We start from the raw sequence: 144,179 nt of genomic DNA on the forward strand, positions 1-144,179 counted from the left end.
TATTCAAAAAAATATTATTTAATTATATGAACTCTATTTTGAAAAGTTATATTTGTTCGCCATTTGGCTTACGTCTTAATATTCGGTAATTAGACAATAATAATAATAAAATGATTATGAAGATGCTGTATTAGAAATGCTATGTTTCACAAAGATTAATGCCACTCAAAATTATGACATAGAATAATGCACGATAATTGAAGAAAGTAATTAAAGTAATACTAGGAAAGATACATTAAATTAATTCGAGGATCTAGATTGACGTAGAACAGTTACTCATTAATTTGACTCTATAATTAATTAAACAAATGCCCTTTTATTTAAATATATCGCCATTCGAAACATCGGGATTCAGAAACTAAGCAGTTCAATGGGGAGTTCCACTTTTTACTAGGTACAAATAATCCAGAGCAACTCCGCGAATCTAACAGTCAATTCAGTGTTTAGTACGTATTCAAATTAAAACAAATTCTAATTAACTACTGACTAAAATTACCGAATTCTCTACTCAAAAGACCGGATTTCGGAAACCAAGCTGCTTAAATAAGCTTTACAGCTTACAGCCATCTTGTGAAACCGACGATCGAATCAGTAGTCCAAAAGAAATAACAATTTTATTACAGTGGCTGAAGAAGCATGCGTTTCAGAGCTGCCTGATCCAGAAGCTATGCACGACTGTTTCCAAAACAACAGGGTTCAGAAACCAGGCTGCCTAGATAAGCTTTACAGCTTAGAGCCACCCCAGGCTAAAAGTCTTTTTGACCTCCTTATGCAACAACCGTTTTATATTGGATTCTAGGAAATCCTGCTAGTTTTAAGTTGAAAATTGTTCTGCCTTGAGGAATCTAGATCTTTGCATCTCGTGTCTTTTTCTTATTAAAGCTATGCGAGCTTTCCCTATGCTGAACATGTGTAATTTTACATATGATTTCAAATTTGTTAATTATATGTAATTACTAAAATTTATATATCAATACGATGGCTAATAATGTATTCTGATTTATTATTAACTAATATTTTTAAATTTTAATCCTTAAATAGCAATGTACTATTTTTAATATTTTCAAACTGGGCATCATCAACACGTGTGATAATTGAACCGCCAAACTATTATTTATTGTGTGGTTATTAGTTTTTACGGATGCAATCGGTAATTAAGCGAAAGAAGTAGAGAGAAATGAAATTTCATTAATTACATCGAAGTTTTTCAGTGTTGAGATTTCAGGGACATTACATGCGTATTATTTTCATGAAAGATCAGAACCGGAAGAACTAATTTGTAACAAAGCAGAATTATTCTTTAAATAATGGATAAGTCTCAATTTAATTGTTTGTAAATGTTTTTTTAAATTTTAAATATACAACGATTAATATATTTGTATGTGCGTTGCAGCATCAGCAATATTAGTGTGGGATTGAAATGAATCAACAGGCTTAAGAAATAATTTTAATTTAATATAATTCTATAGTTAGAGTTCGTTTACAATGATCTCACTAATTTATTACACTTTCTCTCGCTAACTTTCCTCTTCTCTCGCTGACTCGCAATTCTCACCAAACACTGTCTTATCCTCATGTATCCTTTGTAAATATAGCAATCACTTACTCACATTCTCACATACACAGATTTTAAGGTTATCGCACTCAATATTCCTTTCTCTTATTATCATTCGCACTCTCTTTCACTCGGTATCTCGGTCATTCATCTGTCGCTTGTTTATATGTATATATTTGGCGATCGACAGATGATCGGCGGCCCAACGATAGCTAATGTTTGCATTTCTCACTTTAAAGTTCTTTACATGCTCCTAACTGTCACATTGTTCGAAACCTAACGGTTTACCTTCCTACATTAGTGATGATTAAATAACGCGAAGAGTAAGTGGCTAAGTGGACTATATCTAAGGAAAATGTATTTAACTCCAAATAACTAGATTTATTTTTGATGTTCACTTGTTTCGAGAGTGTGTCTTCGAAGATATTTTAGATTTTACAAAACCTCGGAGTGGGCGTAGAATTTTTTGGATATTGGTGGGGGAAAGGTGTTTACTATTTTCTATTGGCTAACTAAATTCAAGTGGAAGGAAGTAAGGAGTACCTTCGCATGCATGGAAACTGAAAACAAGAAACTCTACGACTAAGACTAATGGTTCTAACGCCAGATGTGACCGTTAATAAATCCAGGAAAAATCTTGCTAGACTGTAATGACTTCTTGGGTCCTATTTCTGCTACGATTAAAGAACTATGAATTGTAAATAGCAAATGTTTTTAAAGGAACGAAAAATCCGTTAAACTATTGTATTGCCAGAACTTAAGTGAGGTCTAATCCTTTCGTTGCAATATGTATGTAAGACCTAACAGTATTTATTAACTATTAAATTTCGAGTCTTCTTTTTAAATAGAAAAATTATTTTTCAAAATATGCAAATTTGTTTTTTTATATCATTGTAATAATTGAAATAAATAATGTTAGATATTTTATTCCTTTCTATTTAAACATACACAAGTATTAGATAAGTCTAATTCCCTCGACTTAATTGGTTTATTCCTTATTCATGAAGAATAATTGAATTGGGTAATTGTAATGCAACTTCCTATCATGCAATCAATAATGCGTATTTTTAATAAATAATTTAAGAATAAAGCCCCAAACAACACTTTTATAAAGGAAAAAGTTATACAAAATCACTTCAGCCAATCACTCTTTTTTGGATGATAAAAACTGGCTACGGAACATTCTGTATATTTTTTATTAGCACAAAGCGCACAATGACCAGAACGCATGTCTAGTCCAGAATTGTGGGACTCCTTGTTGAAGAAAGGAATAAAGAGCTCACTAAAACATTATGATCGGTAAAACTAAATAGTGGCTTCGGTAAAACTAGGAATTTCTAATAAAGTTAAAAATTCTTAGCATAATAATTGCTCGCATCAGTCAAAGCTTGCATAACACTGACAAAGCTGACTGACTCCCAGCAAAACAAAGGATTTGGCGGGAGAGAGCCAGTCGCCTCTTTGTCGGCTCCTCTCTTTTGGACCTCCACCAGAGCATACATGTGATTGTCGACATACACCCGTACGGTTCGAATGTATGTACAAGAATGTAATGAAATATTCGATCTTTCACCGACGTATTTGGTCTATGTTGACATTCACCGGTGAAAGTCGACATTCTCCAATTTCGGTCTTTCACGGTGACATCTACACGTTTCACTACCAACATCAACGTTGCCTAAGTTTTTATAATTGTATACGATATGAAACTGAATTTTTATAAAAAAAAAATAATAGGAACTAAAAAGTGAAATAACTGACTGAATACAGTATTGATTCGTAATAAGCAACTCGCTCGAGTCTTTTTTTTTTATCAGGTATATTTTCGGCTTGCCTTTGTTCCCGAGCGCGACGACGGTAGCGGTAAACTATAAAGTAATCAGTCGAGCAGCGATGTTATTCTTTAGACAAGGACAGAGCATAGCATGCTTTCTCTTCTTAACACTTTGCCGGCCGCTGTCACGTATACGTGACTTTCTTCTGCCAACCGTTTTCGGCCGCTATCACGTACGCGTGACTTTTTTTTCTCCAGCGGTAATGCTTAATTTCCATGTTTGTGTAGGGAGATACATTGTTGCAGAACAATGTTTGGCGAATAGGGAACTGTGGTTTCAACTGTTTTACACTCCCAATTTACCATATTGTGTTTTACTGAAATATTTAAATACTCTGCCAGCCGCATCGAAGCGGGAGCTTGTTCAGTTAGTTTGACACTGTCCGTCACTGCCTCCGAATATCGGAAGCTTACATTAAATTTATTAAAAATTATAAAATCTCTTTCGAAATGTCATACAACGAGGAAATATATGCTGTTCCGTTATCAGACATGGAGAAAAGTTCTAATAGAGATATCGATAGTGATTTAGACAGTGGAAGTGATATCATTGTGAGACAATTCGAAATTTATCACACAAAAAAGAATATAGATCCTAAAGGTTAAATTTTTTAAGTAAAATGTTTAAATAATAATTAAAAAATGTAAGATTATGCAATAAAAATGGCGTAACAGTTACTTCAATGCCTTTTTTAATAATAATTATATTGCAACAACTTGCGTGAATCTCGCCGGCGGCAGCGCGTCGACAATTCGAGAACTGTGCGGCCGGCAAAGTGTTAATAATAGTAAGATTTCGCGAATGGAATAATATACCAGATTCGTAACAAGCAACTGCCCAAACCGGAGCGAGTGGCTTATTACGAATCGATGTAGAATCAGATGAATGAACGACAGAATCGCTATGCATCAGAGTGAGAAAAAAATATATATGTTCTGTCCTCTTTCCACTTAATTGTTCGGTCGTCCGTGAAAATTTATGATTTCTTCGGTTTCACGGACATCTCACTCTTTCTCGGATCTCTCACTCAGCGGCCGACTTCAAACAAAGAAGAGGGGATGGAAATTTGCTTGTTACGAATCACAAAACTGTTGCTTGTTACGAATCAATACTGTATAAGGTAAAGAGAAGAAGAAGTAAGAAAAATGGAGGGACTAAAAAAGAGACAGAAAGCTGGATGTGAAGCAAATTAAATTTCGTGGGTGATTCCACTCTGAATTCGTATATCTCGAGGCTTCCTCGTGGCGATAAGAGGACTAAACGTGATATAAATTTGTGAGGGTTTAAACTACGATCGGTCTAACGAGCATGCACAGCACCGAACTCAGGGTCAGGAGTTTACTAAACGGTTAAACCGCACAGTAATTTTCTCGAGTAATCGTCCCCTGTTGTTCACGTGACTGTCACACTTCATCCTTGTTCACCTTACAGCTTTACAGCATTTGTTATTTTTCTATCATATTCTACAGTGGATATTCTATACATATAAGCAAATCTTTCGGGTCTGAGGTTTTGTGTATATCGTACAGGTCCTACATTGATTGATGTCTTGCCGAACGTAGAAAAGGACAGAAGAGAAAAATATCACGGTCGCCGTTTGCGTATATCGTAAAGGTGCTACTGTGACGTCGTCCGACGTTGGAGTTAGTCATATGACGTCATCCAACGTTGGAGTTAGTTATTAAGTTATACTCATATACTTTCGCTACTTCGAGCTTCTCACGCTTTGCGTTACGCATATAATCTACCGCCAAATCAGCAATGTAATCATAAGTAACATTAGAACCACCCGGATAACATCCTATAAACCCCTTAAGTCCTTTCGCCGAATCAATATCTCTGACATAAACATCCTTTCTAACCGACTTCGAAAAAGGAGGAGGTTACTCAATTCGATCAGTATATATTTTTTTTTTTTTTTTTTATTATTATTATTATTATTTTCTATGTGTGCCCGCCGATTACGCCTAGCTGGATGCACCGATCGGAACGAAACCTTTTGCATCTGGTAGGTTCTGACTCCCCATTGGTACCATTATCAAAAAATTTTTCATTTTTTAATTGCAAAGTGTTGTTATTGCAAAAAAACCGGCAACTTTTGAAATAAACTTTTCTCAATTTTAGTGCGCTTTTAATATCTTATCACGGACATGATTCTGAACAATTTTGTTCATATAAAAATTTCGCGGAAAGCTTTAGTTTTCGAGATATTAGCGAAAAATTGTTGAAAAGTTTTGAAATCAACTTTGGACGATTTTCATGTCCTTTTAATATGTTATCAGGGACATGATTGTGAACAACTTTTTCCTTATCCACAATTAAGGGGAAGCTTTAGTTTTCGCGTTATTAGCGAAAAACTATTGTTACTAATATATTGAATACTACGTATGCCTCCGTGTCTCTGGTGGTGTATGAGTCAACATGCAGTCGCCGATTTTTTACTGTTTCTACAAACACGTCTAGCCGGCCGATAAAAAGCGTGAAATAAAATAATTTTTAGAAAAAAATACACCGACTTCGAAATGCACTAAAAAGTATAAAATAATTTCTATTTCCTAATGAAGTAATTTCTATTTCATTCAATCATACAACTACGTAACAGGTATGAATGAAACCTATTTACTCGTTAGGTATTATATTAAATACATTTCAGCCTTTTCGGAGGCGGCGCAAAATTAAATAACATATTCAAAATAATCTTTTAATTTTGCGCTGCCTCCGAAAAGGTTGAAATGTATTTAATATAATACCTAACGAGTAAATAGGTTTCATTTATACCTGTTACGTAGTTGTATGATTGAATGAAATAGAAATTACTTCATTAGGAAATAGAAATTATTTTATACTTTTTAGTGCATTTCGAAGTCGGTGTATTTTTTTTCTAAAAATTATTTTTTACACATCAATTCGTTTACGAAAGTTCCTCGCCATGTACACATTACACATTATGCGCGATGAGTAATTCAAAGAAAAGAATCAGTTATTGCAAGATGTATTATTGCGATCGCACAACACATATTACCGATAATATTTAATTTACTTTAATATATATATATATATAGAAACTTTGTTAGAAACTTTGTCAAACAGAGATGCGTTCCCAATTAAGGTGCTGGGGTAAGTGCCGAGAGGTCAAACTCAGTCCTCTTACCAAAGGCATCCCTGCCTCCCCACTACGTGGCCAGATCCTCCAGGAACAACGTCCCTATTCGACTTAGCATTGCAATAACAAACTATCTGTCCTTTTCTACAATCTCAGAAGCTAACAAAGCAAGCAATCCTACGACATCTGATGACCATACGACTCCAAGTCAATAGCCATCATCTATCGCCACACTTGGACTCTCATAAACGACCTTTCGCTTAGACCGCACGCAGGCTATCCCTATCATAAATCGTTCGAAGGCAAAATAGCACAGGCTAATTGCCCTCAACGACCCTCCAAAATACGTTGGCGCTAACATATATATATATATATATATATATATATATATATATATATATATATATATATATACCATATAAATAAGAAGAACGCAGTGACTTGGCAGGAAAGTCGAAATCGAAAATATTTTAATTTTCCTTCGATCTTCTGGGTCGTTTGGACTTTCCTGTCCAGTCACTGTCGTTTTTCTTATTTAGTGGAATAGGCCTATTGGGAAAACCAATTAAAAATAATGCATCAACAGTAGTACCTCTTGGGTGATATGGAAAACTATTGACAAAATTGTAATTATTATAACATGTATTATTGTTATTATATGTATATATAAAAGATGTTTATAGATGTAAACATAGTATTAATAACTTTAATAATTTGTAAAAATAATAATTATTAACAGTGCAAACAAAATTTTTAATCACGGCTGGACCCCGACAAATCTATCGTACGACGTCCCTGGCACACGACGTCACGTGGGCAGTCTAGCGCGGGAGTAGGGGCACGGTAGGCGTCTACTCCGAAATCGGCCCGAAAAGTGCAACTAAATCCGAGCACTGCTCTACAGCGAGCAAAATGGGGGCCGTTTAATTGTTTTATGATTCTTGCTTCGACGCGACGGTCCAAACGGCTAAAGACGTTGTCCAAAACGCTCGCTTTGTCTAGGCTCGAATCATTTGGAGTCACTATCGGCAGTTTAGGACAGAACGTTCAAAACGGTACGTTAAAGATATAAAAAAAAAGAAGTTATTTTCGGATAATTATTCACCCGTTTTCGCTTGTTTGTCCATCATTATTATGTCAGGAAATTAGTAAAAAGTGGCAACAAAATATTACAGTGAAAAGTGATAATAAAAAATGATAGTGGAGTGAACCGGCTGCGATATCAGCTATTGTGGGTCGCATACTATTTTTACAACTAGAACGATTTAGTTACGAGGATACATTTTCAATCAAGCAGGATTATTGTTCAACAATTGGTAAACCTTATTTTAATGGTTTATAAATTTTATGTAAATTTAAAGTTACAGGAATACTTTTGTCCCGATGATATCTTACGGTCCCGTGAAATTCAAGTCATTTCAAGTGACTAGATGTTGTTATTGCCTTCAGTTTTGGATCATTTGTTGCTGTAAGTGTTATGTATAATATACAGTTATATATGATTAAATATATTTAGTAATATAGAAAATATTGTTGCTTTTTTTCTATATTTTATGTGTACGAATACTTTTGTCCTCTACTGTATATTCGACAAAAATCAAATCTAAAATAACAATTATGAAAGCTCGACTTTGGTTGCGTGTTATGTTTTCATAATTACTGCTACTGAGATCATTATTACACTAAGCTATTTTTTGCACTCTCCGTAATAAAATTATATGAATTATTATTACATTGTAATCATTTATACATACTTACATCACGACTGAAATTGTCAAAAGACGCACGATGCAGAGGTGTCTGCTGACATTTTTCAGTTTAATTCGTGAAATAAAAATTCATAAAGAATTTTAGTAAAATCATACTAAAGAGTCGACATTTTTATTAGAAACGCAAAAATGAAAATTATCAAATTGTGTTGCGTTAAGAATATATGCGTCAAACTTTGCAAAAGCTCCGCAATGAAACTGGTAAAAGATAATGAAAGAAAGTTGACAATTATCATTGAGAACTTTCATCATCACCATGCACGCCCGAAAGCACATCTGGCTTTTCGTGAAAATGGCAATTAAGGTGAAAAGGTTGCCTCCACCCGCCATCAACACAAGAGCATTGACAGGTATTGTGCCTAATTTATAGAATGTATTTTTGAGATCAATAAATAATCAAATAAAAGAAAACATGCAAAGAACCTCTACTGCACCCAAGAACAGAAAGGAGGATCTATTAGGTTGTCCGGAAAGTTCTTTTCGCGTTTGTCGCTCGAGGCTTTACATTGTTGTGCTTAAGTAAACAAATATCCAGATCACTCCAAAATCAATTGTTTGGTCCAGTGACATTCTCTGGCACTACAAGAGGACTGTTTTCAGCATCAGTAGAAATTGAATCCCGTATTTTTCGCGTTGTGAAAGATGGAAGATCAAAAGATGCATTTGCGCCATGTCATGTTTTACTGTTTTAAAAGAGACATTACGCCTGGAATTACCACAAAGGAGATTTGTGATGTTTATGGGGATCATTCTATAATTGTGCACAATGTCTGTAATTGGTTTAGGAGGTTTAAAGCCGGAAATTTCAATCTTAAAGATGAAGTTCGCAGCGGCCGTCCATCCACCACTGATACCGATCTTATCAAGGCCTACCTCGATGAAAAACCAAGGGAAACAATTAGCAACGAGAAATATTGCATGCAACTCGAAAAACTTAGGGAAGCTATATTCACAAAACGTCCAGAAGTGGTGAATAGACGTAGTGTCGCGTTCCACCATGACAACGCGAGGTCATATATTTCTCCAGACATTGCTCGATCGGATTATTATTTGTTGCTTTCCCTAAAAAATTTTCTTCGCAATAAAAAATTCACATCGATTAATGAAATAAAAAACGGTCTTGAAGAATATTTCAACAGTAAACTAAGAGAATTTTGGGAAAGTGGCATTATGAGGCTTCCAGAAAGATGGCAGAAGGGTGGTAGAACAGAACGGATTATATATTACTTAAGAATAATACACTGAACGCAAAATATTTTAAACTTAACACCTATTAAAAAAACGAAAAGAACTTTCCGGACAACCTAATAGTTTCGATCATCCACCTAACAGGACTGCAGACCTCGGTCACGCGCAGATCCAAGAGCTGCAAATCACCAAATAAAATCATTTAGTACATACATCGAATTTTAGTTTTACTTTTACCATTTTCTTATGAAAATATTTCAGAGAAAATATTCACTTATATAAACAAACTAGTTCAGTTTGTAACGTCTAAAAATAATTCTGTGGCTTCGTGTCGGATAAGAATGGCAGTCAGTGGAAATAGAAAAGGATAGATTTCTAAGTGTGAGTAAGAAGTTCTTATGTAGAATCACTGAAAATCTCACGGAACCGAGAAAGTTTGGCTTTCTTTGCGGTTTCTTACAGTGGAGCCGAGGGAGTCAACATTTACGAGAGAATGTATACGATACATATTACTTAATACGTAACCGAGTTTCGGGTCGAGTTCAGTATTATCTGTTACAAAATAAACCAGTTTGCTTTTAATTCTTTAACGGTGGAGTTGAGTTTTAGAAATCCCTCGCGGCGTACAGAATTAAAATCATGCAAAGTCGTGTATGCACGTCGACCGCAGGGCAAATAATCCTAGTACAAATTATATGAAAAAAGTACAGCAAAACGAGGAAGACACGAAATTAATACTATATTGTGGAAAAGGTTATTATTATTAAAACCTTAAAAATTGTAAAAAAAATGTAAAATTTATAAACAAGAAAAATTAAAGGAAGAAAGTAGATTTAAGGAATTTAGTTGATTTCACTGTGGTATTTTTAAAAGTATATTTTTTTTTAAAAAATATTCAATATACAACCATATGAGCAAAACAAATTAGCAAGTACTAGATGGAATGGGGGAAATAATGAATTCGATTTGTAAAAAGTAATATTGTACATTGAGTGGGAAGTATCCAACACATCAAAGCAAAGAAACAATTTTTTTTCGTAAAACATATGTCATACATATTGCAGTTCTATTGGTAATATAAAAGAATTATATCACGAAATGACATTTTTATTTCATCTTATCGAAATTTCGAGTCTTCGTGGTCAACAATAATTCTTTGTTTTACAATAAACGTTGACCACACCAGAATAGATTTTTTGATTGACGTGTAGTAAATACGTCGTACGGAGTTAATGGGTTAAAAGTAAATATTTGTTCGGGAAAATGTCGTTATGTATCGACATCTAGACTACTTCCTGTGCATTAGATATAAGGCATATCAATAAAAACCACTTCCCCTTGACCGCCATTTTCCCTAGGAAAGTCAGATTTGCTCTTGATATGTACTTTTTGCTTCTGTACATTCTGAAAACAGAATACGTAACAACATATTGACGACAGTAGTTTTTAATTATCCTCGACTTTCTTTTGTTATAATTTTTCGATTCTATTGTACTTTTATAGATTACAAGACAGGATTAAAAAATACAAAGATTCACATATTATGTGGAATCCATAGTTCAGAATGTAGTATTGAATAATTGTGTGGGAAGTTTACTTGAAATAAAAATAAAAAATTAAAAGGAAATTAAGGTGAAGTGGGGTAAGTTCGTAAACGAGGCAAGTGCATATACAGGCTATTTTTATTACAATATGAGCGAAATTTCTCCATCTAGTAGGTAGTAATGTACTACAAGTTGATGTGAGCTATTCGTCATAGATGGTGCACAAAAATGCACGTATTTTCCTGAAATATATTTGACAGTAAAAAGCATTTTATACCAGATTTATTACTTATTCTGATCGTGCCCTATTGCACATGAAATAAAGTTTCAAAGTATTTTTAACTCGAAAATGGAGCTTCAACCAATATTTTGGCGGAGAAAAAAGCTGTTCCGAATCGCTCCACCTACTACCCCTTTTAGACTCTTACAGTAATTGTGGGACACCCTGTATACATATACAAGGTGTTCGGCTACTGATAGGCATAATTTCAGGGGGAGGTAGCTGGGGTGATATTGAACAACTTTTTCTTTTCAAAAATGTTGATGGAAACTTAGTTTTTGAATTATTAACGAAAAACTCACCAATCAGAGTGCGAGAATAGCGCGGGTTCGGACGCAAGAGCGACAGCTTCGCGTCTGACGGCTGAACATGATCGTGAGCAAGCATGTTTTCCCGTGACCGTCTAATTGCTAATAGAAAGTTAAATACGTCAAAGTTAAATCAAATAACGAGTAAAATAATCAAGAATAAGAACAGATTATGAATTATTTACACAAAGGGGATAAACTAATTATTTGTTATTAACTTAAACCGAGTGAATCGAATTCTTTCGATACTTGTACTTGTTATTCGAAAGGAATAAGGAATAAAATATGTTGGGTTTTAATTAATAATATAGGTATCTTTCACTTGTAATATACTTTTAATCTTAACGAATTACAAAATGCACGTGTGCATCGCTCCATGCGCCACGCCACGATGAAGACTCTCCGTTTATTCTTTTGTCTCCCACTGCTGCCAACTCGAATATTACATGCATTTCGTACAAAAAAACAATAGAATATACAGTCAACCCTCCTATAACGCGGTACTCTCAGAACGCGGTTTCCATATAACGCGGAGCTGAACTAGCGATAGCCCTCCTATAACGCGGTACTCTTACAGCGCGGTTTCCGTTCAACAACGTCCCATCAGTTCTTTCCGTGTACCCAATGAATGGTTTTAACTGGATATGTTTTGTAGTAGATCAGGTCAGGCTCAAGCATAAAGAAAAATCAGTAATTCGCTTAACATAAGGATACCTTATTTCGTAATGGTCCTGCCGATCGTACGACACTAACTGCCGAACGACGAACTACCCCCTGCTCGACTCTTCGACGTTGCCGAACGGCGACGTCGTTTCCCCGAACTCTTCCCTTTACCGGTCGGTGGAATATTCCACGACGCACATACAATACTATAGTTTATATAAATATTCAAGCTTATCTCTTAGCCGTTTAATTTGTGGTTTATAATTGCATAACATTACACAATACTGTAAGTAATATTCTTCATTTGTTCTAATATAATAATAAAGTAATTATTAACCCTAGATTTGCATCATGTCAAACACAAAAGAAACAAGGAAAGGATTAAAAAGAAAGTTTATATCGCTTGAAGATAAAAAAATCCAAATTTTAAATCGTTTAGAAGGCGGGGAAAAAATATCGTCTGTTGCAAAATCAACAAATTTGAATGAATCTACAATTCGAACCTTAACGAAAAATGCAGATAATATAAGGAAAACTGTGGCAGATGGCTGTCCGTTAAACGTGTTACTCGCACACGAAATTCTAATATGGTTAAAATGGAACAGGCGTTAATGATCTGGTTGGAAGACTGTATAGCCAAAAAGATTCCTATCAGTGGAAATCTTATCAAGCAGAAAGCACTTAAAACCTACGAACATTTAAGGAATATTGGGCATTCTTATGCAGGGCTAGAAAATCATTCGTTTGTCGCGAGTAAAGGATGGTTTGAAAAACTAAAAAAAAGGTACACATTGCACAATATTAAGTTTCAAGGAGAACAGGCCTCAGCAGATGCTGAGGCTGCCGAAAATTATAAGCTGGAACTACCTAGAATTATCAATGAAGGAGGTTATTCACCTGATCAGATTTTTAACGCCGATGAGACGGCATTATATTGGAAAAAACTACCATCTAGGACCTTCATTTTGAAAAATTAAAGGCGTGCTCAGGGATTTAAACCTTCAAAAGAACGTATCACCCTTCATGTGTGCAGCAATCTATCAGGGAGCCTGATGATAAAACCAATGATAATAAATCGTTATTCAACTCCCCGTGTAATGAAAAACATTAATAAGACCCAATTGCCTGTGTAGCGGCTAGCTGTAAATCTGTAAATTTTGTAAATAGGTTTTAACGTGCAAACGGCTAGCACGGTTTATGACAGGGACAACAGTGGAACTGTTTTTGAGGAAACCGTTTTTAGAATTTTTAGAGAAAGCATGACCGTACTTAGAATTTTTGCTAACGGTCTCAACAGTAAAACGCTTAGTGTCATAAACCCTGGGTTTCCCTTAGGGTCCGCATCGCGAGGTCAAGCGACCATCGGCTGGTCGCGTAGTTGACCTGGGCCTTGGGAAATTCCGCTGCGTTGCCACCTTCACCAGCAAACGCTACCCCCGTCAAATCATACCCCCGCTCCAAGGAAGCGTGCTTCGGGCACAAGAGGGAGGTTCTATGATTTGGCGGGACTTAGATTAAGGTCATTGGTTAACCCCACCTTTCAGGGGGTTGTCCATTAAATTTAGTAAAGATATAAAAATAGGGAAGCGAGCGCAGCACGAGAGAACTTCGTGAACATTGTTACTGAGATAAGTCTTGACGGGGCTCCGGTACAGATTAAACAAGAAAACGCAACAAACTGCAGTTATATTTTATTTCATACACGTAACCCTTCACCTGCATTCTGGCGATCTAATAAGAAAGCTTGGATGGCTCAAGATTTATTTAAGGATTGGTTTTATAATTGTTTTATCCCGACAGTGGAAACCTATACGATGGAAAAAAATTTGTATTTCAAAGTTTTATTGGTTCTTGATAACGCTGGTTGCCACAACATAGAACTGGATCATCCAAATGTGAAAATTGTCTTCCTTCCTCCTAATTGCACGTCATTAATACAACCTTTGGACCAAGGAGTCATTCAAACTTTAAAAATGTACTACACACGCCAACTTTTCCAAACCATTTTCGACAGATTAGAAAATAGTGAAAATAAAACTCTTACTCAAGTGTGGATGGAATTTTCTATTTTAGATTGTATTAGAACCATGTCATCGGCTTGCGCGGAAATTAAACCATCAACGCTTAATGCGTGTTGGAAACCTCTTTTACCTCAAATGGTTCAAGCAATACAAGATGATTCTACCATTTCACTCCCAGTTACAGAAATAGTAAGCGATGAAGAATTTGCAGTAAACCATCAGGATGTAAGAGAACTAGTACTCGGGGAAGAAACTTTAGATGAGGAAGAACTGATGGAACTAATTGATGCACCCACCTCAAATGCATTGGTAAACGAATGGGTGCCAAATCTCGATTTACAAGATGTGAAAAAAGGGCTAAATTTGGCTAAAGAATTAGAACTTCATTTCATTCAAACTGATCATTCAACGGTGCGCAGCGCAAAGTTTAAAAGAGAGTTAAGAAATTGCTTAGCTCCCTATAGAGAGGTTTTAGTGGAGTTTGAAAAGAAAGCTACAATCGAAAACCAATGTGAAGATGAACCAAGTGAGGAAGACATTTTGCCCATTAAAAGAAGACGAGTTAGGCAACTCATATCTGACAGCGAGGATGAGTGTTGAAAGATTACATAATTTTACAAAACTCTTTCTTGCTTTTGTTGGAAAACAGTTTTTTAGTTTAGTTTTTGTTTCATTTTTTTTATCATTTCCTTATATGAACTCTTCAATTCAATAAAAATAATTTATAATTTATCTTGTCTTTTGTATTTATTGGTCTCCATATAACGCGGTACGAATGATGTGATTTGTACTAATTCTGAGTTCCTTATAGCGCGGTTTCCATACAACGCGGTAGACGGTTTCCATAGAACGCGCTACGAATTCGCCTGGTTTGTACGGTTAAATCCGAGTTTCTTATAGCGCGGTTTCCATATAACGCGGTACGCACTCACCGCGTTATAGGAGGGTTGACTGTAAATGGCGCGAATAATATAAAGCGCGACGCAAGTCTCCACAAAATATTGAAAATTGTTCTTGTCTCCCGTGACAAAAATACAAAGAAACCAATTCGTGCATTTTGAAGGAAAAATAATTTCTCTATTCGTCAGAAAAAATTTTAAATCCAATAATTAACAAATATATTAACATCTGTCTACTTTAAATGAAAAAAAAACATGTAGAAATAATTTAAATTGGACTTACGTATTGCTTAAAAATAAACTACTGTGGCGTAAGTGTGTCCTCGTGCCTGAGTCATTTCATCGATCTTGATCTTTCATAAACTGTAACGTCCCGGGAACATCACATTAAATCCTATCGATAAATAAAGAAACATACTAATCTGTATATTTTTTTTTTATTCTATTACCGACCGCAAATTACCGACTGCACTATAACAATTCGCGCGGTAATGTTATGGGGTAGCTCACGCGTGCAACATTGTTTAGAGTAGATCACCGATCGATGGCGCGCGCGTTAGTTAGGAAGAGACAGCAAATATACTTCGAAACCAAGTATATTATAAATTATCATTTAAATATTTATATTATATATATTATTAATTATTAACCTATTATAAATTGCGTCATATTTTTAGCTCTTATTTTATGTATTGTTTGTAATTAATTATTTCTTCTATTGAAACACTTATAATTCGTGTATCTAAAAATCATTAAAACTGCGATTTAACGGGAAAACTTGTGAAAAACTAATTAATAATAAATCAAGGCGTATTTTTAGTAATCAAACTAATATACATATATTTGCTACTAAATAAAGCGTAATAAAATAATAACTACTTTTTGAGCGGGAAAAACCCATGATTCTCTGGGTATAAAAGGGCGTGCTGCAGAGGCTGCGAGAGTAGAACAATTTTTAAAGTACTACGTGTCGGACCTCTTAGGAAGCGACGAACTGGAGCAGTTTCAACTGGTAAGAGTCTACAAGATTCTTAGTTTTGACGACAGCGGGTATCAGCCATTTGGATACTCGATCGTTGGGTAGTTCTAGCAGCCAGCTAACGCAGGCTCCACAATTAAGTGATCAGGTTTTGGGTGCCGATTTGTGCTCCGACAAAAAGGGACATGAAACTAATTAGTTTAGAGTCAAACAAGGAGTAACTGTTCCACGTCCAATACAAAGTTTACAGTTTTTATAATTAACCAAATATTGTTCTGTCAGTTTTGTTAGGATCTAGATCCATTATAAAATTGCATTATTTTCTTGCGTTGCGTACATCATTATAAAACCGCGTAACTGAAGTAGTGTAAGAGCGAGCGTGAAGAGTGCGAGTAGGACATTGTATTTTCCGTCGATGGAATATTCCATCGACGGTTAAAACAAATGAAAATCGGGCAACGACGGCCCGCACGGCGTCGTCCGACGAGGGCTCATTCAGGCATTGTCTATTGCGTTGAGCACTTTACGTTCTTCCCGAATAAATTTCTGATTTTTCCTGCCAAAACAGTATTTTATTTAATTTCGGTTGTACCTGAATCCTGAGGATATTACAGTAGTTAGCTACCGTTTTGCGATTTGTGATATCAACAAGTCTAGTATACTCCATTTTGCTTATAGAATTCAGTAATACATATATTTTTATATTTGCTAAAGAAATAAGAAAGAAGTAACGTAACGAGAAGGAAAGTGTTCGAGAGAAACGAAAGAGTACACGTTTAGATTAACAGTTTAATGCACAACAATAATTAAGACGAACAAGACACTCCACGGATTAAACAAATTACAATTGTACGAACGCTAAATTTAACCGAACGATAAAGAATACAAAAAAATAATCGTGTAGTCCTTTAACGCTTGCTCTTGTCTTATCGCACGTAAAGAGGACGATTTTCTGAGTAGCGCGAACCGTTATCGGCGGTTTTGTCCTCCGTGCAGGTGACGTAGAAGGAACCTGCCTTTACGCGGGTAGGCCGTAACAAAAGGTATTAATCTGTAGATTTCACTCTTTAACCACACGCCACCACGATCCCACATTCTTTTAGAATTAGTTATAGTAAAAACGAGTCGCTTAACAGGCAAAAGCCGCTTTTTGCTTCGTAAGCGCTGTAAATACCTGAGTGAAGTCGCAGTTACGTTACAAAACCAAAAATACACATAGCATAACAGCTTGTCGCAGTTAGATGAATGAACTCATTTTATTTCACGTTTTTATATGTAAAAATATAAGATTTGGAATTACAAATTGCCCCTAATAAACCGCTGCAAAAGGTAACGTAGTTAATAAGTCGTTTGCTCAACAACATCCCAAAAAATAAAAGTATGATCTTACAATTTTAAGAGTAAGGCTCAACAGATATTTTTTTGTAAAATACTGATAATATTAGTGATATGTTGCGTAAATAAAATAACTTTGTTTATATACATTGCAGAAAGTCACAAAAGTATCTGAATAATTGCAGCTGTATTTTTTTATAAAAGTCCACATTTTTTTATTCAAAAATGTTGTTCAGGTGTTAAGGTGTGAATTACTTTATAAATTTCATGTAAAAAAGACATTTTGAAATTTATTGTAATTAATAATCGCCAGCTAAACGTGATATGTAACGTGGGCACAGTTTTATCTAGTAAAAATAGTAATGGCGGAATTTCTACTCACGTGGTATCACGAGATCTGTTAACGTAACTATTATATGAACTGTACTTTGACATACCTTTTCCTAATTATTCATTTTCATGTTGGATTAGGCAGTAAGCATATATTAACAAGCAAATAAATAATAACAGTTTTTATTATAATAAAAACTAATAATAACAAAGCAAATAATAACAGTTTTTTAAATTCAACACAATTTTATTAAAAAAACGCAACAGTAAATACATTTCACATTTTAAGTGAATGTGGAAATTGGACATTAAACCGTCGCGTCAAGAACGTACTCGAAAAATCGCGATAGAATTGAGCGAAATACGACAAAACCAGCGCAGCAAACAGCAAATCAATTAGTGCGTTATCCGCGTTTATCTTCTAAGCACGTCGACCCTTTTAAGCGAATGTGTATGTATGGGGGCATGTATAACTGTTGTCGAAATGTCACACGAACGAGTGCGTGTATAATTGTTATTGAAACGTCATAAAATGGTTGTGGACTAATAAACATAGAAAATTCCCGAAACGTTCGAAAAAGATCACCGAGAATATTCGGGCGTTGCGAGGATAAAAGAATTATGCGAGTAATTCTACATAGATATTAGTACGCACGAGTTACGCGACGATACATATGAACGATACGATTACGTATTACGGTAAGGATACGATTTTTTCTCTTCTATTACGAACTTACTTCCGATTAATTTCTTGTGTGCGTCTTGTACTGTTTGTATTTTTTCGTGTACTCTTAATAAAGGGGATAGATCTGATAATTTTAATCGTACATAAATGAAAATTGTACACAAAGCTGCCTCAGTTATTTATTATAAGTTTAAGTATGAGTTATTTATTTATTTATTATACTTACGTACAAAAGTCACTAAAAACAATATGTATATCAATAATTATTCGTATGTAATATTGAAGGAGAAAATGATCTATTTTTATTTTGTATGTTCCTCATAATCTTTCAATAAAACATTTCAAACCTTACGTTTATATTTTTGCATCATTTGTACCTATAGAACATCCTGGATAAGTATTACGCACAAAATCCCACGTTGTTCCAACACTGAATGCAGCATTCGAAAATAAGGCACTTCGGAATCATTTTGTATTTTTGTTATAACGTTTTAATCATGTGTTTCAAACCTTACGTTAATACATTTTTTTCTTCTTTCTGTGTGTGAAATATGTTGGGAAAGTTTGACGGTATAGAATTGTACTGTTACGTCCCGGATCGCGGTTCACGTAAAATAGGAGAGGAACTCACCGGTATTGACGCTAATTGTACAATCTTTTTGGCCATGCGGTACGTACGCCCGTCATCTGCCAGGGATCCCGGGTGTTTTAACGTAGCACAGTGACTTACTCTCGATACTTCCCGTTGATTGTTGATTTGGTACGTCGATTGGTATTAGTTTCCACTCTATGTTCGCGACGCGGTTATGAGTAAGCGGCGCGACTTGTACTGGGGTTGGGAGATGGAAGGATCTTACTAGCTTGCGTAATTGGTATCTACGCCCTCCTCGTCGCTTTCTTTCCATGAGCCAAAATAAATGCAAAGACGTCAAACACACTATTGATACCGTGCGGCTGATTCTCGCACCACCGTATCGTGCGGACCGAAGTAGCTTGATTATGTCTCTAGGAGACCCGTGCGGCTGATTCTCGCACCACCGGTCTCGACTAAATCAAGGTAACTGCTCTAGAATATAATGCTCGTAGAGATTGTACGAATAGGAGGGTTTCTTGAGGCACAAATAACTGTATGATAAAGATAAAATGAAATAAAGGTATATTCTTGAAATCGAAATATGACCAATTTTACAGAGATATACTTAATGGTTAGCGCGACGTAATAATGTAGAGTTGGAGGTGAGTAGGGACGGGAGTAACAGTTAGAGAATCTAACTTGTCAGGGCTTGAACTCGTGGTTTGGAATATCGGGGCTGGGACCCGTGACAGAGTAGTGCACTGGAATGATCCAGGCACCGGAAAGAATCGGAATGGAAGCGCTACCGTGCGATCTCCAGGCCCTTTTATATTGCCTACTGATCACGGAGGGAGAAAGAATTTTGTCAGTCGTTATCTGTTGTTTTGTCTTTTGAAAAGGATGTTTATGTCAGAGATATTGATTCGGCGAAAAGACTTAAGGGGTTGAGATAAGGTTTATAGGATGTTATCTGGGTAGTTCTAATGTTACTTATGATTACATTGCTGATTTGGCGGTCGATTATATGCGTAACGCAAAGCGTGAGAAGCTGAAAGTATATGAGTATAACTTAATAACTAACTCCAACGTTGGATGACGTCACATGACTAACTCCAACGTCGGACGACGTCACAGTACACCTCATGCAGGTACAATATTAAGGTTTTTGCAAGACCGAGCATTGTTACACCGCTTTCCACCAAAGAAAAACCGGAATATTCTTTTATAATTCTGATTCAAAATTTCCAAAAATGAATGAACATATTCTCTAGGCTAAAAAAATTGGCGAGTATAGGACGATTTAAAATATAAATATTTGCTTGTTTTTAAAAAATACTTTAAATAACAGTTATGAATTCAAAAAGAGGGTTTTAAGTATTTACCGAAGAATGGACTATCACTTCGGCCCAATTTCGGTATGCAGTTTTGAGGTGTGGCTACATTAATCGAAACCACTGCATCATGTTTCTTTGTTCTTGTCAATTCCTCGCTCCATGAAATCAATTTCACGAACTAGTGGAGTTAACATTGCGTTAACATTGTATATTGCGTTATTTGTTTCAAAGTACAGTAAAGTCCATTTAACTATTCGCGACTAGGGACAGAAACTGCCGGCAAGTAGTTGCATGTTTTGGAGCTGATGTCGAGATCTTGAATGATGTAGTCACAGGACCGTGCATTTGTTTATAGTGTAATAGTTTAATGCATATGTGTATAATATAATAATATAATGTAATATACATATATATAATATACACATTTTATGAATCATTAATAAATTAAATTAACTTTATGAATAAGCCAAATGAGTTGTTAAATTTATGATCCAAAACAGAATTTAAAATTCTTTTATATAGTTACGTGGTATTAAGCGGCGAGTATATCAATTGGTATCACTGAATTGAACGTTGGTTTATTATACTGGCGATTCAAAACACTATTCAATCATAGGTCTTTTCCCACCACAAAATGATACCGTAGAACGGAAAATATACACAATTACAGCTCCATAATGGAACAGAGAATATACCATAATGGAACCACAATAGATAAGGCGATCACCAGAATTTAGAACTACTGTCATTAGCGCATTATCGCGCTTTCTGCTTTCAATACAGAAGCAAAATATACAAAGTAAAATTTTCTCATTTGACACTTTGTTTTTGAAAAAAACAATTCACGACGTAAGATATATGGCGTGCAGGCAGCCAAGGAAATATCTAGTTCGACAAATCCTCTTCAAGCATATGCAGAAGCTTGATTGAGTAGTACAAGTCGAATAACTTATCGGTAATGTGTTTAAATGCTATATATTCTGGTAGAATCTTCTTCGAAATGTCGTCCCTGTTAGTCCGACGTTCTTGTTAGGATCCTGAGAGTATTAGCAAGAATGAAATGGAGGTGAGAACCCTCGACACGTCACTGGAAGTAACCTGGATTTCAGTACCTGACCGCAGTGATTCAGTGTGTAGTATAATGTCTTACATTCAACCATTCCGCATAAATATTCGGTTTCGTACGTGTGAATTAGGGAAGTTAGGTATCGATGAAAACATTGATTAATTTTTCGGATACGATACAGTGAAGGTTAAGATAAAATAAAAACGGTAAAAGTTCCAACAACATAATGCCTTTAAATTGCAAATGATTTCATACTATCATAGCAAATCTATTTTCTTTCTACCATATGAATAACCTATTGTATGGATCGGTTTTTGATTGGTCCGCGTAATTTTTACTATTACTACCAACTCAACATACTAGAATGTTTGTAATGCTACGCCTACCGTTTTCTAAGAATTAACTATTGATAGAATTACAAATTTAAGCCTTAGTAATTTTTTATGCTTTAGCTCCCATTGTTAGATATCCATCAATTCTTACAAATGGGTTCTCAAAGTAAACTTAGAACGTGATAAATGAAACTTAAAACTAGTCTATAATAATTATATCATACATGAAATTTACTAGATAACTGCCAACTATCTTTGGGCGCGTAGTAGGCTAATCCTCCTAGGGACATATGTACGTAAGGAGACATACCGCCCACCTTCCCTTGAACAGTCTCAATGAGACGTTCTGATGTTCAATGTGACCACAAGATACGCTTGTCGAGTGTCCTTGTTCTTTGCCTCAATTGTTGTGCGCGCTCAAGCCAATAGTTCCTATCACTGAAAATACAAAAGCCAAGATGTTCATTTTCATATTCTGAACAACTGGAGCCATAGCTCTTTCATAATCGAGTCAGACCCGTGAATTAACATCGCATACGTTAAGAACAAGGTTGTTGATATCACTTGTTTCTTTTCTCTTGGTCGAATTCGAAAAAGTCATTCGTACACTTAAGCGAACATGACTATGAGTACTTAAACCTATACTTTTGTATAACGGCATTCAAAATAACGGCATTTTACAATTATAATTGACAAGAAACAGTCATGAAAAGCGCAGTAGCTGGTAATATGGTAAAAAACATAAGCCATTAAGTATGGATCCAACTGTCGCAATGTCCCTTTAAATTCTACCTCCGTGTTAAACAATGTTAATTTACGTTTAAAATTAATTAATTAAAAGTTACGTCTCTTTCATGAGGTGACGATGCTATCATCTTTCTCGTCACGATATGTTAAACCATAAGTGTACTATGCAAACGCGCCGTTGGATCCTTTGCTATAACGATAAATTACAACCACAAAAAGGGCAACATGAGCCAAATCATACCTTGTAACGGACAATCAAGTCGCAATCAAATAATAATCTGCTGACGGATTGGAACTTTGTTGCAATCCGATTTTACCAGCGCCTTATTTTTGACACCGACAGCACGCATCTCCTATAGTCTTAGTCTTTCCATTATGGCGGTTCATGTTTTTTTTTCGCACAACTCATGAACCAAATTTCAAACTCATGGATTCTATTTACATTGATCTATAATATATATGAGTATACAATCGTTCTTATTAATTTCAATATGTGAGCTATTGAAACTATTTTGGTCACTCGACTTTATAGTGAATGTTGGGAAGCAAGATGTGCACTCTGAATAGTCCTTTAAAGGAGGTAATTTTCGGCGCTCCACTGTCGACGCCTTACTAGTAATTTCGGCTGTATCTATGTCCTACTACTGATGTCATGTAACCATCTACTGGACCGTACAATATTGCTACTTATGTGCCCTTTGGTTTCCTCTGGTATGCTTTATGATTCGCTTTTACAATCTTGACAGTCTTGACAGTTAATTTCGTTATTACATATGATATTAAATAAATTTTATATCTGTCTTACAAAACTTTTCGTCTCATAATGATCCTGTTAAGCAATGGTCACGACAAAGAATGTGTAACAAATAGCCACATCCCAGAACACGTCATCTATCCATGCGTCACACCCTGAACCTGTAAACACTGCAATAGTCATACTTCGTTAGCCATTACTCACTCCTGACCCCTCTACACCCGCCAAACCGAAAGATATAAAAGTTCCTCGACTATTTTTGAAAGTTCAGTTTTTTTCCGATTGCGAAACAAACCCATTCAACGTTATAAATAATAAAGTATTACAAATAGAAATCATACGAGTCATTTTTCTGTCCTCGGGAATTTCACGTGACAAATGCAACGATAATTCAATTGCATTCATTGTTAATCTAAAGAATGACAATCGTATTGTAGTGTACCGATGCTTCGTCTCGGGTGTGGCGTACCGATACATTGTCTGAATTATGGCGTATCGAGATACTTTGTATCGGCTGGGTTTTTTCCATGACCGTTATAGCAACGGTCATACAACATGCTTTTGGGGATAGGAATTTTCCCAAAACCGTTACACCAGGGCGATCCGTTTTTGTTTTATTAACCGACTTCGAAAAAGGAGGAGGTTACTCAATTCAATCAGTATATTTTTTTTTTTTTCTATGTGTGCCCGCCGATTACGCCTAGCTGGATGGACCGATCGGAATGAAACCTTTTGCATCTGGTAGGTTCTGATTCCCCATTGGTACCATTATCAAAAAATTTTTCATTTTTTTATTGCAAAGTGTTGTTATTGCAAAAAAACAGGCAACTCTTGAAATAAACTTTTCTCGATTTTAGTGCGCTTTTAATATCTTATCACGGACATGATTCTGAACAATTTTGTTCATATACAAATTTCGCGGAAAGCTTTAGTTTTCGAGATATTAGCGAAAAATTGTTGAAAAGTTTCGAAATCAACTTTGGACGATTTTAATGTCCTTTTAATATGTTATCAGGGGTACGATTCTGAACAACTTTTTCCTTATCCGCAATTAATGGGAAGCTTTAGTTTTCGAGTTATTAGCGAAAACCTACTGTTACTAATATATTGAATTCTGCGTATGCTTCGTGTCTCTGATGGTGTATGAGTCAAGATGCAGTCGCCGATTTTCTACTGTTTCTACAAACACGTCTTGTCGGCCGAAAATCAGTATACATGTATAATAACTATTGTTATTGCAAAATCCTATTCTTTGGTATTGTTATGTAAGAAATGTCTCACAGCATCCTATACAATTCTCCCCATTCCACTAAAAAGCGTGAAATAAAATAATTTTAAGAAAAAAAATACGCCGACTTCGAAATGCACTAAAAAGTATAAAATAATTTCTATTTGCTAATGAAGTAATTTCTATTTTATTGAATCATACAATTACGTCACAGATATGAGTGAAACCTATTTACTCGTTAGGTAGTATATTAAATACATTTCAACCTTTTCGGAGGCGGCGCATAATTAAAAATACCTCAGTAAACGTTGCTGCCAATAACCAGTTGATTGTGGTATGGCGTATTGGAAATTAATAAATCCTGAGAAAGAATACGAACCATTATAGATATATCTGGTAATATACGTAAATGTAACGACTGCATCTTCATTTCGCAACGTTTTTGATATAAATGAAATTGAATCGACTTCGCTCGCATGTGGAAGCCATGGATCTAAGAACCTATAAACGGAGCTCACGACGCGGGAATTACCAAATTTGCGGCAGATGGGCTCTATCTTTATAGTATATGCGGCGATCGAGTCTTTCCGTCGCATAGTCTATGAATCTAGATAGACCATAGTTACATTCTATACGCACTAACACCTACTTCGCGGCGTGCTGTCGTGTTATATGTATAGAAAAAAAATAGCTATACAAGTTTTGCCTATGTTCGGCTGTCCAAAGGTTGACATGTTTAATAAAATCTTTTAATTTTGCGCCGCCTCCGAAAAGGTTGAAATGTGTTTAATATACTACCTAACGAGTAAATAGATTTCATTCATATATGTTACGTAATTGTATGATTGAATGAAATAGAAATTACTTCATTAGGAAATAGAAATTATTTTATACTTTTTAGTGCATTTCGAAGTCGGTGTATTTTTTTCTGAAAATTATTTTATAACGGAAGAGGTACATATCTTTCACACAACGCGTCACCCGAGACGATATTTTACCATGAAGTGTTCCTCTCTAGATTCATCGTTGTTTTCGTCAGTAAACTCTACTACCTAGCCTCTAACATCATATGATTTATGGTGATAGAATTGTGCATCGTTTATCAAACAACTGCATGAAAGTACTTACCAAATGACATCAAGTGTGAAAGTCACTATACGTATTTTGAGAATTTTCGGTCTTCATCTTTTCTCGATTGAGATAGGAAGACGAACAGAGAATATTGCAGTAGTTGTTTAATGTTTCGTACTTAAGCGTTTGCTTTGAGGAAAACAATTCGTGGAATCAGAAAGGATAACGTCACGTCTATTAAGCTGGAGAAATGTGTTTCCCAAGAGTGGAACTCTGTATTCAGTATTTAATTCATGCAGTGTTTAATTCATGTTCAATTCAGTGAAGTATTAAAAGTGTAGGAAAAGATGTGAGAGTGGTGGTGCGCTGATTTAATTTAGCCCACACAAAGTTCTAAAACACTATCTTTATTTATAAATTACAAAGTCTTAGGCACTATTTCTAATTCTTAATATTAACGCCGATTTTTTAAACTTTTTTATTGTCTTTTCAAAACGCCGTGACACGCCGTTGTTCGCCGGATATCTCCATTTTTTTCTCGATCCTTGCTTGCACCGTTCATATACAGTGAGTCACAAAATTATTGGCACAGGGATACATTTAAAAAAAAAAGGCGTCAAACAAAGGGTTTGCAAAAGTATTTTTATTATTTTTTCTTTCATAACATGTTCTTTACACTCTAAGCTAACTGAACAATACAAAAGAATAACAATATTTATTGTAAACAAAAGAAAATAACAATTCATAACACAATGTGTACATTTTCGAGGTCACAAAATTATTGGCACAGTCTGCATTCAATAAGTCCAGTTGAATATCATGAGCTTCAAATGCTTTTGTTTTCCATAAGAACATTGTAACATTGCTTAGTGTATCCTTGACTCGCAAAGAGCGACGCTGAATTGTAAAAATTTACAGTAAATACAATTTTTACGAAAGTTTGTATTATAATGGTTAATAAAGATAGAGAAACAAGTGTAGAAGTTAGAAATATTATAATTTCGCATTGGAAGAATGGGAAATCGTATAGAGAAATAAGTAAAATTATAGGAAGAAGCTATAGTACAGTAAGAAATATTATTAAAAAATATGAAAGGGAAGGAAAAATAGAAAATAAGTATGGACGTGGTAGAAAGAGAAGCTTAAATACATCAGAAGAACGTTTTATTGTAAGAAAAGTAAAAGAAGATCCGAAAACAAGTGCTCCCAGGATTACTGCAATGTTGGAAAATTTTTGTGAAAAAACAGTTTCTAATGAAACAGTACGAAGAGTACTTAGAAGACACTCTTATAATGGTCGTATCGCCAGACGAAAAGCACTAGTTAGTGCTATTAATAGAAAAAAACGATTAGATTTTGCCAAAAAATACATATTGAAAACTTCTGACTTTTGGTATAATGTAATTTTTTGTGACGAATCTAAATTTAATGTCTGGGGATCAGATGGTCGTTCAACAGTATGGAGAAAACCAAATGAAGAATTGAAGCCTAGAAATTTGCAACCAACTGTGAAGCATGGAGGCGGTAGCGTCATGGTATGGGGGTGTTTCAGTTATTATGGCGTAGGGAACTTACATGTTATTAAAGAAACAATGAATAAAACAATGTATTTAGACATTTTGCGAAACAATTTAAAACAGAGTGCTTCAAAAATGGGTATTTTAGATAAGTTCCTGTTTTATCAAGACAACGATCCGAAACATAAAGCACACATTGTAAAAGAGTGGCTATTATACAATTGTCCCAGAGTTATCGAAACACCTCCACAATCGCCCGATCTCAATCCTATTGAGATGATTTGGAACAAACTTGATGTCCAAGTACGAAAACATTGTATTACTAACAAAAATGTTTTGGAAACTAAATTAAAATCAGAATGGAATTCTATAAATATGGATTATATTAAAAAATTAATCGAATCAATGCCAAAAAGATTGGCAGAGGTAATTAAGCAAAAAGGCTATCCTACAAAATACTAGAAAGCGAATTTTCATTTAAGAATAGTACTATAATTAATTATTTTACAATATGTGCCAATAATTTTGTGACCTCGAAAATGTACACATTGTGTTATGAATTGTTATTTTCTTTTGTTTACAATAAATATTGTTATTCTTTTGTATTATTCAGTTAGCTTAGAGTGTAAAGAACATGTTATGAAAGAAAAAATAATAAAAATACTTTTGCAAACCCTTTGTTTGACGCCTTTTTTTTAAATGTATCCCTGTGCCAATAATTTTGTGACTCACTGTACATATTCAGAGATGATCGTCCGCTCGATTTTTCGCTAATTTTCCGCTTGCAACGTCGGTAACCGTTATGTTTAGATAAATAGCTGACCGGGGTTACCGACTTGCAACAAGCGACACATGCTTCGTTTTTGTTTATTACCAACGCTCGGTCACTGACCCACGGCTGTTTTCGCTTCCCACAAAAGTATGAACAGAAAAACGTGATTGAATTGGTTTGGTTAGATGTTTCTGTGGCTGCTGAAGTCAGTTGTCATCCGCTGCAAATTGTTCTGTCGTGCATGATGGCCGACCAAATATTGTAAATATGGAAGAAAGTTGTTCAGAATCACATGCTAAACAACATTTTCAAAGTCTTTTGCTTACGGAGGGTCGCGTAATAAACACGGCATCAAAACTAATAGAATCTTTTAACATTCGACAAAAGAGAAAGAGAAGGAATAAGAGAAAAGAAAACATAATTCGCTACTAGCAAAATTTAGATATAAAAGTAAGCGTGGATGCTTATAAATGCAATACAATTTATTTAATATTGTGCTTTCTCAGGAATAGTGAGAATAAGATTGTTTTTAAAAGTCTTCGTCATGAATGCACCTGACTTTTGTCTGTGAAACTCCGGTTTTTTACAAATCTTTCCTTAAGAAAGGGATACACACTCACGGGATGCATATGGCCTATCCAACAGGTAAGAATACTTTGCTATATATTGTATAATATATAGCCAACGGCTCGATCACACAGTCACTTGCCATTAAAACAAACAGATACTTTAGAATACAGCAGAACTTTCGTATTGATGAGAAATTTGTTTCATCATTTTCCGCAGGCATTAAAATTCATGGATAGTAGTGGATCCTAATACGACGTGCGATCATTAACCCATTGACTGCCAGCTACGAGATATCTCGTAGTAAACGTGTGTATTCAAACTGCCAGCTACCAGATATCTCGTAGTAAGCGTGTGTATCAAAACTGCCAGCTACGAGATATCTCGTAGTGCGTACTGCAATTTTAGATTAATTACAAATAGCCATTTCAGTTAAAAATATTTTAAAAAGGTGAATGAAAAATGCTACGTATTACTGTAAATGCTATTGCAATATTATATCAGTAACTTAATATAATTATATTTTGTAAAATTTCATGTATTCTTCAAAATAAAACCTTGGCACCCAGGGCAAGACGCAGTAAATATGTCTGGCAGTCAATGGGTTAAGTTCCGGGATTATGTCTGCTGTGACCAATGGATCACACGATTGACATGCGCTTGCAGAACATAAGAATAACAATCTTCGAGACATATGACGCGAAGTTTGGAAGCGATATCTTCATTCAATCCTGTGTTATACAAGTTTATGGTAGCATACGTACGCTCTCCTTTGCGAAATCACCCTTCCTCACCCTCCGTATTCACCAGATTTGGAACCCTGTTATTGCTTTTTGTTTCCCCAAATGAAATTAAAGATCAAAGGTCGCCGATTTGACACGATGGACGAGATACAACGCGAATCGCAGCAGGTGCTTGACACGCTTCAACAGAAGAAGAAGACTTCTAGGAAGCTTTCCAAAAATGGCAGAGGCTCTGGGATCGGTGCATTTCTGCACAAGGGGACTACTTTGAAGGGAATAGTAGCCAAATTTGAAACAGGTGACTTTATCTGCATATACGGGACCAGTTCCGGAACTTAATGATCGCACCTCGTATGTAAATTGTGTGTACATCCATGTGTAACATGTCAAAGGATTCATCGCGGACGAATTTTGATGTTATTAACGAAGAATTCATTATTTTTTGCTTTTTTTATTTTTTTCATGTTTTGCAATAATTATTAATTGCAATATTCGGAACTCTTTTTAGTTAATCAACCTAACTATTGAAAGGTATTGATCTGTGGATTTCACTCCTTAACCGCGCACCACACGAATCCCACATTCTTATAGATTTGTTAGTTCTAAAACTTTACCTTACGAGCACTGATAACTTCTAACAATAAGCCTAGTTCAAGAAGAGTTACAATAGAAAAATAGGCCAAAAACCGAAATGTCTATTTTTCCGTTTAATATAATTAATATAGAAGTTTACTAAATGTCGATTACCTCCACGGATGAGATAGAGAGTTAAAACTTGGTGCAAGATTTTTTTTTGATATGTTATCAACTGATGTATTAGGTGTTTCATTAGGCTGAAGGGCACATTTGACTACCTTATTCAAATAGATCCTTTACAAATTCTTTATTTCTCGAATTCTCATATTCTTTTATTATCATAGTTTAAATCTGCATATTTTTTAATTTGAAATTTTTCAAATCCTCAAATTCAAAGTTTAGTGAAGTGTACTCTCAGAATTCTAATTCAAATTCAAAATTAAAGGGAGTTGATAGGGTTTGATCAAGTCCTTGTATTGCACGAAGTGCCGTCTAAAATCTATATGGAATCGAAGGACCACCCAATGTTTTTACGGATTGGGGCCGTATAGAAACACTCACTGAATTGTATTAAAAATAGTTTTTAATAAAGACGTGAGTCTGTGTATACAGGGTGTCCCGCAATTAGTGTAGGACCCGAAAAGGGGTGGTAGGTGGGGCGATTCTGAACAACTTTTTCCTTTGCCAAAATATTGGTTGAGGCTCCATTTTCGAGTTATTAGCAAAAAACACTGACCAATGAGAGCGTGCATAGACCGGGCGCGCGAAAGCGTGAGCGACAGCTTCGAATATGACGGCCGATCGTCGTCGTGAACAAACGTATAGATACCGTCGGTATAACGTCGGTATATCGTCGGTATAACAGGAAGCTATTAGGTGAAAGGTAAATTGAATAATGAATTAAGAAGTTAAGAATAATATTAAGTTCTTCGTAATTCGTGAATGGGAGATAAACCAATTAGTTGTTGTTTACCCAGACCAAGTATCTTGTATTTATTTTAAGCCTTCAAAAAGGAAAAAGAATAAATTCACGAAAATTCATTCTGTCGATTATTCTAATGAAGCAAATGAATGAATTCACGTTTCAAAACGAATGAGTACCTTCCCTACGAAATGGGATAAAATTGGAATAAAATATCTAATGCAGTACCTCATTGAAGTGAAATAAATCAATTGCTGCGTACGTATAATTTTAAAAATACGGAAACAACTTAAATAAAACTTACCCATTGATTCATGAAAAAACTAGCTTCAATAAAAAATATTTATGTCACCGGGTAGATCCACCGATCAGAGCATCAACAGCTGATATCCTGGCAGGGTCAATGAACTCTCAATTTATTTCACTGTCTCTTTCTAATAATTGCACAACATAAGCACGACCGGTAAACGGACCGAATGAAAACGCGTGAACGATTATTCATAGATATGTATGTTTAACGATACGCTATATTCTCATTATAAAGTATCCGAATTGAGGAATCGATATTATATTGTATTTTATTAGAAGACATTGTTAGACTGGCCACGGATCGCGGTTTCGTTCTCGATCGCGAGGCATACGTCGCGAACGGTTGCCATGCAACGATGATCTGTTGAACGACTGCGGCGTCGATCGACAGTCATCGTTTATTGTCGAAAGATACGTGTTGAAATAAAATGTATCGTTGTTTTTAATCAAAAATTCTGTTTTCTTGCTTTCAAGATAATATAGTTTAAATTATTTCTGAATATTCGTTTATGTGTTTTCATTCGTCGTATTTATGTGTTGAACTCACAGTGAAAATTAGTGAAAATTAGTGAAAAATGACAGAAAAAAGTGATAATGAAAACTAATAATGAGAGATGCCAGTGATAGGTGACAGTGAAGTTTCTTGATAGTTTTTTCAGAGTTTCTATTATTTATGAGAACAGTAAGGATCGGTGGATCGACCCAGTGACAAAGATGCATTTTCATCTTGATTATTTGCGGTTCAATGGGTGAGTTACATTTAAATTTATTAATTATTCAATTCAAATTTTTATTTGTTGAATAGAAAAGTTATTTAATTTTTTAAAAATTAGAATTTGTTCTTTTTCATCATCACAATATCGAACGAAAATAATTTTCCACATTTTATCCGTTACTTCTTTGCCATAACGAATAAACGTATCCAATAAATTCGATTTATTCTGATTTCGTTATTTCTTATTCAGGAATGAATGGTAATTCAAGAATAATCCAGATTTTTTATTCATTATTCGATGTAACTTTCATCTAACAGCTTTCTATTATACCGACGTTATACCGACGTTATACCGACATTATACCGACGCGGTATCGATACATTTGTTCACGACGACGATCGGCCGTCACACTCGAAGCTTTTGCTCACGCTTTCGCGCACCCGGTCTATGCGCGCTCTCATTGGTCTGTGTTTTTTGCTAATAACTCGAAAATGGAGCCTCAACCAATATTTTGGCAAAGGAAAAAGTTGTTCAGAATCGCCCCACCTACCACCCCTTTTCGGGTCCTCCACTAATTGCGGGACACCCTGTATATGGAGGTTGTGTGTGTGTGTGTTTTAGTGTGTCGAAGTGTTCAAATGTTCCTAAAAGTATTAAACTAATTATGTACTATATTAACTGAACTCTGTACTAATCTCTATCTATATTGTCTTTCTATCTATGCTGTTAAATCTGAACTGTTGGCTATCTGTTCTGTTGTATGTCTAACTTTTTTGGCAATTTCTGCTTTCGTTAACACCTCTGTTCTCCCTTCCATTGCGCCCTTAGCGTGGTACTTTTCTGGAAGGGGAACAGAAGTTCCTACGGGGGAGGACGGCGTTCCGGGGAGAATTTGGGAAAAACCCAAATTCCGTGACGTCGGTCCCGGTCTGCGAGAACCGTTACTTTAAGGGCCAGATCGCCCTCTGACCTTCTAAGTTGCGAGGTTTATGACATGGCCTGTGTCACTGAAGCCAAAAACTCTAAAGACTAGTGCAGCAATAAATAAATCTGCTAAAAACTACAAATTGTCACGTACATACCATTGTAGTGCTGGCACACAGATGGTACGGATACTAAATTATAGGGTTCAAAAGTGACCGCTTTCCCTCGTCATGTCGTAAACCTCATCTATGCGAAACTCTAAGAGGAGTAGTAACGAAACAATGTCCACCATAGCAAATTTACATCAGCAGGTATTTATAAACATATTCCGCAAATTTTTTATTATGTAATTACTATCGTTCGATTCATTGTGCACAACAGTCTAGCAGAGGAAGTTTTCCTAATAAAGGAAAAATGTCATTTCAATATGAATTGTGGTACTTTTCTGTCACTTTTGTACCGCATGATTCGCCATTCTTGATTCGGTAAAATATACATAATAATTCCCTGATAGGATTTTTTGTTTCCATTAGAATTAAAAATTTGCAGGTTCTAGAAAATGTTCAATTACTTCGTATATTAACTAAACAATCGCTTCGTCAACATATCCATGATCATATGTTCCGTTGATGCACACTTGAGAACAAGTTTACTAGCGTTTGTCGATTCACGAACAGGATGAAGCTCAATGTGTTTTGAAGATCAATGTATTTTGTACGTGAAGCCCCATGATTGTCGATAACAATTGTTATATCGTCTAAATCGTCTAATCCCATCTCATATAGTAAACTTCGTAAATAAATCGCCTCTTCCATAGCTTCTGTAAAATTAACAGATTTATTTTCCTTTCACAATTTCTTTGATTTCCAAGCAATCGCCGAATCACTTAAAAACGTCTCGAATACAATGGTTTGCAGTAACCACTCTCCATTAACGTGTGTGTCCTATTAATGACATATCAGTCTTTTTATATACAGTTTCAGTATGCAACATAGCTAATCTCGACAGAATGTTCATGATGTTCAATTCATTGTTACTGATAAATATGGAAGCGCATCATTATCTTGTCGTTTAACACGTTAAGGGCTATGTCAGCCCCTAGGGACCAACAGTGAACCTTCCGTTTAGGTGGCGCAGGTCCCTGCAGACTGATAGTAGACTTTTCGTTTGGTCGGCGTGTAGTCTAAAGACTGATATTTGCGAACTTCTCGTTTGGTCGACATCCGTGCATGAGACCAGCATTGTAAAGTGTTAAATTATTAATGGCAATTAAAAAATTGATGTTAAAATTCAGTGAAGCTTGTTAAAACATTTGTGCCGGTGCTGTATATATTTGATGGCTTGCATACACGAGACATTTGTAAAGTAGCTCTTAAAAAAGTGTACATATAAGAGATTCTCAACGTAGCGTTGAAAGACGTAATAGCGAACACTAAAGACTACCGATATGCATTGTGCACACTTTCCGGCGCACTGCCCCGTTCAGTGGTGTCACTCTGGCGTAGCGGACTGTCGGAAGGATTAATCAAACATGTGGCTGAGATTTGCACATATCGCAATAAGTAACAATTTTTTTATGAGTTTCCTCATCAATTTGCATCGGAATGTTTTTGTGTTTTGTGTTAACATTCAGCACAGTATTTTTGAACTTTATGCACCTTACCTTCTTTCTTTTGAAATTCGTCAATATATCTATTGGTCAATATCTCTAAGCGGAAAGTATAGCAAGATTGGCGTCGCACTCAACGTGTTAAGCAATCACAATATATAACTCGATTTGCACGATCTCAAGACCAAAACAATATTTCACGAATCCGCGATCTTGTATTTTGAAGTCTCCTGTTTAAACTTTGATTCTGATTACCCAAGTTTAGGATGTTGCACTTTGTGCCATCTAACTTCGAATGATTTGAGAATAAAAAACGAAGTTCTTAATTTGACTGACTGATATAATATGGTCTGAGAACACTGTTCTAGTACAAGGATTTTGCTAATTTGAAACGTTACTGATACAAGTCTTTTTCTAATCTACTCTCTTCCGACAACTTCAACTTTTAATGCAAACAGCATACCATTCCTGTGCACGTTATGCAATACACACGACTCATTCCTCGCAGGCGTCAAGCTTATATCCATATGTTTTTCACATAAACGCTAATACGACTAGTAACATTACATCATTGGTCTGTACTATCTGTCGCGTATTTGGCATCCATATATGGGATATAGAATATTGTACGAACATGTCTTGCACAGATTTCTGCACGAGAGTATCTTTGATAAAATTCTTATATCCAACAAGGTCGAATTTGTTTTCTTAACTATTCCATTTTGCTGTGGAGGGCAATGAAATAGCGATTGTCTCTGTATACCTTGATCTGTTAAATGTTTATTAAATTTAGTATTAGCATATTTACGACCATTTTCTGTCTGCACATACTTCACTTTTGTACCGGTTTGTTTTTCCTCAAGTACGCACCTGTAACAGGAACGCACCAAACACGCTACATTTTTAAGAATTACACTTTGCACCGCCATATGGTATCATTAACACATGTCACAAACTACTTATCTGCATAGTTTCTGCTTTAAAAAACCCATAACATCAGATCATACACTTTTTAATGACTTTATACATAGTACTCGTCCTTTAGCGAAGAGGAATGCAATAACTTTTCTTGTTCATATAATCTAACCATTACATTAACTTGTTAGATTAGATTAACCGAATTCACTGATTAAATCATTACTTTAACGCAATCTAAACTTTCATACATACAATAAAAGTTACCTTTTCACTGTGTGTCATTTTTCCTGTAGTATCCGTTAACAAGCGGCTACAGCTATTTCGTCAATTTGAGTGCCTAATTTATGCACTTCGCTCTTTTTCATAATCTTCATTCTGGTTACACTGTTCAACACAAATTTTGTTTTCTAATACCCATTGGGTGATCCTTGTAGAGTTTCTCGTCCTGAACAAGAATCCGAAAACCGAATTGGTCTATCACCCTCAGTTTTTGAAAAACACGAGCTTTTGTAAAAACACGTGTTTTGGGTAGAAAATGCGATATTGCGAGGAAACTAAAAAAGCTAGGACATTCAAATTAATTTTAAAAGATAGAGGAGAGTGTCCTGAATAAATTGGTATATATAGTTGTTATATTGCATAATTCTAAATAGGTGTAAATATTGATGGAAGTTTAAAAAACGGCCGTTGTACGCATTTCCTATGTATTATTTTTGCATTTTTAGAAAAAGTTATTTATGTAGCGCGAATTCGCTATACAGTATCAAATTCTATAGATATTTCTGACGAAGAAACTATGTGGGGTAAATGTTGTAGCTGTATGCAATTCCAGAAAATTGAAAAAATATCTGTCGGGAGCACGTGCGCGGTGTTTTGCCGCCAGGCAGCCATAGCTCGCTCTCCTCGGCAAGTCAATGCCGTGGCTACGCGCAATCAGCATCAATGTTGGGGCTTAATATATATCCACTTTTTATATTTACAATGTTTAATTTTTTTTAGTATTATTATTTCATACTTATTATTATTCATATTTTGTTATTATTCGTTATTATTTTTAGCTACCAACGATACAATTATAAAATATTATAACTCAAAATTTAAGAATCAAATGATTGAAGACAGTTTTGAAATCTGTTTATAATATAGAAAAAATAAAATGTATATAATAGAAAATTTTTCTATATTATAAACAGATTTCAAAACTGTCTTCAATCATTTCACTCTTGGCCATTTGGATACTTGATTGTGGGTCGTTCTAGTAGCGAGCGAACAGCAGGCTCCCCATTCAAACGGTTTCGTATCTGAAAGATAGAGGAGAGAGTGCTATACCTTTAGGAGTGATCATTTAGGAGAGTGCTATACTTAGCGCCAAGAAAGGCTAAGATATCGAAACGATAGCTCTCAGCTACTCATATTTGATTTTTCGTCGGATTGCTAACGCGCCGTCAGATTCTCGGAGTTCCCTCTGGGTAGTTTCGTAGCCAGCGAATAGCAGGCTCCCCTTTTGAGCGACTTGGTCTCTGAAGCCCGTGTCTTTTGGGTGGCAGTTCAGCAATTACGATTGTTGCGTGAACAGCGCGGATTCGAGCACCCGACACTATTCTGACCCAGTCACGATTTAACGAGCTCTGAGCCTGGTTTTAAGTGATAGTTCGTGATGCGATGATTCGATTAAGATTCGTGTTATAACGTTCGTTATTGTGATATTAGTTGATTCGTTCGTGTTTTTAAGTGTTTATTCTGTTCGAAATACAAGTGAGTCCGGTTCGAGAGTTAGATATGTGTTGTTCGTGTATTACTGAGTTTTTTTCGTGATTTCGATATATGATGTTTGAGATATTATCGTGTTCTTTTCGTGTTTTAGATACGTGTTGTAGAAGATATATTCGTGTTTCGTCTTTCGCCAAAGTAGCTGTCGATGTTACCTCGGAATCGGTAATTAGGAAGGGGATGTGTACGTTCATTGGTAGCTGATTTTTGAGAGGTGACCGCCCTCGTAAGAAATGGTCACCTCTCTCGTACAAGAAATGGTCACCCCTGGAAGTAGCCGCGACCAAGGGGTGACGCACGAGGGATTCCGCGATTTGGGAAAAACCCGTAGCAGGTAATAAGGTGAAAAAGCACTCTGACCCTGACAACGATGATTGAAAATAACGGAATAGGAAATTAAACATGCTGGTCCCAAGCAGTAAATTTGGGTACCGACGGGAAGGTATTTTTTGCTAACGAAGAATGGTCAATGGCTTCATAAACTTATTGCCTGTAGGATCAGTTCGAGATCCTCGGTCTATTGCCTTGTAAATATATGAAAAGATAGCTGCATCGCACTCTAAGGCGATGCAACAACAATTTTATATTAGAATCAATTGATTTGCTATCCTGTTAGACTTATACTGTTCACCCTTTTCCTGTATCGTTGGGTCGTTCTAGTGGCCAGTGAACAACAGGTTCCCCAATTAAGCGATGTGATTTTGGCTGTCAGTGTTCGTTTTGACAAAAAGGGTCATGGATAATTAGTTATCGAGTCAGATTAAAAGAGTAACTGTTCCGAGGAAATAATTCAATTAGATTCAGACAAATTTTAGAATTTTGAATTAATAAAAGAATATTGTTCTGTCATCAGCGTAATTTCCGTAGTCGACTACACCGCGTTAGATATCAGATGAAATCGTTAATCTGTCTAACTTTGCGAAAGCGTATTTAGGTACACTTACAAGGGAACATATCCAACTCCGACACGCCGATTTTGATGAAACTTATGTGAGATATAGTTCTCAAAAAAATATTTGACACATATTATTTTATCGGCAATCGTTCATATTGAAGGGGTGAAAATAGCCCTCGAAGTTGGGGGTGGAAATCATATTTTTGGGAATATCTCCGGAATTAAAGAAGATAATTGGATTCATTTCTTTGTAAATTGTTGGTCTTTTAATAGGCAATTTTTATGCGAAAAAAAATTTCAATAAACTTTATTTGTTTAAATAATATTTTGAAAATTTACAATTTTTGTTTAAATTTTTGCACTAAATGTTGATTTATTTTTTGCAACTCCGTGTACATAAATTATAGACAAAAATAGGGGATACGTGTTTTTGGAATTTGTTGTTTGTTGCAATGTTTATTAGATATATAATTTAAAATCACCTCCTGTGAAGAGGGGCAATCAGCAGTTTTATTAAAAATATCATTATTTTTACAATCTTTTACATTATTTTAGACATTTTATACCTAAAATGAATAAAAAAAAATGTATGTTCCTATTTAAAAAACCCAAGATGACCTTGACTTTGCCAAGAGAATAAACTGTTTTCAAAATTTGCTTTACTAATGTCTATTGTGCACTTCACACCCTGCAAATATTATTCTAAACTTTTTTTCGTAAGGTGGCTGCAAGTGGGAGAAAAATCGTGAGTAGCGTTACGGGTAATACTCTGTATAACCAATTTGCTATAAGTGTTTAATTCTGTAACTTATGTATGTTCAGAATTTCTTTCTATACATTTGGTCTTACTTGTTTAATAAATTGCTACATTAATTATGAAGCACATATACACACCATAAAATAGCATTTTATAATAGAAGCATATTATTATCATGTAGACTTTGTAACGAGGCATATTTTATACGAAATTATAAAAGAAGCATATCGTTATCATATGTTTGTTAACGTAAAATTGAACACGTCGTATAAATCTTTTATTTATATGGTAATTAAATACAAATATAAATCGTATTATTCATATGTTATGTTGCATTTGATAACAAGTGCCAGGATTAAGATCACCATAGTTATTGCCCATAAAGTAAAGATTGACAGAAATTGTTAAAATTTAAACAAGCCTTACACGAATCTTAAGCGAATACTGCGTAGGTAGTACTTTCAAATTCAAACATGACCAAACATATGCGTTTACTTGTATGTATATTTATTCAATAGATGTTAAAAATTTGCTATATAATGTGAATAAAATTTTAGCGTCGTAGTACAATTTCACAGAAATAAAACATATGAGCATGGGGTATATTTCTTCAAATATCCGGGATAATATCGATGGTCACGTCGAAAAGATCAGTGGCAGGCTGCGAGTTATGGGGACTTTACGGATCAAAAGCTCACATGAACAGAAAGGAAGGCGAGAAAGAAAAGCAACGAAGAGGGGTTGGTGGATTTGTCGCGGTGCGAGATATATCCTATCTTTCGTTTCTCATAAAAAACGATCGATCTTTTCAGTCAGTGCGGACATGACGGGCGATTGAGTTTGACTTGAGTCGCTAGATATTAAGAGCCGTATCGATTTATACGGAAGTATAGACGACTCTCCATTAAAGAACCTAAGTCCATGTCCTTCCTCGTTTCACCTTTCATCTTATTCTATGATCCTACCAAAATATTACTTGAGTTCTGCCGGCGTTAAAAATATTCACGTCACGTGAACAAATTTTAATTAATATGTATCCAATTTGATATTTAAGCAAAATTAATGATACCGAACTAAATTATTCGGCAATTCGTAAATATCTTTTCATAATAATAATAATAAATTAAAACAATAGTTAAAACGGTTTATCTAATTTATCCAATGGCATCTGCCTATAAAACTTTTACTGAAGTTGGTAACTTTCTAAACTATTCGAGAGATATTGGATCATTTGCGAGCTGACGAGATTATTCAATCACAACTCACATATATGAAGTAATTTGTTCCGATTAAGCCAACCAGTAGAAGCAACCGCAGAGGAGTCTGCTGAGGTTAGTTGCAACTACAATTTCTAAAGGAAGAGTCGGAGTACTCACTATCGATCGTTTAACATATATATTGAAACAAAGGGCAGTTTTACGTCATTGTGTTTACAAAGTTCAGAATTATCTGTTAAATTCCCTATGTAATATTGTGAGACTTCTTTTCGGAATATACAGTATTTATGGTGGTTAAATTGCAAACACACTTTATTCGAAACTTATTTAAAATCTTTTTGAATAAGTAATAATGATGATCATAATTATATTTAAACACTGATGAAATGTCAAAATGATTAATATATTCAAAACAGTGATAATTGTATTTAAAATTGCAACATTCGGCATGTACACTATAGGAAAAGTATTTTTTGCGATTAGAGATATGTTTTTAATTATTATGCGAAAAAATTATTTTAATTCAACGCAATTTCAGAAATGAAGTTTCAAGAGAAAGGCATATGGATTTCTTTGTAACTTGTCGTATTCAATGATGGAAACAAAAAATTGTTCTTTCTTCTTTGCTTTATACCACTGAAATATCACCATTAAATTGAGAATATCTAGAAGATTATTGACTTAAAGCAAAAAGACAGAATTAATCTTTATAAGTTGCTGTTATAAAAAAAAATATTAACACCAAATTTAATGTTGAAGTAATAAAAGAACATCGTTAATCAGTGATTTTATAAAAAATCGGCTATAAAATAATTCCCGCAGATATATCTTACACGTTCAAAGAGATGTTTCTAGAGTGAGATGTATCAGACCTATTATGATAAATAATTTGGTCACTATTAAAGGTAAAAAGACGGTGTAAGTAGATGAATTTTGTATCTTTAAATGACTTATTTGACCACCTATATGGATTTGCGAAAAGTGCATCTGTTTAAATAATATAACAAGAAAAATATAGCACTTATAAATGTAAAACAAAATATACAAAATACTTATAAACTGAAAATTTGATTCTTACGTTATAAACACGAATATCTGACATATTTTCGCTTTTCATGCGAGATGCAAAGTATTAAAGGGCATGTAATAAAATAAACTTTATGCTTTTACGAGTGTTACATAATTGTATTACGTTTATATATTATACATATATAGATTGAATAAATAAATGTTAAAATAATTTTTACATGACAGTAGTTGAAATTCTACATTATATTTAACGTTTTAATCATCCTAAATGGACGTATAAATAAATAAAATGAATTAACATTTAAATAAAAATGATCAGAAATAAATAATAAATTAGTAATAATTGCTATTAATCTTTTTAATAATCTAAATAATAATAGTAGTATTTATAAGGCATCTAAGTTTCTGTTCTTATTTTGTTTTTGTATTTTAGTTATTTTTTCAATAATTATTTCTTTTTATTCGGCAATTTTATTTTCTTTACTTGTAACAATTTTCGTCTTGCAGTTTTATCTTCTTTTACCCTTTACTTATCTTCATTTTTAACGCACGTTCTTTTTTAAGTAAGTATTGAACTGCAAGCGTAGGAGATTTAATAAAACTTTCCTTTTTAATAATATCGTTACCATGCGTCCAATTTAAATACTATTACTATACTACGCGTTTTTCGTGCTTTCAAATTCTTTTAATAGTTTTCCTTATCTACTTCCGTATTGGTTGACAGCTCTCTCAAAATAGAGTTAATTTTTAGTATACTTTCTGTTAAAATGTTCCAGATGATTTTATCACTGTCAGAACTTTTTTGCAAACAGTGAATCTGAAAATAAATATTTTAACATATCAATAATATATACAGTAATTTCTATAAAAATATTTTCTCAAATCTGATTGACTTTTTTCTTCTAAATTTATAAACGCAAACGGTGATCTTGCTTTATTTATATGTTCTTTTGTAAAAAATTCAAAAAACACGTATCCCCCATTTTGATCCATATTATACGTACACAAATCTGTATAAAAATCAAACTCATTTAGGATAAACAATTGAAAAAAATTCAATTTTTTTAATATATTATTTAAGTAAATAATTTCTTCCGAAATTTTCGTAATCAACTAAATTCTTTGCTCAAAAATACATAATTTAACAAAAAAAAAAAAATGCACCCTCTTATGCCATCTAGTTTTCGAGATATTAAAGAAGATGTGTTTTCAACCCCGAACTTTGAGGGCTATTTTCATCTCCCCAACATGCATGTCAGCAGATATAAAAAACTACGTGTCAAATAATTTTCGAATATCCACCACATATGTAAATTTCATTAATATCCGCATGTTATACCTTCGTGATGTCCCTTGTAAGTCTTATACGTATTTGTTGTAACAATGTTGACATATTTTATTATTTATATATTCCAAAATCCTTCAATAATGTGGCGATTTCACTCCTATGTCACGGGAGTATTTCTGCGGATGAAATAAAATAACACCAGCACAACCGTATCTACGGTTTCTGAAGTTAAACTTTGATTTTTACGAATTTTCAGGATACGTGTCGCAAAACTATGAGTTTTGCCGAAAAACGGAAAGACAGAGCTTCGGCTTTGGAAGTCAGGGAAGAAGTAGTTTATTATGTCAAAAGGCGGGGATTATATATTGTACATTGAATGAATCAGTTGTTTTCGGGGTTATTGGCTTATCGCTTATGAATCATGTGTTTTCGGGGTTATGGCATTATCGCTTGTGAATCATTTTGTTTTCGGGGTTATTCTTGAATTTGGAATGACATGTTATCTAGCGTGACACCTACGCTCATCACCACTCGATGGCGCATAAGATCGAGACTTGACTTTCTCGCTAGTACTTACTCAATGAGCCTTCTTATTTATACAAACAGTTCCTGTTCACTCCTTCCACACATCCCTGCTAAAGCACGATTTTGCTAGAATGCCTTACTGATGAGTCCACTAGCAGGTCTCGAGCGAAACGTTTTCTCCATCTCCTCTTTTTCCTAACCTTTCCATTAGCTAGCCAAACCGCCAAAATAATAACTTTAGAAGATTTAACTACTTTTCTTGAAGAAATCTTGTGTACGTGTTTATTAAATCGGAACAACTGCAGATATCGTTTTTCTCATTTGTAAACGCAGTTTTCTTACGTTTAATAAATACTTGTACATAAAAAATAAATGAACCTAATTGGAAAAGGCTGTTTAATTAATCGGAAATAAAGTAAAATACATTCAAAACGAATAAATAATTATTAAAGAACGAGAAGAATCTTATTTTCAATAATACATGTTCAAAAATAACTTTTGTTAATAAAATTAACTGTAATTTTACAAGAACTTTATCGCACTTCAGCATGGTCATGTTTTATGAATACTTTAAAATGATTATTATCTAATTAAGAGGCAGGTAATTGGTACATTTGTAATGGAAATAATCTATAAATAATAAATTTTTCCATTAAGTTAAAATTCCATTAATATTTCTAATTTTGTAATTTTACAAACTGTTTCCAAATAAATACTAAAGCATTTCTACTGCTAGAGTAGGAGAGCTGGTTTTTATTGAATGTATTATGGACAAGAACAAATATTTAAACATATTAAAGCAACATTTATTAAAAAGTGCAACGAATATGGGTATACGCGATAGTTTTAAGTTTTACCAGGATAACGATCCGAAACACAAATCGAGAATAGTTCAGGAATAATTATTATACTAGCAGTGCACACTCGCTACGCGAATAAAGTGAGTTTATTGTTTATCAATGCAAGGAATGACAAAGTTGTCGAAATTGGAAATCGAATTGTCTTTCAAATAATTATCTAGCCACTGCTATTCTTTGTCATTGATGGTTTGAGTGTGAGGAGTACCTTCAAACGAACCTGCCTCAATTTCAAATCGGTTGTCATGTGTGTTAGTTTGATAATTTGGAATTGATTCCGAAAGTTTGATGTCTGGAATTTCGACAGAAATTACTATCGCTACAGCTATTACTATTGTCGTTATAACTGTTATTATTATCGTTACAACTATTATTATTATCCCTAGAACTATTATTATTATCGTTATAACTACTATTATTATCGTTAAAACTAATATTATTACCGTTATAATTATTATTATTATTCGTTATAACTAATATATTATATTATTATTATAGCTGTTGTTATTATTGTTATCGCTATTATTGTTGTCGTTAGAACTGTCGTTATTATCTTTAGAGGTTATTATTATCGCTATAGCTATTGTTATATCCCAAGAACTATCATTATTATCGTTATAACTGTTTTTGTTATCGTTATTACAATTAAACGTTTTTCTCGTTAATAATAAGTGTCTTAACAAAATGAAAGAGGAAAAGGTTTTACTGTTCTTTATTGCCGATATAATAGTGTGTGCACTTTTTTTATATTCTGAATAAAAAAGTATTAGGGTATAATGGTAAAAAAAAAACGATAATTTCTATGATATTTTAAGTTTCTTTTTTAACATAGTACGCCATCTTTGATATCACCTTGTTCATCAGTGATAGTGGATATCAAAAAAATAACACAAACTTGCACACCTGTGGCCATAGACAAACATTTTGATTCCATGTGTGTAGGGGTGCACCTTGCCATCTTCTCACATAATTGTCGGCTGGAACCGGCTAATTGTAAGCCGTTTTGTATAAAGAAGATGCTTGTCCGAAAGTGCTCCATCCACCACCGCAATCACCGGATTTAAGTCAAACTGAAAATCTATGGGACTTATTGGATCGTAATGTTAAGATCACCCCTATAAAAACAAAAGACGAATTAAAAATTACGACTGACGAAAGCGTGGAAAAGCATTACTCAAAATTAGTTAAATAAAATAATTTCAAACATGCCAACACGTCTGCAACACGTCCTCAGACAAAAGGGATATCCCACAAAATATTAAATTAATATTAAAATTATAATTTTGTTTATTTCCATAAAACAGATTTAGTTAAAATATTTCATTATTTTCTCCTTTTAATAAATCTTTATAAGATACACGAACAGAATCTCATAGGTTGAAATAATCTAACCTAATCTAATTCGTTCTTAAATACAATTCAAGACAGATTAATAAATTGAAAAATTATAAAAAATTGTTCACGCTAATTTTTAAGCAAACATATTGCCAAAGGAAATTTTTGCTTTCGGAGTATGAACATTTCCGATGAATTTTCTTGTTTTACTTTTATCAGCATATGCAGAATTTCTCTTTGTAGTCTTTCCTATTTATTTTGTAAAAAAAGTTGATATTTTTTATCAAAGGAAAAGAAAAGGAATTTCTTCGTGCACTAACTCCGGCAAACTCCAATGGACTGACTTTTCATTTCACGATCTACAATAGATAGTCATATTATTATATTGGAACGAAAAATTATATGTTCTATAATTTTTACCGATAAATTAGAACAGATATCTTACTGTAATGTTATAATATTATTTTGTAAAAATAATACATGTACATATTTAAAAGTAAAAGTATTTATATAAAAAAATACAGTCATGTAATATTTCGACGTTCTGCTTTCTCAATTAAATAGCAAAATCCAGTACATACTGATTATAACATCGCTTAATGATGAAAAATTCATGACTAGGATTTCATACGACCACTAATGTTTATCCGAAACATGACATATTTCACACATTTATAACCACACTTGCCTTTTATTCTAGGAATTAGATTTGTGTATAAATACACTATCCATAGATTTGTCATACATTGTAGCTTATTAATATAGCATGTTTCAATGACACTGTTGTACAGTTAAAGTCACATCTGGCAGATATTTTTAAGAATAAATGTCTAAACAGTATGGTCACATAATATACACCATTCTCAGTCAGCGTGCAAATATTCTGATTTTTTTAAGCATGTATTTTTAAATTCTAACATATGAGAGCTTATTTGTGTAAACTTAACGCTTCTAAACAACTGTGTCTAGTAACATGAAACCGTTGCGACGTGTTTCATTCTACAATAGTTTATCGTAATATTAAAATTGTTATAACTTCATCATTATAAGAAAATTAAGAAAAAGTCGATCTTCGTACTCCTCGGAATACGAATAACTTCACAAGTGAACAAGAAATGAAAGTGAAAAAAGACGAAAGTTTAAAAAGCGATCTCTATACTTTATGTAATTGTTTGTAAAATAAAGGAAAGCACTTGAGGAAAACATCTTTGTGAATACTAGAAAACTGCAAATTCCGTAAGAAGGATCTGCTATTTCAAAAATGGCGGCGTAGGCAACACTCATAACAAGGTGAAGTGGGATAAATGCAGACTGGTTTTTGTAAAGTTGGTATTTAAACGTAAGTATTTTCGGTCTGCTATGTAAATACTTAACGCTGTCAATATCGAGGGCTTTGCACAATTATTACTATTTAATTAATATTAACTAGGATCTTAATTTTCCTTGTACATTTTGATTTTGATAGGAAATTGTTTAAAATGTCAACTACGTTGCACTTTCCCCGAAAATGAGGTAAGAGTATAATTTGAAGTTAAAAGTACTTTGAAACTTTATTTTATGTGCAATGAGGCAAGATCAAAATTATTAACAAATTTGCTATAAAATGCTTTTTACTGCATTAAAATATATTGTTTAGTTTTACAGTTATCCATTTTTAAACTGTGGCGACAGGGAAAGTTCCGAGTGGAAAGCGAGGTCTGGATTTTGTCAGAGACCTTTTGACCCGTCGAGTCAATAGAGTAATTAAGTTGCAAATAGTTTTGCGCTGGCTTGGCGGGTCTAAGAGGCCCTCGGCTCTTTCCACTCGGGACTTCCCAAAAAAGGAGAGTTTTCTCTCCCAGACGAAAATGTATTTTCGTGAGACATTCGAGTCTTGATCTTTGTAGCAAACGCGCCTTCTGTGTTAATAAAGTATTTCGCCACATACACGATTTTATTCATTCACGTACATCACCTCAAAACAAATAAGTACTCTTAGTTGAAATATAAAAAGGGATATAGTGAAACAAAACAAGGTTTAAAATATAAACAAAATATTTATTATTAAAAAAAAAGTTGCCGATATTGTTGGATTTATTCAACACAATAAGTGTTTCCTTCTACAAAAATTATCGTGTCGTAAACTTTCACCAACATTGAAGGTTCGACTCAAGAGGATGCAGATGTTTGTTTTTCACCATAGGACCCATAGTGTCTATAGATTCGTGAAGGATTTTTCCTTTTGCGACTTTTCTTATTCTTAAGGTTTTCCTTGGCGAGTAAAGACGTGCCTTTCTGAGTTTCACAAGTTAAATTAAAGTGTCTTTTAAAACATAATTAAGTATTATTATTCTATTTCACTGCCTATTTCCTATAGATATAATAACCTGTATATTCACTTGCCCCGTTTACGAACTTACCCCACTTCACCTTATGATAAAATGTAATAAAACTTAGTCTTAATATATGTTGAATTGTCATTTTAAATAATGAGGAAAAATAAATCTTTGTGTTAAGAGTCACTGGGTCTACAATAAAAAAAGTCTTTACTCTGTCTCCAGAGCCAATGGGTCCCAAGTCGTGTTTATACCTAAGGGCCAATTGGGCAAATACGTTGCAGGCCAAGTTATTTTTTCTCAGAAACTAAGCATCAGTTTTCATTTTATTTAAATAAAGAACCGTCCCGCGTTTCAATAATATAAAACTAAGAAATGTATTACAGATTATTGAAATAGTAAGCTATTTAAAACGATTAAAATTTATGAAAAAAGTTTTAAATGAAAGATGCAGAAATGTACGAGTAAATTTTCGAAAACCGAAATGCAATAGAACAAATAACATCCTGCGTTAAAAAACGCCTTGATGGAATTTACTCTTGTTTTCATGCGTTAAGAAAAGAAAGATTTATTTAACAGGAGAAGAAAATTGGTAGAGGAGGTGTTATGTTGATTATAACTACAATTTACGTCGGCAAAAACCATATTAAGTTTATTTTTACTAAAATAAATATGAGAATATATGTCCAAACAACACTATATCGTCTAAAACAAAATTATCAAGTTGATGCATAAAATTTTATTTTTCAACGCGATAATTCAAACATGCGCACAGAAATGTACGTCAACAATTTTTTGTAAACAGAAAACGTAAAAGTGGAGAAAACTTACCAGAGAATGACTGACTTGTTGCATTTATGCACGTTTGCGATTAATACTTAAAATTACAATTAAAAAAATGGTTAAAATGACAACTAAATCTGTTTTTCTTGAAATTTTTATAAAACTAATTATTTTTCTTCGTTAGAATTTAGCACAAATTAATAATAAAACATAGGAGCGTAAAAGTCCTGTAAACGACCACACACATCCATTAAGTGACTGGATATGAGCGAAAAAATTTTCAGTTGATGTAATGTTAAATACGATTTTTTTGTAATCGTATTTTGTGTAATGCAATACTTTACATACCTACCGTATTTAATATTCACATTTTTTAGTATGACCGTTTACTATAAAGTCTTAGAGATAGTCGATTAAAATAGGACACGGTGTATAAACCTAGAACACAACAGAAAGTTCTCAACAGACTCATATACGAATTTATAATGCGCGGTGAACAGTTTCTACGAACCCATATAGAGGTTCATAGCATGGGAAAGGTTAATATTCAGTTCCAAGTGCCCCTTGTAAAGCAGATATTAACTTGTTTCCTCCTACACCTGTTTTACTACTGGAACATTTCACAACTAATTAGTTTTGCACTTTAATAACAGAATATTTGCTTTAAAGAGAGGTCGTTACCCACTTTATTATTGAATAATAGCCTTTAGTAGAACCATTTCGAATCATTATCACATTAGGATATTACAGGTTAAATCATCACATCTTTGTTTTAATATTTCAAATTTTGTCGAAAATAATATGTTTCGCATAAAATTGGAGAGAGTGGATTAAATCATTGTTTTCTTTACTTTGAAACTATTTTAGAAATATAGGTATTTTAATAAAAACTATAGAATAATGATAATGTAGACATAGTGTTGGATTTTAAGAGAGTTTATAATATTGAAGGTTTGATATAGCAGTAATAAAAAGCCAAGGAACCGTTACTTGTCCGGTTTAACATTTGGTAGGCACATTGAAACTAGGGTTGGCGTAGTAATATTTCTTTTTTTTCGGTACGTGTAATTTAAAAAGTCGAGGCGATCCTTGGGTTTATTACTGCTACGGTAATTTGTAAATCGAGGGACGGATGGGTCACCGGTCAATGATTTTGGGCCGAATGACCGCTGCAGGGGAAAGTGGGAATTTCCAATTTCGGGAGACGTCACACTTTCCCCACCCCGTGTTTCCTCCCTTCTCGGAGTCCCGAGAAGTTTATAAAATAGCATGTAAGAGAAGATGCGAGAGAGTCTCCGATTAGAATTTGAATTGGAAACATTAAACCTCCTCCGTATTCATTTTTTTTAAATAGTTGTCGGCCTCTAATTGATTTTCCTACCTCTTAACCCGAAATAGTCTACAATAACAAATTACTATTATCTGTTTAAATACCTTCTTATAATTTAATGCAATGAGTATGTTGTATTATTTGTCATTTAACTATAAAACAGTGTACAATATGTAGTTGTGAATTGATCACTGTAATTCGTTTTCTTGATCAACAATTCGACGAATTATTACAAAATTTTACATAACTGTATTAGCAAGAAATACGTTATTGACTGTGGCAAGGTGAGTTTACGTATGGATAATCTTAGCTAAATCGACAAAGCAGCTCGCTGTCCCCAGCTCTTGTTTTACTCTTTCTATTTTCAACCAAAGTTAGGGAAAGGCTGATTTTGAGAAAAGACTATTGCTAATAGGTTTAAAATTTTCTATGGGCATGTGAGTAAGCCAATGTACTGATCTCGTATAGGCCCTCTTATCGGAATTAGAATTCTAAACGGTATTTCTGAAGTGTATCCTTTTCAATATAAAATCAAATTTAAAGAAAGAATAACAGATACATATATGTAAAATATATGTATATTCTTTTAATACCTGTAAGTTTAAAGACCATTGCTAAATTAACCGATTAACTTTTTGCTTTCGTTAAGCGATACAATAGTAGAATTACAATTTCTTTACGTGAAATTAAAATGGTTTCAAATTATGGTTTTACACATGTCTTTAACAATAATAATGATATTCTCTTTTTACTCACGCACAATTCTGAATTTTATCTTTAAGAAAATTAATAAATTGTGATATTAAAAAAGAGGATTTTAAAAAAGTTGAACACAAACAGTCTACAGAGTTGTGCAATTATTCTATTTATTTGCACGGAGTTTCTTTTACTGAAAGAAACATTACAACTCTACGATATTCCCAGATATTATTAAATAAATTCCGATTAAGGGAAATCCTTAACATTTCTCAACATTTCAACCCTGCCTTTTCGATCAGAAACATTATATAAAATCCTAATACATTCTTACAAATATTCATGCATCGACGTACCGTCCGTCTATCGGGCCTTGTTTTTGTCTGTCAATGCTTTCTTTTATTTTATGGCCTTCTTCCTGTCCTTATAACTTCTCACAAAACATTATTCTTATACCTAGTCCTGTAAACTAACGTTTCTTTAAAACTACGACACTACAGATCCAGCATGTATTTTTAAATGATAATTTCAATTTTCGTATAATAGTTTGTACCGGAACATACTCATTGTTCATTTCGTAGTATTGCAAATTCTATAATACATTTAGTAAATTTTCTTAGTTTTTTAAATTCTCTTCCTCCAACATGGAAACATTTTTATTAATTTTCCTAAATAAATGTTAATATATCTGTTTTTATGTTTGTACGAAAAACTGCATATACAAAATATGGATAAATTTTAATTTCGATTTCTGTTTTATAAAGAAAGTTGCTACATTTAGCATATTTCCGTGTTACGTACGCCGATGATATTTATTCCTAGGAGATGAATATTCGAGAATAGCCGAAGACCACCGTGAAGCGAGAGTCTAGTCTTGCCTAGCTTTCTCAGTGTAGTCACGGGTAACTTAAACTTACTTATATATTTTTAAACTCAATTATACAAACTTAATATTTACAAAAAGAAAAAGGAAAAATAGGAAACTAAATAATTGTTCTGTTGATTAACTATTATAGAATAGAGGCACGTAACGACAAAATATAATCTCTCACGGCACACAGCCCCTCGTGGCCCACACGTCTCTAGACAGTCCTTTGTTTATTGATGCTCCTTTTTTAACCGACTTCGAAAAAGGAGGTTACTCAATTCGATCAGTACAAATTTTTTTTTTTTATTATTATTATTATTATTATTATTATTATTATTATTATTTTCTATGTGTGCCCGCCGATTACGCCTAGCTGGATGCACCGATCGGAACGAAACCTTTTGCATCTGGTAGGTTCTGACTCCCCATTGGTACCATTATAAAAAAATTGTTCATTTTTTAATTGCAAAGTATTGTTATTGCAAAAAAACCGGCAACTTTTGAAATAAACTTTTCTCGATTTTATTGCGCTTTTAATATCTTATCACGGACATGATTCTGAACAATTTTGTTCATATACAAATTTCGCGGAAAGCTTTAGTTTTCGAGATAGCGAAAAATTGTTGAAAAGTTTTGAAATCAACTTTGGACGATTTTAATGTCCTTTTAATATGTTATCAGGGGTACGATTCTGAACAACTTTTTCCTTATCCGCAATTAACGGGAAGTTTTAGTTTTCGAGTTATTAGCGAAAAACTATTGTTACTAATACAGTATTCACTCCGTAAATGTTACTTTTGCCGGTCTCGATTGTAACATTTACGATAGAGGTCCTACATTCTTTGTAGTGTGCCGAACGTAGAAAGAGACAGCCATACAAAAGACAAAGAGGGATAGAGTTTCGAGCGTTCGGCAAACATGAAAGACTCGTGCGTGTTCTGTCTTTTAAATTTAAAAATTGAAATTCTTTATTTTTGGTTTTTCATCAATGGAACTTTTACCATCGTATTTGTCTCGTTTTTCTGATTAAAATGACACCAAACACGATATGATTACGATCGTAATTACTTATGTAACAAGCCATAAAAGTTTGGGATGTAACATTTACGGTAGAGGTGCGAATTCCTTCTAAAGGCTTGCTATACAAGTAATTATGATTTTAATTATACCGTGTTTGGTACCATTTTAATCAGAAAAACGAGACGAATACGATAATCAAAGCTTCATTGATGAAACCCCAAAAATAAAGAATTTTGATTTTTGAATTTAAAAGACAGAAGACGCACGAGTGTTTCATGTTTGCTGAACGCGTGGACCTTCTGCTTCTCTTTCTTTTCCATTCGCCGTCCTCTTTTATGTTAAAAACTTTAATCACTCGTTACACACACAATTGTTAACGTAATTATATCATGTTTGGTGTCATTTTAATCAGGAAATCTAGAGAAATACAACAGTAAAAGTTTCATGAAAACATAGTAAGAAATAAGAAAGTTACAATCTTTTCCTTTGCTTGCATTAGTATGTGTCTCACCGATATTCGATCCTCGTCGTTTCGGCGACCGATCGTGTTTCATTCTTGACTGATTTCGAGGGGGATCCCTCCAGTAGTGGGGATACAGTTTTAACATTTACGGTAGAGATCTTTTTAACATTTACGGAGTGAATACTGTATATTGAATTCTACGTATGCCTCCGTGCCTCTGGTGGTGTATGAGTCAACATGCAATCACCGATTTTATTTACCAATTTTACAATTAATAAAAAAAAAAAATTGAAAAACGAATATCCATGTTGTCTTTTACTTAATTATGTTCATGGCATTTACGCGGACAAAAAAAAAGCCCGGAAGAACTGTCTCACAGTATCCTATAAAATTCTCCCCATTCCACTAAAAAGCGTGAAATAAAATAATTTTAAGAAAAAAAATACACCGACTTCGAAATGCACTAAAAAGTATAAAATAATTTCTATTTGCTAATGAAGTAATTTCTATTTCATTCAATCATACAATTACGTAACAGATATGAATGAAACCTATTTACTCGTTAGGTAGTATATTAAATACATTTGAACCTTTTCGGAGGCGGCGCAAAATTAAAAGATTTTCTTGAACATGTCAACCTTTGGACAGCCGAACATAGGCAAAACTTGTATCTATACAAAGTCCAAAGGTTGACATGTTCAAGAAAATCTTTTAATTTTGCGCCGCCTCCGAAAAGGTTCAAATGTATGTTAGCGCCAACGTATTTTGGAGGGTCGTTGGGGGCAATTAGCCTGTGCTATTTTGCCTTCGAACGATTTATGATAGGGATAGCCTGCGTGAGGTCTAAGCGAAAGGTGGTTTATGAGAGTCTAAGTGTGGCGATAGATGATGGCTATTGACTTTGAGTCGTATGGTCATCAGATGTCGCAGGGCTGTGTGTTTTGTTAGCTTCTGAGATTGTAGAAAAGGACAGATAGTTTGTTATTGCAATGCTAAGTCGAATAGGGACGTTGTTCCTGGAGGATCTGGCCACGTAGTGGGGAGGCAGGGATGCCTTTGGTAAGAGGACTGAGTTTGACCTCTCGGCACTTACCCCAGCACCTTAATTGGGAACGCATCTCTTTTTGACACAAAGTTTCTAACATGTATTTAATATACTACCTAACGAGTAAATAGGTTTCATTCATATCTGTTACGTAATTGTATGATTGAATGAAATAGAAATTACTTCATTAGCAAATAGAAACTATTTTATACTTTTTAGTGCATTTCGAAGTCGGTGTATTTTTTTTCTTAAAATTATTTTATCTCTCTCCCGAATTTCGCATTCTACTTGCCCTTATATTTAGCGATATCGGTATTCGCCGATAGGGGGCGACACCCGCTAGCGATGTGTGGCGACACCTACTTCCGAGGTAAAAGCGCAGCGGAGAGTGCATTTTCGCGCGTAGACACATTCTCTCGTGAAACGCTCAGGCGACTTGACGTGCTTTATAATTATTGAGTTTTACGTAAACCTTGCGATTTTCATAGTAGTGCGCGGAACGTTTATACAAACTATTTAACCCGCACAGTTTTTGTATAGTTAATTGTTATTAAATATATCTGTTAAATATAGTTACCAGTTTGAATACAGTGAACTTATTTACCCCTTTTCTCACGTCGGTAAAGTAGAGTTTCCTATTTACTGAAGCAGAACTCTACAGATGCCTATTCGCTTAATCTACTCGCGACTGCACCAGTTACCAGGATTTCCTTATTAGGCTTCGCTCGAGAACATCTAACGTCTTCGGACCAACGCGATGAAAATTCGTTAGAAGAAACCGTCGAGTTGATTCGTTCCCACCGTCTCCACCACTACTCGTTTTCTACCCATTTTTGAGTATAAAAAGGGTTGTGGAGAAGACGCCTCGGACCCAGTTAATTCTCGAACGTGGACTAACGAGGAACCTCTGTCGAAGTTTCGTTAAAGTCATTCACATCGAATTAAAACTAAGTCACTTACAAGCAAGATCCGGTTAGAGTCCCCTTCGAGCAACATTAGTAACCATACAGTACGTATAGTTTACTGTTAGGCATTTTTCTAAAGTACACTCGGGTCCCCGTTTCGCTTGTTTTTCGTTAAAACTAGGCAGGATTAGATTCTCGCTTTGTCGGAGTCGAAACATTTTAAACTCAAGTAAAATCGAATCAAGATCATTCTTGTAAAATCACCTTAACCGACAAATACACATAACCATTTGTAATTCCGGTTTTGAGAAAGAATATATTTTCCAACTATTATCTTAAACTTAATTTTTGCCTTTGTCAATTATAACCAAAGTCCTAACAAACCCACCAGTCGGTATATCATTAGCCGCTCGAGGTATACTGGCATATCTTTGTTACGAGCACAAAATACTAACATTTCCTGTCACACCTGGCGTTAGCCATACGTCGGCTAGTTTACATATCATTTTCCTGGGGCACTCGGCGTTAGCCATACATCGGTACATCCCCGCGTCTTGACCTATCCTGTGACCCCCGGCGTCAGCCATACGTCGGCTCATCCCCGCGTCTATTTTCCTTTGGCGCTCAGGTTAAGTAACAAACCTGAGTTAGCCTAGTAACACTACCTTTACCAAAATATAGCCCCCAGCCACGCGGCTGTGACTCCTCCGGCTCGTAACATCCGCATTCTGTACGAAGTATGTACTTGAATAAATGAAACTACATAGGTCCTATGCGTTAACGATTGTTGGTCAATTAAGTTACAATATACATTGCTAGTTTATCCTAAAGTGGTTAAAGTTTGTACAATCTACTTGTATTACACTCACTATCCAAAAAGGATCTATACATGTAGCAGCCACCTGTACAACGATGTTTTGGTGAATGGCGGTTAGTTATGATGCTATTCAAGCGGTATCCATACCCATTAACAAAGTATTATGGTATTGCAAGTTTGTAGAAATCCATAGTTATCAGATGATGTTGATACCTACATAATATTAATATACGTATTTGCATTATCATTGCTGAACGTAGTGAGGCTCCTGTGGTGACTCGATCTGTATTTATTCGTTTGTCTGTTTGCTTTGAAATTTTGAAAGTAGACCCATGTAATACACTAAATTTGTTGTGTAGATTTTGCTGAAATCACATTAAAAGCTCTATAGCTCGTCGTTATTGAAAATACGATATCGTCATCTCATTTATGTTTTAGCTATATGCTTAGAGTAAGTATTCTAAATTTATACATATACATATTCGAATTTGCGTGAGACACCTGTTTTGTAGACTCTCTAATGATTAGTTTTTCAACAAATATTGATAATACTTGAGCAATATCATAACCGATCGCAATCCATTACTACTTAAGAGGACGCCGTGGAAAGTAGGTAAGGTTCATGAGTGAGTTTAATAATGCAAGAATTTATGAATGAAAGACCTTAATTAAAAAATCGTTATTAAACTGGGTCGTTCTAAATCCTGCACAAGTGAGATTATGGATTATATTACGGATTTTACAACAATTGGTGTTTAATCCTTTCGTTTATAACATCAAGAGTTACATTTTGAAACAAAAAAAAAAAACACATTTTTCAACTTCAAACTAATTTTTTAAGGTAACTATAGATTTATAGGTAGCTATTATATGTATAAATAGCAAAGAAACTAGTAGTATACTATTAAATAATATAACATTAATATTACTAATAATAGCAACAATAGCAATAAAAATAATAATAATAATAACTGTAGTAAACTGATATGTTTTATTAAAGCACTTGCATCGCGTTAATATAGCCGAAACATTGTTCCAGCCATTGGGACAGGGTACATCAGAATTTCACCTGAAAAGTTTATGATAGGTTCGCGATAAAGGGCTATTTTTGCCAACGACTTTTTCGTTATTCGTAGGAGAATTCATTCACCTTTTTTCGTATAATAGAGTTGAAATGTTAGTTTTTGTTTCGTCCTCAATAACCATTTCCGGTCATAAATTTGGTATTTTCGACGGATAATTTCGAGAGTACATTTGTTATAATTTCGTTGATAATTTTTAGCCATTAAGCCTTAAGACTCCGGGCAAAAGCCTCAGCGTTGTCAATCTCGTATCATAGACGATAAAATTCCGGCCGGTCAATCGCAACACGAGTAACTTCGAATGAATGGTTACAGTCGAACGACAACTCCGACGTGGAACAATACCGTATTTACTTCGTCTCTTGCGTTGCTATTTTGCTTTTTGGCATCGTAAAAAACAACGACATTGTAACTTTATTTAGATGCTTTTTAAAAGTGAAAATGTACTCTATTGCGTGATTCGATTTTCCACTACACTCTTATATTTTAAGAAAAATTGAAAAATACACATAAAAATTAGTGCAAAATCGGTCTGTCTTCGCATTCAATGATTGTTTAAACAAGTTTATATACTTAGGACGCATATAAATAGATACCGTAGTATTCAGGGAAAATAGAATCTTTTGATAAAAACAGAATCTTAATATCTTTTATAATTACCACACAAAATTAGTTTGAATTTGAGACATTTGCTTTTTTTTCTTTTAAGTGAATTTCTCAAAGACTGTACATGCTGGAGACAAACGAGCTACAGATTCGTAATCAATGCAAGAAAAGTTATAATAATCAGTAAACGAAAATCAAAACGTCGAAAAAAGTTAAAATTTTTAAGACAGTGTAATTAGACATTCAATTCTGGGATATTCTGCATATATATTTTTATACATATTTTAACAATATTTATGTTAAAATAAAGAACTATTTCAAAGATACCATTAAAATAAATTTTGTTTAAATTCCTTACCATATGTGCATTCACAAATACACCAATTTACACCAAGCTTCTAGCTCTAATAGCTTTCAATATATTCGTTCAAACTATTCTTATCCTGCACTTCGAAGGCTACTTTCACCCACTTAAGATTAGATATTAACAGTTAAATTAAATGTCTCTGAAATACTTTTTTAAGAATTACAAGATACATAAGTTTGATTAAAATCAGAAATTACTACTTCAGTATTGTTACGCGCGATGGGTAAAATATAAACTGTTTACAGTTATTTACGAAGGTTGTAAATCTTCGTCGACCCATGGCGTTTCCAAAACCTGTTACAGTCGTGGAATATTTCTAAAGTTAATATTATGAAGTAGAATTTTATTGTAAAGTAGAGTTTATATAGTGGCTCAGAGTCCTCCACACTGGTGTGTCCAGGTCAATGAAGGATGTAGATCATCATCCCACTAGTTATACTGGTTGTTGTGTGTTAATGTAGTTGATAGTTACAAAGTTAATCTAAGACTGACTAATTGCCTCTAAACAGCCAGAAAAGAAAGCAAGGGAAGAAGTTCAGGACGTGAAGGCGTTGCCAAAAGGGACCAATCCGGACAGATTGTTATTTGTAAAAAACAGTGATTGGTGAAATGGTTCGACGAATGAGATTGTAAGATTTTAGCCTTCAGTCCAGGGTTGTAAATAACGTTTCGTTAATAAGGTGACCCAAACAGTTAAGTGATTTGGGTCCTTCAAAAGAACTAAATAATGGGACACACTGCGAGACTGCTGAATGACCGAGTCAGGGTGCCTGGTCCGCCGAGTACGCAAGGATTTTCGTAAACACTGCACACAGCAAGGGTGCACAGTTTAGGACTATGGACATAAACTTCTTTAAGGAAAGATATATTGGCGTTATAAAGATGTGCTTTTCTGGCCTGTTAAAAGGCTATTGTCAATAGTTAAGAATGTCAAGCTGTAGAGACATCCATGTGGTCTTGAAGATCCGTTTGAAATTGCAAGAGTAAAGGTTTGACAAAACACCCATAAATATTACGCTAATTATATTCCGAATGCTTCGGAACAAGTATGTTCCCTTATTAGTGGAGTGCAAAAATAATGACTGTAGGGACAAGTGGCTCATAATTCACCGTTGGGTCATTAGTGTCTTGTATAATAGTGCAGTATGCGGGAACGAAACACATCAATTTTTAAACAATTTGGTATGCCACTAACTTCGAGCTTATCGTTCTAAGAAATGGTCTATTTTGTAGGTAGTATTTCAAGATGTTGTAAGAATAACTCACAATATAGTTTTACGAAATATATTTTATTCTTTATATATTATAATATTTAAAGAAAGAAATAATATGTTAATCACACGGGAGTTGGTTTGCGACTAAAATCCCCGCCCAGATTGGTTGACATAGTATCTATAGCGATCGCTCATCAGTGACATCAATCAACAGTCAATCGGTACTATTATGGTTACCAACCATCACAAGGAATATAGCGAAATTTTGTTGAAATTGTGAAAAACTCACAGATATTCATAATAGAGAAATTGTTTATAACTTTCAGTATTCTTACAATATGTCAGTCCGCCTAAGTTAGTATTGACAGGAAACAAATGCAATTCAAGAAACAGTTTCCAAAATAAAAATGTCATAAGTGAAACTCCTTTTCGTAACAATAAACAAAAATTGTAAATTATTTGAACAAATTATAAACCAGCAAAGTTATTACATAACCTCATTCCTGCTTCACCGCCTCTACTTTGTTCATTTTTATTTTTATTCGCATAAAGTTATTCAAATTTGATAAAATTCCTACTATACGAAAATTTTGTTAAAATCCATGTGTCAACAATTTATAGTATTCCTTGTCAACTATTCTTCATTTATCGGCGTCAACCGTTAGGGCTATTATCGTGATATTTGTCTGGAAATTTTGAATGTGTGAAAAATTTATTTGTCAGAAAAAAAGGGAAAAGTTGTTTCTAAGGTGCAAACTACGAATAGATATCGATAACCTGAATTTCTTTGTTATAAATCGGTCGATGGTTCATGGAATGTGATGTACGAAGAGTTTAGGAGTATTGGACGTTATTGGAATTTACTGTCTCGAAAATTGGGACGCGTTAAGCCCTTTAGCATTACGTGTTCTTTCCTTCCTTCCTTTACTTCATCCCTTTCCTGATAGTAGACCTTGCGTTTCACTATTATTGCAATCTTTAATTTTACACCACTCATTTTTTTTTTAATTGTTGTGACCATTTATAGGTCTATCGATTTTTCTATATGTATAGATATTCATTCTTTATCATTAGCCCGCAATACTTATACAATCTTATATCAATTTCAATATTTTCCTAATCCAGTCAGTACAAAATTTCAATTGAATTTTTGTCTCCCAAAAAAATTATCTATAAAATTTCTACCACCTGTTTTGTTTATCGCCAGATTTCCCTTTTTTCTGTACATATTTTTGTTGAATAACTTTCACAGAATCAGTTTTAGAATATTTATTTAAAGAAAAAACGTATTAAACTTTATAAAGAAAACCATTGAACCGCTCGTGTACAATGCGTGACGACGACTGGGACGCGGAGAAGATAAAAATTGACTATCGTCCGTTCATTTGTTAAAAATGACAACTGTGCTGCACTTCAGGTTTGTTCGAAGCGTGCAACACAAATATACACAGGCAAACAAAAAAATTTCAAAATACAAAAAATCATTAAATCTAACAATTTTATTAAAAAAAGAAACAAATTTTTACTACTACAATATAATAATATCATATAAATATATATGTTACTGTAAGGTACATACATAGATGGAATGAAAGTAAAAGTAAGGTTTTTCGCTAAATAAACGGTGAGCGTTTTATGCGGAATATTAAATGCTTTACTGGAAACGTCTCACGGCGAAAGCCAATACAAGAGTGTCTTCATTGACACGATCCTGTCTTGAGGACACCCCCGTCAGCGTGGCTGTTTAGGGCACTTGGGCCCAGCGAAGTTCCCTGAGGAAGGGGAAGTGCAATGACAAAAAGCGGATGGCCTGTGTCGACCGTTCGTTAATTTCTATTTTCTAACACTACGAAAAATATAGTATAAAATATTATAGTCTTTCACATATGTTTTTAAGTAAGTAATTACTTCATAGAAACTGGTATATAGTGTAGGATATGCAACTGATACCATTTCGATTACTCCTGAATAATGATTTCAGTGATAAATTTTTTAAACGAAACTTAAAAAGATGCGGGGGAAATGTAATTCAAAGATTAGTTTTTCAACAAGTAATGTATAATTAATGTATAATAAATGTATAATTAGAAATACATTACTTGGTACAGTTCGGGATATTCAGCTACGGATAATAAACGATAAAGCATTACTGTTTGCTATAAAATCACTCGATGACTTTTAACAATCTATATCTTTTTACATAGTTGAAGTTAAAGAAAAATTACAAAAAGATTAATAATGCATAATGATATATAAACTCATGGTCATTTTCCTTGTAAGTACAACAATGCATTTGCATGTCGCAATGTCGTTATTTTTTAAAATGCCGCGTCAATTAGTTGTAAGTACCGCGAATATCGCGTCGAACCGCAAGTCCGTAAAGTAGATTTAAGATACATTGTAACTATGCGTCATCGTCGTCACCGAACTGATATTTTAATGATTCTCGCACGCACCTCATGATATTTGAATGATTTCGCACCCCAAATGCGTTTTTTCCTGTCAGACCCTGGCTAACTAAAGCGTCCAGCACTATGGAGCCCGCGAGTCATACGCGCTGCCATGTCACTCCACGCGTGGCAAGGTAGCGGGCAGGCCGTTGCGCTACAGTAAAAATATATTAGCGTCAATGTATTTTTGGAGAATCGTTGAAGTCAATTAGCCGTCGCTATTTTGTTTTCGAACGATTTATGAATAGCAACGTTATTCATTATGAATCTGGCCACGGAATGGGGAAGGCGAAGATACTGAAAGAGTGAATGAAGTTCGACATATTTGCCATGAATCGAGTATAAAAAGTAAAGAATGATGCCGATGGTGTGCTGTCGTCGTTATGCATACAACGCAGTCGTGAATGATTCGGCCATTAATACATCAATACATTTTCAGTCATCTGTTGTGTTCTGGTAAGGGGACCAAGATTGATCACTTAGCACTTACCTCAGAACCTTGAGAGTATACGGAACTTTACCTGTTGCCTTTTTGCCTTGTCAAATATAAAAATAATGTCTAACAAATATATTATGCTGTTACCTCGAAAAAACTCAACAGCAGGTGAGATATCTTAAATTCAAAGTGGATTTGTCTTTGATATTGTACTTTAAGAATATTTTAATCAGAATATTCTGAAAAATCCATCTCCATTAAAAAAAAATATACGGTTTAATTAAGAAAAGAGAAAGCAAATTAACATTAAAAAAAATTAAATAGTGTTATTTCTATACGAGTAAATTTTTGGTAAAGTTCTCCATAAAAGAGTATCATGATACAATATGGAAAATCTCAGCTACTCCTTGAATTTGTATATGTAATCCTTAAATTAATGATTTAAAATATTTCACGAACAATTAACGTCTTTAACGTCATACCTTATCGCTCAAAATCTTTCCAGGAATTGATTTATGCGAAAGAAAATACATAACCCCATGTTAAAAATGATAATAACCTCGAAACCTTTTAAATAATCAACTTTGAAGATAGAATTTCCAATACTGTTACTTATCTCTAGAAATTTTTCCAGAATTTCCCATATTTAAATGTATCGATTTAAATGCCTTACCCTGTATTTGCTAGGAATTAGGCCTAAAGCCTCTCGCTAATACAACATTCCACGTACAGTAACGAAATTTATTACAAGCTTAGGCACATACATTCAGGGTGCCTCAGAATTGGTATTAGAGCCGAAAACGGATGACTGCTGAGCAGATTCTAAATAACTTTTTCTCATACGAAAAAGACTTCATTTCTCAAGTATTAACCAAAAACCTTGTCCAAACAGAACGCGCCTAGTCGTGAGAGCGATAGCTTCGAGCATGACGATCGATTGTGCTCGTAAACAAATGTGTAACATCCCTGAAGAATTTTCAAACTTTCATTGCAGTGTCATTTCTTCAATTATCGACTGTATTTCTTCTTTACCGACCGCGACATTAGACAAATTGAGTATCATAAGAATTCAGCAAACTGTCGGTAATAAATGTATAATTCTACATGGAAAATTCCGTAATGCTATGTGTCTACGTGCCGCGATGCTCGCCCCGAATTTCCTGGCATTCTCGCGTAATCCTAGAGAAGGATAAGAATATATTTTACAATTAGGATATTATTAGTTATTAAAAATCATTAGCTAAACAAATCAGTCAATACATATCAAGCATACTAATATTATGTTATCCGGAACCAAAATCAGATGTTAGTTTATTGCAATATATATTGTAAATTATAATATTATTCAATGGAATGTTCTAGAAGCATCGTATGCTTATACATTTAGCTCCGATCCGTATAGAAGTCATGCGTAGTACATAGAGAAGGATAGAAAATGCGATTTTCGTTAAAACACTATTAAATTACTATTTTTATATCAACAACATAAACTATTATGTAGAATGCGATATTAATAATGTAATTGAATCGTTCATTTGCACAATTAATGTTTAATTGCGAATTTATACCACAATTATATATTTCGACGTTATGGGGGTTTTCCAAGAATTTGCCAGGCTGGCGAGTATAAAAGGCGGAGCGAAACTCGCCTAAATCGCAGAATAGTTTTCGAAGTCGAGCGAGCTAGAAGTCTTCAGATAAGTATAACCGGAACAGTTTTCGCTGTCAAGAGCCGCAACGATTCTTAATACTTGACTGGTAAAGCGGGTATACGCCATTTGAATACTTGATCGCGGGTCGTTCTAGTAGCTAGCTAACGCAGGCTCCCCGTTTAAACGGTCTCGTATCTGAAACTCCTTTAGGAGAGTGCTATACTTAGCGCCAAGAAAGGCTAAGATATCGAAACGATAGCTCTCAGCTACTCAAATTTGATTTTTCGTCGAATTGCTAACGCGCCGTCAGATTCTCGGAGTTCGCTCTGGGTAGTTTCGTAGACAGCTAACGCAGGCTCCCCATTTGAGCGGCTTGGTCTCTGAAGCCCGTGTCTTTTGAGTGGCAGTTCAGCAATTACGATTTTATATTAGAATCAATTGATTTGCTACCCTGTTAGATTTATACTGTTCGCCCTTTTCCTGTATCGTTGGTTCGTTCTAGTAGCCAGTGAACAACAGGTTCCCCAATTAAGCGATGTGATTTTGGCTGTCAGTGTTCGTTTTGACAAAAAGGGTCATGGATAATTAGTTATCGAGTCAGATTAAAAGAGTAACTGTTCCGAGAAAATAATTCATTTAGATTCAAACAAATTTTGAACTTGAATTAGTAAAAGAATATTGTTCTGTCATCAGCGTAATTTCCGTAGTCGACTACACCGCGTTAGATATCAGATAAAATCATTAATCTGTCACACTCTGCGAAAGCGTATTTAGGTACACTTAGAGAATCACACTTAGGTCGTGTTCCTCGCTGCGGTAGACTATAACGCGCTATTATTAATTTCGTAAAAGAATATTCGTTATATAAATTACAAACGTATTAATCAAGATAAATTTTGTCATTGCGATAGCGTTCGAAACGAGAATCAAATCTTATAAAATATCGAATTCAGTTAATTACATAAAAGCGAAGTTAGCTTTATCTGAAATCAGACTTAGGTACGATATAATATAAAGTATTAACTAGCGAGAGTCATTTTGTTAGATTCACAATTACCTATTACGTATTGTTTAATTTGCCAAGTTCTATTATTTCTATTATTAATATTATATCAAAATCTATTTAGTTTCTTTTGATCAAACCAGTATACTTTTCATATTTTGTTATTATTTACTTATTTTGAGGAGGAAGCTTTAAAGAATATGAACATAATTTTTTTTAATTTTAACCCTTTACGCCCCTCATTGAGAAAAACGCAAAAAAAGAATTTGTTTAAATTTTTCAACATTTTATAACAAATTGTCGGAACTAGAAAAAATATTTTGAAATAGCCCAATCCTTCGTGAATGAAACAACAAAAAATTTAGCTCAATCGGGTGAGTAGTTTCTGAGAAAAAAATTCCTAAGTGGACCCTATTTTCGCCAAAATGGGCAAAAATTGCAAACTTTGAAGGCTTGCCATTCATTAACGAATTCGAAACCAGCAAAATGATGACTTAAACACTCCCTAATTTCACATGGACTACAACATATTTTGATTAGAACAAAATCGGAGATGGTGACTTCCAAAAGTGATCGATTTGGCGTGGAATGACCCATTAACAAATCTCTGAAAACGTGTTGGTGCAGTTTTCAAACCGAAAGGCATTTTTAAATATTCAAATTGTCTCAAGGGCGTAACAAATGACGTACGAGGTGCGATCATTAAGTTCCCGGACTGTGTCTGCTGTGACCAAACGGTTCACACAATTGACATGCGCTCGCAGAACATATGAATAACAATCTTCAAGAGAAATGACACGTAGTTTGGAAGCGATATGTTCATTAAATCGTGTGTTATACAATTTTATAGTAGCATATGCGCGCGCTCCGCTGCGAAATTACGATGAACTCCAAATTGGAACAAAGAGCTAACATTAAATTCTGTGTGAGACTCGGGAAATCGGCAACCGAAACGTACGCAATGTTAAAACAGGCTTACGGGAATGAAGTAATGGGTCGGACGAGCTGTTTTGAGTGGCATTCAAGATTCAAAAATGGCAGGACATCTTTGGAAGACGACGAGAGATCCGGGCGGCCACTCACGTGCAACACTTCCGAAAACATGGAAAAAATTCGGGCAATTGTGCATGAAGTTCGACGTATTACCATCAAACAAATTTCCGATATCATGTTGATGTCATTTGGGGAAGTACAAATGATTTTGACCTCAATTTTGAGCAAAGAAGAATTGGGTGCTTCAAGACGACAACGCGCCAGCACACAGAGCACTCGTAACACAAGAGTTTTATGCACGAAATAACATGATCGTCCTTCGTTATCCTCCATACTCACCAGATTTGGCACCCTGTGACTTCTTTTTGTTCTCCAAAATGAAATTGAAGCTAAAGGGTCGGCGGTTTGATACAGTGGACGAGATTCAACGCGAATCGCAGGAGGTGCTCGACACGCTTCAAGAAGAAGACTTTCAGGAAGCTTTCCAAAAATGGCAGAAGCGCTGGGATCGGTGTATAGTTGCCCAAGGGGATTACAGTAAAGGGGATAACAGCCAAATTTGAAAAAGGTAACTGTATTTGCATATACGGGACCAGACCGGGAACTTAATGATCGCACCTCGTATATTTAATTAAACTCTCCGCAACACGCATATGAAAGAAGCCATTTAATAAAATTTATCAAAATTTTAACTGAATTATCATTCAGTTGATTGTTAAAATCTTGTACGGAGGTTATGGTTACGTGAGGGTACGCAGAAAGAATTGATATGTGCTTTTATTCTAGTTTAATTCAAAGAATACTTTATTGAAACATAAACATAAGGTCTTTAACTATAACAAAAATATTCAATAACTTTAATCGGTAATCGCAACTAAACTCAAAATATATTTTTAACTCAAAATATATTTTTATTTTATATTTAATCATAAATACGTCCGCACGCTTACCTAGCTGCCAAAACAAGAGAGCGAGCCACGGACAACGTGTGCCCACTTCACGGCCTATGTTCGCGACGACCTCTCACGCTCCTGCGCGCTCTTTTCAAAACCCGTGAGCCGCGTGATGATTATTTTTAACACTATCTCTTAATCTTACGCGAGCTCACTTATCAAGTTTCTTGTACAATTCATAAACTTTTGTTTGTTTAATGGTTTAGTTAGAACATCTGCAATTTGATCGTTAGTAGGACAATACTTAACTTTAACTTTATCATTTTTAATAAGATCATGTATAAACCTATACTTAACATCTATATGTTTTGATCGCATATTGAACACGCCGTTCGTCATTAATTTTATAGCACTTTGGTTATCAATATTAAGTTCTACTGTCACATCGGTCCCTATTAGTTCTTCTATAAGCGTTTTAAGATACAGTAATTCTTTGCAGCATTCAGCAGCTGCCACGAATTCCGCTTCTGTGCTGGACAAGGCAATTATTGGTTGTTTCCTAGAACACCAGCTTACAGGACCTCCTGCATAGAATATTACAAATCCAGTGGTGCTCCGCCTCGTTTGAATGTCCCCAGCAAAATCCGAATCGCAGTATGCCTGTATTAAATCTGGTTTCGCATCTCTTCTATATTCAATTCCAAAGTTTCGATTTCCATTCAGATATTTCAAAATATGTTTAACGTCATTTACATTCTCTTGACCGTAGTTTTCAATATACCTGCTGCAGTAATTTACACCATATGAGATATCTGGTCTGGTTTTAGTAGAGAGGTACAGTAAACTTCCTATTACCTCTCTGTAAGGATAATTTAACTTCCTCTGTTTCGTGTCTTCTCTATTTGTTTTGATAATTGGAATGCTTACAGGTTTTGCACTTTCCATTCCATATTTTGCTAATATGCCTTGCAGGTATTCAGTCTGTGCAAGTTTGATGCACACTCTCTTTGGAATAATTGTTTTTCCCGTTCCAATAGCTCGCATTCTCTTACCAATAATTCTCTTTCTCTTTCTAACAAATTTATGTTCATCTGCGAACCTGTTAATTCCAATTCATCCGTTCTAGCATCTTCAAAATTCGATTCCGGTTGTACAAACACGCCCTGTTCCAAACCAGGATCGGCTTCCAGCAATCGGATTACTAAATCACTTTTATTACCGCTAATAGCCAAGCCACGTTCTCGCAACATGTCTCGAAGTTGTAGAAGGGAAAATTCACTTAAATCTTTCTTACACTTAGCCATTTTCTTCGTAATTTGACTCAAAATTCAGAAATTTCACCCAAGACCGTGGACATAAAAGAAAAAACACAAAACAGAAAATTACCGATAACTATCATATAAAATTTCACAAAATCAAAATAATAATTTACTACGGTCAGTATCCCACTTCTGAAAACTGTAAGAGGATGACGAAAAATGAAAGAACGGAACTAAAAATATAATATCAGGATTTAATAATGTTATGCAATTATCTTTGCAACCAATTCAAAACGATCACTCTTTTCGCTCGCTTTAAAAATAACCGCATCTTACATCGATGTCTAATCAATGTATATAATCGATATACCGTCATGCTCAAGCTTTACATACATTATATGGTGTCAAAAATGAAAGGTGCGCAATCAGATTAATATACAAAGAAATGTTTACACTTCCGTTCGAATAGATACCATATTAGGAGTCGAAATAAAATCTACAAACAATACTCTAATTTTAAATAAAGCACTTGAAAATAAGGATTACTGCACCATTTTATGGCAGCAAGTCCCCTGGTGCCAACTGTGTTGGCTCTGCTTGTATCTGCCCAGAGCTTAACGTTATTAGAACACGTTCTATCAATCCTAACGCATCCATATACACCGCAGAATGTATTGTCTTAAATGATGCGTTCGATCTCGTTTTGGAACATCAAGATCGCAGTTTTCACATTTTCTCATTTACTTATAGTTAGTGTACTTTTGTTCCTTCAGTCTCCTATAGCAGGCGTTAGAACCAACCCTTAATATTCTCGATATTCAAAAGAAATATAATATCTTTAGCAGAAATAAACACAACAGCTCCATCAAACTGTTTTGGATCCCTTCGCATTCAGGAATTCCGGGAAATGAGGAGGCTAACCGGGCTGCCAAATCGGCTACCCTTTCAAATCCCTTAAACGCCCTTTCAGTACCCTATACTGATGTATATGAAAAATTTGAAAAGCAAGCCAAACTGCAGACTGACGAAATTTGTAAAAACCAAGGTTTATATAAAGGCAAAAAGTTCTTTCAAAAATTTTTCAGTGCTAGTCTTTCACCATGATATGCACATAAAAATCTCAGTAGAAGTTTGATCGTCACAATAAATAGAATGCGAGCAGATCATTATAATTTAACCGCCTCTCTTGCCCGCATCGGCATTACTAGTGACTCCAAATGTAAATGTAACCAAAGTTGCGGAATCTTAAATCATGTTATCTGGCAGTACGAACTCTATAACTCAAAAAGACCTAAACTAATAAATTCGTTATCCAGACTAGAATACCAACTGCCGTCAGGTATTGATATGTTCATAGCGGTACCCAACGTGGATGTATGTAAGTTCGTTTTCTCTTTTTTTCAAGAATGTAACCTTTATATCTAAATTACTATGTAAATGGAATGTATATATGTATAAAAAGCTGTAATATCTTTTCTGACATCATAGTAAAGCTAAATAAACCCGCAGGGGTTTAATCAGCTTAAAAAAAAAAAAAAAAAAAAACATTCATTACCGACTTAATAACATTCATTACCGACGTTCGGTCACTGACGGCTGTTTTTGCTATTTTCGGTAAATGTTTAAAACACTAAACCCTTTGAGAATCCGCCGAAAGCCAATTTGATTTTTTCTCGTTCATACGGAGAGTTGTGGTTGTATCATTATTAATTTTATAAACAATTTACATCGTTTTTTTATACAAATTGCATATAAGTCCTTAATTAGCATTGTTTTTAACAATAAGGATAGATAGGGCACGTCGCACAATGTCTCTTTTGTTTGAATGCGGAATAAATGTGCAGGGCTCACGTGCGCACAGACGCGTAAGCGACAGCTTCGAACCTGGTGGCTGAGCGCGCGTAATCCTTGGATTCTGATTGGTCCGTGTTTTTCCTTAATAATTCAAAAACGAAACTTCGGACCCCATTTTTGCAAAAGGAAATCTTATGCAGAATCTCGCCAGCTAACCCCCATTTCAGGGACCTGCACTAATTGCAAGACATCCTTTACATATTATTTTATATTAAAGCATTCATCTTGAATCTAACCGTGTCTTTTCTTTCGTCTCCCATTATAATAGGGCACAAGTACTTACAAAAATAAAAAAAACTTGCTTATGTTTATAACCTATTCTTATATAAACAGAACACAAAAGGGACACAAACAGTACCTCAATGCTGTCATCAGCCTTTGAGCGATAGTTTTCGCGGGACATCATACTGTCCCTGCCAACACAGTGTTAAGTGGCGGAAGAGAGTGACACGCGCAAGAATGAACCACGCGATATTGTGCCGAATATGATGGCCACTAATGGACATGCAACAACGAATCGCGGAAAGACGGCCGACGTAAAATCCAGCGAATTTGCTGACTCCGGCAAGTCGCAAATAAAGTGCTATAAATGTCGAAAGTTTGGACACAAAAAATTTCAGTCTTTTCGAGATGATCGGCAAAAATGGTCAACCTTGACCTACGGTATTTGCCGGTAGTCGATATGAATCTAGATTGCGAGCTGTCGTGTGCGGATGGTGACGCAAGTGGCAATGGATAGTGTTTAAACAGTGGATGTACCTCTCATTTGTACAAGACCTTGGATAGCTTTGCGAAAATTGCTGAAAAAAATACTGGAAAATTAAATCTCGTAAGAGTGCGACGACGATTGTAAACGTAGAGGGGTCGGAAACGGACGTGACGTTGAACAACGCATGTCACGAACCGGACTTGCACACGAATTTGTTTTTCTTCGGAAAAATCGCGGATTGTAGTTACAAGGTCGTTTTCACGAAGGACAGAGCAAGAATAATCAGCAAAAACGGAAGAAACAAGCTGGCGGCCGATCCTACAAATGGACTTTATTGCATGCAGTAGATAAGCACCGTACACAGAGCCGTAATCACGAACAAATTTTCGGAAGAGCGAAGAAAGTCCGACACACAGAAGGTGCGGCGAAGGCGCTCGAGTCACCTTAATTAAGTGAATCTATTTCAAGCGAGGCGTTACAATATTATATTAAGCAGAAATATCGAAGATTTTAAAAAAGCTAAGCTGCGAAATTTGTTTGAGTGGTAAAATGACAAAGTGCCGTTTCTTGGAATGTTCTGAGAGTTCTACGAATTCCCTAGAAATTATACACAGCGACGTATGCAATCCGATGTGAACACAATTGAACAGAGATAATTGATATTTTATTACAGTTGTTAATGATATAAGAACCTTTTTAAAGATTTCAAACAGGCTGCAAAATTAAGAATATTTATCCAGACAACGGTAAAGAATATGTGAATGCGTGTTTGGATGGTTTTCTGAAAGATAACGGGATAAAACGTAAATTAGCGGTTGCATATAGTTCGCAGCTCGATGGTATAGTGGAAAGAAGCAACCAGACATTAAATATCGCGCGATGTTTACTTATGCAATCCGGTTTGTCTTTGTTGTTCTAGTCAGAGACTATTAGCGGCGAACAATATCTACAATCGTTGCCTATCGAGAATGCTGGAAGAAAAGTCTTTTTTCAAAATTATGTGTAAAAAGTTGCCGTGTATGAAACATTTTAGGGATTTCAGCCCCGATCGTCAAAAGCCATTTTTATGGGATACTCGGAAAATTCGAAAATTACCGAACATGGCTACCGGCGAAGAGACGGGTCGTAACAGCTTGGGACGTAAAATTCATGGGAAACTTCGGCGCGGCTCCAGAAAGAAAACGCGATGAAAACTGACGCGAAAGCGTATCAAGCGGCGAGAATCGCGACGAGTACCATGACGAAGTCGGTGTTCTGACTGATCTGAACGCTCAAAGTGGATATCGAGGAGAAGTTGAAAGTGATAAATTTCGTGATTGCGTCGAAATGAATATCTATGAGGACGAATGAGGATCACGAAGTTGTAGCAGGCCTCGGAAGGTATGGGAATGAGGGGAAGGCCATGTAAAGCTTATAATATGGTTGGAACTGGACATTTTGTAGAGGTCGAACAGGACTTTGCAGCGGAAGTTCCTTGGGAACACGCCATCGCGGTTTCGGACGCGAATGAATGGCACGGAGGGGTTGTCTGAGATTAAAATCGAAGCCGTCCGAAAAAGACCTCGAAGCGTTCACCTAAGAAAGAAAACAACATCGAAATGCTCGGAAGAAAGGGACGCGATGTCCTTGCCTCAATAATAGGAAAAACAGTTGCTAAGAGGCTTCGGTCGCGATCGATCGAACAATCTCGATGTGTACCGGGTAATAAAATTCTGTCTATTTTTTCTCGCGACGACGATAATCCGCGGTTCGCGTTACTACTACTCTCGGGGCCCTGCCGGCAACAATCACACAATAGGCATCGTTTTCGACAACGTCTGGACGTCTCCCCGAGCTGGAGACTCCAACGGAACCTGATTTCCGCACGATCGCGATTCAAAATCGCCAAAGGGAACTGTTTCCCAAAAAAACCCGGTATCACGCGATGAACTGATCGCTGACGGGCGCCCAACCTTAGTGTACACATTGTTATCAAACGCGACACACTCACACATGCCTCAATCATACGACTTCAAGTATGTAATCTCAAATTCAAGGGTTTTTTACGCCTTCGGGCTTTTTCCCTTCATCAATTAACGTCAAGGGTTTTTTATGCCTTCGGGTTTTTTCCCTTGCTCGACAACTTGAATGCTCTATCGTCCAATCCTTTGAAATTTAATAACGTAGTGGTTCCTTCACTAATTGAATAAAATTGGAACTCTTCATGTTGAAGAGTTTCGATCGTACAGGGGTCAATTAGTATTACGAAATAAATTCGGTCCGAGTGGCAAATTAAAGAGGCTAAAGGCTGAATACAGGAAAATAAAAAAGCGATAAAATTGTGTAAATGGTAACAACAAATGAAAACTCAATATTTTATTTCTAATCCGCAATACGTGTGAATGCTGGACTGTGCCGAATCATGGCAGGGAAGAGACTGCCTTTTTCCGCTCTTCTAGACATCGGCCTCCAGATCTCGCTCTCCCATAAAACGTGGCTCGCAGGCCCACTGTACAATTAGCACAGCTTTGAGCCTGGCGACGGAGTGTGAATGCGATCAACTGCCTTTTCCTCGCAACGATCTAAACGTCTAATAAGAAGTTTTTACATCGAAACTCAGTTAAATAATGAACAGAACTAGGACCTCCCCAGATTAGAACGGCTCTCTTAACCCGAGGATAATCCCAACCAGACGAGGTGGAAGGCGGCGGCGTTGTGATGCATAGACCTCACATCGGAGCGGACTAGACTAACCCACGGTTGCCACGTCATCCGCCTGACCTGTGGATAGATAGGGTCAGAATTATTTTGTATCTGGTCCACCAAAGCAGGACGCGGTCGTGCCATCTCACCCAGACGGGTATATGCTACAAGCATCCCATTTCTAGACCGCGAAGTCCTTATCCCTGACAATCCATCACTATATAAACATGACACAGTTGAACAGGTTAACGCCGAGGGCGTGGTGCCAGAGTGTGCATTTACTTTAGAACACATTATTTCTGCCGGTGGCATCCGTTATTCAGAAACCTTAAACTGGATAGCTCCGTAGCAACAGTTTTAAGGGTAAGAGTCGCGTTGTCTGCATCACGAGCTTGGCTCGAATAATAGGATCGGCTAGGACCATCATTCCGAAACCTCAGTGATGGCCGTGAATGTAAGTTGCCCATGTTAGCAAAACTCCTATTGCAACGTTTGATGGGTATCCGTCGAGGGCATTCATTGTGACACCTCTCTCACGCAATTCTACACACCAATGACATCCGTTGCCAAGATTAAGTAAGTGGTGTATGGTCTTCGAGATTTCGTCCTGAATACTAGGATCATGCCCTGATATCTCAAGCGACGGCTCTGTCATACAAACGCTGATAGTCGAGTTGAAAAAACACCCGGAGGTACCTTCCTTCTATACCACACGTTCATACTACCAGCGGTTGCACTTTACTCAGATTCCTGGAATTGCATAATACCATGCGCGGTGGTTTTATGGCCCATAGCAGTATGGTAGGGCCATGGGCACAGTAGCCCGTGGATAGCCCTGGGAAATATGAAGCACGAGCCGACTTCCTTCCACTCCCTATCTTATGGATAGTCCAAGGGGAGGCCAGCCAAGGGCAGCCATCGCGGTGACGGGTAACCCTCGCGCGGGACTTACCGGATCTGCTGTCGTAACCCGCGAAGCAAACCATTAGCCGTAAATATCGCGAATATTTTCCCGGGCGTTCCCTCGGTCCTTAAATACCGGTCCGGAGTAGATACCATTTTTTTCGCAGATCTTAGAATGAGGGTTGTCCCAAAAATAATGTACTTCTAACTCAAAAAATATTTATTGAAGAAGATATAGGTGATTACAAATCTTCAATATAATTCCCATTCGAATCTGCCTGGTTACTTCTTTTCGGAATTCTTCCAATGTCGGAAAATACACACCCCGAAGGGATTCCTTCACCTTGAGGAAGAGATTGAAGTCAAGTGAGCTCAGATTAGGACTATAAGCCGGGTGACAATTTCGAGATGATTGGTACTAATGTGCAGGCGAGCATTATTGTGCAAAATCAACACACTACTTTGCAACATTCTTGGACATAGTTTATGTATTTTTAGGTGCAAGACATTTAAAAAAAAGTTTTTGTAATATCCTCCAGTGACATTAGTAGCCACTGGAACAAGATGTGTGGCGATCACGCACAGTTTATTGTAAGCAAAGGTCATAATTTCTTTCACATTCGACTTTTGGGGACCAACTTTTTGTTTTCGCAAGGTATTCATCTCTTCCTCCATCCAAAAATCTCTCTCATTATAATTAATCGCTTCGTTATAATCGGAAGGTAATTTTTCGGTATGAAAGGTAATCGGACAACCGTAAAATTCCGTACGTTTAATCGTTCGCCTATCACAGAGCTGTTTTACGTTGCTATTGTTGACTGAAGATTGCAAAGGTTGCATTTGATCTCTACTATTACTGATTTCAAGATTAACCTCAGTATTTTCGGAACTACCCGTACCTTCATCAATAACTGCATTCTCTTCAATTTTATCGCCTTTTTGAATTGTACCTAATTCAATATTATTGGCAGCTAGCCTTTCCGATTTAAATAATACATCGCGACTCAAAACTACATCTCGTAAACTCGGCACATATACGCGGTACCCCTTACAATTTTCAATGTATCCTACTAAGTACCCTTTTACAGCTTTTCTGTCGAGCTTTTTCCTCTTTTCGTACGGTACATGAACAAAACATTCTGTCCCGAAAATTTAAAAATTATCTATGTTCGCCTCTTTATTATACCATAGCCCATAAGGAATCTCACCTGGTTGTTTTGACGGTCCCGACCTGTTAATATACGCAGCTGTATTCGTCGCTTCGGCCCATAAGGATAAAGGTAAAAAGGACTTCGAATATAACATTGACCGCGCAGCTTCAACAATAATTCGGTTTTCCCGTTCTGCGACACCATTCTGTACGGGTGTGTACGGAACATTAAAACTATGTTTTATACCTTTACTACATAAATAACGCTCAACTTCCCTATTTTTAAATTCCTTTCCGCCGTCACTATACACACAAAAAAGGCTCTTGTCAGATCCATTTGATGTGCAAAATCTGTCCAGCAACCTCTCCGAGGTGCATATCGGGTAATGCTAATGCCGGCGGTATATGCCATAAATGCAAGGGTTTCTTTAAAGTTCTGTATCTTTGCAGAAAAAAATGGTAGCGGTTTTTCACATACTGGAAATTAAAGATAAAGGTTTGTACTTTCTGCTGCTGTAAACAGTATCGCCCCAAAAAAATGTGGCAAGTCCATGCATTTCGTCAAACTTTGTAATTTTCAATATAGCAAACATGACCTCACATTTACGGTGTTATTGTGGTAGTGATGCATCAAATCTAAAATCAAACTACAGCGTCTTAAAGTAGAGATCTCAAGCTTTAATTTGAAAAAAAAGTGCGATGATTTTTCACGGAGTTATCATCAGTCAAATTTGGCCAATTTTTGCCTAAAATTTTTCTATGCTATATTTCTTTTGAGCAGTGTGCTTAATAGTGTAGAAAATATTGTTCTTTTTATTTCTATATTTCAATTGTACGAATACTTTTGTTCTCAAAAACAAAAGTAACAACAAAGGAAAGTAGATAATAATATTGCGTATGTTTGTAAATAAAAGATCCGATAAAAGCAAAAAGGCATATAGAATAAAAAGGAATATATGAAAATTTTTTCATTTTGCTTCTTTCAAAAATGATGCATTGTACGCAGAAACTTAACTGCAATCTTTTTACTTATTTTTTTTACGAAAAATCGCTCTCGGTTTGATTGTTGCAGGTATATTGTGTATAGTTTACTTAAATCTGCAAAAAATATTTTTTAAATTTTCATTACAGGTTTAATTAAGAGAGCGTAAAAAGTGATTTTTCATATTTTTTTTGTGATTTTTAACGTTTTAAAAATGACGAAAATATAAGCAATAAACTAACCATTTTAACCACTCAAAAATCTCAAGGAACTGAGTTACATTTGAACAAAAGTTGTTCTACTTTAAGGCATGTATGAATGCTTCTTCCACAAGTTACACATCAGATGTAACTGATCCTAAATGTGCCATAGTCAGGTCAGATCTGCAGAAGTAAATTGCAACCTTTATGGAAGGTTGTGAAAATCTACTGTTACTGATAAAGAAAGGGAACAATAGAAATTCAAATCATAATAATTGACTTGAGACATACAGACTGAAATAGAGAACTGCTTCAAACTTCAATAGCAATTAAAGTCCACTTTTGTTAGGAATTTACTGCTTCGTTTTGCATATATTATCGGTTTTTAAAATTTATAACCTTCTGTCTTTTAACATCTACTATAACGTAGTCATGTGTTTCATATGTTATTATTATACATAGACTGCTTTATTAGATCTTGTTACGCGCAAAGCCGCAAACTGCGACATCGTTATAATTCAATTTCATATAGAAAGCAAGTCCATTAGTTCGCTAGTGACACATCCGTTATCAAAATGAAATAGTTCTCTATTTCGCTGTTTTGGCTTTTATTAAGCGAGTACATTAACTTCCATAATCAACTACGCGCTGCTGTTAAATGTAATTCCATGATATTAGTTTCATCATTTTTTGTTATATTTAATTTTGTTCTATTTTCAAGGTTATTAGTGAGGTGTGTAGAAAGTTTAATCGTGTAACATTATTAGGTACTAGTAAATGAGATAAATAATAGAAAGAAAAAATATTCATTGATTCACAATTTTTATTACATTCACATAACTTTAAAGTACATATTTAAAGTACCAATTGTAAATTTAAAACTTTCGATCTACCTCATTCTTTCTGTAACATTATGTTATGATACACATCATAACAGGTGAATTATAAAGTAAAAGCATATTTTTCATGGTTGAATGCAAACAGCTTTAAAAGACACTTCACCTTTTCTTTTCATAAATGCAGTGTAAGAGATAGGATGATAAAACAGATTTTGTGAATAGTTTTAATTTGCTGGAATAGGTGGCGTTTGTAGTTAAGAAAGGGTGCGAGTTGAATCAGGACCAATTAAATTAATTGAATTTTGTAAAAAGCACTTTAGATTGTAATGAGGTATTGCAAAATAAAATTAATGCTTCTTAAAATAAAAGTATTATAGAATTTTTGGAGTAGAATTCATACTTCCTAATTTTATACTTTAATAGCAAAAAATTAATACTTGCAGGAAAAAATATTGAAATTATAAGACCGATTCAAGATTTTGCGACGATTGAACTGAAACAGATTTTAACAGCTAGAGATTTACAAAAAAATATGGAAATAAAGCTAAATTAATTAATCGATTAAATGAAACAGATTCGATTGAAGAACGGGGAAATGTTTTAATCAATTCTCAACAAATGTGCAAGTCGATTTACATACGGATTTTTCTATTCCAGCGGCGCAAATTACTTTTCGTTTTATTCTAAATTTACAATATGACGGTTATACTACATACGATTTAGACATTTAATCCAATCTTTACGTGGAGAAAAATACAAAATCGCGCATTAAGAGGAATATTTATTTGAAAACTTCATGTCTAATTATCTCTAAAACATTTTAGAGAAAGAATGGAAAATTGAAGTTTCACCAAATCGACAGGGAAATCCAATTACATTCTTCTTTTTTCTATAATCGTTTTCAATGTAATTAGAAGATTGGCTTGGTTCTTTTTGAAATAGAGACTATATTTCTACTGTACAGATTTCAATTTTGCTAAGACAAAAAATATGAAAACCTTCTACGCAGGACATGTAGATTTAACTTCATTTTAAAAAAATATTTGCTGAAATGGTCATTTATTATAGTGGTTGTTATGCCCAATTTAATGATAGAATAATTAAACGAAGCTACTATCTAATATAAATCTTACTAGTCATTACTATTAAAAAGAAATTAACAATAAATATACCAAGAATTTATTTTCTAATATCACAGCACTGTTTACTCTTAACTTTATTTTTTCTTGTTTTATCTTAAATACTTTGCATAGCAAATCATGTTTGTACCAAAGCATAAACCATGTTTCGATGCAACAACTGTCAAGAATACAAGATAAATTTGACAGTTAAGCAAACACGTTTTCAAGATAAAGTTTCATTCAAGAATATTTCGTAAGAGTATATGTAATATCTTATAATGGAAAAATATAGTTTCGATTTAGAAAAATGAAATTGTCCTTAACACTTTAGAGGCCGCTCACACAACATGTGTGTTGTGTGAAAACCGTTGGCTGGAAAAACCGTTAGCGTCCGCTCACACATGTATGTGATGCTACCCCTGAGAGTTATTGGGCGGTAGCGCATTCTCTGTGTGATGAATTATGAATGTAAACAAGTGTGGATATTACTATTGGCTCCGTATTTCACTACTACCTTTTTGATCGTAGGTAACAATTGTTTTATTGCCTGTTTTTAATTTTACATTTTACACTATACTGATGTACCATGTATATTGTGGAGCAAATGCCGGCGGCTCTACATTGGTGCCGTACCCAAAGCTACCGTATTTTACAAATTAAATTGTTTGTATATTATTAAATTTGTTATTAAATTATTATTGCTTTTTTATTTATGTGTATGTTCGCATATGTTGAATTATTTCGTGAATTTACATCAAGTGTGTTAAAATTAATTCTTCAAAAAGGTTGCCAGTCCCTGGCGACGTTTGACTACGTAGACGTGCGGCCATTAAGGTATTAAGCTGATTTTACATACAATTCAAGAATTAACTTTATTCTTTTCATAAAGTTTATAATTGTATAGATTACTGAATGAATTTAATAATGAAATTCGCACATCACTTCATTAATTTAATATGAATCATGCAAATTGACTAACAATTAAACAAAAATTTTGTTTATTGTGCGATTAGCAGAGAACAATCACAATTTTCATCAAAACTAAAATTTTTGTGATTAAATTTGATTAATGGTCCTTCGAAACAGTGCTTAGTTTTTTGTTGGCACAAGCGTGCAAAACGTCTACAAAGCTCGAGCACCTTCGAGGTAATCACGATCAATTAATATATTGAATGTTGCAAAAATAGATTTATGTAAAAATGGATATGCCATTTCTTTTAAAAAATATAGCTAGTGTTCGTGTATTTTTTCCACTTTCGCTTACGTGAAAACCTAGTAATACACAATAATACCCCGCATGAAAATATTTTTCATTTCATTAGGTTGTTCTATCATTAGAAATATATGAATTACTGCAGATGGAAGTTTCTATTAACTTGTCTTGTATGTCTATGCATTTTCTATTCTTTACATAATGTTCTTAGTATATGCATGGTATATTATTAGCAATTTCTTGTCTTAAATAAACCAAAAATATAATTAATAACATGGAACCTATATAATTCATCAAGTCCGGCAGTTTATACTGAAACACATGATGTTTAAATGGTAATTTATTTGGAAAAATTAAGTCAATTTTGTAATATCCCCCTTAAGGTTTTATTAAACGAAAACTACATGTTACATTAACATCATACATACTTTTAAGACATACTAAAAGAATACTCATAATTAAATGATACTAATTAAATACGAAATACGTCATATTACATTACAAATACATAGATATTACATTATAAATACATACATTATAAATTTATGATATTATAAATATCATAAAATTGTGTTATAACATTTTGTTACCTTGGTAATGCGCAGAATAGTATAAACATACTTATTACAAATGTGAGTCTATTCAAAATTTTTCAGAAAACAAAAAAGTTTAAACAGCTTTTTGGGAAGAAATGTCACGTCGCAGTTTGGTTATTGGTACATTGATTTTTTTGTTTTATTAGCTTTAGCGTACACAACAGTTAACGGCTTATTTTTTCATTTCTTTGCAAGAAGCAGTGTCTTTTATTTCACACTACAATATTCTTCAATTGATTTAAAATAAACTTTGCTGATCTCATTTAACACAATATGCAACTAAAACTTTGCTTTACACATTAAAAATAAATATGAAAAACAAAAAATCAAGTCGGGCATTAACGCATTTGATGTCATGAAAAATTATGACACTTTGAAATTATTATTATCAAATTCAGCATGTGTATTTGTTATTATATATAAATAAATTATATGTTAATTGAGAATTATATATTAAATATATAAAAAATATGTTAATTTCAATAAATAAAATATAAAAGTACTTATATTTACACAGTATGAAATGAAATATTTCATCTTTAGTTTCTTGCATTCATTGATTTCAAATTAATAGATAGATTTACTAACTTTTTCTGTGTTATCATTGACCACAAATAATTTTTAATAAATTTATACAATGTACAAACATTATATCTTGCTGTCGCAAAATATGAGATATATTTATTCAAATAGAATAAGTATTACCGAAAATATTTCTCTAAATAACAGATAATTCGAAGGATAGTTGCAAGAAAATATTAAAATCAGATAATCTGCATAATATTGTACATCTCTATATTTTAGTAATTCTCTTTGTCAATTTGTATTTCAAGATTTATGAGTTAAAAATCTACTAAAATACAAATTTCTGTTTAAAAATAGTATAAATATCAAATAACTAATATGTCCTTAATTATATAAAAACAGAACTATTTTTAAACTCAAAAAAAAGTCGAAAGAAAAAGAAAAGTTATTGTAAAAATTTAAACGCGATCTCGTGTCTTACGGATTATTTGTGGTAGAACATTGTCATTTGACCATCAAACTCTCGTTCTAAATAATTAAAAATGTTTTTAAACTTGTTAATATAGATAAAAGTGCAAATCTTGGTGTAACTTGAAAAACTAAAACGTATTAACAAAAATTTCAAGAAAAATGATTACTGTCTTTTTATCCACTTTCACCCTATAGAAGCTAATGAAAAGTTGATACGCATTTTGAATTTGTTTTTTATTAATGAAAATTAAAAGTTTTTCTTTCTCGTCCCAGGTGCTCTCATTATTGGCTCCTCTCACATCAGGTGCCCTTAAACATTATATTAGTTGCATAGTGTGTTTTACCAGGCCAGGAAAAGAGATTATGTTGATATAAGTAAGTACACACGTGCATTGAATCAGCCTGAGGGGTTGAACAATGCAGACAAATATTAGCGGGCAAGTTACGAACATAATTGTATTCTCGTGTGTTTTTGTGTCCCTCACAACTTTTTCCATCACTTCCATGGTTTGTCGATATTAGTTTTTAATTCCTCAGATTAACGTTGCGAAAGAACTTTTCTTTTCCGTTTTGTTGTAAAATTGTAATTTCTTCACATAGTTTTCTTGTTTCCCATATTTTTCGTAACAATTTGCTGAAATTATACCAGTCTGACTGATTCAACATTTATCATATAATTATATTCTTTGAAAATATTTAATTTAAGCTTTTAATTATATCAAATGTTTCTAAATAATTGCTTAAATATTATTTTTACTTTTGCAATAGTTTAATTAATTGAAAAATTAGTATACTATTAGACATCGAGTTATTATTTCAATACACAATATCGATTAATAATTTCGAAGAAGCGATAGCAGCCGCAGGCAAGCGGAAAGCAGCGAAAAACGGGAAAGCGAGCGAAAGCATAGCAAAACCTATTCAAATGTAACTTCCAAGCCTGTGCATCCCATTAGAATAATTACATGCAGTCACCCACACGTACCGTTTCCAAGCTGGTTTGCGTGGATCGAATCTGTATATTTGAGAGAATAAAGGAAGAGGCACTGATGGCAGAGAAGGAAGGAAGGAAGAGAGGCAGGAAGGAAGCAGAGAAACGCAGATGGAGTAAGGGTGGACGAACAAATACCTCACCAGAAATTCTCAATCACGCGAGTTACGTTCCACCTGGGTTTACTCGTTTCTTGTGACTGAACATTCGAAATGGAGCAGTGAACGACATTAGAACACGCCTGGCACGAAAAACCAGTAACAGAAGTTGCAATTGTGCTAATTATTATTGAGAGGTGCCGTGAAATGAGTCCGTGTATTTGAATTACATAGAACGAAACGGAAACACATTCATTGTAATTCTGTCGTACCACGTGTTTTCTTAAGTAAGTATTTCGTATGACATAAGTTAATAAAGTAAATATTGTACTATAGATTAAAAAGAAGTATTTCAATCTCATATAAGTACAAATTAATTTACTAGTATACACAATGACGTTTTCAGATTGACGACTAGAGTAAAAATATTGATTGTTGATTTGTTCTCAAACAAGTAAATCATAAATAGGAATTAGATTTATCTAGTTTAAATATTAAATAATTGAAATAGTTAACTTGGTAAAAGAAGTTAGTAAAACACGGAATACTATTCTGTTTTGCAAATATTAGTCTTTTGCAATCGATTGCAACAAATGGAATGTTTTCATATAAAACAAATAACAAATAATTTTATTTTTTTTATTGATTTAAGCGTTTGTTTTTTTTAACTATAATGATATTTATTTATTCTAACAAGGGAAATCACTCAAACGTTACACGGCGATTTTGATGAAGTCTTTATATACTAAAGAGCTTGAAAAAATATTTGATACGTACTTTTCTTTATATGCGAATATGCACTTTCCAGTGGTGAAAATAACGCTTAAAGTTGGCGTTGATAACGCTATTTTCACAATTATCTCGAGAATTATTAGCCTTAACTAAAAAATTCAAGATACAAATTTTTCCTCTTTAGAAGGACAATAATTCGGCGCAAGTGGATTTTTGAAAAAGTTGTTTGTTTAAAAAATATGTTAAAAATTGACATCATTTTGCACATTTTTTTATTAGAACGTTGAACTATTTCAATCAAATTTCACATATGTGAATTATGGGTCCAAAGAAAAGGTGCGAATAAATTGGAATTTTTAATGTCTCTTGTGCAAAAAATGTTACTACGCTTGAAGTTATTTGTACATTTTATACTTTCCATTCGGTGCATGACTAATTTTTATGTATATTATTTTAATAATTCTATACTATTATATTTTTAATATTAATTTATTTTAAAAAATAACTGGAATACCTCTATAAAACATAGGACTCGAGACAGGCATCCGTTTGTCTCGTGTTATGACCACGTATTGATGGTAGTATTCAGTGTAAATACTTATGAGAAGTAAAAGATCTTTATGATCACATTTCTTAAGAATACAATAATTCTGAAAACAGCTAGTTACGCTAAAATTTTGAAAAGAACCGGTTTTGCTGTAACTTTGAAAATATTTTAATTTTTCATAATATCAAGAACGGCGATTTTTATCTTGAAATAGTATTCTAAACTATTGAGAAGTGGTATTAAATGTAAAAAATGTATTGAGGATATCTATCTTAAAAATGATCCAATGTTTATATTTCATATTTCATATCAAATTTTAATCGTATTTTGTCCATAAGTCCAGTAGTAAGATACAATTTTCTGGTAAATTTGAAAAAAAATACTGATTATAACCATTGTCTGAAAAAATCTTTGTTTAGTTTGCCTGATGCCGATATTTTGGTAACAACATTAGATACCATAACCATTCTACCTCCGCTTCAATATTAAGATAGATATTCTCAACAAATTTTTTACATGACAGTAAAATCTGTAAAATCAATTCAGTAAACCATTTAATTTTTTGAAATGTGAATTGGATAGCTTACTGTACTATAACTTTGACTCTATAAAAAATAATCTTATAAAAAATATAATATTGTTTTTAAAGAATATTATAAGAGATATACTAGAATATCAGTTAATTTTGGAGTGTACGTAGACTTCAATGAAAAGAAAGTGATAAATTCAAACTTTAGTTTGAGTTTATGTTTTAGTTTAGAAAATAAATTTTCCTAATAATTTTATTCGGACTCTGAACTATTTAAATTTCGGATGTCCACTGTATTTCAGTAGCATTAAAATTGGCGAGACAGATCCTATTCCGAATTATTATCTAAAAATTTTTAGTTACATACGTTACATACTAGCACGTTAATCACCAGGCATATCGTGGCCTGTGTTACAAATTCAGTTAAATTAATATTTCACGAGAGAAACGAACGAAAAGAATGTTGAGATGATGATGTACAATAGCAGATGAGAAATAAAATAACAACATTTAATAATCTTGTTCTTAATCATTTGTATTTATTGTGTGTCTCACCATAATTGTTATTATTCGGAATAGCGGTCATCGCGTTAATTACAATCTGCGTCACATAAAAAGTCACCTGAACTGGTACAGATATAAGAGGCACCATCTCCTGTGGCACTTATTTGCACTGTTTCTACTTATTATGATAGACAATGATTTAACGCGTATGACTACCGTCCCAGAACAGAAAAATGGGCACTTATTGTTAGACTCACACGTACTTTGGGCTGTAGGAATTATTGGTTTGAGTGATCACACACATCAATTAAATAAAAAATGATTATCGATAATTGTCTCGAGAATGAGCGAGATAGTGCGAATTGCATGATGTAATTGTTACTGTTATTAATATTCTTATTTGTCGATATGTCAAGTTGAAAGTGTTCACAGTGGGGACAAACAGAGTGGCCGAGAGACTCTTACTTGTCAGAGTTGACCGCCTACGCGCCAATTCATAGGTTGTTTGCAGTACTCGGTCGCGATACGCTTCTTTATTCTTTTTATTTTCTAATCTGATTGTTGTCTCCATCTACATGCAAACAAAGGTGATACTTCTCAAAGATGAAGAATAAAAATGTATTTTTAAAAATGTCTTGAAGGTGTGTATAACAATTTTCTTTTTCAATTTTTCTGAATAAAGATTTGAATCATTTTTGCAGTGCTTTTAAACAATGGATTAAATTACATACAAAATTGTACGATAAAGTTATTTACTTAAATAACATATTACGAATGTTGATATTTGTTTAATTGTCTTAATTAATTTTGTTAAATGTTAATCCATATCCGTGGAAATTTATGTATATGAACTAAATATTAAAGTAAGAGGTGCGTATATTGGAAACTTTTTCTGCCGCCATTTAACAAAAGTTGTTAAATGGACTATTTGTTTCCGCTTCATGCAAGGAGCAAGAAGGATTGTTGTGCTGTGATTACAATGTTTTGACTAGCAATGTTTTATATAATCTGTGAAAAACCGAGAAGGATGTCGCAACTATAGGATTAAAGCAGCACTAACCATCGCTAAAAGAAGCCCACACTCTTATGACGTGTTATCATTATTAACTTATATTCAGACATATAGTCGTCAGTAATGGCAGAATGTAGCTAACATTCTCGCCCAATATAAAACATTGAATAATTGAAACTTTAAGTTTTTCACTTTTTAAAAGCATGGTAATTTTGAAAAGAGCCATTAAAAGAGCTGTATTGTAGAATTTAGATTACAAATATGACTCTTTTGAAATTAACGGTTACTGGAAATGATCGAAATCATAAAAATATATATTAAACGTATTTTTCAGAAAAATAAAATTCTATAAAAAATATTGAAAATATAAATGTTGTGTGTATCAAGAATATTTTAGTACAACTACATCCTCGCAGCGGAAATGTATTATGTTGTTACATCCCCGCATGTGTGTGCGACTAACCCACCTGGCAATAGCAGCAATGTGAACTGAGGTGGTAAACCTTATCGAGGTCGGTAACGCAGCTCGCTGCCACTAGATCTGGTTTTATAAATTCTATTTCCAACCTGAGAGTGTATTAGGAAACAGTTAATTTTAAATATTGCAATTCGTTTGTTAAAAATTAATTCTGATAAATTTATATTTCTCTAAAGCCAAGTTGATGGTATACTGGTTTCATACAGATTCCTTTGTCAGGATTAAGAATTTTTTTTTAATAGTTATAAGAAATTTAAATTTAAGGGAAATCGAATGGCAAAATCTTCGCCAGTATCAGACGATATAATAACACGATTAAAGTTTTTCATACATAAAATTAGAACGTCTACAAATTATGATGTTAAAAATCATAATAACAGCATTAGAATCTCCTTTCGCATTAATTACATAATTGAAAACTTTATCTTTGAGCAATTAATAGGTCGCAATATTAATTTGAATGATATTTAGAACTGTTGAAGTTTTAGAAATCATAAATTATTTATGAACTTATATAACTGAATATATGCTCGAGGAAAATGTTTTCATCAAGAAAAACAAGGCAAAAATATGGTATTCTTGAATAATTTTTTAAAAGAGAAAATTCCAAGAACCGAGAACTTATTTCTGAATGACACTTCAATTTTCGTACAAGAATTCGTAATGGATGGCACTCTCCCTTTTTTCGTAGAATTACAAAATGTAATTTCGCCGTTTTAAGTCACTCTTCTAAATCTCTTTCACCCTCCAAATTCTTTCTTCCTTTACTATTCCCGCTTTCCTTGTACGGGTAAATGCGTTAATATTATATGATCATTGTGACACGTTGTTTTTATTTATCAGAAAAGGACGAATTGCTTCTGTTATTAAAAATTTTAATTAATATTTTAAATCAATTTCAATTTTTAGCAAGAAGTCATTCATATATTTCAAAGAGCATAATCATGGAATATAATTTTAACTTTTTTCGAAGAGCTTAATCAAAGATTTTTATAATTAAATCAGTTAAATTCGTAAATTTTACAGTTATAACTTTAAATATTTTTTCCATATGTTCGTCAGAACACTTTAGAATAGGTATCGCACGTCAACATTTCATGATTCCTAAAGGTTTTTAATGATGACCGATCAAAAGAAACACGAAAATAGAAGACTAGGAGATAGAAATATCAAATAAAAAAAAATCATAAATTCCAAGTACGAGGGGAAGTGATTGTCCGGGAATGGAGTTTTACCAGCGTATTCTACACGTAAAAGTAAGAAAAAAATGTTATGTGAGCATATGCTCTTAAATACAATTTTGTTAAGGAGTTATAACTAATAATACAAAATTTTAATGAACTGTCATTTCGTCGACACAGCATACGAACCTATTATAAATATCTCTATTTCTGTTTATATAAACTTTTATGTTTACTTGCTCTGGTAGTTGATGTCCACATTTTTTATTAACGTTTTATTACCGAATTTACATTTCAAAATAGCGTCCGTTATTACGAATACGTACACTGTGTCGGCGAAATACCAGTTCATTATAATTTTGTATTATTAGTTATAACTTCTTAATAAAACATTTAAGAGCATGTGTTCATATAACATTTTTTTCTTACTTTTACGTGTAGAATACGCGGTAAAGTTCAGCCGGAAAAAATTGGAACACATACATACAGTAAAATTAAAAATTTGGAAAATATAAATATTCATGAAAGCTGTTTTGTTTCCAGAAAAGGGATATAATCCATAAAATACAAGACGCCTCAATTAATAGTTACGTTAACGAAAATAAAAGAAGTAAAATTTAACACATTGCTGATTGCCAATTTTAATTATTCTCAAAATTTCATTGATCTCACCGGTTATTATTTCGTAAATAAATATGAAAGTGAAAGTTTTAACATACATTATTTGTACATAATGAATTGAAATAAAATGTTCTACATATTTCTATATAATTTTTAATAATTTTTTGTGACATGATAAATTGTATAGTACTCGGATAAAATATTGATGTAGAATTCATTGAAAAATTCGTTACCGTCAAAATTCGATATGATCGAAATTTTTGTAATACTAACACTGTTATAATAATCCAAATGCCAAGCTTTATCATTATAAAGCGGATAACACTGAAAGCAATTATAAATACTTTTACGACATCCTGTATTATTTTGAATTTGAAAAATTGATTTAGTTACTATAAGTACAAACACAAGTTTACTCATGTCCGGTCAGCAACGTTTGAATATGAAGACACGAGTTAACTCGTGACCGATCAACAATGTGTTAAGAAATGACGTCGGCGCGAAACAAAATCACCTAATTTAGTTAAATAAAAATCTTCTGGATTTTCAAATTCCTTTGACTAATTATTAATATGTGATCTACGAAATTAAGAATATTGATATAAATGTTTAGTCAAAATAAGTGTTTAATTGTAGCTGATTGTTAAGACATCAAGGGGACAACTTTATGATACGGCTAAATATTCGTAGAGTCATTTGTAACCGTTAGTTTTTTCCTCGTTATGAGTTTCAGCAGGCCGGCCTGCAGCCAGTATGCGGCGCATAAGGTCACTTAGAAATTTAGCTATTGTTCAGTTTTTTGCTTCAGCCCGGGTATCATAAAGTCGTATTCCAGAGGGTTCCTTAGAAATTCAGAAATTAGTGTCCCCAGGGATCTTGACCTGACGGAATTTCCCCGATGTTGCCAAACATGCGTTGACGACAGTGACCAGCCTGTCACCCCCGCTCCAGGGATGTACCGCGCTTTGGGCGCACTGGAAGGGGATGACACAGTATTGGCCACCTTAGTTTTAAGAAATAGCAAACTTAGAGTTAGGGCCCACCCTCTTTTTAGGAAAAAGAGGTGGGGTGCGAAACCGACTTGACGTCGAAGCGGATGTCGTCAGGAAAAATCAGAGATCTTCAGCAACTTGTATCAGTAACAGTTTCAACTCAGCAAATCTTGTATCAATTCATCAGTGTTGGTCTTAGAATATATCAGATCAGTAACCCACATACTTAGTTTTTTATTCCCGAATCAGTCGGGTGGTCCTTCGGAGTTAGACGGCACGAAGTGCAATACTCAAAACTCAGAGATTCAGAATCTGGGTTTAACACTGATTGTGAATTTTCAGTTGCACTTTTAATATGCTGCCTTTTATATGTCAATATATGTTAATTTTTAACATAATTGCTGTGTTTCGAACAAAATTTTATTTACTTAGTTAAATGTGTAACCCTTATATACCAAAAGATTAATCAAGGACGTAGTATCTTTATGTATTTGGAGACCTTGCAGTTGTCCAGTATCTGGTGCTGCATTTCGAATTATTTTTTTGTTATATCAATTTCATGAGCCCAAAAGCAAAACAGTATTTTCTGAAAAATGTACAGTTGCCAAACATATTTTGCATAATCAGTAATTTTCCGAAACTTCAATATGAATATTGAATCTCTAAAACTATACTGATTTGCATGTATGTAGTTCCAACAATACACTTACTTCTTTCAACACATTAAAAACTGGTTGTTAATGTTAATACTAATGATTTTGTGATCACTCGTTTTCTTTTCGCTCTGATGTGATAGGATCCAACCAAAGTGTAATTTAAATTGAAAATCGTTTTGGTCCGTATTAAGGATATTTCTTGCTTTTTGCTTTGAAAATATTTTTCTACATTTGAAGCAAAATTTTCTGTTGCAGCGTTTGAGTCATTTCAATTACTTCTGCAATGGCAGGTGACATGTTTTGTAGTTTTTTCTTATGCTATATGTACTTAAATTTCCGCACCTAATATGTCAACGTTTGGAAATCTTTTAAATTGATCGTTTGATTTGAACTTATTGCCCACTATTTGAAATCGATATTATGGATGATCTGTTTTTGATGTCTTCGTTAACACTATTTTTACCATAATTCTGGGTATACATATTTCAGCCAAAAGGTGTCTTTTGGCATTTTTTCGTTTCAATGCCAATAATTGTCAAAACTGTTGGAATTTCGAATTTTCATTTAAATATAGATAATTTGGGGAATATATTCATTGATACATTGAGGTGTTTTTATTAGAAATTATTTAATCAGATTGTAAATTCTAGCTTAATTGATCAATCTACAAAATATAAGTATAGTGGTATACACTAACATGCAATATGATGGGAAATAAGCGAATATCAAAATTATACCGCAATCCATGTATAATATTTCCCGCTACAACCGAAATCAGGATTCTCTAATCTGATTATACATAATTGACACGATGCAACAAAATGGTGCTGATATTTATATGTAAAATGGATTAAAATTAGGCAGTATCATGAAATCCTTAAGGTGTCAAGAGATACCTCATAGTAAAAATATGCCATATACACATTTTTAGATCTAGGATAAGCTGGAAGAAAATGATATCGCTGAATTAATTTAAAAACTATTGTATGAAAAAATAAAAAATTAATCGTAAAGGAATGTTTAAACTTAGAGTCTAATTTTAAATTAAAATTTGAGAAGTGTCTTTTAACACCTCTTAGTAGAAATAGTGTTAAATAAATTTTTGTAACGTGGCATGTGCAATTACCTTCAAGTTATTGTTGAAAGATCTACTCTTGTTAACTTGCTTTTCTTAATTATGAATCACTTGTGAACGACTCTTTTAATTTCTGTAACCTTTTTTCCAGTTTGAAAGCACAATAGCCCCTTTTTCCCACTTTTATAGAGAAATATGACTTTTATAATCAAAGTTAACGCTTTACAATTTCTTTCGTGAGAACTGCCGTCAAGTGAACTTGACAAAGATTTTTTATCGTCGTTGAAGAAGATTTTTGTTTCAAATGTCCCTCATTTTCAGAAATAACAGATGGAATTGCCTCGTTTGTTAAGTTGTAAAACATTAATTTATGTTATATACCATCAATTAAGTCCTAAATACTTTTTTGCTACTTCAATCTCTTTTCCTTTCGTAGGCACTACATTCTTTCTGTCATAAATGCATGATATCATCAAAATAAATCTTGATTAGATTAATATCCATATTTATCCAAATTAATCTAAAGTTAAATGTAAAAAATTAAAAATGTGCGTTTCTTCTATGGGTGATTAGTACAGCGTCCATCGCACAGTTACGATATCTTTTCTGATTATTGACACAAAAACATTCTTATTGTTAGTCAAAATATTACCTTGTAGCGGAAAAGCGCTTATTTTGTAAATAGTGTACATAGATTAACTATAGGAAAAATGTATTTGCCGTACGCCAGCGTACCTCGGGCAGGCAATGCCATAAAAGCCCTTGGGTATGACAACGCGCGCCCATGGTTAGATGGACCCAGATGACAAAAAGCATATACTAAATACCGGAAAAAATCATAGCTAAGAGAGTCGTATCCTGAAAAGCAAACCTTGTTTGCCAGACCTTAGCGGACCAGGCTCTCGAAAATTAGAGACCTTACAAACCACTCTCTGGAACAGCCGGACCAGGCGTTCCGTTTTCCCAAAAAGTTCCTTTCCAACACCGAAGCAACGTTTCCTAATGTTCTGGCCTAACCCTCGCCCGCGACGTGATCGAGTTAACGCAAGCGACGTTGCGTACTTTAATTTAACGCGTTACAACCAAAGTATATTTTATATTCTATAAACCAAGTTTAACACGATAATTTCTTATTCGTGAAGTGGAAAGAAATAATTTATTTAGTAATTATTGTTATATGGTTGTTAATTCATAAACTAACATTGAATAAACGAAAGCAAAATCGGGATTGGTTAATAATTTTATATAAATAATTTAAATACAAATTGTACAAATTCTTAGATTAAAATTATTGATGACAGTTACAGGATTTGTAGAACGTAAAAATATTACCCGTAATAGACGAACAAAACCAGTAAATTATAATCAATTCGCAAAATACAATGTTTCGTGTAAGCGCGAGCGAAATAGGTCTTGCTTGTTCAACAGACAAATTTATAATGAATATTCGGGCCTCGCTCGAGCAATGTTCGCGACGCGCTCGGGCCTTTCCTGGAATTCTACCCTTATTTACCATAGCGGCTTTTCTCCTAGACCAGCCTAAGGGTCCCGGAGAACCGCTTGGCGGTTCTCCGTCCACTGTCCCTTATTACCGGAGATTTTCGACATCTCCTACTGCGGGACTACCAGCCTCAGGGCGATACACACAGTACCTCCCCTAGCCGTTGGCCTGAACGGCCCCAGGTTTGCCGAAGCACCCCTGTGCACGCAAGGAGATCGCCAGCTAGGCATCGTTTCTAAGAAGTTTACTAATGCTATCTCGCTCGCTCTTACTTCGCTCTTCGATACAAAATAAACTTAACGCTACATTCGCTTTACAATATAACCAGGGGGCGGTGCCCCCTGGCCGCTTCGCGGCCCAACCCCCCGAGGCGCTTCGCGCCTATTTCGTGCGAGTACGTTTCTAAAATGACATGGTGAGTGGACCTTGGACTGTGGAGTAGAGGGGGTAGCGATTCGCGTGACAGCGTTACGCGTTACGCGTTACGCGTTACGTTACGATTTTATATTATAGAGTATGAAGAGTATGATATTCGCAATTCGCAATATTTCGCACAACGAATAACCATGGTTATTTTACATTCACTCACACCTAACCCATACTTATACAATTTTCACTTAAAAACTAAATAAACTAAATAATCTACGATAAGTCTTTAACAATGGTACAAGAAAATATTTACAAAACATGCATTTCTTTCTTTATTCCATAGTTCGTATGTCTAAGCATAAGTTTACGCAGAAATGAATTAACAATTAATAAGAAGAATTAAGAAAACATGAAAGTTTTTAATATATTAGTTTAAGAAATGATTTTATCTTAAAATTTTATATGTAAAAGTATTTATTATTCAAAAAAATGGAAAATGAAAATGTTTATGCACTTTGAATTTTAGAGATTTTCCTAAAAATACATTTTCATTTCTCGCATTTTAGGGTTGTTATTTCTCCTTTCACATAAACCATGAAGCATATAAAAAAACACGAATTAAATAGTTTGTTGGCAACCATCTCTCATATACATGTATGTTTCATAAAAATGGGACGTGTGCAGGTTCGGTCTGTTCTCTTGTTAACTATGGAAATTTGTGAAAATTAACGAAATATTGTATGTAGCAACAGGGTATGTTACCGTAAAATATTACAAATAGTGTGTATTATTCCTCATTTTATTAATGATAACCTTAAGACTAATTTTTCTTTAATGTTAGATGTGGATGGTTTATGCTAAATTCCGTCAGAATGAAATTTCTTGCAGCTAGGACGTGTGCAAACATTAAAATAGGAAATGTGCTTTCCATATATAACTTCTGATACATATAAAAAATAAACTCTTTTCATTGTGCTCATATTCCCTGCCTATACACGAAGGTGTGACAACACTCTGTAAAGCGTTGAAACACTCTGTATAGCTACCATATTACTGATTTTTGTTTAAACATCTGTGATGTAAAAAATCATAGTATACACTATTTCAGTGTATCTACTATACCATGAATATTAAACAAAAAATAAACTGATAGAATAGTAAGCATATAATACTGAAGTATATTATATCTGGTATATTATATTATACTAGATAGTTATAATGACAACTTAATAATACAGTGAATATATGTATTTTAGTAGAATATGCTACATATTAATGTTTACTAGTGCTGATATGTGTTATAACAGGGTCATTCTCAAGTCATTTCTATTCCATATACATTTTAGTGAATTGCACTTCAGTGATTATTTTTACATTCGTACTAACTCACTTTATTAAACAATAAATATCAATCCCTAGAATAGTACAGAAAGTTCGTAAAAAAGTAAAAGTTTTTTAAACTGTTCCATATATCCTGTCCGCTTTATACTGTTGGGTAATCACTGTCAATTTTCCTCACATTGAGGTAGACGGTGTAATGATTTGTGTAATGAAATGTCAACATTTCTCGGGTAATAACGAATCTGCAGATTGTGCGGATTTATTTATCTGATATGATAGGTTACCTTCTTTATTTGATAGGTTATCAAAATATTAGTATTACATTAGTTTATGTCTGAATATGTTTGACTGTTAACTCACTTTCTAAGATAATTACATATTTCCTTCTCAACGAAAACGTTAATCGATATTTGACGTTAATTACTAACAATATTTATTAAACGACAGTACAAACAGTCTACATACAAATTTAATTTTTATTCTTGAAAGTAATACATTATTTTAGAAAATTGCAAAGATTATGATTATGTGTAATTGCATAAATTTTAAGTTCAATCGGAAAGTTACTTAGTACGATATTATTTTTGTAACTAATCGTAAAGCTGTTATCTAGAGTCGAGGGACAATAACAGAAGAGCAAGAGGTGCGTGAAAGGATGCGAAAGGTGGTAGCCTTTGTACCAACTAACATCTCTGCTGTTTCACTTTACTCTTTGAGGTTGCATTGCTTATAACGTGGCGAAGAACGTTGGTGTGCCGAGGTGGAAAAAGCAAAAACCAGAAGCAGAAGGGTCTGCGAAATCTCCTACTCTACAAAAGCTTTCCTTTACAGTTTTGTTAAACGACTGCTTCCTGAAAGCCACTTTATTCTAATGAAACATTTTAACCGCTGTTTGTAGCGTGCTTTGTTTTATGCAAATTCTACGTTACTGCGATTTCTGATTCTTATTTATTTATTTGTATTCATTTTTATATACATTTAAATGGGGCAAGCAACGTTCATGAAGATGTAAACATAAATTTTGTTTATTTGAAATAGTGTTTCATGTTGCATACCTTCCGAATAAATAAGAATAAAGATTTGTGAATTTTTTTTCGAAGGTTAAAATTCATTGGTTAGTTTTGAATTAACATTATTTACCTTGACTTTCAATTCGATTAGTATAATAGAATTGAATATCAAGTTTCAAAATAATGTTCGATTAAATTCAATTTTCAATTAAATGTTTGTATTTATATATAATTAGGTAGTGTTCAGATATCATTCCACTATAACAATTATTATTTCCAAAAATATTCTCCAACAATAAGTACTGCATGAGTATATTGAAAACAAAATTATGTAGAAACTTGTCGAATGCAAAATTATTGTAGAAATAATGACATAAGCTACGGTAACACTATTCTTTTAAAATAGATAATATAATGTTTTTCCATTTGTTATATACGCGATTGGGGAAGTAGTCCCACGAGCGGACTGCGCGATGCGGTCACGAAGATCGCCGGAGACAACCGAACGGTACCGAGAGAAAACCGCGCGATAATTCGATCGGCAATTGTTTTTACACTGCGTCTTCCCGCTCGGCCATGCGTTGGCGTCATTCTACGTTTTGCCTACGTCTCGTTCACACCGTATTAAATAAAGTTAATTGTTATTTAAAAGTATTACAAAAGTGTTCATTGGTCTCCCCGCCCAAACACAATACCATTATTAACATTTTTATTTAGGGACACCTAAAAAAAGCTTCAAAGGATCGAAATTTTATTCTTTATGTTAGAAAATCCCAGTGACCCACCCTAACAAAGCAGGGACGACGGGCACATGGCCGTCCTACGACGACCATCGCGGGGTAGAGGCCTGACGTCCGGGCCATAAAACAACCCTAGGGCCTCAAGTTTCGCGGGGACTAGAAAACCTCGCGGAACGGGAAGAGGGCATTCGTTTAGAGACCTTTGGAAAAGGCGTTCGTCCACAGACCTTGGAAAGGCATCCTTCTCTTGAGGACGCTATTTCGCCCACGGATTCGGCATATATTTAAAATATATAGTATTTTGAAACCGAACTCAGTTAGCGTTTCAAGCATTTTTCTACCTCGTCTTACAAGTCAGAAGTGGGATACACCTAAAGAGGTTCGATAAACCTCGCGTTTTAAATCCGCTCGTGATATACAGTGCCAATTTTAGACGTTTTAACGCGGTTGTGTCTGTGAGTAGTGAGACAAGTAATAGTGTGTTTTGGTGACAATGGTTCGATCAAGCAGGAAGTCGTGTAGGTCATCTCGGGATTGTTCACGGGGACGGTTGCGCGAGCGTGAACAATCGAAGGACTTCGTGCATAAGGGAAAAAGTGTACGCGATCGTTCGCGAGAAGATTCGCGAAACCGTTCGCAAGATGATTCGCGAAATCGTTCAAGGTACGAGCGAGAAAATCGTTCGCGAGGGCGAAATGTGTACGATAGTGATCGTTCTAAAGATCGGGATCATGGTGAATCTCGTGACCGTGGACGCGATGAATCGCGGGACCGAAAAAGAGACACTTTGCGAAACCGCAGATGTGGCGAATCGCGAGATTGTCGACGTCATAGTTCGCGGGATAATTCATTGGACAGTTATTGTGAATCTTTGCATAATGATGCATGTGCAGAACGAAGGCGTTCATGGGATCGTGAACGGAATTCAGCGCGTGGACACTCGCGCCGTCGGAACCGTTCGATGGACAGTTCTGGATCAGAGAATTTACGTGCGACGGTAAAATGTTTAAGACAGCAGCTTCAAGCGGTGCGTTATCGGCCAGGGAATGAGGAATTCCTGATACCGAAGTTCGACCCTGCGAAAGATAGTGCGGATGTGGAGCAATGGACACGTCAGGTTGATCGCATAGCGCGGCGATATAATTGGAGTGACGACGATATATTGCTAGTTGTTGCTCGAAGTTTAAAGGGACATGCACGACGTGTGTATGATGAGGAGTTAGTCAACGATCATACGTGGAGGTCGTTGAAAACGATTCTATTGAGACGTTTTAAGAAGCCGTTACCGTTTGCGCGATTATTATTGGAAGCAGCCACCTATACGGCCAGTGCCGGACAACATTTGGGAGATTATTGTTTCGAAAAGTTGTCAAAATTGCGTGCTCTCAAATTGGATATTCCGGACGCTTACCTGGCAGACGCGGTAATCGGCGGCATCCAGGATGAAAACGTGGCCAGGACCATCAGGTCAAAACGGTACAAGGACGCAGACGAACTGTACGCAGCAATGAACGAGATGGGAGCTATGCCGCAACGGACAGATAGCGAAAATGAAAACGAAGTATTTACGCCGACGGGAAGCTCTGGACCTTCGACGACCGAGGGATAGATTCAACAATCGGCGGTGATATGTTATAATTGCAGGGAAGTTGGACATTTCTCTGCCCAAATGCAGCAAAGAACGAAGTATTTGTACGTTCTGCAATAAATCGGGGCACTTGGATAAATTTTGTTTCAGGTTAAGACAGGCTAATATTCGAAAGTGATCGATATATTGGCGTTTACGCATTGGCGGCGACGGCAGCAAAAATGGACAACGATACGGTTGGACTCAACGAGAGGCCAGCAGGTATCAACAGGGAGACTTGGTAACGGCCAAAATGACCATTGACCGAACGACGGGAGAAAGCAGGTAGCTTTGTTCCAAAATCAAAGAGCCGGTCAGGATGCAGCAGACACGTAAATAACTGTTACGAAGTCAAGGGTTTAATAAAGGGAGGTAGACGAGTCAAACTCGCTTTCCTGGTAAAATTGAAATCTTGAGTTGTAGACGGTATGTTAATGTATGTTCTATTCTCGTTCTGTTTAGTGTTATCACGAGTATGTAACTCGTGGTAGTTAGTACACGGCAACAGCAGCGGTCGAAGGTCACCGGTTACAGCTGTTGCTTATGGATATCATCATCTTCGGCAGCATGAAATAAGTCATCGCTGGAAAAGAAGATGTTTTGTTACATCGTGTCGGGGCGATAGAGATCGGCCCCGGCCGATGCTGCTGGTGTGATGCTTGTAGAGGTGGCGTGGCCACTTGCAAGATCATACTGAAGCTGTCATGTCAGTGAGCAAGGTTGCTACTGAATGATGGAAAGAGGTCCTAATTGTCAACGGTGAAATGTGTTCGCTGTTGTTTGGTTACCACCTCTTCGCCGAATTCCAGTAGTGGTGGTGCACAACTACTACTGGAGACCGATGAGCGTTTCATGGTGATAGTTCTTATTGCCTGATCTGCGAAGCCGACATGTCAGTGAGCAGGGTTGCTACTGAATGTTGAGAAAAAGGTTCTGATTGTCAACGGTGAAACGTGTTCGCCGTTGTTCTATGACGTCCTTTTAGCCGGAGGCCAGTAGTGGTGGTGCACCACTACTGGATACGATGAGCGGTCACGACAATAGTTCTTATTGTCTGATTCGCGAAAGTGTCATGACAGAGAGCAGATGCTGCAGACTGTCATGATGAAGACATCAGATTCTTCAAGCAGCAAATGGCAGCGAAATACCAGAGACATCAGTAAGGGGTTGCAACTTGGCAACTCTGACGAGATCCAGAAATCGAGCGATGAACAAGAGTCATCGCTGATAAAAGCTGATCAACGGCAAAGGCAAAAGCCGTGACCAGAAAGGGGAGTAATAGTGGCTACTATTTATCGATTATTCGTAAAATATTCTTTCGAGGCTCGAATTGATATTTTAGAGATTGAACAATATACTCAGGCAAATGCTGAACCTTTTGTTACAGAAACCTATTGAAAACCATGCTTGAGGACAAGCATATTTGCAGGCTGGCCGAGTGTTAGAAAATCCCAGTGACCCACCCTAACAAAGCAGGGACGACGGGCACATGGCCGTCCTACGACGACCATCGCGGGGTAGAGGCCTGACGTCCGGGCCATAAAACAACCCTAGGGCCTCAAGTTTCGCGGGGACTAGAAAACCTCGCGGAACGGGAAGAGGGCATTCGTTTAGAGACCTTTGGAAAAGGCGTTCGTCCACAGACCTTGGAAAGGCATCCTTCTCTTGAGGACGCTATTTCGCCCACGGATTCGGCATATATTTAAAATATATAGTATTTTGAAACCGAACTCAGTTAGCGTTTCAAGCATTTTTCTACCTCGTCTTACATTTACTTTAAGTAATATCTTACAATATTAAAATAATATAATTGTATTCGAAATTTAGAAACTTTAAAAAATAAAGGATTTAAAACTTTGCTAAATGACGATAGGATTAATAATTATTGCATGTTGTACTTTTAATGGAAGACAGTGTATATTATGTTCGTTACACACGATCGCACAGGGACATCCGTTCGGTGCAAGAAGTCTTACGTAGGGTTAAACAACCCATGCTCAGGAAAGGACAGCTAGCATGCCAAGAAGGGCGCCAAAATCTTGAGAAAAAGTGGCGATTTCCAGAAAAATTGGAAATCTCCGACATAAAAATTACCGCGAAAGACTCAAACCGTCGTAACGGACATCAGCCATATACATTCGGTCACGAAAATATTCGGACACCACTATAGTTTTGACTATTGTAGTCCGTACTTTAGAAATGTATACAATAAGAACAAAAAAAGGGTCTACATATGTTACTATGCAGTGTGTAGTTAACAAAAACATGTGAGATATTTATTTACGATAAGTGATTATATAAATAATAAAATAAAAATGGTAAGTATGCTTATTTTCATATCACGAAAATATTCGGACACTATCAAAACTATGTTTATAATATTATATATAAATCTTGTTTTTAAAAATTAATATTTTATTGGATATCCGATGTGCTTTATGACATGCAGCAATCGCGTTGGCATATTACAAATTATTTTTTTTAAATAATCGTGCCCAATACGTAGCCATTCTTCTTGCAGACGTCTTTTTAGTTCTTCCTTTGTGTTTATGGGAGTTTTTTGAATTCGACGATTTAATTCATCCCATAAATTTTCAACGAGATTTAAATCTGGCGATTACGGTGGTGGGTGTAGAACATTCTTGCAAGTGTATAATAAGAATTCTTGCACAATACGCGATTTGTGCTTTAGGTCGTTATCCTGATAAAATTTTATTCCACTTTGAAATCCCATATTATCAGCACTTTTTTTTAAATTGTTTTGTAAAATGTGCAGATAGCTATTTTTATCGAGGGTGTTGTCGATAAAAACTAATTCGCCTACTCCGTGAATCGAAATACAGCCCCACACCATCACAGAGTCACCGCCGTGTTTCACAGTCCGCTGCAAATGTCTTGAATTTAATTCTTCTTTCGATTTCCGCCATACTCTAATTCTTCCATCGCTTCCAAAAATATTAAATTTGGCCTCGTTCGCGAAAATTACATCTTCCCACCACTGACTTTCTTTTGAAATATAGTTTTTTTTTTAATTTTAGATTCTTCTTTCTGTTGTTCGCGTTAATATACGGCTTCTTTCGAGCTATTCTTCCATTATAGCCCTCTGAACGTAACACTCTTCTTATGTTTTCCGGATGCACTGATATTCTACGGTCATTATTTAACTCAACTGCTAACTTTGGAGCACTTATCCGAGGATCACATTTGATTCTCCTAATTATCGAGCGTTTATCCCGAATATTGAGGATCCGTTTGCGTCCACTTTGAGGGATAGATTCAATTCGATGCTCACTATTATAACGTCGCACAATATTCCATACCGTGCTCTTACTAATGTTTAATAAATCAACAATTTTACGAACTGATTTTCCCTTTTCCCGATGAAAAATTATTAATTGTCGCAATATTAAACGACATATTTACACTTTTGCGTCCCATTTCGCACAACTTTTGAACAAGACTGACAAATATTCGATCTATAACGTAGTCTGTACGTAGTATGAATGATATGTTTACAAACATTGTTTCAGTCAGTTCCTGGAGCCTGGAAACATCAGAAGTACGGCAAGTATCCGAATATTTTCGTGACATGAAAATGAGCGTACTTATAATTTTTAGTTTATTATTTATATAATCACTTATCATAAATAAATATATCTTATGGTCTTGTTAACTACACACTGCATAGTAACATATATAAAACCTCTTTTTGATCTTATTGCATACATTTCTGAAGTACGGAACATAATAGTCAAAACTATAGTGGTGTCCGAATATTTTCACGACCGACTGTATGTCACCAATGACCTGGGTCTTTGGAAATTCAAACGGATATCTTTCATATGTAGCGGTGAAACCTCTCCTCTTGAGTGATTCGGTGAAAATAGTAAATTTTCACTCGAGTTTATAAAAAAATGTCCATCAGGCTACGCACGCTGCTATGCAAAGAACACTTCTAACAATTTGAAATTTATTTGATTCTGATATATTAACGTACCAGGTCCATCGTATCTTATCATTGCAGAAGATGAAAACGTTTAGAATGAAACTGCATGTGCGTTTTAGCGTCAGCAATATTAGTGACGATTAAACAACGCGAAGACTAAGTGACTGAGTGGACTTTATCTGAAAAAATGTATTTGACTTCGCATGATTAGATTTATTTTTGATGTTGACTCTTGTTTCGTTTCAAGTTTGATTCTTGTTTCGAAAGTATCTCTTCAAAGACAATTTAGATTTTACAAAGACTTGGAGTGGGCATACAATTTTTTGGATATTGATTGATATTGATGAAACTAAATTCTAATGGAAATGGTAAAAACCTCGACATGAATGGAAACTGCAAACAAAAGGCACTACGACTAAGGTTAAGGGTTCTAACACCAGATGTGACCGACAATAAATTAAGAAAAAACTTTGTTCGAGACGAATTATATGTTTATCAATTTTGAAAATAAATTGACAAGCGGTACAGTTGGGCTGTCGTCACCCCCTTCCCCGTGCTCCTTAGGTATCACGGGTGGACCGAGTAGCTCGTCGCCTGGGGGGTGCGGGGAAGCGAGGTCTTATTGTCCTTTGACAATAGGCGTTCAGTTCAATCGTGTCTCGCGACTCACGATTATCAGCTTAAGAGCGATCACTTTTCTTTTTCCTCGAATTCTCTTCGGCTCTGCCATTCCGGCCAAATTCCCCCCTTTTTCCCGTGTATGTGTTTTTTGTCTGACACAGATCACCGCAGTTAGGGTTATTTTAATCCCGGGAAGCGCGTATCAAAAATAGTCGAATTACCGGTCAACGGATTCAACTCGATAAGTTACGGGAAATCCAAGACAAACTTACTAGACTGTAGTAACTCCTTGGGTCCTATTTCGGCTGCAACTAAAGAACTATGAATTGTATATAGCAAATGTTTCTAAAAGAACAAAAAATCCGTTAAACTATTGTATTAACAGAACTTAACTAAGGTCTAATAACTTCTAAGACCTTACAGAAACTCTTAGGGACATTCCTCCAACCAAAAATCTGTAATCGAGAACCGTACTGAATCCATTGTTTCTTATCGTTACAGAAGATAAATACGACTAGAACGATGGTTTCTTATGCCACTACAATTAGAAAAGGAATCAAATGGTACCAAAAATCTGGCATTCAAATTCTCATTGAAATTTCAATCGTAAACACTTGGATCGTTTACAGAATTGTTACAAAGAGGAAGCCATGGAGTTATTAGGATTGATAATACAATAAAATCTTATATTAAACGTAATCAGCATAATATTGCAGTTCGAAAAAATTTTTCTGGAATTAACATTAGATGTTCTAGCAAATTATGTTAATCAAATGAGATAGTTTATACGAACCGATGAAAGGCGCCAAAAATATAAAGTTCTTTTTCAAAATAAAACTTTTTACATTGGCTTGAAATTACTTTAAAATATATTTGAATCTACTTTAAATTTTCACAGGACCTTTCAGATTTAATTATCTAGAGAAATTCAATTGATGTGTTTTTGAGTCGTTAAAAGCTTTTTTTGTTCTGCACAGCACTAGCTGAAATTATTGAACTAATGTTAATAGATAATGAAAACTTTCTGTTGCTTTTTTTTTGTTTGAGGGCTTAAGGTGACATTTACCTTGTAGATTATTAGTGATTACGGTTGGGTTGCCTAGTAGAGCTAATTGTTTCTAGAGTAAACTGCAGAGGTCAATACTTTTTATGAAACATAGAACTTTTTTGCAGGAGTCTATTTTTTGTTAAATCGTCAGTGAATTGGTAAATTATGTTACATGCTCTTTGTATTATATTCGGGGCAAGTCAGCAACATGTGTTTTATAGTATTTTGTGTTTTACTGGTGTCACATATATTTGGTTCTGTTTTTTTAATAAAGTATGAGTGTGGCCACCTTGAATGTCCCATTCTCAAACGTGTTATTGTTATTTAATCTTCCATATTTAATAGAAACGTTGGGTTGATATCATTTATATTATGCGAACTGTATGCAGCTTGGTTGGTATCATTTTTCCATTCTTCATTTCATGTTTTCATTACCACTTTTATGCAACACTTTTGAAAATCTAGTATACATGTTTATAATTTACAAGTACCACATTACAACTAACTTGTTTTCCTGCTACGTTGGCCTTTTCAGTGTTTCCAATGCCAGTATCAGAAGAGATCCAAAAATACAGAACTATTTTTTGTCCCGCTTGAGATTTTTCGTGAATTCGATTATATTCTGGATTATGGTATTATTTGTTTCCGAATTTTGTAGAGCAATAGAACGCTTTTAGAGTCGGACAGAATAATAAATTTATTATGTATTACTTGCATACTTATATGTATATGCTAATTATTTAGCACGTAATTCTAAGTACTTTCAGCATTTAGAATTGCTTAAAGTATTACTATAGTAAGTTAATTGATACTGTAAAGTGTAAATAACAATTATCTAATGTGCGACTGGGCATGTTTGATAACTTCGAGTGACTGGATGTTTGGAAGAGCGCGAGTAGTGTGATTGCGTGAGATCGAGTTCGAGAGGCTGAGGTGCGAAAAAAGAGTGCGATCGGATGACAGGACAATTGTTAGTTTCGTCTTGTGTCCTACTTTCACCCACCCTGGCTTTCGTCTTCCCCTTCCACAGGGGAGTGCATCAAGGGCGCACTGAAAGGGAAGGGCAGAAGGAAAAGAATATTCTTCAGTTCGGCAGTTAAGTAAAAATAATCAACCAGATTAGCTGGTTCAAGTTAGTTAGTTCAGACAACTCAGACTGATTGTAGTAAAAACTCCACGCACATACAACTACACATCCATATACGACTCCACACATTAAAACAAATAAATAGTTTTCTAAGAATCAGCTTGGATTTCATTTTTTCCCAATTCAGCTATTGAGTGGTTCTTTGGGCATTAGACGGCACTATTGTGCAATACCCCAGGAACATTAGAGCTCCTTTATAAACAATTAACAGCAACACATATATGACACTCGCGTTCACAACACGAACGGCGATAATAAACATGTCTTCTCCCGGCCACAGTTCAATTCAATCCTTTCTGTCCTTTTTTCTATACTACAACATAAAGCAGTTTTTCTATCATATACGGAAAAAGTCATCTTAAAAACGGAAGAGGAAAGTACTTCCAGTATCGCCCTTTTATTTGTATATAATTGTACAATAATTTGATTACATTCATCAAAATGTATACAGTACATTCATTGACAGACATTATTTGGTTAGCTTATTATTCGCCAAAAGGTACTCTGAAGACTATGCAGACCTTATAAGGCTGAAAAATGGTCTAATTCTTAATTTTTATTGAAATTAGATTTAGTTTAGTTATAGTTCCGTATTAATATCAATATCGTGCTAAGCACCTTTATAAGCTTTTGTCAGAAAGAACAAAAATTTAGAAAAAATTATTCGTATTAATATAGCATTATGATGCATTACAATAATATTATAAGACTAGTTCATGAATCTACGCGCCATTGTTTTCTTTCATAGAAAATACAAAAAATGTATAGAGAAAAAAAAATGGTGAAGGACAAATTTATGTATTCGCATTTCTTTTTAAATATAATTGCATAGTTGTTACATATGTAGCCTTCCAAAAAAGTAATTTTTGCCAGACATTTCCAAACATTTGTATGAAATATTTCATTTTGGAATTTAAAATACCTCACAAACTGTTGTCTTTTTTTATTACTATGCCTTAACATAATACCAACTCAACTGAAGACTTTAACGAATATTTCTGGAAACTCTGGCATGATAATCATTTTCACGTAGCACTCTTCTGCATAATTCTGGATGCATACCTTTCTTGAAATCCTGTTTAACTATTGTTGCAAGTTTTGTAGCAGAAATCTTTGTATTTTTTTATTTCTCGGATGAAAGCTCTTTCATTCTCTTTCTGTTAGTTTTTTTCGGCCGTCCTGAACGATATTTACTTTTAATAGTTTCTTCATATTTCCATTCTTTAATAATATAATGTATTGTAAATCTGCATATCTAATTATTTCAATTTTCTCTCACTTTCAGGAATTTCAGATGCTTTAGGACACATGATTAATATCACAATACTGCACCATGAATGCTAGAGTATGACTGACAAATGTATATTCTATGATAACTAACAACAATGGTTGTATTCAGTGCCAGGAAAGTTGTATCTTCATTGACTCTTGAAACTTATTTACGTGTGTTGAAATAATTTTGTGGCTTCAGCAATAATTTATGTGTATAAGAAATAATTCATGCATATTGTATACATATTCCGATTTGTTTAAAATGTTACCTATACATACATATAGTCTAGGAAGTTATACCTCTTTACAATATTAGTATTGAGTTAGCAATAAAAAGAAAATTTATTTTTTCCTTTGTTGGCGATACTACCTTTCCGTTTTTTCTTTTAAGTTGGTATAACTTACCGAAGCTGCCGCACAGCAATGGTTCTTTCTCACTAGAATTCTCTCAAACACCATGTTGTTGGAAAACCGGATTCAGATAATTCGGGATTAACTTTAAATAGTTAATTTTATTACCACACAAATATCTTATAACAGTTAACTAACGAGTTTATGAACTAACACGGTTGAGTTGCGAATGAATTCTGACGAGACGGAGTAAAAATCGTGAAAAAGAAACCTTTTGGGAAAATGCTTATTGGTTGAAACTATTTAACGAGGGTGGAGGAAAAGAACAGGGATTGGACAAAATATTGAAAGAAAGTGGATTTCGAGAGGTGGTAATTTATGGGTACTTGAGTGGACTAGGACCGATGACAGGAAGGGACCCAAGGTTAAGGACAAGGAAATAGGAACAGCATGGTAAAGAAAGTATTTTGCGAAGCATATGGTTGGGACCTCCAACAATGTACGCGCAATGATCACATGTGTAAATGTTGTATAATATACTTATTATAATTAATTAGAGTGTATTGGGAGTCAGTAACATAAGTGTACATATACATTGTTAGACGTGAACACCCTGTATGTATATGTACATATATTAATCGAGAGGGCGCGAGACCTTCCAAGTCCTGACATGTTAAAACAAATGATGTCAAAGTAGTAGTTCAAATAAAGAATTCTTTACGCCCAGACGTGCTTCTCTTATTGTGAAACCCTTATTTCATCTGTTCAGTTGGAAATATTTTTAATGGTTGGTAGTGCCAAATATTTCTTCGGATCGATGCAGGGGAAAAAAGATTAAAATTTTGTAATTTTCCTGGTTGCACGTAACAGAGACTACGTTCCATCCTCTGCAAGCTGTTGAAAACAGCTCGAAGACAAGTAGTCGACCTAGATTCGTAAATAAAACCGTAGTGAGATGGCGAGGTAAATAAAAGGCGCGGTAAGGTGAGGTAAATAAAGCTCTTGAAATCGAGTTTTGCCTCTCTTGCAAAAGAGCTTCTAATTCAAGTTCTTTGCATCTATATACATAGACACAATAGATGTTTCTAATGGCTTCTAGATTGCAATAATACATTATACAGTCGGTCACGAAAATATTCGGACACCACTATGGTTTTGATGACATGAAAATAAGCATACTTACTATTCTTGTTTAATTATTTTTGTAAACACTAGTCGTAAATAAATATCTCTTATATTTTTGTTAACTAAACACTGCATAGTAACATATGTAAACCTTTTTTTTGTTCCTATTGTATACACTTCTGAAGTACGGACTATAATAATCAAAACTATAGTGGTGTCCGAATATTTTCGTGACCGACTGTATGTTGAGAACTATTATTTGTCACTTGTTGCTACAAACGCATATGTTGCTTCCCTTTAATTATTTCAATAATACTGAAGTGATTATTGCATTTCCGTTTTATCATGTATTATTATGACATCTGTTTGAAGTAAATCATTTATGAACGCAATTCTATGTGATAGTGTTAGAGCCACAGATCTAAGAATTAAAAGAATGGAACATAACATTCTAACATTCTTCAGAGAGTACCATAGTATAATATTTAGAATGGCATGAGGCACTAACAATATCTGTGAGGGTCGATGATTAGAACGTTAACTTACCTAAGAAAAGTCATAATGGCTGATTGAGTTTTCATAAGAAAAATTAACTTTTGATTTGCAAAGAAAGTTGAACCTACACAAAAAGTATCGAGTTACACCAATACACTTTAGCAGTGTTTAAGAAAAATGTGATAAAGATATAGTCTTGAGTGACAACTACTTACTAAAGCATTTTAAAATAAAATACGTATTTGGAGTACTGAAATATTTTTTGAAAATTATATTAACAATGTTTGTTCAAAATTCTAAAGAAAACTGCAAGAGTTGAATAATTTTTTAGATACATAACTTGTAAGTAAAATCTTCGATATTCTGACATAGTTTGTTATATACCATATACTATAATTGAAAGCAATGTATATTCAATTCTTTATAATAATATTACGAGTTTTTCAAAATAGAAATAAATATGATATAGTATAAAGATTTAATTGCTACAATATTGTTGCATGAACAGGGCGGATTCGGGCACGCAGCACTAATTCTGACCCTGTCACAACTTAAGGAGCCCTGAGTCTAGTTCAAATGATCGTTCGTGGTTTAAGATGCCAATAGCGTTGTTGATACTGGTATGTTTAAGCGATTGTTATAACTGTTCGTGATATTAATATTTCGTTTCGTGTTATTATGGTGTTATTATTATGTTCGCTCGATTTGTGTTATAAATCGTTCGATTCGTGTTAAAAGTCTTTCTTGTTCGTGATGTGATTTGATTCTCTTCGTGTTATTAATGTTTCTTGTTCATCATATCAGTTGATTCTATCGTTTTTCGTAAAGGTAACCGTCAACGACACCTCTGATGTAATGATTTGGAAGGGGCTGAGTTTGTTGATTGGTTATGATTTTTGGAAAGTTACCGCCCTCGTACGAGTAATGGGCACCTGGAATAAACCCGTAGCAGGTTATAAGGTAAAGAAGCACACTGACCCTGACTACGATTGTTGAAATTAACGGAATTGAAAACTAATCAATTTTTGCGAAAATTAGTCAATGGCGTCATAACCTTATTGCCGTTACGGTCAGTTCGAAATTCTCGGTCTATTGTCTTATAAAATACGGAAAACAGATGCATCGCACTCTAAGGCAATTCCACAAATGTTATAATAGAATTATCTTACTCTATAGTATAAAAAAAATCATAAGGTATCGGTGTCACGCGTAACGCTGTAACGCGGATCGCTACCCCCTCTACTCCACAGTCCAAGGTCCACTCACCATGTCACTTTCGAAGCGTATTCACACGAAAAAGGCGCGAAGCGCCTCGCTGGTTGGACCGCGAAGCGGCCAGGGGGCACCGCCCCCTAGTTATATTATATTTATAATAACGAAAACTACGATGATACGCTGAGTGCTGTGGCAATTATTTAGCTACTGAATGGAATAATAACTATCTTGCGAACATATGTAACGTCCCCGGGAACATCACATTAATCCTGTCGATAAATAAAGAAGCATTCTAATCCGTACATCGACTGCTTCGACAATTACCGACTGCATCATAACAATTCGCGTGGTAATGGGACGGGGTAGCTCACGCGTGCAACATTGTTTAGAGTAGATCTCCGATCGATGGCGCGCGCGTTAGTTAAAAAGAGACAGTAGATATATTTCGAAACAAAGTTATTATAAAATATCATTTAAATATTTATATTATATATATTATTAATTATTAACCTATAAATTGCGTTATATTTTTAGCTATTATTTTATGTATTGTTTGTAATTAATTATTTCTTCTATTGAAACACTAATAATTCGCGTATCTAAAAATCATTATAACTGCCATTTAACGGGAAAACTTGTGAAAAACTAATTAATAATAAATCAAAGCGTATTTTTATTAGTCAAACTAATATATATTTGCTACTAAATAAAGCGTAATAAAACAATAACTAATTTTTGAGCGGAAAAAACCCATGATTCTCTGGGTATAAAAGGACGTGCAGCAGAGGCTGCGAGGGCAGAACAATCTTTGAAGTACAGTATTGCCTCGAAACAAGCAACACGCTTGGGACCGGCCAGTTGCTTATTTCGAGGGTGGTATGCTATTCGGCTTGCCTTTGTTCCCGAGCGCGCCGACGGTAGCGGTAAACTATAAAGTAATCGGTCGAGCAGCGATGTTATTCTTTAGACGAGGACAGAACATAACATGCTTTCCCTTTTTATTACTAGTTCGTTCACGTAAAAATTCGTGAATGGAACATGTATATAATACATATTGCCTCGAAACAGGCAACAGTTTCGAGCCTCGAAATTAGCAACTGGCCGATCCCGAGCGAGTTGCTTGTTACGAATCAATGTAGAATCAAATGAATGGATCACGCTCTAATTCCTAACTTGTCACACTTCATCTTATTTTTTTACAATTATGTGAATATCAGTATACAGCTACATATGTATGTGTTGTGTTATTATTGTGTATTGTATATATATAATTCATATAGTATTATTATATTGTATATTCTATATACTGCATTACACTTAAATGATGTTTCATTTGATTGTTAAATAGCTTTATTCAAATTATTAACTAGGCATTAAAATTAAAAAAAAAACCAGCACTATAATTTCAGAAAATATATTTTTCGTAATACTCCAAAATCGCTATGTGTTAGAATGAGAAAACAATACATTTATTAAACTTAAATAATTTTTCCTCCAATTTTTTTTTATTTGTGTTATATAAATTAATTGAAATTATAGGTAAAAATATACCTGAAATTATTGATCATTGTCAACCATTAGATTTAAAAAAAAAAAACATTGATATAATATAATTTCGGAGAATATACTTTTCATAATACGACAGAATCGCTATGCATCAGAGTGAGAAAACAATACATATGTTCTGTCCTCTTTCCGCTATACTGTTCAGTCAACCGTGAAAATTTATGACTTCTTCGGTTTCGCGGACCTCTCACTCCTTCTCGGATCTCTCAACCGGCGGCGGACTTCAATCAAAGAATTGGGGATAAAAATTTGCTAATTTCGAGGCTCAAAACTGTTGCTTGTTTCGAGGCAATACTGTAGTACGTGCCGGACCTCTTAGGAAGCGACAAACTGGAGCAGTTTTAACTGGTAAGAGCCACAAGATTCTTAGTTTTTACTGGACAGCGGGTATCAGCCATTTGGATACTCGATCGTTGGGTAATTCTAGCAGCTAGCTAACGCAGGCTCCCCGTTCAAACGATCTTGTCTCTGAAACTCCATAAGGTGAGTGCTATGCTCAGCCCCAGAAAGAACTAAGACATCAACGAGAGCTCACCAGTCACTCATATATATATATTTCTTGTTTTTCTAAGTTATTAACTCGCCGTCAGATTCGCGGAGTTCGCTCTGGGTCGTTTCGTAGCTAGCTAACGCAGGCTCCCCATTTGAGCGGCTTGGTCTCTGAAGCCCAAGTCTTTTGGGTGGCAGTTCAGTAATCACGATTTTATAATTAGAATCAATTGATTTGCTACCCTGTTGAACTTATACTGTTCACCCTTTTCCTGTATGGTTGGGTCGTTCTAGTAGCTAGCTAACGCAGGCTCCCCAATTAAACGATCTGGTTTTGGCTGTCAGTGTTCGTTTTGACAAAAAGGGTCATGGACAATTAGTTGTCGAGTCAGATTAAAAGAGTAACTGTTCCGAGTAATTAATTCATTTAGATTCAAATAAATTTTGAACTTGAATTAGTAAAAGAATATTGTTCTGTCATTAGCGTAATCTCAGTAGTCGACTACACCGCGTTAGATATCAGATAAAATCATTAATCTGTCTAACTTTGCGAAAGTGTATTTAGGTACACTTAGAGAATCACACTTAGGTCGTGTTCCTCGCTGCGGTAGACTATAACGCGCTAATATTATTAATTTCATAAAAGAATAATTCATTATATATACTACAAACGTACTAATCAAGATAAATTTTGTAATTGCGATAGCGTTCGAAACCGAGAATCAAATCCTATAGAAAACCGAATTCAGTTAATTACATAAAAGCGAAGTTAGCTTCATCCGAAATCAGACTTAGGTACGATATAATATAAAGAATTAACTAACGAGAATCAGATTTAGTTAGATTCACAATTACCTATTACGTATTGTTTAATTTGCCAAGTTCTATTATTTCTATTATTAATATTATATAAAAATCTATTTAGTTTCTTTTGATCAAACCAGTATACTTTTCATATTTTGTTGTTATTTGTTACTTGTTATTTGTCAAATTCATCATCTTCGTTATTTTATTGAATAAACCTTATTGTTGAAAGATATTGACCTGTGGATTTCACTCCTTAACCGCACACCACTCGAATCCCACAATCTTTACACTTAGTTATTTTCCAAAACGAGTCGTTCAGTTGGCAAAAGCCGCTCTTTACCTTACTAGCGCTAGTAACTATCTGAATCTAGGTTCCAGAGTCGTTACACAACTATAAATAGAACATTTTATTTAGTCGTTCTGGTAAAATCGCTGAATATTTATTAGATATACATTTTTAATAAGTTCATAAAGCTTTTGACCCATTCATTTCACAGCTTTCTTTTTCTTTTTTTTTTAAATTTCGAAGTAGTACCATATTTTTCAATTTTATTTTTGCATTTCTATACTTTTCAATTTAAAATTTGAAATGGAGATATTTTATGCGCATATATAAAAAGTACTACTAAAAATGTGGATCAAATTATATTGTATATTAATCAATCAAATTTTTACATTATCTGTTGCTGATCTTTTGTGGTACAACAGATGTTGTACCTTAGAAAATAGTATATGTTTTAAGTTAAAATATGAAGTTATAGTATAAAGAATAAATGATATTAATATACACTGCTCAAAAGAAATATGGCATAGAAAAATTTCAGGCAAAAATTGGCCAAATTTGACTGATGATAACTCCGTGAAAAATTATCGTAAGATTGTGCTCTTTTTTTTATTAAAGCTTGAAATCTCTACTTTAAGACCGTATAGCTCGATTTTAGATTTACTGCATCCCTGACACAATAACACCGGTAATGTGGGGGCGTGTTTGCTGTTTTGAAAATTACCAAGTTTGACGAAATGCATGGATTTCCCACATTTTTTTTTCATGATGCTGTTTAGAGGGGCATAAAGTACAAATCTTTATCTTTCATTTCCAGTATGTGAAAGACCGCTGCCATTGTTTTTTGCAAAGATACAGCACTTTAAAGAAACAGTTGCATTTATGGCATATACCGTCGGCATTAGCATTACCCGATGTGCACCACGAGGAGGTTGCCGGACGGATTTTGCACATCATATGGCTCTGAAAAGAGCCGTTTTTTGTATGTGTTTATATGTGAGTATCTCTGTGTGTGTGTGTGTGTGTGTGTATTTATGTTCGAATTTTAATAACGTGTGTTTCCTCCGCGTTCTCGAATTACCGCTTGCAGCCTATTTTTCATGTTGATGCAAGCCCTAATTTCTTCCTGTGGAATGTCATTCCAGATTTGGATTAAGACTTGCGACAACTCTTGTAGATCTGCAGGTTGCCTTGTTAAATTTCGCAATCTTCGACCCATTATGGCCCATACATGTTCTATGGGGTTCAAATCTGGACTCACTGCAGGGTGTGGAAGCAATTCAATTGAATTTTGTGCGATGAATTCGCTAGTGATCCGTGCAGTATGCGGCCGTGCGTTATCTTGCATTAGGATGAAATTTGTTCCTATGCGTTGAATCAATGGTAAGACGTGGGGTCGTAAAATTTCCTCAATGTATCGTACCGCAATCATACCTGGTGCTGGTACAATGACTAAATTCGTGCCATGATTCCAGAAAATTCCGCCCCATACCATTACTGACCCACCGTTAAATCCTGTAACAAGAACGACGCAAGTAGTAGTATAGCGCTGTCCCTGACGATGCCAAACACGAGTCCGTCCATCGCATCCAGACGGTGAAAAACGAGATTCATCAGTGAACAATACATCTTGCCATTGTCTTATTGTCCATCCGACGTGAGTTCGCGCGTACGCTAGGCGAGCTCGTCGATGCCCAACATTTAACATGGGGACACGGCAGCGTCTTCGCGATCTTCGACCAGCCTCATGTAATCGATTTCTTACTGTTTGGTCACTAATTTGTCGGCCAAGCATGACTGCCTTGCAATTTTTCGCGCTATAGTTACAGGATTTCGCGCTGTAAGATGGACAATAGCGCGATCTTCTCGTGCAGTTGTGATGCGTGAGCGGCCTTGCCCTCGCCGTGGCTGTAAATTTCCTGTTTGTCGATAACGAGTCCAAATGCAAGAAATTGCTGATTGGTTTACACCAAGTCGCCTTGCAGTATAAGACTGAGAAAATCCTTCTTTCATCAGTGCAATAATTTGTGCGCGCTGATTCTGATTCAAGGACCGCATTTTGAAATAAACACTAATCTCACTTAACTTTTTAACAGAAAGAAAAACTGTTCTTGGGATTGTAAAACTAGAGAGTGAATGCACAACGCGACGTAAATAAAATGTAAAATGTAATCGATGGCTATCGGTAATTACGAAAATTACTTGGAGTAAACAATATTGTTTTCTTAGCAACAACGTTGCCACGGCGAGGATGTAAACCAATCAGAAACTTCTCGTATTTAGTACGATATGTTGAAGAATTTTTGTGACCTCATGTGTTACCAATGATTCGTCGCGTACGTACAAATTTCATCCTTAGGAGCCCCATAGTAATTTAACAAGACAATCTGACGGTCTGCAAGACTTGTCGCAAATTTTATATCAGATCTGGAATGACATTCCACAGGAAGAAATTAGGGCTTGCATTAACATGAGTAATCGCCTGCAAGCGGTAATTCAACAACGCGGTGGAATCGCGCGTTATTAGAAATCTAATACACACATACACAGATACTCACATGCAAACACATACAAAAAAACGGCTCTTTTCAGAACCATATAATGTGAAAAAACTTTAAAGTGCTGTATCTTTGCAAAAAAAAAATGGCAGCGGCCTTTCACATACTGGAAATGAAAGATAAAGATTTGTACTTTACGCCCCTCTAAACAGCATCATGAAAAAAAAATGTGGGAAATCCATGCATTTCGTCAAACTTGGTAATTTTCAAAACAGCAAACACGCCCCCACATTACCGGTGTTATTGTGTCAGGGATGCAGTAAATCTAAAATCGAGCTATACGGTCTTAAAGTAGAGATTTCAAGCTTTAATAAAAAAAAAGAGCACAATCTTACGATAATTTTTCACGGAGTTATCATCAGTCAAATTTGGCCAATTTTTGCCTGAAATTTTTCTATGCCATATTTCTTTTGAGCAGTGTATTAGTATATTTAGTAGAAAGTATATTTCATTTGCAAAACAATTTCTAATTATAAAACCATTTTTATAACTAAAATAGCATACGAAGACACCTATTATTTTCTAGAATTAATTTAATTTCAGCTATTTTGTAACGCATAATGCATATGTATAATTAATTGTCTGAAAATAACAATAATACATATAATAATTTACATATAATAAATATAATAAAAAGTTTATAGATATTTAATGTGTGGTTACATATATTTTTATATTTAAAATTTCTACTGATACCGACCTTTAATAATTATTTTTCGTTATTGTGTTCTGTTCCAAGATATGAAATATTTTACCGCAGTAATATTTATCTGGTATCGCTCCTCGTCGATCTTTCGCGACTGATTGTAAATCAAATGATATGAGTTAGTTAATCAAAAGTTGAAAGTAGAAAATTTATTAAAATGTGTATGTGTACAATTCTAATTTATTTCAAACATGCATCGTTCTTTAAAGGATTTTATCAGTTAATATAGGTAATAAAATCATCGTGGAGAATTCACAGCCTCATAAAGAATTTCGACTTCGAAAAATATAAACAGCCATTGTTTGAAAAAGAATGGGCGTGAATAATGTTCTATATACCTCATTTTATAAATAATAATAATAATAATAAATAATTTATTTATTTCTTTTAATAATAATGGTTATTGGTTTTAATAATAAATAATTCAGCACAAAATATATTAACATGGAAATATTGAAAGTTATGAGTAAATGTTAAAAATTTTTGCTAGGTACAATAAAAATATTAAGAATCTTTGAATTTGGACGAGTTTCAGAAACTATTCACAAAGACGTTGATAACCTTTGTGTATCAGCAAAACTATGTTTTCAGTTAAAAAAGGTAAAAGTATCTAAAAGAGTAGAAGTATCAAAAAATTGCTCGGAGAGTATAATATGACTATAATATAGCCATTTCATTCATCAAACTTTATTTTTGTCGAAAATGTGCGAATGCTTGTTCGTGGCATCAGCTGTTACGCACTGTCGACCAGTCGCCAACAACTTGGTCAACGAAAGACCAAAAGCCAGGAGACGAAACTCGGTGACCAAACTCGAAAGTTCTCACTGTCGCAGGGATCGTCGAACAGAAAACTTAAGATACTACGATACTAAAAACTTTTGAGTTGCCAAGTATGGTCGACGAGTTTGGCCGCTTGGTCTTTGGTCTTTCGTCGACCATGTCATCAGTGCGGCGACTAGTCAACAATGCATAACAGCTCTTGTGCACATCATCATGAATATACAGATACATACTGTACACAAAGCAGACACGAAATATATGCGGTGTATAGAGTAATTTACGCTTGATATTTCTCTGTGTGCAGAATTACATCCTCAGAATTTCTAAATATCCAGATTTCAAATTGTTTAAGTTTCTATATTCCTAAATGTATGAGTTAAAAATCTCGACATTTCCAAATTTTCAAATTTTCTGAACAGTCCAAATTTTCAAATTTCTACATTCAGAAATTGCCAAATTTCAACTTTTCAAATTCTTAAATTCCAAAATTTCCAAATTTTTAAGTTAGCTACTTGTTTAAATGCTTCATTATAGATCGAAAGATTTTAAGGTTCAAATACTATCTACCTGTTTTCATTTTAATATTTATTATAATAAAACATCAATATTAAAGTTGCAAAGAATTTTGCGATAACTGTAGTTATTATTAGTAATTATTATTAGTTATTATTATGTTTCATTTATTACAATGTTCAAATTATTTTAATTATAAATTATACATATTAATATCGTATATTATAACATTGCAAAATTATACATACTTCATGTACTCCGTTTATAACTTTCGATGATTTTTAACGACTTCGAATTCATTTACATATATCTAATCATATTAATGTACCTTATGAATAATAAAGATAATTTGCTTAATAATTATTGTTGTGCTGCGTGTCAACTTAATGCATACGCAAGCTGGTAAGGTATTGTATCAGTGACCACTACTCCGATAATATGAACAAACAACTGTTGTAGGAGGTATAAGTTAAACTTTATTTTTGTATTTAGAAAAAATCACACGACGTGGTAACGGACTTTTAAGATGTTTACTCGTTAAGAGCTGGCGAGAGAATCTGCTCTGTCTAAAATGAGTGTTTTCCATGAAAACTAAAAAATGAAGAGTGGGATCGGCATGGATTTGGGGGTGAAAAGCGACTTGCAAAAATTGACTATCAGATTGGTCGACAAAATACTGCAAGAAGGGGTAAGAACCGTCCTAACAAAATGTTCAAGTCAACTTTGACCTGAAGAGTGTCGACTACACCGTCGCTCGTCACCTAATGGTTGGACAGTCATAAACATAAATTACGCTGGGCCTTAATAAAAATATAAAAATATATAAAAATTTCGGAGTTAAAATTGCCCACAATAAACCGATGCAACGGTAACGGTCATTTTCAAGAATATTCTACCTAAAATAAAAATACTGTCTTAGAATACTCAGATTGAATCCCAACAATTATTATTACATTTTTCTAGAATTTCAAAAATATCAACCATTTCCAACGTAAAGTAATTATCCATCTTACTGAACTTAAGAATTTCAGACACGGAATCTTGACATTTACTGGCCGCAGCTTTCTAATAAACAGTAAAGGTATTCAAACAAAATAGCAGGTATTCGTATTAGCACTGTTTCCCAACGTTCTAATCAAAATACATATCTCCTAAACTAATTTGTCGGCATACATGACTTAATTTAATTTTTTAATAAATAACAACTGTATAACTACAGTTATACATTACAAATATACAATCATATTTATAAAAGTGTATATTTTTTCTATACAACTTTTATTCGTTCAGTTACAAAAATGTACTAACTCCAAACCCTGGCTTTTTCGAAATCGTTTGCTACTTATCGAAACTATTTCCTTTATATAGCACACAATGTATTAGTAATTTGTACGTGTAAATTAAAATTAGCCAGCTTGTGTATATAGAATGGTTGGCAAACTAGTTCAGTATTTTAAGAACAGATAATATTTGTCAAACAAAAGAAAAAATTATAAGGAGCATGTTGAGTCGTCGTAACTCAAACCTCGTGTCTGAGTAACGTTGTTCATGTAAAAAAGGACAGGTGTCATTAAAATAAAAGCAACAAATAGTTTTGGGTGTAAACCCCAAGGAAAAAGACCTTGCGGCCAAAAAACCTCGTGAAAATCGTGTATTTAACTCTTTTGTGTAAGTGTGAGATGTGTGCGTGCAACTAGGGTGATTACGCAAAGCGCAAACCCGAAACGGGTCATAAGAATGACCGCGTGCAGAGTCAGAGAGAGTGCGATTGACGCACCCCTCTACGGGCCTTACGGCCGCGTGTGTATAGTCAGAGAGAGTACGATGTACGTACCTCTCTACGGGTCTTGCGACCGCGTGTATGTAGTCAGAGAGAGTACGATGTACGTACCCCTCTACGGGTCTTGCGACCGCGTGTTTTCGTTTTATAAATGTTTTTTAGGGGGTATGATACCTTACATACCTGATAGCCGAATGTTGTTAGAATTCGTTGCAAAATATGACTTTTTAAACTAGATTTGGGAAATTAGAACCAATAGGTCGTAACGCACAAAAAAAACTGACTCGCGTGCATCGCGCGTAGCTAAGCCTCGGTCCCTTTTTCCCCCTCTCCTAGGCGTTGGCGTTGCATCGCCCAGGAAGTGGCGCTAAAATATATTTTCGATGTGTTAGGCTAAAGAACCTCAGGAGAGGCTAGCATAGCCGCGCGGATTCGAAATATTTCCGCGTAACATACTCCCCCCGTTGCGAGGGAAGCGAGCAAGAAAAAAAATGAGAAAACTGTGACGTGTATGTGTGTGTGTGTTACAATCAAAATACAATATCTAAGCTACAGTGGGCAGTGGGCATAACTGCGTAATGTTCCGTTTAATTGTTCCTTGGGTTGTCTTCACGGTGGCAACTCGAGTGCTCCCGTCACTTCCGGGATAAACCTCTTGAACTACTCCCAATAGCCACCTCATGCATGGCTGATTTTTATCGATGACGAGGACGACGGATCCTGGTTCAAGCTTGCTATTTCCGTTGAACCATTTTTGCCGCTTCTGCAATTCGCTCAGATACTCCAATTGCCATCTCTTCCAAAAATCCTGGCGTGCCTTGGTAATAAACCTCCAGACCGTGAGACGATTCGCTGGAACAGTTGACAAGTTCTCCTCGGGAAGCATAGTGAGAGGGCGGCCTACTAATAAATGGGCAGGTGTTAAAGCCACTGGGTCATTGGGATCAGTACTAAGGGAACATAGCGGACGTGAATTCAAAATTGCTTCCACTTCAATCGCGAAGGTGTTAATTTCCTCAAAGGTAAGCAATTGTTCGCCTATGACGCGTTTAAAATGGTGTTTGAAGGATTTCACGGCGGCCTCCCATAAACCGCCGAAATGCGGAGATACTGGCGGATTGAAGTGCCAACTAATCTTTTTCTGCACTGCAAAATTGCCCACGTCGTCCTGGAATCGTTCGGAACTGAACAGAGCATACAGCTCACGAAGCTTATTGCTCGCGCCTACGAAATTTGTGCCATTATCGGAATAAACATGCGATGGTATGGCTCTACGACCGATGAAGCGTCGAAACGCGCCTAAAAAGCCTTCAGTAGTTAAATCGCTCACGATCTCGATATGCACCGCCTTTGTCGCCATGCATACGAAGACACAACCGTAAGATTTGATTCGAGCCCGATTACGATGCCTTTTTTCTTTAATAAAGATCGGCCCGAAAAAGTCTACACCGGTATGGTCGAAAACCGGAGCCCTTTCGACACGGGATCTGGGTAAATTTCCCATGTGAATCTGTAAGGGAGACGGACGATGGCGAATACACGTGACGCAATGACGCACGATCTTTCGCACCTGATTCTTCCCGTCAAGCAACCAATACCGAAGCCGCACCGTATGCAGGGTATTCTGTATACCGGCGTGATAGGCCCTTTCATGAATCTCACGTATAATCAAGTCCGTTACGTGGTGGTGCGACGGCAACAAAATGGGATGTTTTTGGTCGGCAGGAATTTTTGCATTGAGCAATCGACCACCAACCCGCAGCAAACCATGCTCGTCGAGGAATGGGTCGAGCGCGGCGAGTCTATTATCTTTGACTCGATTCGATTTTGACAAGCGCTCGATTTCGTCACGGTAATGCTCCCTTTGTATAATGTGCATGACCTTTCTCTCGGTCTCTATTCGCTCTTGTACACTGACGGAACTTCCTTTATAGTTATTAGAACGTCGAAAACGATAAACATATGAAGTAATATTCAAGAGCCGAGAATAAGAAGAAAAACGATGGAAAAATTCATTAACAATGGGAACCGTGGCCAAACAGGTGGTTTTTCTCAACCCCGGAAGTTCGGAAACGGGAAGATCAGCACCAACAGGCCACTGATCTTCGGGTCGACTAAGCCACATGGGCCCTTTAAACCAGCTGTGATTTTGTAAAAAATCCGAAGGACTTTGCCCTCGCGACAGTGCGTCTGCCGGATTATTACAGGACCGTACGTGTCGCCATTCGACAGAATTGCCAAGCGCTTGGATCTCTGCGACACGGTTTCCCTCGAACGTCTTTAATAAACGTGGAGATTTCTTAAGCCATTGCAAAACAATGGTTGAATCTGACCAAAATATTGTTCGTACGATCGGAAAATGGAAAGTTGGATGCGCTTCTTTATATAGCCGAGCGAGGATCTGCGCGCTGCATAATTCGAGGCGCGGAATCGTAATTTCTTTAATAGGCGCAACTCTAGACTTAGAGCACGCCAGCCGGACGAGGACGGATCCGTTCGGCTCGGTTGACCGTATGTAAACACACGCACCGTAACCATGCTTACTGGCGTCGCAGAACCCATGTACCTCGATCCGATTGGGATTTTCGCCTAAAATTCGTCGGTCTATTCTTAGATCGCGAATGAAATTGAGCTGCTCGGCGTATGAACTCCATCGCACATACAACTCCTGAGGCACTGACTCATCCCAGCCAATTTTTAATTTCCAGCAATCTTGCATGATCCGTTTTGCGACCAAGATGATGGGACCTAGTAAGCCCAATGGATCGAAGATTTTTGCAATATTTGCTAGGATGCTCCGCTTCGTGATTTTAACAGTTAAATCGATCGCGCTCACCGCGTAAGTAAATTTATCCACTTGCGAATTCCAAACAACCCCTAGCGTCTTTAAAATCGGATTCTCTTCTATCGCGTGGTCCAAATCGAAAATCTTCTCTGTTATATTATCGAGCGCGTGGTGATGATTTGAAGCCCACTGGCGCATATTGAAACCGCCGCTTCTCAAAAGCTCGATTATTTCATCCCGAATTTGCAAAACTTCTTCCAGGGAATTTGCACCAGTCAATAAGTTGTCAACGTACAAATCCCGATTAATTATACGGGAAGCTAACGGAAACCTTTCTTTTTCGTCATCCGCAAGCTGTGCAACAGTTCGAATGGCTAAAAACGCGGCGGAAGATATGCCGAAAGTTACCGTGCGGAGTTCCCAAACTTTGATTTCACCGTTGTGATACCAGAAGATACGTTGATATCGACGGTCATCAGGATGAACCAAAACCTGCCGATACATTTTCTCAATGTCGGCTGTTAAAACATAAATATGCGATCGAAAACGTAACAGCTGTTCAAACAAAGTGGGTTGGATTGTGGGACCTATCATAAGGATATCATTTAAAGAGATGCCCTTATCAGTCTTGGCGGAGGCGTCAAAAACGACACGAACTTTAGTCGTGCTGCTCGACATTTTCGTAACGGCGTGATGAGGAAGATAGTAGCCATTCGTATTTTCTTCGCAAACAAGGGACATATGCCCGAGGTCAACGTATTCTTGCATTACCTTGTAATATTCGGTTTTTAAGCCAAGATTCGAATTTAGCTTACGCTGGAGGGAGTGGAAACGTCTTAGCGCGGTAGAACGCGAATTTCCAAGATCACAGCTATCACTTCGGAAAGGTAAACGCACAATATATCTCCCATCCGCGCCGCGTGTTGTTTCTTTTGCGTAGTGGATTTCACACGACGACTCCTCTGAGGTCTTGGATGATTTAGAATTTGCGTCTTCAATTGTCCAAAATTTGGCTAATTGCTCAGAAAGATTAGCCAGGTTACAAGTAGCTGCGGGACTTGCCTTTTCACCGCCGAAGCCTCCGGCAATTACCCAGCCTAATTGAGTTTTTTGAAGAATTAGATCGCCGCTATTATGTTCCAGGTTTATTTGGCCGATCGAAAGTAGAGACAAAGTGGCCCCCGATCCAATCAACATATCTACTGGTCGAGGTATATGAAACAGAGGGTCTGCTAATTTTAAGTTGGCCGGGATTTTAATCGACTCACGTGCAAAACTTTCTTCCGGCACTAGATCAGCGATTTTTGGTAAAGTGAGAAACGTTAAATTTTTGGAAAAATCATTATGAATGGAACGAAAATGGACCTCTACGCTATATTTCGATATGGTGTGCATGCCATTAATTGCTCCGATAGGAATAGAACACAGATGTTTGTGTAATTTTAATTTGTTTGCAAACTCCTCCGTAATGAAGTGCGCTGTTGCGCAAGAATCGAGTAAAACTCGAGCTTGGAAGTATTCGCCGCTCGCACCACGAGCGCGCACCATAGCACTCATCATCAATTGTGCACGAGATGCCCGCGAAATTGTGGCGAACGTGTCCACGCCTAGTCATGCCGATTTCTCATTTTCTGTAGATGCGCTAGGAGTTTTTTCGGAAGACTGTGTTGGGCGTGAGGCTGTTTGATTTGGAGCATTGGAATGAAGGAGCGTATGATGAAAACGACCGCAACGTCTACAACGAGACGCATTACACGTACCAGGGTGTGCACGGAGACAATTCCGGCAGAGCTTTTTTGCCCTCACAACTCCCCATCGCTGACTGGTATTCAACGCCTCGAACCCGGAACATCTGGTTACAAAATGATTTCCTTGGCAATGAGCGCAAGGGCTAGAAGTAGCAGTAACAAAGGTTTTCACGCCCGAATCCGTCCTTCGTGTTTTTGATGATGATGCTTCGCGATCAACACGGCGTTTTTCACGAAGTCCGTCCCTACTACGAGAAGTACTATTCTCTAACGTAGAGAGCCGGTATACGGTCGCGCCGATAAACTTGCAAAATTGATCTAGCGTGGGAAGAGTATCGAGGTCGAGAGACTCCTCCCATTTTTGACGCACGTCAAGAGGAAGCGCTCTTTCAAGAAGTCGAATAATTAACCCGTGATGGGGCCTTACTTGTAATGATTCAAGCATATTTAAATGCTGACGAACTTCGTCGATCATTCTGGATAACCCTTCCGGAGTCGCGGTGGTCATTCGAGTAATGTCGAGAATACCATCATAATGTCTACTTATCAAAATGCGTCGCTTTTCGTACGAGTCAACTAATAAAGCCCACGCGTGCTTATAATTTTCGGCGCTGGCGTCAAAACGCGTGAGTTTACTTAATGCTGGGCCAGTAAGGGAATTTCTCAAATATAAGAATTTGCTTAAATCGCTGACATCTGTACTTGCGTCTATCATGGACAAAAATGTATTCTTGAATGAGAGCCACTTTTTATGGTCTCCGTCGAATTTAGGCAATTCGGCAACGGGCAGTTGAAACTGTCGTTGCCTCTCGATGAAGGTTGAACTGCCAAGAGGGTTATTTACGAGCGACGCACTTGAGGGAGACCCACCGTCGCTTTGTATACCATCGACCTGGGCTGCAACGTCGTAGAAACTATCGCGTATCTCGTTTATTTGTTCAAGCCCTACGTCCGTCGCGTCTAACAGTGCGAGCTCATCATGAAGTTCCTCGTACGCAGTAAAAAGCTCTCTAACGCGTTGAAGACGTAATTTCGCATTTAGGCTATTAATCTTTTTTTGCTGAATGCCGTTGCGTAATGCAGTTATCTGACTTTTGAGCGACGTGCGCTTTTGGGCTATAAACGCGACGCGAGAAGCCATTTCGAATAACGAAGAACGACGACGTAAAGAGTAAAAGATGAGTCAGAAGTAAATAACTAGGCTTATCTGAATTGCTAGTATGATACGATGACTGTAGGCAGCAACCAATGAGGAACTACGTCCGTTGAATACGTCTTCTCCCTGGTCTCGTAACTTTCCAGTGCTGGGCCGTAACACGTTGTAATTACACAGCTTGTTGTATTACGCTGCTTGTAAGCGGCTCACACCTCACAGGAGGCACCAAATGTTGAGTCGTCGTAACTCAAACCTCGTGTCTGAGTAACGTTGTTCATGTAAAAAAGGACAGGTGTCATTAAAATAAAAACAACAAATAGTTTTGGGTGTAAACCCCGAGGAAAAAGACCTTGCGGCCAAAAAACCTCGTGAAAATCGTGTATTTAACTCTTTTGTGTAAGTGTGAGATGTGTGCGTGCAACTAGGGTGATTACGCAAAGCGCAAACCCGAAACGGGTCATAAGAATGACCGCGTGCAGAGTCAGAGAGAGTGCGATTGACGCACCCCTCTACGGGCCTTACGGCCGCGTGTGTATAGTCAGAGAGAGTACGATGTACGTACCTCTCTACGGGTCTTGCGACCGCGTGTATGTAGTCAGAGAGAGTACGATGTACGTACCCCTCTACGGGTCTTGCGACCGCGTGTTTTCGTTTTATAAATGTTTTTTAGGGGGTATGATACCTTACATACCTGATAGCCGAATGTTGTTAGAATTCGTTGCAAAATATGACTTTTTAAACTAGATTTGGGAAATTAGAACCAATAGGTCGTAACGCACAAAAAAAACTGACTCGCGTGCATCGCGCGTAGCTAAGCCTCGGTCCCTTTTTCCCCCTCTCCTAGGCGTTGGCGTTGCATCGCCCAGGAAGTGGCGCTAAAATATATTTTCGATGTGTTAGGCTAAAGAACCTCAGGAGAGGCTAGCATAGCCGCGCGGATTCGAAATATTTCCGCGTAACAGAGCATGTCGACAAATTATAAAATTATTCAAAGTTAGGAAATGGGGGTATTAGTGTGTAGCAGTAAAATAATATTTATAAGTAAAATAAAACTTCTATTGCTATTTTTTACACTTACTAACAAAATTAAACAAGTCGGCGAAATGACAATATTATATTTGTTAATCATAAAATTGAACAAAAGATATAATACAAACACCCTATTACTTCTAGCACTGATCTCAATGAGTGACACAAATTTTGAATACAATCTTGCAATAAAATGTTCAACTGTTTTCTGATACTTATTTAATTTAAAAATGTTCTAAAATTTCCTGTTTTTCATATAAACCGATGCAACAAGTTCATTTTAACAGTTCTCGATAATACTTAAATGTGGGAATTATGTTGACAAGTTTGAAACTAACTGTGAGGTATTTTCCGATGAAAAATACTCTTTTACAATATCTGCAATATGGTCTGCGGCATTATCGTTCTAGAGGATGAAGTTGTCGGTAGTAATACGAGTTGCACACTTCGTAATTTATTTTCGTATCAAATTACGGTAACCCGGTGGTATTCATTCGGCTGTGAACGGATATTAAATCGATCGCCTTATTGTATCCAACACTCATCCACAGTATAAAGCTACTACCGTCCATTTGACGCCGCACCTGCATTGTTTTTCCTTTTCTTATGTTACGTTAATTAAAATCAAAGCTGTCTGGACAATTTGAAGCAAATCTCTTTTTATTTGCAAATATAATTATTGTTTACTTATTACTTCACTGTATATAATTCTCTGCAGCATTTAATTGATATTGATTATACCTTTTTGTTAGTGCTGGTTTCCGATTCATATTATGCACACTCCTTGAAATTGTTTTCATCCTAACTTTTCGAGCAGCTCCACTTATTGCGAAAAACGAATTTTTTTACATAAACTAACACGCTTTCAGTATGTAATAAGCGGAATATCTTCTATTCTATTTTAAACTAACCTTTGGATTTATAGTATTTACTTTATTGACCAAAAATTTATCGTTATGTTAATTAAAAATGATCATTTGTTAATTAAAATTAATGCCTTAATGAATTTGATATGAATCCATTGTTATGTTAATGATATAGATGTATCATATCCTATAAGATGGTAAGATAGTCACGTTACTTTTCGAAAACTAACAGTTCGACATTTGCTGTTACAGCAACGTTATTACCTGATCACACCTAACTTGTTAATGAACGCGAGATGACATTAAATGTATTCTGCATGCAGCGTTACCAGATTTTTTTCGTACGATTTTCAGAAAAATAATAGGGATTGTCAGTGCACGATGTACATGAGTACCTTCAAATGCAATTATAAATGTTCTTATTAGGTGCGACTGTCGGTACCTTTTTACAGTGTGTAAAATATGTAAATATGCTTAGGACACATTGGCTCACTATTCAATGCAATAAAACTCAGTGTTTGTAGTTATTTTGGACTTTATTCTAATATTCGACTTATTTAAAACTTGACAAACTGTTTTTCTAATTGATCAAGAGAGTATTAATTCCTCTCTAACGGATTACTAACTAAACGGTTTTAAAGATTGCTAACTAAATGTTCAGAGGTTGATGACTTATTAACTTTATACCTTTTCTAATCACCCTTGTAGCTTCAGGTACACTTCTACCCTTGCCACAAGCATGTTGAAGTGGACGTATCTATGAAAATTAACTAATCAATCAGCGACCAAGGTTGTCTCATTCCTTCCAGTATGCTTGTAGTGCATTGCATTCCTGGATAGAATGAAAATTTGACTGCTAGTGGACACATAGTAGAGATTCTAAAAGAAACCCTTAAATAAATTTTCCTAAAAATCCTAACCGTCAAAGAGTTGAAAAGTTTAACGGAAAGTTTCACCTATAAATTTATAATGATACCGAACTTTTAACTTTCGAGTGAATTGTTAACTGAACAATAGTCACCTAAACTGACTAATATTGCCGTCTGCGTGGCCTGTAAGCAGGCCTGCATGCCAGATTGGCCACTAACAAAAATTGCTATGTTAATTTATGGTATGTCGAACAAGCATACAGAATACAAGAATTTATTTGCTAATACATAAACGAAAGTGGTAAAGACTAGAAAGAGAACGTTGCTTACATCGCTATGTCTTTATCAATTTACAATTTCAATTTCTTAAATTTCTTAAATGCTATCTTATAGCATTTTATCTGAATTTTGTTGTAGCATGAAAAAATTAGTATCTTAAGAAAAAATAGAATTTTGCTATTTACATTTAGATATAATTACTATAAGATTCATCAAATAGTGTGAAATTGAAAATCATTATCGAAGTATTCAGAATATATCAGATTATTGTTAAAACTAATAATTATTTATTAGTTTATATTATCTGACGAAAGAACAATTTAATATAGAAATGAAGAATGTCTTTAAAAATGTTCTCATTCATGAATTTATTTACAACTTTTGACCTGTAGTATAGGTGTGATAATAGTTCAAGCAGACTTGAATAATATATTATGTAAAGAGAGTCCACGTGAATAACGACTGTACATTATTTTTTAATAAAAACTGAGTTATTAGGGTCATATGTGAGAGCTGTAAACGAAATATCAAATTATAATATGAATCCTGACAAAACGTTTCCGACTAAATACAATAATAGGAAGCGAACGAGAAGTACTACAACTTTATTATAAATAATGTTAATGTTTGTAGTTAACTTCGTACTGTTGTAGTAATAAAAGGAGAAACTGGGTTTGTTGTAAAAAGAATTAAAAATCAAAAAATTATGAATTCAGTAAACAATTAGTATTCGAAGGAGATTTGATATTTTTAAACGCATTTAAAAACTTATCATAAAAAAGAATGACATTGCATTCTGGATTGTGTACAGATGAAGCTGAATTCCTATACTTTATTTTTCAAATACAGAAAATTTCTCTGCACTATTTTACCTTGGCACTCTTCATTTCACTAGATGCATTTTTGGTATAATTATGCCCCAATTTATCTGTATATGAAAATTATTATTCTACAAATTATTTCGTTATTTCTCTGTCAATAAAAATGTGTTTATTTTACCTCTTGTTCCTACTTATTTTAATAAGTTTTTATTGCGATAATTTTTCAAATATGATGAAACTTCGATCGTTTGCCCCTCGAATAACCGCTTTTTCGTATGTATTTCTTTCAATATTCAAGTAATGCGATCCAATCAAGAGACACAGATTTCACGATGCTTTCTAACCCTTTAAACATTTACTTGTTTGTATATTATTTTTTAAATAAAAATAATAAATTTATTGAAATAACTAATTATTTTAAATTGTGTTTTATGATATACAAAATAAAATATACTTAAGTCTATATTCGAACAATCATTTCACACGGAAGTATAAAATCCATGGAATTTTGTATTTATTAATGGCCATTATTGACATAAAGATGGCTCTGTATGTTTTACATTGCTTATTTTTTTCAGGCCTTTTATTTTTTTTGACTAATTCATACAATGAACTCTTAATGTATTTCAATTGGACACATATTTTATTTAGTTTCAGCACTATCGCTAACACGACATTTTTTAACTGGATCTTACTGCAATTAATTAATAGGTATTTGGCTTCGCTTGGAATATTCTATTATAAATATTCATTGAATATTCTATAATGTATAAAATTACAATCTTCGAATATGAAATTCTTGAGGGACTTCAAATTATTTAAAAAATTTTCAGTGTTCGTAGTCCTCTGTTTCGAAGAAATTGATAAGAAAATTATAGAATCTTCAACTAAATCATGACATTAATTACAATGATATAAATAAAAACTGTATACTCTATAATCGAATCAACATAATCAAACAGAGGAAACAAAAATATAAATAATCTTTGTAATACTGTAGGTACTATTGTAAAAATAAAGTTACAGGTACGATGAAAAGTAAGTAAGTACCTCATGATACATAGCAGTTCCGAACAGAAATAAGCATTCGTGTACTATTGAATTAGTATTATTATTAGCGTTGTTAGTGGTACATGCGACGTAAGTGATCGAAGGGAGGCAGAACCCTCTTGGCGCCTGCTTGCCGATGTTCCACATTGGACCGATATGTAGTCACCGAGTTGGTTGGTGGTTTGAACACCGGGGATTCTCAGCAGGTTCACCAACTAACCTATCGGTTTCTGGCCGGCTGCCTCGCTTAATGGGAATTGAGAACTTTCTACTCGGTTACCGGGTGCGATAATTCATCCCTCTCGTGGTAGCGGACGGCGTATGCTGTCCTAACCCCTACCGTTCAAACCCCTTAACTCTATATATGCTCGGTTGCCTATAGACGATGTAACGAGAAATATCGTTTGAAACGATGTAAATTGATTGTCAGCCAAAATTTTGTTTCACGTTTATATATTTAGTCTTTGAAATATTAATTTCTTAAACTGTATTTATTTTTCTTTGGAAATTCAGAAATTCGCTTGATCGCATTAAATTTATATTGTATAATTCCTCGAGAACATACTTTAGGACTTGTGTACCAGAACCAACTGGTCGAAAGATGACTCGAACAATACGTACTTATACGAGTAAGTCTAAGAACTTTCCATTTCAGTACTATTTAATTATTAACACACCAGAAGCTAATATTCGCTTAATTGGAACCGACTTTACGGGTTTTTTCCGAAATGGTGATAAGACAGAAAAGAGGGTGATTCTACATGAAAAATAAGCTGAAAGAATAACATTTTTCCATATGTAGCATTATTTTTTAAAAAACTGAATTTGAATTCGTAACAAAATTTATTTACGACATATAGAATGTCAAATACAACTTTTTCATTAATATAAGAGTTAATCAACGTTATTAAATAAACACACCTAGTCATTGTTACTACTAAAGTTCATTATTAGTCGTCCTTCATAACATTATTGATGTAGATACTAATGTATAAAACGATTAATTGTGTCGCTGATAAAACCATACATAAATAGCAAGACTAATAATGTAATGTACAGTAATAAACCTATTTTAATGATATTCATAACTCCATTTCCTGATTTATATTATATGTTGACTTTTAATTTAATAAACAACTTCTTAATTTGTCGTTTTCTACGTTGTAAACAAACTTTTTTATAAATACTTAAAAGGAACTCAAATTAAATTTTCTTGTAAATGATGCTGAATAAGGAAAAACTTCTATTCTACATATTTAATTATTTGTTTCTGTTATTTGTTTCAAATATCTATTATAAGGATGCAGAACGATTGCGATTCTTTTTTGCGATTCTATGTCATTTTTACAAAAAAAGAAGTGGTGCCGAATTTTATTCAGTTGTAATTATATAAAAGTAGACTAATAACAACATGAAGTTGTATTTAATATTTTAAAGGGTGGTGTGACGTCGTGCGACGACGTTTGATCTAGTTGCTTAAGGACTATTTGTCTAAGGGTTATTATTATTATTATTAAGCACATATATATGTGTATATATATTGCGTTTCTGACATAATTAGTTATAAGACACAGTCCCGCGTGCGTTATAAATAAAATAACATAAGTTTCACATTCCTTTACTCCTAGTTCCTCAAGTTCACCCTTTATCTTAACCTAAACATCCTGCTATGTACATTCCTATCTAATTCCGCGAACCTTTATTTACATCACGCAATCTCCAGACAATAACAGATCATAACTAATCTCTCTTTATCTTCTCTTCTGACACCACCGAGCAATATAAAAAGCCCAGTTCGAGTAGCCTTGCGAGCAGTAGCAGTCCCACTAGTCACCAAGGTCCGATCCCCTCGTGCTGGACTCTGCTAGTTTCCATCCTAATTCCACCCATTTCCTACCAACTTTAAACTACGCGTTTCATTTATACATTATAACTCTAAGTTCATTTGTATCAGTTATATTCCGACATCGTCTTAAGTATTGAATATATTTTATATTTAGTTATCTTCGCCTTTAATCATTTCCCATAAACCCGAGATCTCTTTAAGAGCTTTTGATTATTTAAAATACGTATACTCGATTACGCTGGATTTGGTGGCGCGAGACATAGCCGCACGAGATCAATTATATTGCGAAGTCGAGATAGGTAATCCACATCACTACGGTGGTGCGAGACATAGCCGCACGAGATCAATTATATTGCGAAGTCGAGATAGGTAATCCACATCACCATGGTGGTGCGAGACATAGCCACACGGTGCGCATATGATGTGTTTGATGCCTCTGCATTTTTAGGAGGAGGAGGTCATAGATACCAACTACGTAAGATCCTACGCACCTTATACCTACCCTGTCTAGCTCCTACTCCGCGACCAGTTATCCGCGAAGTTAAGTATCAGTTATTACCTATTGATATACCTGTGAAGAAGATCATAGTGAAGCATCTACTACCTAAGGATCCGAGACGAGAAATCTATTGTAAAAGTTAAGGAGGAAGCTTCGGGTAAGTAGTGTGTACACCCTTGTACACCCTGGGATCCCTGACATACGACGGGCGCACGTACCGCGTGGTCTAAAAGATTGTCAATTCAAGAGCGATTCCGGACCTTCATATTGATATCAGCAAAGGTACCATCCGGAACGTAACAGTGACAATTAAAATTAGCAAATTCATTAAATGACTGGTTCAGAAGTTTCTTATTTTAAATTAAAAAGTCTCTTCAGACGTTTTTTTAAAATCAGTATTGATTTTTATGTAAATAAAAAATTAATGTGTATATTTATTTACGCTTGATCGATGATTTACATGTAAATTACATGTAAATTATATGCCAGTACATTTATTCTTATTTATTGTTAATATTGTTAATATTGTTGGATTAAAGTATAAGATTCTATTATTAGGAGATAAGACAATATTAAGTGATAAATATGAGCCTTACAAAAGGAAGTAATAGGTTACAATAATGTCACTGCGTAACAAAAAATAATAAAAATTCGCAATTCGTTTAGATGACCCCTGACCTCCCAAAGCAACAAATATTAACTGTCCAGGTAGGGCAATTTTGAAAACCATATTTCGAAGAAACATCCTAAGACCATAAAGTTAAAAAATTTAGCAATATACATTATTACTATAGATGCCATAAAAAAGGTCACCGGTTTACACACTTGGGAAAGTCCAAAAAATTTACAATCGTCATCGTCCTAGACCTCTAAGCTCCAGAAAATCTACCTGGGTCAAACAGTAGTCCCCTCCAAGTATATGCCATTTCTCAAAACTATAGAAAAATCCAAACAACCAATCAGAAACATCGTTAGAAGAAGCCCCCACTATAAGAAAAAGTTAACTTCAATAGAAATATTTACGAGAACACACAGATCAAAACATACTAGCATACGAATAACATCTAAATAATACTCTAACAATAAGTGCCATCCGATCCAATTTATAAAAACTTTGTACTTTAAAATTACTTGTAGTTTTCTATTAAATATAATAAGTGTTACATTTTACTTTAAACATATTCACTATCCATTATTTCAAATATTCACTCGCCGTTAATTCTGCGTGTAAAGTGGGCATTCAAGAAAGTTTCTTTCATCATAAAAAATTGACTATTTTGCCCACGACGTAACAAACAGGATAAATGATCAGTTCCCTTAATTGCATATCGTGTTTTCATTAAATAATGCTCAGTTGAAATAAACAATTACTCGATCTGCACGATTTTCAGGAAGACTTAATTGATATTCGGATGGCTTTAATCCTTATTAAAGAGATCCGTAATTTGAAATTTAATTGAACTTCGTTTTATCACGATAAAAGAACAAAATTAAATTATTTCGAATGTATTGATCTCGCATAAATCGAATGAGAGTAAACCAACAATCGAAGATTAATTACATTTTATCGACTATAGTACTGTCAATAAACGAAATTAAATATTAGTGTAGACTAGCATTCCAAATATATCGTATTAATAAGAAATCTATGACATTACAAAACAAAATTTTTGAAAACTTTTAAGTGATTTAATACGCCTAATTCAATTTTATTTTTATTACGTTATGAATTGATATAAATGTAGTAGCTCACTTGCTTTGTCCCATGGTCCTGTAAATTACTTCATATTTCACTTTTGTTTTTAAAATTTGTGTAATTAAATTTATTCATTGATGTTATATTACAAAGGTAGCATTTTTCAGTTATTTTTAATCTTTTACAAACTCGTGTCAGCAGATACTTTGCACATATAGTACACAACTACCTGCAGATTCCTAAACGTATACAAGAAATACCTTAGCAAAAAAGCAGTGCAATATATGTAACAATGATTTGTTTTAACACTAGAACTACCGACATTAAGTGCTCGTTTATCGAAGAATGAAAAATAAAATGAAAAGAGAAGTAAATAAATACTAAAGCATCAAGTAACATATAGAACTATGTAGTATAATTTTTGTTTTCATTGGTTACGTTAGAAAATTTTCTTTCATACACCATTTATATAGAATTACTCGCATCAATATTCAGACACAGTACTATTGCTGTATTTTCTGTTTTGCATAAGAGGAGTTAATTTAAATATTACAATACTTATTTTACAGAAAAATGAACCATTCATTATAGATGAAAAACACATTATATATGAGTTCATAATACAGTTTAGCATGATATGGAATACAAAAACTGATAAGTTCTTCAGAGAGAGTTAATTGTGGTACTTAGCCCTTAAATGCATGATTTTCTAATTTTACCAAAAGTTATCAACTAACAAAATACCTTGAAAGCGGTTGATTCAAATTAAAACGAACAGATGACGCTATTGTGTATTTGATTGGTACGTGGCATATCTGCAACACTACTCATTGCAGGTTTCCTACATTTTGTATATAATTGTAGGATAGGAGGGTAAGGAGAAACAACACACGAGTACGTTTTAACAAGAAAAAGAGATTAACAATATATATTTAAGAATACACACAAAGAAAGACACACGAAGAAAGACACACAACACTTCGGACGGCACTGCTTTCCGTCGAAGCTATTCGCAAGAACGCAAAATCACGATTGACCCGCAACTCCCTCGCACGCGCCAAACGCCGTTAAACAAAAGACGATCGCTGATGGAAAAAACCCATATTAACGGTCATTCTATGGAAAAAACCATGACAGCACGTGGAAATAATCCTACAACTCGGCCATCCTATAGTTTATCCGCCTCGGATGCCAAATTAATTAACGCCCATGGCTTTAAATATTGTGCACAAGTTGTTGTCGTCTTCGGTCCATCGCAATAACCTACTTTAATAACGTTATATGTGTATTGTTTTTCACTTTACTAATTTGATAAGGTCCTAAATATGCCGGTTTTAATTCACTTCCCGGTTGAATTTGTGTACGCTTTATTGCCACCAAATCGCCTATTTTATACACACTAGCCGGTCTTCTATGCAAGTTATACGTTTTTCTATTCTCCTCCTGCACTTTTACAATTTGTTTATTTGCTTCCTGTCTCAATTTCTCCCTAGCATCGTTAAAATCATTGATAAATTCCGCTTCTATTAACTCTTTTAGCATTATGTCCGTTTTTGTTTTCATTTTCGTTCCTACAAGTAATTCAAACGGTGTCGTATTTATACTTCTCTGGTAGGTATTATTTATTATTCTTTGAATATCGCCTATAAACTTATACCACTTAGCAGGATCATCTAATGTTAGTTTAGATAAAACAGAAATAATTGTGCGATTTAATCTTTCAACGTGACCGTTAGCACGAGGTAAACCTGTAGTAATATTTGAAAGTTTAATATTTTCTGTAACGGAGTAATCAACAAATTCTTTAGATGTGAATGCAGTACCTCTGTCAGTAATAATATGTGCTGGGTTTCCAAAAGTAGTTTTTTGAATTTCTAATTTAGCGATCACTTGCGCTGATGTTGCAGATTTTGTAGGGTATAACCATACAAATTTCGTAAAACTATCTATTACTGCTAAAATGTACGAGTATTTCTTATTAGTAGATTCTAACGGGCCTAAATGATCGAGATGATATGTTTGCAACGGTGCATCTCCTTTAAACAAAGGATGCAGATATCCTTCTTGCTTACCAGCTTTCTTATTCACTAAAATACACGGAATACAATTTGAGATACAATCTTTAATTTTTTGTTGCAATTTCGGAATATAATAATTCTGCTTTATTGATTCTTCCGTTCTTTTAACTGCAAAATGCCCTTTATCGTGCGCTTGTTTAATTAATTCGTTTTGCATATTTTCGGGTATGACTAATAATTCTCGGCCTTCTGCAAATTTATAGAGAATATTATTTTTTACAAAGTAGTCTTCATACGGTTCATTTTTTAACAAATCTTTGATCACTTTAATAGATTCATCGTCATCTTGTGCTCGCTTCACACGTGCCGCAATATCGCAAATTTTAACACACATAACTGGATACCGACTCAACGCATCTACATGCTTCATTTTAACACCCGGTCTATGTTCGATTTTATAATCATATTCTTGAAGTAATAATGCCCATCTCGCTATTTTCGTTGTAATATCTCTTTTACTCATCGTTTTCTCAAATGCCTGACAATCAGTTACAATTTTAAATTTAATACCTAAAAGGTAAACACGCAGTCTTTTTAATGCTTCTATCACCGCTAATACTTCTAATTCGTAACTGGAATATTTTTTCACGATATCGGTTGTCTTTTTACTAAAATAATACACTGGATGCCATTGACTATCATCTAAAGATTTTTGCAACAAAATAGCACCATAACCGTCACTGCTTGCATCAGTGTGCAATTCCGTTTCGAATTTTGGATTATAGATATTCAAAACCGGATTCCGCGACAAACAATTTTTAAGCGTTTCAAAAGCAATTTTTTCTTTATCAGTAAAATTAAATGTAGTTTCTTTTTTTAGCAAATCAGTCAGTTTAGATAATACAGCGAAATTGAAAATAAAACGAAAATATCCAGCGAGTCCGAGAAAACTACGTGTATCCTTTACAGTTTTTGGTTCTGGGAATTTCAATATTGCTTGTATTTTTGATGATGAAGGATATATACGACCATTCTTTATTACATGACCCAAAAATTCTATTTCTCGCTTTAAAAAGGCACACTTTTTAAGATTCAATTCTAATCCGAATTCTGCAGCTGTATCTAACACTAATGCTAATCTTAAAATAGACACGTTTTCGTCTTCAGCTGGAATGATAAAATCGTCAATATATGGTACTAAAATCCCGTCATTTATTAATTTTCTAAACACATGGTTTACAAAGCGCTGGAAAACTGCCGGAGAGTTACACAAACCGAAAGGAACTCTCTTAAATTGAAAATGACCTTTATGTGTAACGAAAGACGTGTATTTTCGACTATTTTCTTCTACAAATACATGAAAGAAACCATTCCTCATATCAAGAGTTGTAAAAACTTTTGCATCATACAATTTATCGAGCTGGTCTTCTATTAATGGCAAGGGAAATCTATCCTTCATTATCATTTTATTAATCTTCCTATAATCTATGCACACTCTCAGCGAACCATCTTTCTTTTTTACAACAACTACCTGGCTACAAAAATCTGATACGCAAGGCTCAACAATATCTTCTTTAATCCATTCTTCTACCTGTTTATCAACTATCTCGCGTTCTGGTACTGGCAAACGTCTCGGTCTTTCAAAAATCGGCATTTCGTTTTTTAATACTATTTTCATTTCTACCTCTGTATTTTTAACTTTTTTTGGTTTATAATTTGTGATTAATTTCTCAATGCTTTCACGATGTTCTACGCTCGCAGTTTCTTCAATATTTAAATTATTGTCATTAGGTATATTGATTTCGGCAAGAAAAATATTTTGCGACACCTTTTTAATAGAAATTCCATATGGATCGATTTTTATTTCCGCTTGATTTAAAATATCTCTACCAACTATTGCATCTAAATATATCGCGCTATCTGGTACAACGTAAATATTGCATGGAAAATCAAAATTATCAATGCTCACAACAGAAGAGAAATAACCTAACGTAGAAACTGTATTCTTTCCTAATCCCGACAATGTAACATTTATTTTGTTTAAAGATTGAATGTTCAATTTATCAGTAAAACTTGTTCGAACTATGGTAAGCTGGCTTCCCGTATCAATCAATGCATTTAGAGAAACATTGTCAATTTTAATTTCCTCAGTCATTTATTATGTGAAGGAACTATGGCAATATTATTCATTCGCGGGGCATTAGTTACATTTTCATTTTTAATAGTCGGACAGTTAGACGCTATATGACCGTGAGATTGACACTTGAAACATTTTCGACCTAAAGATTTATTTTCTCAATTATTTGCTTGATGTCCTTTCTTACCGCAAATGAAACAACGTACTTCGTTTTTACTTATCTTACTGGTATTGGCGGGTTGTTCTGCTATTTTCTGGTTCGTGAAAGATTCCTTGTTTGCCTGCGTCGTCCTCTTGTAAGAATAATTTCTTTCTCGGCATTTCTTCCGTACCTCCTCGTATGTAGCCAAGCGTTTCTTCACCTCTTCCAAAGTGGTAGCACCAAATAGAATAAATTTATTAGGTGTATCGTCTACTACCCCGTCCACGATATACTGGATCAAAGTTTCTTCTTCGACGGAACCTCTTGCAGCCAATTCTTTCATCGTCAAATAATATTCTTGCACATTTTCATGCGCCAGGAGTTTTCGTTTGGACAGCATCTTATGAATTTGTGCACTGTTCGCTTTAGAGACGAATTCTTTTTTTAGCGCATTTTTCAATTTGCACCACGAATTAATGGCACGCTCACTCTGAATAAATAACTTTGCCAACCCCGATAAAGATCTTTTAGCAAATATTAATCTTTGTAATTCTGTCCATTGAAAGATTTCAGCCGCTTCTTCAAAATCTTCTATCCACTTTTCCACCGGATACGCATTACTACCATCGAAAGTGCGTAACGTGTTTTCCACATCTTTAAAACTGAAAGCAAAATTAACGTCTCTTTCTTGTCGCCGTGCTGGGGTTACTTCGATATCACGTTCATTACCACTGTCGTTTCCCATTTCATCAGCAGCATTTTTATCATCATCTTCCTCACCCTCTTCCTCTTCCTCTTCATCATTCGGTTTTACTAACTGATTCAAATCCATTAGAGCGCTGCACATACGTACTATTATTTCTTCTTTACTTCCCGTAAAATCAATGCCCAAAACGTTACAACTTGAAATAAGATCACCGGTAGTTAACCGTCTGGCATATTCTAATTGCGCTGTATATTCTTCCGAATCAATGGCAAACGCAAAACCTTCAAAATTTCTCAGCCTTTTGCGATTACTTCGATCTCCTTCATCATGGAAGATGAATTTATGCAAAGACCTTATCGCAGCTACAGACGCAGTTTTAATTTTTTCCTTTACAGCCTCGATTTGTCCCAAACACTCCATGATGGACACGTATTGAACGAATTACACAACGTAACACACGGAAAAATGTTCAAAGTTCAGTAGTTACAAGTCTTTTCCCTCAGATCACACTGTTTGTTGCTTAAATCACACTGTTTATTGCTTTAATCACACTGTTCGTTTCTTTAATCACACTGTTCGTTACTTTAAACACACTATCCACACGAAAATGTTTATGGTTCTTTTTGACGAGCCCCCAAATTTGTAGGATAGGAGGGTAAGGAGAAACAACACACGAGTACGTTTTAACAAGAAAAAGAGATTAACAATATATATTTAAGAATACACACAAAGAAAGACACACAACACTTCGGACGGCACTGCTTTCCGTCAAAGCTACTCGCAAGAACGCAAAATCACGATTGACCCGCAAGTCCCTCGCACGCGCCAAATGCCGTTAAACAAAAGACGATCGCTGATGGAAAAAACCCATGTTAACGGTCATTCTATGGAAAAAACCATGACAGCACGTGGAAATAATCCTACATAATTTATAATATTAAAACTGGTGTAAGATTTGTACAGTACAGAAATTGTAATAGATAGGATGAGTGGTGGGAGAGCCTCTGGTGGCTCGGCGATTTATAAACAGAGTGAGGAATGTGAGTCGGATAGTCGAAATTGGCAAGTGTAACGACTCTGGAACCTAAGTTCAGATAGTTACTAGCGCTAAGAAGGTAAAGAGCGGCTTTTACCAATTAAACGACTCGTTTTGGAAAATAACTAAATCTAAAGATTGTGGGATTCGTGTGGTGTGCGGTTAAGGAGTGAAATCCACAGGTCAATATCTTTCAACAATAAGGGTTTATTCAATAAAATAACGCAGATGATGAATTTAACAAATAACAAGTAACAAATAACAAAATATGAAAAGTATACTGGTTTGATTAAAGAAACTAGAATAGACTTGATATAATATTAATAATAGAAATAACAGAACTTGGCAAATTGAGCAATACGTAATAGATAATTATGAATCTAACTAAATGACTCTCGCTAGGTAATACTTTATATTAGATCGTACCTAAGTCTGTTTTCGGATGAAGCTAACTTCGCTTTTATATAATTAATTGAATTCGATATTCTATATTATTCAGTTCTCGTCTTGAACGCTATCGCAATTACAAAGTTTATATTGATTAATACGTTTATAATTTATATAATGAAAAGTCTTTTACGAAATTATTAATACTAGCGCGTGATAGTCTACCGCAGCGAGGAACACGACCTAAGTGTGATTCTCTAAGTGTACCTAAATACGCTTTCGCAAAGTTAGACAGATTAATGATTTTATCTGATATCTAACGCGGTGTAGTCGACTACTGAGATTACGCTGATGACAGAACAATATTCTTTTATTAATTCAAGTTCAAAATTTGTTTGAATCTAAATGAATTATTACCTCGGAACAGTTACTCTTTTAGTCTGACTCGACAACTAATTGTACATGACCCTTTTCGTCAAAACGAACACTGACAGCCAAAACCAGATCGCTTAATTGGGGAGCCTGCGTTAGCTAGCTACTAGAACGACCCAACGATACAGGAAAAGGTGAACAATGTAAGTCCAACAGGGTAGCAAATCAATTGATTCTAATTATAAAATCGTAATTGCTGAACTGCCACCCAAAAGACACGGGCTTCAGAGACCAAGCCGCTCAAATGGGGAGCCTGCGTTAGCTAGCTACGAAACGACCCAGAGCGAGCTCCGAGAATCTGATGGCGCGTTAGCAATCCGATGTAAAATCAAATATGAGTAGCTGAGAGCTATCCTTTCGATATCTTAGCCTTTCTTGGCGCAAAGTATAGCACTCTCCTAACGGAGTTTCAGATACGAGACCGTTTGAATGGGGAGCCTGCGTTAGCTAGCTACTAGAACGACCCACGACCAAGTATCCAAATGGCGTATACCCGCTTTACCAGTCAAGTATTAAGATTCGTTGCGGCTCTTGACAGCGAAAACTGTTCCGGTTATACTTATCTGAAGACTTCTAGCTGGCTCGACTTCGAAAACTGTTCTGCGATTTTGGCGAGCTCCGCTCGGCCTTTTATACTCGCCAGCCTGGCGAATTCTCGGAAAACCCCCATAACGTCGAAATATAATATTGTCTTATAAATTCGTAATTAGACATTAATTGTACAAACGAACGGTTTAATTACATTATAAATATCGCATTCTACATTATGGTTTACATTTCTAATATAAAAATAGTAATTTAATAGTGTTTTAATCAAATTGCATTTTCTATCTCTTTCTATACGCTGTGCACGACTTCTATACGGATCGGAGCTAAATGTATAAGCATAGGATGCTTCTAGAACATTCCATTGAATAATATTATAATTTACAACATATATTGCAATAAACTAACGTTTGACTTTAATTCTAGATAACATAATATCAGTACGCTTGATATGTAGTAACTGATTTGTTTAGCTAATAGTTTTTGATAATTAATAATATCGCAATTGTAAAATGTATTCCTATCCTTCTCTAAGCAACGCTAGAAATTCCAGGAAATTTGGGGCTAGCTTCGCGGCACGTAGGCACATCGCATTACGGAATTTTCCATATAGAATTATACATTTATTGGAGTAACTATAAAATAATACATTAATTTTGGTTTAAATGAATTAACTTAACATTTGATTGTCTTTGTAAATTACATTATCCTTTCTAAATTGAAAATATAAAATAATTATTGAAAATAAAATAAATATATATATGTATCAGTTACCGACCGCTGAACTGAATACATAAGGTAATTGGTATATAATGTACTGTCGGTAATAGTCTATTATTGTCGGTAACTAACTATTCTCACAGTGGGTAATGAAATTGAGCATAGGACTGTCATATATGAAAAAAAACTCTTCCCGGGATGTTACACAAGTTTAATAGAAGCGAGCGTGCGAAGAAAGGATCGGCGAGCGTGTCGATGATCAGAGTGCAGATTTTTGTATGTTTGCTTATTGTAATGGTTGAATGGGAACTGTGAAAATTACTTTTATTTTTGTATAAACCTTACACTGGTATGTTGCATTTATACAATTATATGCATTTAAGGGTTAGAAAATGTAGAAAGAATACCACTGTTATAGAGGTTTTATATGGAATGAATACAAGCTTCACCATTTGCTTTCAATCAGTCGTTACTGACTTTATCTTTTATGTAAACAAAAGAAAAATGGAGGACGGCTTTTTACATATAGATATAAGTACATTGATGCGAAAAGTTGTTGTGACATTGTTTATTTTACAAAAAATGAAGGAATAATCCTATCTTAATTTCTAATGAATTTACTTATAAATACTTTTACTAGTATTTATAAAATAGTATTTAGAAATAATTATATTAAATAATTGCAAAATTGCAATTACGACAGATGTGAATTACCCACTAATATGGAGCCATTCTAAATGACGGCATGAATACTATATAACACTTCGTTGATACATATAAAATATGATTCCATATTTACCCATAAGGAATGGTAATATTACTTGCTCTTTTTATTTGTTGTACCATACAGAGAAGTTACAAATACTTATTAACGCTCTGTTAATTGGTAATTACACTTTATTGAATATTATTTTTAAAAATTTGAGAAATTAGAATGGCAGTTATGATAAAATATTTTTAATACTCACTAATCAACATAATTGTATATATATATATAAACTCATTACAAATTTCAATACTACTTATTTCTTAATTTGTTATACTAAAAACAGATGCTCCGAACGCTTTTTTACAGCTACATTAGATGTGCGGTGTCTCCAGATTTAACAGTTAAACGTTATCAAGATTTATAAACATAGATCTCTTAACCAGTTAACTGTGGCGATTTTTTTGCAAAATGCGCACCAGTGTGTGTCACAATAATCAAGCGATGACGAGTTAGCTCTCAAGAATTTATGAATCCATCTCAAATCATTTACACTTTTTATTTGTTTATTTCATTTCGCGTTGATCTCTAAACATTTTAAACATATTACAATTTACGAATATAATTTAGTTTTCGCCAAAATTACAATTTAAATATCAAACTGTAACAAAATATTACGCATGACAGATATAGTCGTTATGACACAAAATTCTGCCACATCTTCATGACGGATATAGTCGTCAAACACACTTAACTGGTTAAAGCTTCATTAAAAAGTTATCACAATAATAGAAAACATAGAAAACAATGGCAAGTCATGGTTGCTGCAATGCAATACACATTTATGATTACTCAGTTTATACAAGAAACATCTAATAATAATCGATCTCGAAATGTTCACCATTTCTCGTAATTCAAAATTAATATCAGTCGAAAACAAAATTAATTACTTAGTAGTTTGAGTGGTAGAACTGCTATAAATAAAACTCAGATAGTAGACATAGTATATACTTTTACGAGACGCATTTAAGAAAACGGTTACAGGTACTGCTCCAAATTGGTTTTTCTAACAAAACAAAAAAACAAGTAATTTTTTCTACTAGTGCATATCATATTTTTTGTAAACTTCTTGGCACGAATTTTAACATATTAGGCATATTGTTAAATAATTTTTATCGTATTTTAACGAGATTTACCTCTCTATAAAATCGTTTGATCTAATTGTGTAAATTGGAATTGCTTAGAAGAAACAATTTTAAGCAATTTGCATTTATATATACAGGGTCTGACAGTATTGCTATAAAAGATAAAAAGGGATGGTAGGCGGGACGATTATGAACAGCTTTTTGCTTTGAAAATATTGCTTAAAGCTAGATTTTCGAGTTATAGGCAAAATACATTGACCTATAAGCGTGGACCGGGTACTCGATCGCGTGAATGACAGCTTTGAGTGCGACAGCTAGCTATGGTCATGAGCAAGCGAATCGATAATTGTATTGTGTAATATTTTTACCTATCTTAGTATCAATTATATCTAATGCAAGTGATAAATATATATTTCTATTCATATAAGTGAGAAATGTTTGTCGCAATAAAAGCTTTTCGAGAAAGTCTGTCAATTATTACATTCTAATTTAAAATCTGTATCTTAATATTTGTCCCTTACATAGTGACATTTAACATTAATATATTGTGTTCTTTAATGAAGGATGAGAGTTTTGATAAGTTGAACTACACTTTGATTAACAATCTAAAGAATTTCTCCCACAAATAAAAAAAGTTAAACATTATCGGTTTAAGCACACATATCTCCAAACAGTTCTTTCATTCATATTATTTCGTTTGCTGTTAAGTATACTATGGCAAATTTCGCGTCGATTGTAGACATGGTTACTGCAGTCTGTTATTGTGAGCACAAGTGATTGCATTCGAATCCCATTGAACCACATATCTTGTGGTGGCTCTTCTCGTTTGGGGTCGCCCGCACAATCGGCATCGCTGAATACCTTCAATTAAGTGTCACAATCTTTTTCTAAATCATTCTTCAGCCATTGATGTTCCTTGAAAAATACTTTATGATTTTCTGAACTGTACTTCGCTATATTTTCGTAGAATTTTCTATACATTTATTGGTTTTGCAAAGGTAATATTTCTATGCAAATGAGACTATTTATAGTTTTGTATAATACTTATATGATCTAATCAGCAAGATGTATTTGTGTGCATATTTTATGCACATCTGCTCATTTTGATTCAATTCGCGGTTAGAGAAAAATACTAACAATAAAAGTCCATTATTCTAAAATACTTCTTGAATTTTTTTACTAAATCATAAATCATGTTGTGGTCCTCTGCTACAATCGACTTATGCTACTGTACTTCAATGAATGGCACCGAAGATGTAGAAATTTGTGTTAGATGCTTCCAATCTATTTTTTTTTTTTTTTTATGAAGTTGAGTAAGATGCTGATTTCAATGTTTAAATAATCGTCTCGTAAATTTTCCATTTTGATGCTTTATGGTTGTTCATGGTCGTTTCAAAATTCAAAAGTTTACAACTTCCTGCAACTAATGTATCATCTAATTTTAAGTATTATATCTTTCTGACAATTTCAACAAATTCTTATCCCTTAAAACATTTTTATTTCTAGATGAAATATGTACATTTTCTTTTTATATTTATTTTATTTTTACTTTTTAAATATAAGTTTTTATTTTTGCTCTTTAAGACTCTTTAGGATCCCCTTTTTTGATATCGAATAAAATAATCAAGTCCATCAATTTAGGCATTATCTTTATTTAAAATTTCTTTTTGTTTCCACAAAAGATTTTATCTTTTACAACTTTGACTGCATTTCTTTCAGACACGGTTTTCAAACATAAAAGCCTATGTTCCTTACAGCAGTGATTATAACCGCGTCACGCTCATACCTGCGACGCTTACAATAATTATTGAGAAATCAATTAACGGCATATGAAGAGGTATAAAATGTCTAAAATATTGTAAAAGATTGTAAAAAGAATCATATCTCTAATAAATATGGTGATTGCCCCTCTTTACAGTAGGTGATTTTAAATCACATATCTAATAAACATTACTACATACAACAAATTCCAAAAACACGTATCCTCTATTTTATTCCATAGTTTACATACAAGAAGTTGCAAAAAAAATAGATCAACATTTAGTACAACAATTTTAACAAAAAATATAAATTTTCAAAATATTATTTAAACAAATAAAGTTTATTAAAATCTTTTTACGCACAAAAATTCCCTATTTAAAGACGAACATTTTACAAAAGAAAGCATCCAATTATCTTCTTTAATTCCTGAAATATTCCCAAAAATATGATTTCAGCCCTTAACTTTGGGGGCTATTTTCACCCCTTCAATATGCACGATTGCCGATAAAAAGAAATACGTATCAAATATTTTTTTGAGAACTATAACTCACATATGTTTCATCAAAATCGGCGTGTCTGGGTTGGATATGTTCCCTTGTAACAGGAGTAATAAAGTAAAAAATAAATATAAAACTAATATTCATTCCGTGGATGCCACTATAAAACTATCATCCGAAACCTCGCTTGTTTAGAAAACATGATATTTCAAATTTGGTACAATGTGTTAGCTAAACAGTTTTTATTACATAAGTTATGATATATGTTTTAGTTATGACCAACATAACATAAAGTATTTATATCGGTA

At 34.7% G+C, this 144,179-nt stretch overlaps 1 protein-coding gene and 3 long non-coding RNA genes across 4 annotated transcripts; 1 reads left to right on the forward strand and 3 right to left on the reverse strand.

Moving 5' to 3' along the window:
* The first annotated feature begins 28,012 nt into the window (after nt 1–28,012).
* On the forward strand, nt 28,013–44,592 carry LOC143265587 (uncharacterized). The gene is made up of 3 exons (XR_013040208.1): nt 28,013–28,339; nt 28,396–28,534; nt 44,454–44,592. It is a non-coding gene; the product is annotated as an uncharacterized LOC143265587 (long non-coding RNA).
* LOC143265601 (uncharacterized) lies at nt 41,162–42,858 on the reverse strand. Its single transcript, XR_013040247.1, has 2 exons — nt 42,181–42,858; nt 41,162–41,658 (listed from the first exon to the last, which is right to left on the reverse strand). It is a non-coding gene; the product is annotated as an uncharacterized LOC143265601 (long non-coding RNA).
* On the reverse strand, nt 44,197–105,771 carry LOC143265586 (uncharacterized). Its single transcript, XR_013040207.1, has 2 exons — nt 104,732–105,771; nt 44,197–44,626 (listed from the first exon to the last, which is right to left on the reverse strand). It is a non-coding gene; the product is annotated as an uncharacterized LOC143265586 (long non-coding RNA).
* An 11,767-nt stretch (nt 105,772–117,538) lies between these two features.
* LOC105664127 (uncharacterized) lies at nt 117,539–121,336 on the reverse strand. The gene has a single exon (XM_012297334.2). The coding sequence runs from the start codon at nt 121,334–121,336 to the stop codon at nt 117,539–117,541; it is 3,798 nt and encodes a 1,265-aa protein (XP_012152724.2).
* Between the last annotated feature and the right edge of the window lie 22,843 nt (nt 121,337–144,179).

Source organism: Megachile rotundata, chromosome 13 (genome assembly GCF_050947335.1).
Source record: "Megachile rotundata isolate GNS110a chromosome 13, iyMegRotu1, whole genome shotgun sequence".
NCBI classification, from domain to species: domain Eukaryota; kingdom Metazoa; phylum Arthropoda; class Insecta; order Hymenoptera; family Megachilidae; genus Megachile; species Megachile rotundata.

Bases quoted from the DNA above. Each gene is read 5' to 3' on its own strand.
- LOC105664127 (XM_012297334.2), bottom strand. From the start codon at position 121,336: ATGAGTGCTATGGTGCGCGCTCGTGGTGCGAGCGGCGAATACTTCCAA.